This window comes from Microcebus murinus, chromosome 2 (genome assembly GCF_040939455.1).
Source record: "Microcebus murinus isolate Inina chromosome 2, M.murinus_Inina_mat1.0, whole genome shotgun sequence".
Taxonomy (NCBI): domain Eukaryota; kingdom Metazoa; phylum Chordata; class Mammalia; order Primates; family Cheirogaleidae; genus Microcebus; species Microcebus murinus.
Window position 1 is genome coordinate 91,498,463 of NC_134105.1, and position 144,179 is coordinate 91,642,641.

Here is a 144,179-nt window from a genome sequence, read left to right on the forward strand (position 1 = left end):
GTGGCCCTCCTTTCTCCGTTCCCACTGGCTGGGACCCCAAGCAGGCCACAGCCTGGAAGGCTCGGCAGGGTGGCCTGCAGGGCAGAAACCAAGGAATTCCAGGCCAGAGCTGCCGTGAGCAGTGTGTGGGGCCTGCAGGCTCTCTGGATGAAGGATGGTTAGTGAATCCTAAATGCAGTTGGCTCCTGGAAGATGAGACACCTTCCTCAAACAGCGGACATATTTTCTTTCTTTCTCTCTTCCTTTTCATTTTTAGAGATGGGGTCTCACTATGTTGCCCAGGGGAGTCTTGAACTCCTGGGCTCAAGGTATCCTTCTGCCTCAGCCTTCAAGTAGCTGGGACTACAAGTGTGTGCCACTGCACTTGGTCATCTTGTCTGTAATAATGATTCTTTCAGTGTAAAAGCATGGTATATCTATCTCTCCATCTATTCAGGTCTTATACTTTTCAATAACATTTTATAATGTTCTCCATATACTTTCTCTCTTTTACTTTTTTAAAATCTAGGTATCTTTTAGTTTTTATTGATATTGCATATGTCATCTTTTAAAACTTACATTAATATTTTATAATTGCTGATGTATTATAAAACTGATTTTAGTATGTTGATCTTGTAGTCACATTCTTGTTGAACATTTTTGTTAGTTCCAACAGTTTACTTGGATATTCTTTTGGATTTTTTTCTGCAATCATATCCTGTGTAAGTAAGAGCAGTTTTGTTTCTTCCTTTATAGTCCTTTGACCTTTAACATCTTTTTCTTGTCTTGTGCTCCTTTGGACCCTCTAGTACAGTTCAATAGAAGCAATGATAGGCATCGTTGTCTTGATCCTAATATAAAAGGAATATTTTGAATGTTTCACTATTAAGTATGAAGTTTGCTACAGGTTTTGGTAAATACTCTTTATTAGCTAGAAGAAGTTTATTCTATTCCAAGTTGGCTAAGACTTTTTTTTAAAAATTCTTTTTATTTCATCATATTATAGGGGTACAAATATAGTTAAGGTTACATATATTGCCCTTGCCGCCCCCCCCCAAGTCAGAGCTTCAAGCGTGTCCATCCTCCAGGTGGTGCGCATCACACTCATTATGTAAGTATACACTCATCCCCTCCACCTCCATCCCCTCCCACTTGCCAAGACTTTTTATAATAAATGTGAATATTATCATGTTTTACACATAGATGATATATATGTGATACATTATATTTCATGTAGTATATATTTACATATATGTCATGTGATATATATCAAATAGTATATATGTGTTAAAAAAGAAAAAACATACTATTTCAATATATGCAATTATATATGATAAAGTACATATGATATATATCACATATATCATAAATATGGCATATTTTTTCATATACTGAAATAGTTATATGGCTTTTTTCCTTTACTCCAATAATGAAGCAAATTGCTGGCAGTTTCCAATTTACTTATTGAAGAAGTTGCTGTGTGGATGGTTTTGACGGGAACAAGATGGTAAAAGGCTTTTTATTTAGGAGGCTACTAAAATGGTGTAGGTGAGAGATTGTTGTCTTGAATTGGTGTGGTGGTAAAGGAGATGGAAATAAGTAGTCATTTTTAAGATTTATTTTGGTTTTGATGATAGTTAGATGTTCGCTAGCAGTAGGGAGTGGATGGAGAATAAAGGGAAAGGAAAGGAAAGACTCAAAGATGAGTTCCAGATTTCTGGCTTTAGACTTTTCTTAAATTGTGATAAGAAATGTATAACATAAATTTTACCATTTTGAATTATTTTTAAGTATACAGTTCTGTGGCAATAAGTAACATTCACATTGTTGTGCAACCATCGCCACCAAATATCTCCAGAACTTTTTCATCATTCCAAAGTGAAACTTAATACTTGTTAAAAAATAACCCTCCATTCTCCTTTCCTCCTAGCCCCAGGCAACCACCATTCTCTTTTCTGTCTGTGTGAATTTGACTACTCTAAGCACCACATATAAATGGAATCATAAAATATTTGTCCTTTCATAACTGATTTCTTTCAGTTAGCATAATATTTTCAAGGTTCATTCATGTCATAGTAAGTATCAGAATTCTCCTCCTTTTTAAGGCTTAACAATATTCCATTTTATGTATATGCCAGATTTTATTCGTTCATCCATTGACAGACACTGGGTTGCTTCCAATTTTTGGCTGTTGTGAATAATGCCACTATGAACATGGGTATTCAAATATCTCTTCAAATCCCTGCTTTCAATTTTTTTGGATATATATCCAGAAACAGAATCACTAGGTATGGTAATTCTATGTTTAATTTTTTGAGGGAATGCCATATTCATTTCCACAGTAACATTTTACATTCTCATCAGCAATGCACAAAAGTTCCAATTTCTCTATGTCCTTACCAAAACTTGTTATTTTCTGGCTTGGAGTTTTCTTTCTTTCTTTTTTTTTTATAATTCTATAATTTTTTTTTATAATTCACACACATTCTAATGTGTGTGAAGTAGTATCTCATTGTGGTTTGACTTGCATTTCCTTATGATTAGTGATCTTGAGCATTTTTTCATGTGTTTATTGGCCATTTGTGTATCTTTGGAGACATGTCTATTGAAATGCTTTGCCCATTTTTTAATTACATTGTTTTGTGTTTTATTGTTGCTGTTGAGTTGTAGGAATTCTTTATATTTTCTGGATACTAATCTTTTGATGCATGATTTGCAAATATTTTCTTTCATTGCATGGGTTACCTTTTCATTCTGTTGATAGTGTCCTTTAATGGACAAAAGTTTTTCATTTTGATGAAGTCTAATTTGTCTATATTTTTCTGGCTTTAGATTTTGCTTCAATAAATAATAGTTACTATTATTATCATCATTCCTTCTTTATTGGGAAAAGGAGATGGAGGAAGGAGATAAAAGGAAACAAAAGATACTCTAAATAGATTTGGGCTTATCCAGTAGAGCAACAATGAAATTAACAGTAATTTAATCAACAAGAAATATTTATTGATAATAAATAAATATAAATATAGACACTGCACTATCAATATCAGACACTGCACTTAGCACTAGGGATATTAAATGAGTAAATGAAGATGTTTTTACTTAGTGGGGAAGACAACAAGAAAAAGATAATTTCCACACAAACGGATGGCATGGAAGTGATATATATATGAATGCCATGAACTATGGTTGTAGAATTGAGGTGGATGCCACTAAATGCTTAAAAGAGTCAGAGAAATCTTCATAAAGAAGCAGGAAGGAGAGTAGGAAATGCCTAGCTAGAGAAGGTGGGATGGGCAACTAACTAGTAGGAGGAACAGCATGGAGAAATATGTATAGATATGCATGGCTCAATTTATGAAAGGTAAATCATTTTCTGTGGCTGGAATGTGGAAAAAATGGTGAGGAGATATGGGAAATGTTGGAGTTAGTGAGGCTGGGGCCTGATTATGGATTCTTACTTAAATGGTAGGACAAAGAATTTGGAATTTTATATTACAGGCAATGAGGAGTCATTCACTTAAAAAAATTTTTTTTCTGTTTTCCAAAATAATCCATGTTCATTATATTAAAACACTAGGAAAAGCGCAAATAATAGAATAAGAACCACTGGGAACATCAAGTATTTTTATGTTGGGAGGTACTAACAACATACCTGTAACAGTATGCTTTGGAAAGATAATTCTAGTGACAGTCTAGAGGAGGCTGGGAGAGGGGAGAGAAGCTGGAGGACAGGAGATGGGTTCAGAGGTCACTGCAGTAGTACTCATGAGAGGTGAAGGTCTGAACTAAGTAGCAGTGGGGATGGAGATGTAGGGAGAGATCTGAGACATTTCTCAGGGGAAATCAATGGAGTCTAGTGATTCTTTAGTCCCAATGCACCCCTGGTGGACCACCCCGCCTCCCCACACCCCACTGCCCAGTTGGAGGTGAGCAGCTGGGAGCAGCAAGGGAAGCTTCCCCTGTATTTACAGCCAGTCTCCTTCCCACCTCCCTATCACCGACTGAGCTCCGTCTCCTGCCCAGTCCTCCCCTACCCCCCCACCCTCCATCCCTTGGAAAAATTGTCTTACATGAAACCTTTCCCTGGTGCCAAAAATGTTGCGACCACTGTTAAGTGACTGATTAAATGTGACAGGGAAGAAAGAGGAGAAAGCCTTGGTGATCATGAGATTTCTAGCTTGAGAGACGGGAATTGATTAATCAGTTTAGGTAGCTATGACTTTGCAAAGAGTAAAGTCATGAGATCATGGGATATACGATGCCTAAATTTTAAGGGATTGGGGTTTATGCTAAGGTCTGGAACAAGTGATCCAAAGTGAGTAGATTTTTTTGGGGAGTGAGTCTGGAGGTGGGGTATTCTTTGCTTATGCATTCCATTGAACTCTAAAAACTCTGCCCAAAAGGCACCCAAGGAATAATTAGACAATTCCAGGGCAATGAATAAAACCCTATGTTAAATTTTTAATCAGAAATGAATCATTAAATTCTGTTAAAAACATGTATTTACTAAATCTGGTTAGATATATGGGGGTTTATTCTATGACTCTATTGCTATGTAAATTGACATTTTTCATAAAAACTTTTAAAGAAAAATATTTAGGTAATTTAAAATATTTAGGTATTATAAGGTATAAGATAATATTATTTATAAAATATTTATTGTCTATTATGTGTCAAGCACTTATAGCCAATATGAGGAATACAAAGATATATAAGGTGCATAGAAGTGCTATCAGAGTGCTAAAAATAATGTGCAGAAGGAATTAAGAGTTGGAGGGACTCCTTCTAACTGTGGTGACCTGCACCACTTATGGGGGAGGACACAGGTTAGGAAGCATGAATTTCTAATGGGCCCATTTGCATAGTTTTATAATGAAACTCTGAAACTATAGTGCAAGGAACTAAACTGCCTCCTTTTTTTGTGAGGCTCCTGCCTATGCCCAATTTCTTACTGGAGGTTGTTGAGCTTGCTCAACAGCCAGCGGAAGTAGGCTAAGAGTAAGTTTCACTCTGCTGTCTTGGCTTTAAAAGTTTGGTTTGGCCTGGAGCATTGGATATGGCCTTGATTCCAAGAAAAATTCCAATATTAGAAAATGGAAAAGTGTTTTAAAAAAACCCATAATTGTGACTCCAAATCTGCCCTGGGAAAGATTGACTTCAGTTACTTTCTAGGACAACCCTATGATCTAGGCATTATCATTCTTTTGACCTGGCCAGGCTTTTAATTTACAAGTCAGAATTAATTTACAGCCATACTAATGCCAATCCTGCCTCTCCCTGGGGGTAACTTGGTTTAACCTCTCTGGGCTTGTTTCTTCATCAGCACTGTCTTGCCAATTTCACAGTCACTGAGGGACCAAATAAGGTAACATATGCAAATGCTCTTTGAAAAGTATAAAAGCACTACATATAAGTGCTTTTTAAATTTTTTTTATTTTTATTTATTTATTTTTTGGGGGACAGAGTCTCACTTTTTTGCCCAGGCTAGAGTGAGTGCCTTGGCGTCAGCCTAGCTGACAGCAACCTCAAACTCCTGGACTCAAGCAATCCTCCTGCCTCAGCCTCCTGAGTAGCTGGGACTACAGGCATGTGCCACCATGCCTCGCAAAAATTTTTTTCTATATATATTAGTTGGCCAATTAATTTCTTTCTATTTATAGTAGAGACGGGGTCGCACTCTTGCTCAGGCTGGTTTCGAATTCCTGACCTCAAGCAATCCTCCTGCCTCGCCTCCCTGAGTGCTAGGATTACAGGCGTGAGCTACTGCGCCTGGCCTTATAAGTGCTTTTATACTTTTAAAGAGTCCATCAGTATTATTCTCAAAGTCTTACATATATATATATACATACACATGTATATATATACACACACACACACACACATATATATATATGATATAATACACGGCTGAGTGAGCATAAAGTGGCCAGACTTCACTGTTCCTAGTAAGTTTTCTATAGCCTCTGCTTCAGGAAAAACAAAAAATTTCCTCACAAGCAGCCTTTGCTTTGCTGACTACTCAACACCCTCTTTATCTACTTGTCCCACTTGCTTTTCTGAGAGTGTGTATCTAGCACAGCATCCCCCCAAAACAGAGGAAAGAAGAGACATGCAGGTGGAGTCCCATCAACATTTACTGAACTCCAAACCAGATCAGAAGCTGGAGGTGCACAGATAAATTAACAGGGTCTCTGCCTTCAGGAGCTTACAACCCATCAAGAGATAGAGAGGTAACATGCTTTGTGTTGGGCGAGTGGGAGCTGGCCGCCCCGCTGCAGAACAGCAGGAGCTGCAGACAAGCAGCAGGGGGCAGAGGAGGCCCCAGTTTGGCTCTGGAGACGGACCTGGCTAACGCGAGCATAGCAGCTCAGTTTGTGTCAGCGACTTGGAAGGCAGCCCTTCAGCCACTCCTTTCTTAGAGCCCAGAGAAGATAAAAGAACCTTTTTTACGACTACAATAGATATACCTTTAGTCGGAACTCACAGTGCTCGCCCCCACCATTCCCTCTTAAGGACCCGCTGCGCCCTCCAGCGGAGGGACCGCGGTGCAACTCCAGAGGAGCACCCAAAGTCTCCAAACACCTTAACGTTCTTCTGAAGGAGCTCGGCTGTCTCTGGCCCCGCCCCCTCACTGAGTCCCTCCCCCGACGCAACCTCGTCCTGTGGCACCTATTGGCTGGCTCCTGTGCGTGAGGACGTTGCGTCGCGGGGCGGGGTGGGGGAGCGCTGTCCGTAGGCCTTCAGCCGTGTGTCCCCAGCCGCCGCCCCCGCTGTCGCGGCGCGTCCGTCCCTCGCCTGCCTTTAGAGGGTACAGGGGATAGCCAGGGTTCTGAGCGACCGCGCAGCCGCTAAACATCTGCGCCATCCTCTTTTTCTGTCAGGCGGCTCTTCTCTGCCAGGTCCAGGTCGAGGGGGAAAATGGCGCCGGCGCCCCTAGGCGTCCGGGAGGAACGGTTGCTGGGGTGTCGGTCCGTACCGCTTTCCCGGCTCCTCTTCCTTGCCCGAGCAGCTCTCCTCCTGCTGCCCATCACCCGAGCAGGTCTTTGCCCTGCACCCTGCTCCTGCCGCATGCCTCTGCTGGATTGCAGTCGCAGGAAACTGCCCGCGCCGAGCTGGAGGGCGCTGTCGGGCCCGTTGCCCCCAGACACCGCTAGTCTGTGAGTACAGTGGCCTGGCGGAGTGACCAAAGGAAAGGGGGAGCGTCCCCTCCGGGGACAGGAGGAGACTGGCATGGTCGGAGGGCGTGGTGCCCAAGCTAAGTTATGAAGGAAACTGCCAGAGCGGTGTTGTGAACTTTGTTTTGGATGATGGGAGTATGAAAAAGCCGGTGTTAAGGTCTCTGGAGACGTATGAAGACCAGGGTTAAGTTTCTAGGGGCCAGGAAGTCTGTGATTTTCTGAACTGAGGAGTTGTTACAGGGATGTTTAATGTTAAGGACTCGTGGGTTCTGGGCACCACCATCGACTTTGGATGGTTGGGTGACGGGTCGAGCACCCAGTGGTTCTTGCCCGCTTTGGGCTGCATCATTTGGTGTGTACCTCGCTTGAATGGTCCTCAGGCACATCATTTTTTTTAACTAAGATCGCCAGAGACACATAAATTGTCTTTTGTCCCTAGTTCGCATATTGGCTCATTTTTGCTGCAGTTTTTATATTTAGGGTTGAAGACTCATGTATCAGGAGATCCCGTACTAACTTAGAATATCTTTATAAGTAGCATTCTTGATCTAATTTAGGATTCACTGTAAAGAAGGGAAGAAGTATTCGTTTTCAAAATCATGTGATGCTTTGTTTTCAGTGCATTTCTTTGTGGCAGAGAACCCCCAAATAACTTCTGTTTATTTATGTATGAGAAGCAAGTACAGTGGTTGAAAGAATTCTGGAGTCTCCACTGATGAGTTTTCACTTTGACAGGCCTTTATTAAACAGTGACACCTAGAGAGCTCATTAGTCTGAGTCAGCTTGGTGGCATTAGGAACAACAGTAGATATTAAATGCTACAATTATGGGGCTTCTTAACCACTAACATACAGTTATTTCTCTTCCATTAACTGAGCAACACGTTTATTAATTGACAGACTTATACTAGAGTGGTCTCTAAGAAAGAGTCATCACTAAAAAGAATAGTTTGAGGTGCAATTAAAATATGAGCAGCTGTTTGCATTTTCAGTGGAAATAGAATATAAATAGAAGGTCTCCATTGCAGAGGTTAAGAAGTATTTCTGTATTTGCAAATAGGTTAGTATAGTTAGGAAAGCAAGCTACCTCATATATTCATTGAGAAAATTAACATAAGTGATCAAATGTAGTAATCAGAAGAACTGCAATGTAATAAGATGCTTTCTGTTGTTTTGTTGTAGTGACACCTGTTAGGTAATTCTGGTTTTATTAATCTAAATTTAGAAATTTATATCAGTGTGAAGTGTAGTCTGAAATCTAGTACAGCATCTTTTTTATGCAGCAAATGCCTTTTTCTAAGAAAATCTTGGAAAAGCTACCTGATTATGACAGAACAAATCTGGCACAGGTTTAAAAACAAAATAACTTCATTTAGCTGTAATTGAAATAAATGTGGCCTACTTTTTAAGATCCTTCATTGTTAGGTAAACATTACTTAGAGATAATTTTATGTAAGATATATTTATTTTGTGTCTATGTTTGATTTTGTTTAATCAAGACAAATTGCCTAAATCCAAGTGACATTCAAAATTTTACATGTCCTATAATGAAATTGACATTTTCAGTTGAAATGAAATGTTTTAAAGAGCAATTCTGTTGTAGAAATGTAATTGGGTGACCGGGCGCGGTGGCTCACGCGTGTAATCCTAGCTCTCTGGGAGGTTGAGGCAGGCGGATCATTTGAGCTCAGGAGTTGGAAACCAACCAGAGCAAAAATGAGACCCATCTCTCTACTATAAATAGAAAGAAATTAATTGGCCAACTAATATATATAGAAAAAATTAGCCGGCATGGTGGCGTATGCCTGTAGTCCCAGCTACTTGGGAGGCTGAGGCAGGAGGATTGCTTGAGCCCAGGAGTTTGAGGTTGCTGTGAGCTAGGCTGATGCCATGGCACTCACTCTAGCCTGGGCAACAAAGCGAGACTCTGTCTCAAAAAAAAAAAAAAAAAATCAGAGAAACTTTTGTATACACAAATAATCCTTCATTTCTTCTGATCATCTTCACTTTTGTAGGGCTTTACAGCATCACTTAGATATTTATTAAGTATTAATGAATAATTAGTTGTATGCAGAGTGTCATTAGGGTTTGCAGCTATAGTTTGAGGAGTTTTTAATAGTCTGAAGGTACATAGCAGCCACCCATTTCTAAAGTTGGGATACTTCAAAGGCATTATGAATGTCTCTCACATGCACTGTCTAGAGTAGACACTAGCATAAACACTAGTTTTAGTCTCTAAAAGAAACAGACCTTAATTGTAATGAATTGACCAATAGATAGATAGATGGAAAGAAAGAAAGAAAGGAAGGGAGAAAGGGAGAAAAAGAGAGAAAAGAAAGAAGGGAAGGAAAAGGACCTACTAGTAACTCCCTAAACCAAATTGGGGATGAGGGTGGGATAAACTACTATAATGTTTCCAGAATCCAATATACTTTGGGGCTTGCATGCTACTGTTATAATGGACTGTTTCACTTTCAACAATCATTTCTAAGTATATACAACATGCTTTTCTTTCACTGCATTAAGGATTTTAATGTATTTTATCTTCTTTATCCTGGTATAGCTGGGAAAGAGGTAAACAGAAGATAATGAGCTCACAAAATCTAGTGGGATCTTTGAGGCATTTTTGTTAGTTCAGAAGATACCTGAACAATAAAGCCTGCAATGAGACAGCCTTAAGAAATCTGATCTAATACAGATATGATACAGAACACTTAGGGTTGGTTGTCACACAAGTATACCCTGGATTATATATTTTAGATTGAGCTCAGCATAATTCGTTAATTTAAACTCCTTTTGGCATTGCCAGAGTGCTTGTTTTATCATAATTTTCTTAGCATTGATTATCATTTAAAAATTTTCTTTTCTAATTTGGTACAGGAAAAATTATGTCAGTGTTTTCATTGCTTTTCTTTGTACAATCTGTTTGACTCTCTTAATATTAGCATTGCCTCCACTGTTTCCCTTACCCTAAATGGCACTTAATTATTTTAGATGTGAGAACCACTTGGAAAGGAAAGAGAAAGTATGCTAAGTATATGCGTAAGAATTTTGACCTTCAACCTTTAACTCTTTTGATATGATTTTTAAAAATTATTTTTATAGATTTATGGGTACATATGCAGATTTGTTACATGGATATATATTGCATAGTGGTGAAGCCTGGGCACCTCACTTGATTGGTGTACCTGATACCTACTAGATAATTTCTCATCCCATACTCCCATCTGTTATTCCACTCTCTATGTCCATGTGTACTTATTATTTAGCTCCCACTTATAAGTGAGAGCATACGGCATTTGACTGAGTTACTTCACTTAAGATAATGGCTTCCAATTCTACCCATCTTACTGCAAAGGACATGATTTCATTCTTTTTTATGGCTGAGTAGTATTCCATGGTTTACATATATTGCATTTTCTTTATCCATCTTTTTAATATAATCTTGATGGACATGGGGACAATAGCTATGGGATTAGGAAAGACAATCAAAGCTACTACTAGAAAGAGGTAAAGAAACCTAGGGTCTTTAGCCTTTTGACTTCACTCCAGCCTTAAATCTTTTTTTTTTTTTTTTTGGAGACAAAGTCTCACTTTGTTGCCCAGGCTATAGTGAGTGCTGTGGCCTCAGCCCCATTCACAGCAACCTCAATCTCCTCAAGCAATCCTCCTGCCTCAGCCTCCCGAGTAGCTGGGACTACAGGCATGTGCCACCATGCCCAGCTAATTTTTTGTATATATATTTTTAGTTGGTCAATTAATTTCTTTCTATTTTTAGTAGAGACGGGGTCTTGCTCAGGCTGGTTTCGAACTCCTGACCTTGAGCAATCCACTCGCCTAGGCCTCCCAGAGTGCTAGGATTACAGGTGTGAGCCACCGCTCCCCGCCCAGCCTCAAATCTTGACTCTCCTCCCCAGTGAAATAAATACATAGACAAGAATCAACCAATATGTCTTGCTGCATTTATCTATGACTTCATTTAAAAAAATCTTATTTTAGAAAACATTAAAAAGTTTTAAAAGGGCATATATGCTCATTATTAAAAAATTAAGCAAAACAAATGTATTAAATAGAAATAAAATCATCCCTTCTTCTATCCCTTCTATCCACCCTCCTGTGGTGAAAATGGAAATTCATTTTTTAGGAATTTTATCTTGTTAAGAAACACAACTTAGTGGCATTCTGGTGCTTCAGTGAAGCTTTAGTTGAAGGTGATCCTATAAACTCCAAAAATGTCTGTTTTGTTTACTACTAAGTATGGTACATGGCGTATACTAGGTGTCAAATCTTTGTTGACAGGCTTATTGTAGAAAGGCAGAAAAGGCAAGGAACTGAATTGAAGGAATCTTGACAAAGCATCCTCTGCCCACCAGGCTTTGGGGTATTAGATTTCTGGATTAGTGCAGTTTTCAGCCCTTCCTGAATGGTAGACCATAACTTGGAGAGCCTTTACAAAATACCAAAGCTTGGGTCTCACCCCTCAGTGAATTCTGATTTGTTTGGTCTGGGGTGAAGTGTCAATATTTAAAAATCTTCCCTGGTGATGCTAATGTGCAGCAATGGTGAAGAACCACTGAACCATAAACAATTATTGCTTTTTAAATGTTTTTTTTTCCTTTATTGGAAGATTAATGCTTTTTGAATGTCAGTTGAAGAGATCTGTGCTTTGCTCAATTCTTTAAAGTTCCTTTATGTTTTGGAGGACCTGTTTTTTTACAAAGATCAGCGTCCCAATTGTGTTTCATTATGTTAAAAATATTTTTTATTTCCCAATATACAACATATATAATCAACACATGAGTAATCAAAGAATTATTTGTGTATGAAGATAATCACTTGGTTTCCTAATACTAGAAAATATGTTTCCCTCATCTAAGGTCCATGACATTTTATATACTTTATTCTTTAAAGTTTCTTCAATACTAATGGAAAACTGGCATTTAACCAGTGAAGAAAAGATCATGTCATATTAAGAGCTTAGCAAAAATGTTTTTTAAAAATACTATGAATGAGTTCTTTTTTTTTTTTTGAGACAGAGGAGTCTCACTTTGTTGCCCAGGCTAGAGTGCCGTGGCGTCAGCCTAGCTCACAGCAACCTCAAACTCCTGGACTCAAGCAATCCTGCCTCAGTCTCCTGAGTAGCTGGGACTACAGGCATGTGCCACCATGCCCAGCTAATTTTTTCTATATATATTAGTTGGCCAATTAATTTCTTTCTATTTATAGAAGAGAGGGGGGGTCTCTATTTTGCTCAGGCTGGTTTTGAACTCCTGACCTTGAGCCATCTGCCCGCCTCAGGCCTTCCAGAGTGCTAGGATTACATGTGTGAGCCACTGTGCCCGGCCTCTGAATGAGTTCTTATGCCATGTTTTCTATGCCAAAGTAAATGACCCAACTCATTTATTCCATACTATTTTGGTCATGAAAAATGTTAAGATGTTCAGTTGATGCAAATAAAAAATAAAAGCAATTTAAATCATTACAGTCTATCCAAATTATTAATTTCACATTTGGGACAAAAACCTGAAGAACGGAATAGTTAATGTAAGTTTTACTTTGTTGTAAAACAACTTTTTGAGCTGTTTATGTTCTTTTTTTCTGAGACAGAGTCTCACTCTGTTGCCCAGGCTAGAGTGCCTTGGCATCAGCCTAACTCACAACAACCTCAAACTCCTGGGCTCAAGCGATCCTTCTGCCTCAGCCTCCCAAGTAGCTGGGACTACAGGCATGCGCCACCATGCCTGACTAATTTTTTTTCTATATTTTTTTAGTTTCCCAGCTAATTTCTATTTTTTTTTTTTTTTTTAGTAGAGATGAGATCTCTCTCTTGCTCAAGCTGATTTCAAACTCCTGACCTTGAGCGATCTGCCTGCCTCAGCCTCCCAGACTGCTAGGATTACAGGCATGAGCCACTGTGCTCGGCTTCTGTTTATGTTCTTTACCTCTCTTTTGCCCTTCTCCGACCTTTCCCCCAAAAAGAGACTGTAGTTATGTTATTTGTGATAAGTAAATGGCATAATAACTGCCAGAATAACTACTGGTGATTAGCAGTTTTTTGTTGTTTTTTTTTTTTTTTTTTTGAGACAGAGTCTTGCTTTATTGCCCAGGCTAGAGTGAGTGCCATGGCATCTGCCTAGCTCACAGCAACCTCAAACTCCTGGGCTTAAGCGATCCTCCTGCCTCAGCCTCCCGAGTAGCTGGGACTACAGGCGTGGGGCACCATGCCCAGCTAATTTTTTCTATATGTATTAGTTGGCCAATTAATTTATTTCTATTTATAGTAGAGAGGGGGTCTCGCTCTTGCTCAGGCTGGTTTTGAACGCCTGACCTTGAGCAATCCTCCCGCCTTGGCCTCCCAGAGTGCTAGGATTACAGGTGTGAGCCACCGTACCCAGCCAGCAGTTTTAAAGTTAAGCCATAAACAGTGCAGCAGTAGTTAAGTGTGATATAAATAAATTTGTAATTAAATGCCTCTTAATTTTGGGTTTCTCTTACATATTTTACTTTTTATATATCTTATTTCAAAATCGCCACAATAATTTGCTTATGTAATCAAAATCTTGGCAGATTGCAACAGAAAAGCATAACCAATCCTGAGCATAATGTGCTTATCTGAAGAGATACCAGACTTAGTGCCAGCTTAAACTAAGTGGGCATTGAGGAATGATGGATTACATGAATAATGAGAAACCTACCTGTTCTTTGGCTTTGATTAGCCCTTCTCTACCAATAATGTAGGTAATAAGTTGTTTTGCCATATTCACATCTAAAAATCTTTACAATAACTTAATTATAATAAGATATAAATAGTCTGATACAAAGATGTGAACCTAGTTGATACCTAGAAAATGCTCACTAATGGTGATAGAAAATGTAGCATTCTGTATTTTCATATATAAGCAGCAATCTTTGTTCCACTATTACTGAAATATTATTTTATTCTAAATGGGTAGAAAAGACAAATCTTAAAAACATGGATGGGAGTAACAGTCCATAGTTTCACTGCTCACTATAAACTCAACTCTGTCCACCTGAAATTTGAAGGCCAGACAGTGGGTTCTAAAATGGAATTTACTAATTCATAAGTCAGTCTAAAAACTAAGTCTAGTATATTTGTAGTTTTCACTGTCTTTCTGATATGTGTTGCTGACTAGGAAGACAAGAGAACATGTAGTTATTAGGGTTTTCTTTTTCCTTGTCAGGTGTTGTCATTAACCTGATTTGGTCACTTTATGGCATTCTGAAAACAAACTATAGGAAGAATTCTAATCTCAGAAAAGCAACAATTAAAATATTATTTCCCAGCACATTCTGGGTTAAAGATAGATTTTTTACATGTGAATTTATTTTTAAATAAATTAATTCTTTCCATGGTAAACTATTAGCATGGCACAGAAACATTTAAAATAGAAGAGTAAAAAGTTCTTTTGTCTCACTTAAGGAAAACCCGCTGTTAATTTTTTCTTGGCTATGCTTCTCAAAGTTTTACACATATATCTATCTTTTTTCCTTTTCTTTATAAATACACACACACAGATGAAGCCATACCATGTCTGGCTGCAGAGAATTCCATTGTATAGAACTTTCATAAGTTATTTAACTTGATAAGTATATAGGTTTCTTTTTATGATTTTGCTATTGTAGTAACTTGCTGGAAGATACCTTTTCATGACTATGAATATGTATGTATAGTAGATTCTTAGAAGTGATATCACTGGGTAATTCTGAAATATCAAATCGTGTGGTATAGGTAAGTACCCCAATAATTTGACCAAATCATTGGTGGGCTGTCTTGTAATTGGCATCTTTCTTATAAATTTGGAATTCAGAAACAATATTTAGATTACTACTTTAATTAATTAATTAATTGAGACATGGTCACACTGTGTCACCCAGGTGGGAGTGCAGTGGTGCAGTCATAGCTCACTGTAACTTCCAGCCCCTGGGCTCAAGTGATCCTCCTGCCTCATGTGTGCTACCATGTTTGGCTGATTTTAAAAACTTTTTTGTAGAGATAGATTAGCACTATCTTGTCTAGGCTGGTCTAGAACTCCTGGCCTCAAACGATCATCCTGCCTCAGTCTCCCAAAGTGCTGGGATTATAGGTATGACTTACCATGCCTGGCCTAGATTACTGCTTAATAAGTCACTGTAGGGGAGTGGTTCCAGTTAATTAAGGTTTTACCTTGGGAAGTGGATTATACCTGCATGTCGAATAAAGCTCAGAAAAGTAGATAGTGTTGAACCATCATCCTGTTTCAAATCTAGTATTTAATAACCTACTATTTATACCCTGACCTGTATGTTAAACATTTTATTTATATTCTTCTAATCTTTTGAGCAATCCGATAAAGTTGTACTGATACTTTCATCAGTGTAGGTTAAATGACTTGTCTAGTATCCCAGAACTAGGCATGCCAAGACTATATTCTTAAATGTATCTGTAGAATTCATATTTCCTCTTTTGTTGTTACATTCCCCAGTGAAACAGTATTTTCAATCATTCAGAACTCAGGGAAAGATAATGGAAGAAAATAAAATATGCCCCAATCACAGCAGCAACAAAAATAAATAAATGGGACCTGATCAAATTAAAAAGCTTCCTGCACAGCCAAAGAACTGTCAATAGAGCAAACAGACAACCCACAGAATGGGAGAAAATTTTTGCAAGCTATACCTCCAATAAAGGCCCGATAACTAGAATCTATTTAGAACTCAGGAAAAACAGCAAGAAAAAAATCAAACAACCCTATCAAAAAATGGGCAAAGGATATGAACAGAAACTTCTCAAAGGAAGACAGAATAATGGCCAAAAAACATATGAAAAAATTCTCAACATCTCTAATCATCAGGGAAATGCAAATCAAAACCACAATGAGATATCACTTAACTCCAGTGGGAATGGCCTTTATCAAAAAGTCTCCAAACAATAAATGTTGGTGTGGATGAGGAGAAATGGGAACACTCCTACACTGCTGGTGGGACTGCAAAGTAGTTCAACCTCTGTGGAAAGCAATATGGAGATACCTTAAAGCCATACAAGTAGATCTACAATTTGATCCAGCAATTCCACTACTAGGCATCTACCCAAAAGATCAAAAGTCACTTTATGAAAAAGACACCTGCACTCGAATGTTTATAGCAGCACAATTCACAATTGCAAAGTTGTGGAAACAACCTAAGTGCCCATCAATTCATGAGTGAATTAATAAAATGTGGTATATGTATACCATGGAGTACTATTATTCAGTTTTAAGAAACAATGGTGATATAGCACCTCTTGTATTTTCCCGGAACAGCTGGAACCCATTCTACTAAGTGAAGTATCTCAAGAATGGAAAAACAAGCGCCACATGTACTCACCAGCAAATTGGTATTAATGGATCAACACCTAAGTGGACATACAGGAAAAACATCTATCGGGTGTTGGAGGGGTGGGAGGGGGGAGGAGGGATGGGTATATACAAACACAATGAGTGAGATGTGCAATGTTTGGGGAATGGTCACGCTTGAAGCTCTGACTCGAGGGGGTGGGGGGGCATGGGCAATATACGTAATCTTAACATTTGTACCCCCATAATAAGCTGAAATAAACATAAATCATTCTGAAAAAAAATATGCCCCTTTTTGTTTAAATTTCAAAATATTACAGGGGTACAAATGTTTTTGGTTACATGTATCAATTTTGTTATGCTTGAGTCAGTTATAAGTTTACCCATCACCCAGATAGTGTTCATTGTACCCATTAGGTAGGTTTTCACCCATCCCCTTCTCTCCCCTGCTTGCTTTCAACTGAGTTTTACTTCCCTCTGTGCACATGTGTGCTCATAGGTTAGTTCCAGTTTAATAGCAAGTACATGTGGTGTTTGTTTTTTCATTCTTTAGGTACTTCACTTAGCATAATGGTCTCCAGTTCCCTCCAAATTGTTGCAAAAGGCCTTAATCCATCCTTCTTCATGGCTGAATAGTATTCCACAATATACATATACCACATGTTGTTGTGGTTGTTTTTTTTTTTTTTTTTTTGGGACAGAGTCTCACTCTGTTGCCTGGGCTAGAATGCTGTGGCATCAACTTAACTCACAGCAACCTCAAACTCCTCAACAATCCTTCAGCTCAAACAATCCTCCTGTCTAAGCCTCCCGAGTAGCTGGGACTACAAGCGTAGGCCACCACACCCATCCTGACATGTTAATCCACTCATGAATTGATGGGCACTTGTGAATTGCACTGCAATAAACATTTGAGTGCAGATATCTTTTTGATAAAATGACTTCTTTTCCTTTCGGTAAATACTCAGTAGTGGGATTGCTGGATCAAATGGTAGGTCTACTTTTAGTTCTTTGTGGAATCTCTGTACTGTTTTCCATAGTGGTTGTATTAATTTGCAATCCCGCCAACAGTGTATAAGTGTTCCTTTCTCTCTGCATCCATGCCAGCATCTATTATTTTTGGAGTTTTAAAATAAAAGCCATTCTAACTGGGGTACGGTTATATCTTACTGTGGTTTTAATTTGCATTTCCCTGATTAGTGACATTGACCATTTTTTTCATGTTTATTTCCCATTTGTCTTATCTTCTTTTTTTTTTTTTTTGAGACAGAGTCTCACTTTCTTGCCCAGGCTAGAGTGAGTGCCGTGGCATCAGCCTAGCTCACAGCAACCTCAATCTCCTGGGCTCAAGCGATCCTCCTGACTCAGCCTACCAAGTAGCTGGGACTACAAGCATGTGCCCCCATGCCCGGCTAATTTTTTGTATATATATTTTTAGTTGATCACTTAATTTCTTTCTATTTTTAGTAGAGACGGGGTCTTGCTCAGGGTGGTTTCGAACTCCTGACCTTGAGCAATCCTCCCGCCTCGACCTCCCAGAGTGCTAGGATTATAGGCGTGAACCACCACACCCGGCCTGTCTATCTTCTTTTGAAAAGCTTCTGTTCATGTCTTTTGCCCACTTTTTTTTTTTTTTTGAGACAGAGTCTCACTTTGTTGTCCAGGCTAGAGTGAGTGCCATGGCGTCAGCCTAGCTCACAGCAACCTGAAACTCACAGGTTCAAGCGATCCTACTGCCTCAGCCTCCCAAGTAGCTGGGACTACAGGCATGCGCCACCATGCCTGGCTAATTTTTTCTATATATATTAGTTGGCCAATTAATTTCTTTCTATTTATAGTAAAAGCGGGGTCTCACTCTTGCTCAGGCTGGTTTCGAACTACTGACCTTGAGCAATTCGCCTGCCTCGGCCTCCCAGAAAGCTAGGATTACAGGCGTGAGCCACCATGTCTGGCCTTTTGCCCACTTTTTAATGGGGTTGTTTGTTTTTTCCTTGCTGATTTGCTTGAAGTCTTTGTAGATTCTGGTTATTAGCCCTTCATCAGATGTATAGCTTGCAAATATTTTCTCTGTAGGTTTTGTATTTACTCTGTTGATTATTTCTTTAGTTGTGCAGAAGCTTTTTAATTCAATCAAGTTCCATTCATTTATTTTTGTTGTTGCTATGATTACCATTGGGGTCTTCTTCATAAATTCTTTGCCTAGGCTGAAATCTCGAAGAGTTTTTTCTAATGTTTTCTTCTAGAATTCTTCTGGTTTCATGCCTTACTAAATCTGTTATCCATCTTGAATTAATTTTTGTGAGTGGTGAGAGAGATGGATGTTCAGTCTTCTGCATGTGGCTATGCAATTTTCCCAGCACCATTTATTGAATAGGGCTTCTTTTCCCCAGTGTATATTGTTGTATACTTTGTCAAAGATCAGTTGGTTGTATGTGGATGGTTTTATATCTGGGTTCTCTGTTCTGTTCCATTGTTCTATGTCTCTATTTTTGTGCCAATATTATGCTGTTTTGGTTACTATAGCCTTGTGGTATAGTTTAAAGTCTGGCAATGTGATGCTTCGAGATATGTTCTTTTTGCTTAAGATTGCTTTGGCTATTCAGGCTCTTTTCTGGTTCCAAATGAAGGGTATTTTTTCTAAATCTGTAAAATATGATGTTGGTATTTTGATGGGGATTGCATTGAATCTGTAAATCACTTTGGGTAGTATGAACATTTTAACAATGTTAAGTATATTGATCCATTAGCATTATGTGTTTTTCCATTTGTTTATGTCATGTGCGATTTTTTCCCTCTGTGTTTTATAGTTCTCTTTTTAGTATCTTTCACCTCCTTGGTTAAGTGTGTTCTTAGGCATTTTATTATTTTTTTTGTAGCTGTTGTGAATGGTATTGAATCTTCGATTTGACTCTCAGCTTGACTGTTATTGGTGTATAAGTATGCTACTGATTTGTGTACATTGATTTTGTAACCTGAGACTTTGCTGAATTTATTTATCAATTCCAGGAGTCTCTTGGTGTAGTCTTTGGGGTTTTCTAGATATAAGATCATATCGTCAGCAAAAAGTGATAGTTTAACCTCCCCTTTCCTGATTTGATATCCTTTATTTCTTTCTCTTGTCTGATTGTTCTCATGCCTCTTATCTTGAAATGAATGTTCCCATCTTCCTACCACCTATAACTTTTTTTCATATAAAAAGTATTGTACAATGTATTATAAATAGTGCAAATGAACAGAAAGTTTAATTTGGAATAGCATTATGCCTCATACTATACTAAAATCTTATCTATTCTGAAGATATTTTTCTAATATAGCTAGCTGTCTCTAGTTCAACCACAAAGCAAAAATTCTTCCTAGAAGCATTTATTCACAAAGGAGACTCTCACTAGTTCTCATTTATTCCTAATTCATATAGTTCTGATAGGCAATCATGTTTCCTGGCCTATGACAGTTAGAAACAACAAACTAGGAAAAAGTAGCCTGTTACAGACAAAAAGTCTGATAGTTCCAAGAAGTGAGAGCTTTTAGTGTAAAGCTGTTAGTGGTAAAGGAAAAGAAAACCTATAAAAGCAGACAGAATTTTAAGAGTTGTTTTGGATTTCTTGTGTTTAGTTCAGTATACTGGAAGAATATTCAAGATCATCAGCATGTTAAATCTCACAGTATGGTAATTGATTATAATAGTAACCATAAGTATTATGTTTAGAAGCAGGCGGGGCGCAGTGGCTCACGCCTGTAATCCTAGCACTCTGGGAGGCCAAGGTGGGAGGATTGCTCAAGGTCAGTAGTTCAAAATCAGCCTGAGCAAGAGTGAGACCCCATCTCTACGAAAAATAGAAATAAATTAATTGACCAACTAAAAATATATAGAACAAATTAGCCGGGCATGGTGGCACATGCCTGTAGTCCCAGCTACTTGGGAGGCTGAGGTAGTAGGATCACTTGAGCCCAGGAGTTTGAGGTTGCTGTGAGCTAGGCTGATGCCACAACACTCTAGCCCGGGCAACAGAGTGAGAATCTGTCTCAAAAAATAAATAAATAAATGAAAGCAAATCGTGCTATGTATACTCTAACAAGACAGGGATTTTCATTTACAAAAGGAAGGCAGATTACACCAGATAAATAAATGAAGCATTATCATACCCAAAATATTACATATAATATTTTCTTATCCTTTAACTTTTGCAAAGGGCCTCTTCTTTATTGGAGGCTTTATTATTATTGAAATTCACAGGTTGACCTATTATTGCTGTATATTTTCAAAAACAAAAAAGATTGTTGATGACTCAGAAGTGCATGTATGTGACTATGCAGAAGAAAACCCCTCTGTCTCTGTTGCTGTAGGACTTCTTTGCAATTAGCTTGCTGAACTCTATTCTCCTCCTTAAACTGTTCTGATTGCTCTGTACATCCTATAAATAATTTACAGCCTGATGGTACTAAACGACTACATTAATGGCACCTCTGGCTCCACATGATAACAAGAACTTTAATAATTCATCATGTATTACAGCTATATCCCTATAGATTAGCATGAGTGGGAGCAGAGTTTACAACATTGAGATGAGGCCTTCTGTAAGACCTTTACTCTTCAAGCATCATATCCATGGTGTTAGAAAATAAAGGAAAGATTATTGACTGTTACAAAGCTTAACTTTGTTATGTTTATTAAGCATTAGATTACTTTAAGTTCTTAACTATATTTTAGAGATTTTTATTTATTTATTTATTTATTTGAGACAGAGTCTCGCTTTGTTACCCAAGCTAGAGTGAGTGCCTTGGCATCAGCCTAGCTCACAGCAACCTCAGACTCCTGGGCTCAAGCAACCGTACTACCTCAGCCTCCTAAATAGCTGGGACTACAGGCATGCGCCACCATGCCCGGCTAATTTTTTCTATTCATATTAGTTGGCCAATTAATTTCTTTCTATTTATAGTAGAGACGGAGGTCTCACTCTTGCTCAGGCTGGTTTTGAACTCCTAACCTCAAGCAATCTGCCCGCCTTGGCCTCCCAGAGTGCTAGGATTACTGGCGTGAGCCACCGCGCCCAGCCTATTTTAGGGATATTTCAAAGGGAAAAACTTTGCAAGATAGTTCTCCGTTTGAGGACTCTTTAAAAAAGTTATTACTTTATACAAACTAAATGGAATTAGTGAATGGACATTGGGAAGAATAGTGAGAGACTTCAATTTCAAAAGTTATCCAAATCCTTGATCTAAGAGTTTTACATCTGATATTTGAAATCTTCAAATTTTAGTCATTTTTAGCCTTTTGGGGGTGGGTACTTTAAAAAAAGAAATGGGGCTCACGCCTGTAAGCCTAGCTCTCTGGGAGGCCGAGGTGGGCGGATTGCTCAAGGTCAGGAGTTTGAAACCAGCCTGAGCAAGAGCCTAGACCCCATCTCTACTATAAATAGAAAGAAATTAATTGGCCAACTAATATATATAGAAAAAATTAGCCGGGCATGGTGGTGCATGCCTATAGTCCCAGCTACTTGGGAGGCTGAGGCAGGAAGATTGCTTGAGCCCAGGAGTTTGAGGTTGCTGTGAGCTAGGCTGATGCCGCAGCACTCACTCTAGCCTGGGCAACAGAGTGAGACTCTGTCTCAAAAAAAATTAAATAAAGAAATAAAAATAAAAAAAGAAATGGGAAAGGCATACTTATCGGGAGCAAGAGTGTGTCTGTACATATATGTATGCATGTGATATGATTAAATTCCAGAGTGAAATTTAGGTATAAAAGTAACTTAATTTACTCATTTCCAGTGAAGGGGAGTAGTCAAGTTAATATTGAATTTGTTTGGAGTTTTGGAATGACTACACTTCTGAGGACTGTGTTGCTTTTAGAAAAAGAAAAAAGATTACTGAAATTGGCAGTGTTTATGACCCTAGCACTGGGTACAGTGTCTGGCACATAGTCCATTAAATGTTTATTGTATGAATGATGATCAGATCAACCTGTATAATTCTAGTTAGACACTGACTATTTTGATAACTTAAATAGTTATACTGATATATATTCATTGGTAGTACTGATACATATTCTGATATATTTTCTGATATATATTCATTCATATATATTTCTGGTAGTACTACTTTGGGAATGTATTTCAGTTCACTTTTAGTGTTTTTAAATCTCATATCAATGTGGATTTATTTCAGAAGGGTCTGGAGAGCCTCATTATATAGGGTTCTGACCTATGAGGCTGTTTCAAAGCATATATCTTTTTTTTTGACAACATTATCCTGTACAGAGGCTCCAAAGTATTTCAGGTATCCTTTGAAAAGGCTATAGGTTCTTCAGAGATACAGAGAAAATTATTCTTCAGAGAAACTGGACAGTTTTCACTAATACTGAATACCATGTTGTTTATAGCATGTATAAATTGTGTTTAATCTTATTGCTTTAGAACTCTTTAATAATGGTTTCTTTAAAAATGATTTATCTGGTCAAGATATCTGGTCAGTGATTATCTGTGTCAATGATGATTGACATTCATGAGAGAACTATAGGGGATGAATACAATTAAGAGTTATATGCATGCTTCCAAAACCTTGAAACTAAATATTTAAAAAAAAAAAAGTTATGCTGCTGGGGAGATTGAGGGTTGGGGAGGGCATTATGAGCACTGTTATGAAAATGAAAGCCCTTAATCTGCAAGGGGAAAAATGCTAAATTTTAGCAGCCATGAGACATAGAATTAGATCGCACTGTGCTAGCCTGCTACACATATGATATTAGCTCTTTTTTGCCAGACAAGCCAGCTTGGAGCAGAATATGGAATATCTAACTTAAATTAGAATAGTTGAATTTCTGCTTGAGTTAAAATACTACAAAACAACAACAACAAAACATCTTTTCACTTGTATGAAATTCTGTATTGTTTAGTAGCAAGTGTAAGTTGGATGAAGAGTCTGAATATAAGATTTTTATGGGGAGCAAATTTATATTTTTTTATCTCTTACATTTCCCAGCACACCCCTCTATTCATAAGTGTCCTTGAACTGATACCTCTTGCCAGACATCTTAGAATAAAGGTTTTAGAATTGTTTTGGAAAAGCGATAGTTTAACATGGAGCTCTAGTTACGTCATAGTGTAAATTAAGCTCTTGAAAGGGGCTAGGTTTTACAGATGGGCAGGCATAATCTAGCTGAGAACAAATTGGTCTGCTGTGATAGAGACATCATTCAAACCTGCATGCATCTGTCATATGCCTGTGGTGGCACAGTGAGATACAGTGATCCCTAATGTTTCTCTGGTGTGTCCCTATTGCTAGCCATATTGTAACATGTAATACATTTCATGGGCAGCCTGTGTGGCCTTGATTCTACCTCAGCCTTGTAAAGATGCCAGAGGCATCACGGATAATTTTTAAAAGCCTGTTTAAATATTTAGACTCATGACTAATTTCAGTGAAATCTTTACTATATCTAATAAATTACTTGCTAGAAGTGAGATAGAATTATGGCCTCTACTTATTATTAACAGTTTTGTGACCTTGGATTAACAAATTAGTAACCTCTGTGCCTGTTTCCAGATTAGGAAAGTGAGTATTGTAAAAGTATTTGTCTCATAAGGTTATTTGTGGATTTAGCCAGTTAATATAGAAGAATGCCTGGCACTTAATAAATGTTAGCCACTGCCATCATCATCATCATCATTAACATAATTTGGGGTGAGATTAATTTTCTTCTCCCAAAGCTAGATTGCTTTTTTTAAGGAAGATCACATCCCTATTAAGAATGTGGTCAACTCCAAATTTAATATAGATGCTCACCATCTTGACTTGTGAAATCTATCATCAAATTTATTTACAGTTAAATTATATAATCACTATAAGGGATGAAGAAACTCTTTAAATACTGCTATAGAATGATCTAAAATATATTGTTAAGTGAAAAGAGCAAGAGGCAAAATAATGTATAAATTATTCTACCATTCGTGTAAATATTTGCTGGTACGTGCATAAAATATCTGTGAGGCTCTGCAAGAAATGACATAGTTTTTTATTTGTTATTGGGAAGGAGAATTGAGTGGCTAGAGACAAGGGTGGGAAACTTTTTTACTATATACCCTTTTATACTTTTTGATTATTGAACCGAGTAGATGTATTCCCTGATAAGTTAAAAAGAGAAAATACAAAAATTAGAAAGTAAAATAGCTGTTTTGAAATCTAGATAAATTTTTATTCATCCATTATAAACATTTCATTTTGTCTGTACTCAAATTCACATTTAATAGGATTTTTAATATTCCTGTTTCAGTGTTGTTTTTTTTCTTTGTCTACTTTCCAACACTAATGATATTTTGTCCTCCTTCAGGGATTTGAGTCATAACCGGTTGTCTAACTGGAACATCAGCTTGGAATCACAAACATTACAGGAAGTGTAAGTTATTTTTATTTATTTAAAGTTATGTTCTTGAGGTGACTTAATAAATTGCAAATTTAGGGATGTTCAATCCAGAGACACTATCAAAAAGTTGAAGGGAAAAATCTTTTAATTAAAAGAAATTATTTGAAAATCTAAACTTGTTGTTGACTTTGTTGTTCTCACAAGCTCTTTAGGTATTGGGTTGGTGATTTCAAGTTGTAAACTGTGGAGAAATACTATTTTACTTTCCTGGGGTGAAAAATAAGATTTCTCCTCTCTTAGGAGTAAATATGTTTTGCTTTTTGCCAAGTTTTGGCCAGTGAAACTCTGTGTTGTGTAAACTTTTTAAATATCTTGAGATGTTATCTAAGATGGAAGCATCATGTCAAAAATAGATTTGTATGAAATATTTTTGGTATCATTTGAGAATGTGGCAGTTGTTATAATTCAATTTTCCTCTTAAGTTTTTTTCTTTAATACTGAAAAATTATGTAATTTTGTAAAATATTATAAATATCAGTTTTTGCATTGGGTTGGGGTCACGATTATTGAGGTATATAGGTTTATTTGCCTATACACTTAACACCCTCAGGACCCTCAGATTTACTTTCCTTTTTAATTATTTGCTGACTGGGGTAACTTCTTAATGCTCTCATTATCCCTATATTCCCTCCTCCCTGATCCCAAATTTATTGCTTCTAATCTATCGTGGACTGAATAAACAGTTGACAAGTTTGTTAGCTGAGAGTAGGCATTGAGGCAGGGCCTGAAAATGCTTCAGTGGGAAGTGCACAAGATTTATTTGGAACTTTGGTTCGTTTCCTAGAGGCCTTTACTTCTGATTTCTTTGCTGTATTCTAGATTCTTAGGTTGTTTAGTGACTGAAAACCAGGTTAATGAAATGTGATTGTATTAGATTTGCTACTAAAAACCATTTGAGGCCAGTTGCAGTGGCTCACACCTGTAATTCTACCACTCTGGGAAGCCGAGGTGAAAGGATTGCTTGAGCCCAGGAGTTTGAGGTTGCAGTGAGCTGTGATGACACCACTGCACGCCATCCAGGGCGAGAGAGTGAGGCTTTGTCTAAAACAAAACAAAACAAAACAAAACAAAAAAACTCAACCATTTGAGACTGTTTAAAGGGCTGCTAGAATCAGATGTTTGACATGTTGTGTCATCTGGAAAATGTTATAGGTTCCATCTCTGGGTGGGCAGATTAATATTGTCTGTGGTCTCAAGCAACACTCCCTAATTTTTTGTATAGCTTTAGGAAAAATATATATACACACACATACATATATGTATGTGTGTGTGTGTGTGTGTGTATGTATATTTAGAGAGAAAAAGAGAGATATCTGAACAAACTAATTATTCCATCTTTAAGGGCTCAAATTAGCTGTCATGACCCCAACTATTCAAAGAACCTTGCTTGAACTGAAAATATCTCCAAAATATTTCTTAGCTGTACTAATATTGATGTCAATAGTATATATACTATGAAAAAACATTTCTTATTGAAATCTCTGATTTCTCAATAAATACATTTTTAGTTTAGTTTAACTCATTCCGAGTCATAGGCTTTTTCAAATTTGGCACCTATTCAAAAGAGTATGTATTAGCCAGAAACTAGAATTCAGGATGTAACATTTCCCTCACTAAACATTTAAATCTGTTTTTCCTCTTGTCTAGGAAAATGAATTACAATGAACTAACAGAAATCCCATATTTTGGAGAACCAACACCTAATATTACTCTGCTTTCATTGTAAGTTAATAAAATTTTCAGATCTTCTACTTAAATTATGCATAATATACAGTTGTCTTTTTTTAAGCACATATATTGTTGTTCCTAATTATTTAAGGTCCTTGAGGGGTGGATCATTGGTAATAGCTTGAATATAATCTTTGTTTTGTAGAGTTCATAATATAATCCCAGAAATCAATGCAGAGGCGTTCCAGTTTTACCATGCTCTTGAGAGTTTAGACCTTAGCTCAAATATGATATCAGAAATCAAGACATCTTCATTTCCTCGAATGCAGCTTAAATACCTGTAAGTAAAATAGAGTTTAAATTAGATTTACTTTAAAGTGCATGTTTCCTACTCATTGGTACCTATGTTCCCCAAAATGTCTGTTACTCATTATTATTTTGATATGCATATTTGAAACAAACCTAGGGTCAGTTTTTTGAGTTGTTGGTTCTGTCCCCCTTTCCCCTCCAGCCCCCAAAAGAAAGATTCCACTATTGTCAGAAAATATTGATAGATGTACAGGGGAATTTTTGAGATTTAATTCTGGATTTTTTTAACTAGCAGTTTTGTAAAAGGTAAATAGTAGTTTGTTTAAACAGTGGCTAACCTTATATAATGATGATTATTAGGTCATTAAGTATGAAATGTCTGATTTCAAATCATAAGTGTAGCTTATTATATCTCAAACAAGAAGCAGTACAGTAAATCAAAATATGCACCTAAACTATTGACACAGTTTTGTCATCTTAACAGTAGCTTGTTTATGCCAGCAGTGAAGAAGCCTGGAGAGCAAGTGGTGATGAAATCATGAAAAGCGTTTTCCACAGCTTGTTGAGAATTGAATGTTTTTCCTTTCAAGAAGTGGTCCAGCTTTTCGACGCCACCCATGGAAGGGGCCTATTCGGCGTTGTTCTGGATTCCCATCGGAACTTAAAGGGAAACTTTCACGATGTCCGGAGCCCTTGATGTCCTGCAAATGAAGGAGGAGGATGTCCTCAAATTCCTTGCAGCAGGAACCCACTTAGGTGGCACCAACCTTGACTTCCAAATGGAACAGTACATCTACAAAAGGAAAACTGATGGCATCTACATCATAAATATGAAGAAGAACTGGGAGAAGCTTCTGTTGGCAGCTCGTGCCATTGAAATGGCCATTGTTGCCATTGAAAACTCTGCTGATGTCAGTGTGATATCCTCCAGGAGTGCTGGCCAGGGAGCTATGCTGAAGTTTGCTGCTGCCACTGGAGCCACTCCTATTGCTGGCCGTTTCACTCCTCGGACCTTCACTAACCAGATCTAGGTAGCATTCTGGGCACCACGTCTTCTAGTGGTTACTGACCCCAGGGCTGACCACCAGCTTCTCACAGAGGCATCTTATGTTAACCTGCCTACCATTGCTCTGTGTAACACAGATTTTCCTCTCCATTATGTGGACATTGCCATCCCATGCAACAACAAGGAGGCTCACTCTGTGGGTCCGATATGGTGGATGCTGGCCTGGGAAGGTCTCTGCATGCATGGCACCATCTCCCGTGAACACCTGTGGGAGGTCATGCCTGATCTCTACTTCTACAGAGATGCTAAAGAGATTGAAAAGGAAGAGCAATCTGCCACCAAGAAAGCTGTGACCAAAGAGGAATTTCAGGGTGAATGGACAGCTCCAGCTCCTGAGTTTACTGCTACTCAGCCCGAGGTTGCAGACTGGTCTGAAGACATGCAGGTGCCCTCTGTGCCTATTCAGCAGTTCCCCACTGAAGACTGGAGTGCTCAGCCTGCCACAGAAGACTGGTCTGCAGCTCCCACTGCTCAGGCCACTGAATGGGTCAGAACAACCACTGAGTGGTCTTAAGTTCTTCTACAAACTCTTAAACAAGATGGAAATAAGGTTGATGGAAAATAAACACGAGTTTCTAAAAAAAAAAAAAAAAAAGAAGTGGTCCAAAGCCTGGAAGAAGTGATAGTCAGTTGGTGGAAGGTCTGGTGAATATAGTGGATGACAGTCAGTTTTCAAATTCAGCTTCTATAGTTGGAGCAGCATTGTTTGTGTGATGTGTGGTCAAAATTGTCTTGCAAGAGTATTGGCCTGTCTCTATTGACCAATCTCAGCTGCTACATTGCAAACATCCTCATCATTTCGTCCAATTGATTGCAGTAGACATCTGCCATAATTGATTGACCAAGTTTCATGAAGCTGTAGTGGATAATACCAGCGCTAGACCACCAGACACCATTAGGTTTTTGTGATGAATATCCAGTTTTGAACTGTTTTGGCACTTCATCTTTATCCAACTATTGTGCAGAACACTTGGCTTGTGATTGTCAAAAAGAATTCATTTCATCACACGTAACAATATGGTGTAGAATTGGTTTTCCTTTATGTCTGACAGCAAAGAAAGCCAAGCTTCAAGATGATTTCTCTGCTGACGCTTGTTTAATTCATGAGGAACCCATCTATCCATCTTCTTTACTTTAATTTGTTTCAAATGGTCCAATATCGTTGGAATGGTAACGTCAAACCTTGCTGCCAATGCATGAGTAGGTTGAGATTGATTCCCTTCCACTATAGCTTTTAGCTCACCATTATTCACCTTGGTCTCAGGTCACCCACATGGCTCATTTTCAAGATTAAAATCACCAGAATGGAACTTCTCAAACCATTGAGGTACTGTACATTCATTAGCTACATCCTTCCCCAACACTTCTTTGCTATCGTGAGCTGTCTGTGCTGCATTGGTTCCATGACAGAACTCATATTTGAAAATAACACAAATTTTTGACCTATCCATGGTTTAATAAAAATTGTTCTAAAATTTTTTTTGAAAGATAATCACAAATTAAAACATGTGTTTGAAAGACTAAGGATATACCTTCACAATAAAAATAAAACCAGAAGTGTCAGTGAAATGTCAGTGCTACCAACTGTCAAACTTAGTACTTAAGGAAATTGGACATTTCATACTTAATAACCTAATAGTGTGTATGCCAGTGTTTTCCAGTTTACAAAGCATATTGACATATACTGTTTCATAACAAATTAAATGAAGTAGGTATCCTAATTTTGTAGATGAAGAAACAAAGCATTTAAATGATTTGTAAAGTAGTATATAGTCATTAAGTGATTAGAGCTGAGGGCTCAGACAGATTTTTGGCAGCTATCCGTTTGTTGAATTTTCTGTTACACTAAATTTTTTTCTTTTGCTGTTATCTTGTTTGTTTTAGGAATTTGAGTAATAATAGGATAACTACCTTGGAGGCTGGTTGCTTTGATAATTTATCAAGTTCCTTATTAGTGGTAAAGTTAAACCGTAACCGAATTAGCATGATTCCGCCTAAGATCTTCAAGCTGCCTCATCTCCAATTCTTGTGAGTAACTAAATAGGTGGATTATAAGAAGACGATTTTTTCTTACAATGTCTTTTTCTTTTTATTTATTGTTAGAGCAATTCAGCAAACCAATTTTCTGACTATAAAACTATTTTTGTTAAAGGGAACTTAAAAGAAACAGGATTAAAATTGTGGAAGGTCTTACATTCCAAGGGCTTGACTCCTTAAGATCTTTGAAAATGCAACGGAATGGAATTAGCAAACTTAAAGATGGAGCATTTTTTGGCTTGAATAACATGGAAGAACTGTAAGTAGTAGAAATTAGAGAGGATTATTAGGGAAGGAGTCTGTGTGGTACTTTTCAATGCCAAATGGCTAGGTTAATTGCTCTGATTATGCAAAGGTACATTAGTTCCTGAGTAAAAATTTAATATTCAATAGCCAATAGGGTGACTAGAGTTAACAATAATTTATTGTATATTTTAAAATAATTGAAGAGTGGAATTGGAATGTTCCTAACACAAAGAAACGATAAATGCTGGAGGTGAGGAATATCCCAGTTACCCAGATTTGATTATTACACATTGGATGTGTATATCAAAACACTACATGTACCTCATAAATATATATAACTATTATATACACATAATTAAAAATTAACTTAATCAGAGAAAAAGGTACATTAGTTCTTTATTCTCTTATGTGAAATAAGTATACACAAAGCTTTTAAGTTTTGTTAGTTAACTGATATTTTTGTCATCATTCTTACAAATTTCTCATCTAAAAAGTTTACATTCCCTTTATGTTTTGGCTAATGAAAAGTATCAGAATTTATCTAGTACAGGTGTTTTGTACCACTTAGCCTGTTAGTTTTGTAGAGCTGATATTTTAAACAGTCTTATTACTTCTTAGTACCAAATCTGAAATAAGATACAAATATTTATTGAATAGAATTTGTCAGTTCACTTGGGTGGAGCAAAGGTGTATATGTGTGTCTGAGAAAGACTTAATAAAGATTTAAAACTGTACTTACTGAAATGCCTTGTTTTGGAACATATTTTCTCTTCTCTCTGAATTCTGCAGAGAACTGGAACACAATAATCTTACACGAGTGAACAAAGGGTGGTTGTATGGCTTGCGAATGTTACAGCAGCTCTATGTGAGCCAGAATGCTATTGAAAGAATCAGTCCTGATGCATGGGAATTTTGCCAAAGACTATCCGAACTGTAAGTGTTGGATGGCATTTCATTGGAGGCTGTGAGACTAGAGCAGGTTGGAATAAATCATTTCTGTGGCCAATAATGAGATCTAACACCCCTCTTTGCTAGAAGTTTGTCGAAAGCTCTAATTTTATCATGTAAATATAATAAGAATTTGTAAGTTAAACCAAAATACAATCAATGCCTTACCTTCCATGTTTTCTGTTTTCAGTGATTTGTCTTATAACCAGCTGACTCGCCTGGATGAATCTGCCTTTGTGGGTCTGAGCTTACTGGAGAGATTGAATTTAGGGGACAACAGAGTCACCCACATTGCTGATGGTGTGTTTAGGTTTCTTTCCAATCTCCAGACACTGTAAGTATATTCATCCTCCTTTTTGAGGGAGAGGAGTACTTTTTTTTAAACACAATAAAGCAAATTAATTATAAAACAACTAATCAGTCTGCAAATTTATGTATGCTAATATTTTGTGGTTTTTCTATCCTGTGCCTTAGAGAAAGACAGTCTTATTTGTCTCTATCCCCATAATTTTTTTTATCTCAATCTTATAGTAGGCAGTTCAGCTTGTACTTTTATTCTCAGTTAATCACCTAAAGACCAAAGCTTGTCTTATTGTGTCATAGTTGCTAGTGTCAAGAATGCAGTCATTTTCTTGTTCCTCCAACTTTGTGCACCAGAACTACTAGTTCTCATTCAAGAGGGTGCAGGATGTGTAGTGGGAGGAGCTTTGGCAGGAGACCTGATTACTGTTACTTGTTTGCTGCATGACTTTGAACAGAAGAAACAAACGCTTATCTGATGTGTGTCAGATGCTTTCAAATTCTAGGATGCTTATTGCTCTTTTCCATATTAGGAGACGGAGTCTTCTGAGAGATTAAAATTATTTTCTCAATGTCACATAGATTGTAAATGTTTGGGCCAGAATTAGAACTCAGGTCTGTTTGATGCTGAAGCTTATATGCATTTCATCATACCTCCAGAGGAACAAAATCACTTAGCCTTTCCTGGACGTTATTTTCCTTGTCTCTTCATCCAGTGAAAGAAAGATATAGATTAGATGGTTGTTAAAAGCAATTTCAACTCTAAAATTCTTTGATTCTCTTAAGTTATTCAACTTACAGAATATAAGAATGTATTTTTATAATTTTATGTACTTATATGTGAATATAAATTTTAGAGTATAATTTTATTGAATGAAGAAGTATTTTAACAAAATATAGTAATCTCAAACATAGAGCTGAATAGGAGAAAACAAAGAGTAATTAGTAGAGTTTCTGTTCTTAAGGTTCTTGAATAGGGGATTTTGTAGTCATCAGGTTCAGAGTTGAAATAGTTTCAGAAGAGAGGAAGGCTCCCCCAACTTTGGGACTTAACCATCAATGAGAAAGAAAGCATGATAATTTTGTGAAGGTGTATATACGTGCATAGATGTGTGTTTGATGTTTTTTTTTTTTTTGAGACAGAGTCTCACTCTGTTGCCCAGACTAGTGTGCCATGGCATCAGCCTAGCTCACAGTACCCTCAGTCTCCTGGGCTCAATCAATCCACCTGCCTCAGCCTCCCGAGTAGCTGGGACTACAGGCATGCACCACCATGCTTTGCTAATTTTTTCTATATATTTTTAGTTGTTTGGCTAATTTCTTTCTATTTTTAGTAGAAACGGGGTCTCGCTCTTGCTCTGACTGGTCTTGAACTCCTGACCTCGAGCAATCCTCCAGCCTCGGCCTCCCAGAGTGCTAGGATTACAGGTGTGAGCCACCACTCCTCGCCTGATTTTTTTCTTTTTAACTTCTTTCAGATTTGTCCTTGAAAAATTAAAAGTGATTTCTTTAAAACTGTCTCTCAGATAAATGTAAAAAAGTAAAATAACAGTGATTTCCTTTTTTCCCCCACTTTTCTTACATTATCAGAGGTGAAATGTAGATCATTGCAAACTCAAAAATTTAGATGCAGTTACAGCCTTTTGGCAATTAAAAGGATGACAAACTGATTCTTTCAGTATACCACTGATCATTACTTTTAGAATTAAAAGTTTAGGAAGGTAATTGCAGAAGTAAGTGGTTGTTCAATGCCAAAGAGATAGTTAAGGCAGAATTAGGATCAGATCTGAGAAACTCTGGCTTTAGCCTCATGCTTTTGCCAGAGTAGATATTGTTCTGACTTAATTTGGTGAATGATTTCTGTTTATGCTATGCTGTGGAGGAAGGGTAAAGTCCTGAAGAGTTGAGCAGCTAATTGTTTCTGTGTTTATTCTTTAGTAAAATAAATGAATTTTGGTAGCTTTTCACCTAAAGATAGCTAAGTGAAAAGAGAGATCTCCTATCTCCTTACTATTAATACTAATATGTGATTAATACTAATCACACAACTTTACGTGTGCCTTACAAAGCAAAAACCTTTGTGCTTTATTTTATTATAGATGACTTAAGGAAGGAAAAGTGATTAAATATTTGTAACTAGTATTTTTTCCATCAGCCCATGGTGTGGTGTAATTGCATTTCCTCTGAAAATGGAACAGTGGATTTTGAAAGATCCATACTTTCCCTTTTAAAGAAAATATAGTGACTACTCTAACACATGAGTATATCACTCTTGCTTCCCAGGGGGCATGTTTAATTGCTCTTGAGCTGTGAGGCTCTGTATTGATATTACTCTTTGTCAGCCATTTTAAGTTTAAGGGCCCAGGGGAAGGCTTGGGTCACCCAGAAATCCCATTAGTCTGAAATCAGATTTGTAAGCCATACCTCTTGCATCTTGAAATACTCCTGCTTTTTGCAGGACTCTGTCTATAATTTTGAATATGCTAATACAATTAGAGGCTGTTAGCTAGGAAGATTAATACTCTTAGCAGATTGCTTAATTTATTTATCAAGGCCAGCTTAATTCTTAGCCTATGAGAATCAGTTCTTACATGTTTATTACAGATATCCCTTAAGAAGCAGAATTGGGTCTTTATCATAAATAACTGTTTAAAAGAAGGATTATAATTAGCACATGCACCTTGCCCATGCCAGGGTGCTGTCCGATGGTGTGATGATCATGTTGACTAACATAACCTGTCTTTGATATTTTTGTAGAGACTTAAGAAACAATGAAATTTCATGGGCCATAGAAGATGCTAGTGAAGCCTTTGCTGGACTCACAAGTCTCACAAAATTGTATGTATTTATAACATTTATGTATGTGTACAGAGGTGCATTTTTAAGAACCAGTTGTAAATGTGATTGAATTATATTTATTTGATATGGCTAGAAGTTCTGAGCTTTCTGACCCATCTGGGAGCTTCATTGTTTATCAAGTGCTGTTTTTCATTTTGGGAGGTAGTTGTTGGTGGGGCACTTTTTATTGACAAAGCATTTCAGCAGACACTTGAAGAGAAGTTATTTATGGAAGTAGAATTTCTGTTTAAGTAAAGGAAATGTGCTGAGAAACTAGAGTTGAACTGATAATGGTCATCTGTTTAATCGTGGGAGCTTTATGGGTAATTCATATAGCAGAGAAGGAGAGTATTCTCTCAAAAAAGATTTTAAATCTTCTGCCATGAGAAGAATTTCTCCAAAGATTCACACTTCTCTCAGTTTCTTTAACCTGATTATCTTTTGCTAAGAAGGTAGAAATGAGGAATATAAACTAATTTAGTATATGAGAACTACCAGTTTATCAGTGGCCAGGATGGTCGTTCAGAGGTACCTCATTGAGCTCCAACATCTTTTTTTTTTTTTTTTTTAGACAGTCTCACTTTGTTGCCCAGGCTAGAGTGAGTGCCATGGTGTCAGCCTAGCTCACAGCAACCTCAATCTCCTGGGTGCAAGTGATCCTACTGCCTCAGCCTCCTGAGTAGCTGGGACTACAGTCATGTGCCACCATGCCCGACTAATTTTTTGTATATATATTTTTAGTTGGCCAATTAATTTCTTTCTATTTTTAGTAGTAACAGGGTCTCGCTCAGGGTGGTTTTGAACTCCTGAACTCGAGCAATCCGCCCGCCTCAGCCTCCTAGAGTGGTAGGATTACAGGCGTGAGCCACCACGCCCGGCTCCAACATCTTAATAGAAGCTTTTATGCTATTGGTTAATAATAAAAATTCATAACTTTCTTAAAAATGTGTGTTCTTATCAAGTTGTACACATTAAAATATGTGCAATTTTTTTGTATATCATTTATACTTCAATAAAGCTGTTAACCACTTCGGTACCAGCGTTGACTATAGTCGATAGTCACAGATGAACGCGCACAGTGACTTTAACCGACAGCTGTGATATGAAGGCCCACAGCCGAGTGTCGACTTTAGTGGACAGCTGTGATATGACTTTTCTAATTTTTCATTTATCAAAATAAAATTGTGAACATTTAAAAATAACGCAATGAAAACATATATGTATATGTTACCTATTCTGATTTACATTACAAGTAAAGCTGCTTGTAAAGTAAAACAAGCTTTCAGTGCTTTAAAGCTTTCCTCATCACACAAGAGCAAAATGGATTCGTCGTCAATGCACAGCACAAACTATCGTGCAGACTATGAGTGCCGGCTGTGGGCAAGGTTTTGCGGCAGGTGGGCGCGGTACTAAAGTGGTTAAATAATACAAAAAAAAAGTTAAGCTTATTTTCACCTTTTATAGGTAAATGTGTAATGAATTTAATTTTGTTTAGTGGATAGCTTTATTAGAAAGGTCTGTTTGTATTTCAGAATCTTACAAGGAAACCAGATTAAGTCAATTACAAAGAAAGCATTCATTGGTCTTGAATCCCTTGAGCATCTGTAAGTATTCTGCATACATTTTCTTACTATTAATATATCATCTTTGCTATTAGAAGAGGTTTTCATGACCTTGTAAGGTGTTTATGTAATTCAATTATAGAAATGGTGACCGATAATGTTTCATTTCTCTTTATTTCAGAGATTTGAACAATAATGCTATAATGTCTATCCAAGAAAATGCTTTTTCTCAGACTCACTTGAAAGAACTGTAAGTAACTTAAGTCTTTTTTATTACCAATTAGGTCATTGTTCCTGCTTGTGCTTAAAGTGTAATGAAAGTGACCCAAGTATTTGCAGAAGCACACAGTTCAGGCATAAAAAAAGAAAGTGTTACTGCTCAGTTATTTTAGTGGCTGGATATAATTTTAAAATAACCCAACATTGAAAAGTCTAGAGTGTGTGGCACCAAGACCTTCTGTTTTCCCTGTGCTGCTAATGCTTATAATTAGGGAATTGTAGCACCTAACATAACCTATACATAATTAGGGAATTATGTATACCCTACTGTTCTTTTTTTTTCTTTTTCCCATCCATTCCTTTGTGGACTATCATAAACATGTGTTCACAATTCTTACCCTTGGGTTGGTTACAATTAGGGTATTATGTGATTTTGTTTTTTAGTTACTGAGGTGATCTAGCACTTTAAGTATGATTGTCAGAGCGGATGTCTCTAATTTGTTGTTCAAACTACTAAAATGTTAAAAAATTGTTAAATAGTTGCAATAGACAAATACATATACACACACACACAGAGATATATGTAATTTTATATTCTTTTTCATTCATGACTTTAAAATTGCTCTTTTGGTTTAGAGATTTCCTTGGGGGAGAGGTGTTTAGGGTAAGCTTTGATATTATTTTTAAACTCTGGTGGTTCGAATATACAGCCAGGTTTAAGGACCACTAGACTATAGCAATTATTTTGCCTTGCCTGGAAGTTACTTACAGGATGGTCTGGAGCAGAACTCGTTCATGACAAGATAAGCATGGAAATTCAGAATAAGCATTTAGAAACTATTAGAACAAATTGTAATTACTGTGACACTTCTGTTGTAGTTTATAAAAGTAGTGGTCTGCAATGGATTGGAAATTGAAAAAATTGGTCCTTATGACAGATAATTTGAGATGTACTGAAAATGTGCGAGTTTTCAAACTGCTTAGGTTCAAATCCTTGCTCCATTCCTTATAAATTATGTGACAGTGGGCACATTGTTTAGCCTAAGACTCAGGTTTTCTTTTCCCCTCAAAATGGGAATAGCACCTCCCTCAGGATTATGTGAAGATAAAATGAGATAATTTGTTTACTCAAATATTTATTCATCTGCTATGCAAGGTACCATTCTGGATGCTGAAAACACAACAGTGAACTACACAGAGTCTCTGCTCATAGCATATTATAATAAATTCTAGTATGGAAGATAATAAACCAGTAGATACATAATATCTCATTACCTAGTGTTCTGAAGACAAAGTAGGTCAAAGGTATGCAGAGTGACAGGAATTATTGCTGTTTTAGATGAAGTAGTGAGGGGAAACTCTTCTGAAGAAACATTTGAGTAGGACCTTAATGTAATGAAATGGCAAACCATGTGAATAGTGGATAAAGGGTTTTCCAGGCACAGGGAAAAGCAAGAGAAATAAGGGCAGAAAGTGAAGCAGGAGTCAGATCATGTGGGGCCACCAGGAATTAAGATTTTTTTCCCTAAATGCATTAGGTAACATTGGAGGGTCTTGCTCAGCACAGAACCTGACACACAGTAAAAGTTGAATAACTAATATTAATAAACACAAAAGTTAAAATGTTATGAAAATCATTATTAGTTATTTCCTGCCAGATTTTTAAAGTAACTTTTTTTGGTCTGTTGAGACATTTTGAGTTCTTTCTTCTAGGCTTAGTTTAATGGTAAATTGTGACTTATTACAAATCAGTGTTACCTTTTTGTTGCCAGTGATAACCAGGAGAGCCAGCAAGAAAGTTTTAACTATTGTTGTGAGAACTCAGTTTAACATATAATTTAAATAGTAGGTGAAAGCAAAGACTGCAGTTTCCATATTAAGAGAGTCATTTAGTAATTTGGGAGTTGTAACAAAGATTCTTTGCTTGACCAAACTTTAGGCAGACTCTTAAACCTTCTCCTATCTGATCTGTACACTTGCTTGTAAAATCTGATTTTAGCAAGAGCCCTGTAAAACCAATTTGCAAGAACTCTTCCTCATCCTACACCATTCTCCAGCTCTACACCATTCCCTAGGTGATATCTGATCACCCTGGCTTGTCTTTAGCAAGAATTCTGTTAGGTAGATTTAGCCAAAGTCTCCCTTACTCCAGATGTTACTTCTTAGTAATTTTTGATCCACTAATGCCCACCCTGCCCTGCTCCTTGGCTACAAATTTCCACTTGGCCTTGCTGTATTCAGAGTTGAGCCCAGTCTTTCTGCCCCACTGCAAAATCCCATAGCTATGGCTCCTATACCCATCAAGATGGTTCTGAATAAAGTCTGCCTTCCCGTGCTTTAACAAGTATCATTGAGCACTTTTTTCTTTAACAGTTATAGTGCTGTGACTCAGATAGGATAAGATTCATCATTGGACCCCCGGACCTCTCACCCAGGACCCAAATATGGACCTTTGAAACCTTTGTCTTCACTCCTGACTGATTGATCGGGGATCCAATAGTGAGTCAGAGTCATGAACCATTGCTCCGGACAAACGTCCGTTGAAGCTGGTAAGAAAATATTTTGATTCTTAAGATTCTGAGTATGTTCTCTGAAGTTGTGTTAGAGTCCCAGGCTTCTTTTGAAAGGTACCTCCTGGGGTAGTGGGTCATTTTCCTGGCTATCTTTCCTGAGTGAGGATTACTCCCTGACTTCCTTGGGCTGAAAGTCCTTCCTGTCACTCTGTTAGGCCTCTCTGTTCTCTCTGTTGGATCCTGCTTCTCCCCTGGGAACTTCTCTGTCATCTGAATTCCTTCTTCTTGAACCACTGGTGACTATATGCTCCACCAACTCTGTGTGCCTCCTTCTTATTGGAACTTCACATTGGCATCTTTGGGAAACTTAAGATCTCCCGAAATTGGCTCCTCTAAGATCTCTCCCTTCCCATTGATACTGTTCCTGTCTCCTCTTGCTGCCTTTATTTTATTTTATTTTATTTCATTTCTTTTTTTTTTATTTTTTTTTTTATTTTGAGACAGAGTCTCACTCTGTTGCCCTGGCTAGAGTGCCGTGGCGTCAGTCTAGCTCACAGCAACCTCAAACTCCTGGGCTCAGGCGATCCTACTGCCTCAGCCTCCCGAGTAGCTGGGACTACAGGCATATGCCACCATGCCCGGCTAAGTTTTTCTATATATTTTTAGTTGGCCAATTCATTTTCTTTCTATTTTTAGTAGAGATGGGGTCTCACTCTTGCTCAGGCTGGTTTCAAACTCCTGACCTTGAGCAATCCACCCGCCTCAGCCTCCCGGAGTGCTAGGATTATAGGCGTGAGCCACCGCGCCAGGCCCTCTTACTGCCCTTAATACTTCCTCCAGTTTCCTTGAATCCTTTGATATGTCTTACTTCAAATCCCTACCTCCACCATTCCTGTTTCATGTTGTCTTTATCAGGTCTTTCATTACTTAAGAAAACTGAGTCTTCTTGATTTTAAAAGAATTAAGTTTTGTTTGTAGCTATATAACCTTCTGTATTTGCCTTTAAAATCTTTGTCACTTTGGTTAAATAGATAAGCGTTTCATAATTATCTTTGATTCTATTTAATCAAGTGTTCAAACATTTTGACATTTGTGACAACTTCCCCAAGTCAAAGTCAAAATAAAATCTTTTTGACCTTGAATTAACTCTGAGATTTTCCAGAAGGCTCCTGGAAAATCTTAAAGAATTTATCTCTCACCTTATAAAAAGAGAGGTATTAAACTAATTAGGTTTATTTGGTAAGTTATGTGGGTGGGGAATACTGTCAAGAAGTGATTCTAAATCTGTAGGTTATATTTGTATGGATATGTATTATTAATACAAGTATTGAGAAGTTTTCTGAAGTTCAAAGAAATTTGTCAGTACTCTCACATTTCATGATATGTCTGGCATAATGTTATTAATAGTCATAATTTTGGTTATGTTAAAATGTATGCCACAGAAATAACTAAATTTACTTACCACATGAACTCTCAAATTTAGTCATATCCATTTTAAGTCATTTATCATTCAGACAGTTGTTTGATGGTTTCCTGAAAGCTTTTGCAAGCAGCTATTGTCTAAAAGTGTTTCATCTTGTGAGAGATTCATGGAAAAGACTCTGACAAATACCAATTTCCAATAACTTTGTTTTTTTTTATTTTTATTTTTTTTTACTTAAGCATTATAGGAGGTATAATTTCCAATAACTTTAAGATCATACCATTGGACTAAGGAAGAATTTCCAGAACTCTAATGAAGAAACTGATGGGTTCATAAAACTGTTAACCTGAGATTAAACAAAACAAGAATTAGTTACATGGAACTGAATGAATTGATAAAGGATGATTCTTGTTTTGGAACATTGCTGGTTCCGTAATGTATTTCCAGATTTAAGGAACCCATTTTTGTTTTCTCTTAAGCTATCTATAACTTACAGCAATTTGGTAAAGTATACTTTGTGAACAAAAAGTGAAACAGTTTTTATCCCTGCCTGATCCCTCCAGAATTCAGAAACTTAATGAGTATTCTCATTTTCATGGCAATATCATTATTTGCATAAACTCAATAGGAATCTATTCTTGTAACAGGGCATAATTGGGAGCATTGGCTATATTACCAAGGCTTTGACCAGAATGTCCTATTTGAGAATGATGTGTAAAATTAGATATGACCAGACAGCCTTAAGGAACCAAGATTGATTTTTAAGGCACAAGTTCTAATAAAGCCCCCTGGTAAAACTGGCCTGATACCTTGCTTACAGGGCTCTTTGCCTTACAGGTGAGTAAAAGAGGTCACTTCCTGGCAGCCCTAGAAACTTGATAATATTTCGGTAACCTCAAGAAGAGATTTCACCCAAATATAGGTACTAAAGGCGAAGTTAGCTTTGAGGAAGCTTTTAAAAAATCAAATCAGAATTTTTTTTGGAAAAGTTCCAGCAAAGCAAATTCAAAAGGCCTTTGTAGTCAATTACCATTCTTGCTGCACTTACGTAAATGATCAGGCCAAATCTAATGAGACCAGACTTATTTTGTAAACAAATAGAGAAAGGGAGTTGATTGTAGAGAGAAATTTTTTTTTTTGTTTTAGTAGAAAATTGTAGTGTGCCCTTGTGGGTTCTGTCTTACACTTTTTGCCAGTCCTTACTATATTCTCAATTCTAGTTTCCTCCAGTGTCTGTTAACAACTCTCCAAACAAATTTTTCTCCCACTTTCCTAACCTGGCATAATTTATGAAACTGCCCCTTTCTGAAGCCCTACAAGCTGAAGCTGGATGGCTTGATATAAACTTCAGAGAAATCACCACAACTGATCATGTATGGACAACCATGTTGTATGGGCCACTCGAAAAGTTCACCTTAACACCCTCTGACATTACTAGAGACTAGAAACTACAAGCAAAGAAACACTGTCAGATTGTCATGGCCTGTCCTCATCCATCTGAAGATGCTTGGAGCCCAACATCTAGAAATCATCTTGATTGACTGCCCTCTTGACTCAAAAACTGAATTTATAGTTTGTTCTAACCATTAACCTTTGTTTCTATTATTTATTTATTTATTTATTTATTTATTTATTTATATATATATATATATATATTTTTTTTTTTTTTTTTTGAGACAGAGTCTCACTTTGTTGCCCAGGCTAGAGTGAGTGCCGTGGGGTCAGCCTGGCTCACAGCAACCTCAATCTCCTGGGCTCAGCGATCCTACTACCTCAGCCTCCCAAGTAGCTGAGACTACAGGCATGCGCCACCATGCCCAGCTAATTTTTTGTATATATATTTTTAGTTGGTCAATTAATTTCTTTCTATTTTTGATAGAGACGGAGTCTCGCTCATCCTGGTTTCGAACTTCTGACCTTGAGCAATCCACCCGCCTCGGCCTCCCAAAGTGCTAGGAAACCTTTGTTTTTAAAATTTTATCTTTATAGAAATTCCCCTCATTAAATACCTGATTGCACACACCATCTAGCAAATACCCTCTACTACCCAGTTCCTACAGAGGATTTATCTGGTCCTTAATCCAAAGATTACTATCCTTACAATGCTTTAAGAAGTATCATTGAATACTATTTTCTCTTAATAGCTGGTTTGAACAAACTGCTATTACAGGAACTCTAATGCAGTTTTTACTGAGAAGTTTTGGTTGCTTTTGGTACTTTAAGTCATATTTATAATACTTTTTAGGTCAACATTTATTAAAACTTTTCTTTATACTTTTTGGTATTCCTCACAGTGCTTTGCATCAGTATTTGGAGGTGTATGAAAGAGTTGCATATAAATTTGAAAATATTTTTCATTAAAAAGACCTTTGAATCCCCCACTACTCAAAACCAATCACTATTATTAATATTTTATTATGTATCCACACACTTGTTGAGAGAATGCAGAGTACTCTGTTAGGTACTTGTGGGAAGGGTTGGTTAGTGTGTGAAGGATGGAAAGAAGTAAAAGAAATAGAAGTAAAGGGAGCTACCATGAATTGAGTATTGTTTATGGCCAGGCAGGCACTGTGCTAAATGCTTGATTTAAAATTCTTTTGAGGTAGGCATTCTCAATTTCATTTTCCAGAAATGGAAACTGAGATTTTGAAGGCATTCAGTATTGTGTCGAAGGTAAGTAGTGGAGTGGGATGAGCCCAGGTCTCATGAATCTAGTATAAAAAAATTATAACTAAGGTAACAAATCAGACCATATCACTCCTCTATTCTTAACATTCCAATGGCTTCCCATTACACTTAAGGGAAAAAATAAATAAAACTCAAGTCCTTTCCTTTGTTTATAAAGCACCTGCATGGCTGATCCTCTTTTCCCAGCTCTCTGCACATTCCTGTCACTCTTACTGTGCTCTAGCTTCAGTGGCCTCCTTGCTTTTGCTTGAGCATACCAAGTAGGTCTGCTTCAAAGCTTTTCACGCACTTTCCTCTGTCTGGGGTGCTCTAAGATCAGATCATCACAATTTGCCCTTTTACTTCTTTCCGGTCCTTGCCCCACTGCCTTTTCTTCAAAAAACTTCCCCTGATCACGTCTCTAAACTAGTAGCTGCTGTCTCTATGTCTTTGCCTAACTTTGTTTTTCTTCACAGCACCTAATACTTTTTGACACTATATTTTGCATTTATTACTTGGCTCTAAATACACAGGCTCCATGAAGGCTATATCCCCACATATTCCCACAGCCTAGAAAGTACTTGGCATATAGACTTAAATATTTCTGTGTGGATGAATAAAAATAATTTGAGAATTCTTAAATGCAAAAGGTAACTTTTGGCTTGTTTAATTAAAATTACCCTTGATAAAATATCTTTTGAGATACTTTCAAAGACTGAAACTTCTATGGAATCAGATCTTAGATACTTTATACCAAACTTTAAAACTAGATGAAGAGGCCGGGCGTGGTGGCTCACGCCTGTAATCCTAGTACTCTGGGAGGCCGAGGCGGGCAGATTGCTCGAGGTCAGAAGTTCGAAACCAGCCTCAGCAAGTGCAAGACCCTGTCTCTACTGTAAATAGAAAGAAATTAATTGGCCACCTAATATATATAGAAAAAATTAGCTGGGCATGGTGGTGTGTGCTTGTAGTCCCAGCTACTCGGGAGGCTAAGGCAGTAGGATTGCTTGAGCCCAGGAGTTTGAGGTTACTGTGAGCTAGGCTGACGCCATGGCACTCACTCTAGCCTGTTCAACAAAGCAAGACTTTGTCTCAAAAAAAAAAAAAAAACCAAAAAAAGGCCGGACGTGGTGGCTCATGCCTGTAATCCTAGCACTTTGGGAGGCCGAGGCGGGCGGATTGCTCAAAGTCAGGAGTTCGAAACCAGCCTGAGCGAGACCCCGTCTCTACCCAAAAAATAGAAAGAAATTAATTGACCAACTAAAAATATATATACAAAAAATTAGCCGGGCATGGTGGTGCATGCCTGTAGTCCCAGCTACTCGGGAGGCTGAGGCAGGGAGATCGCTGAGCCCAGGAGTTTGAGGTTGCTGTGAGCGAGGCTGACACCATGGCACTCACTCTAGCCTGGGCGACAGAGGGAGACTCTGTCTAAAAAAAAAAAAAAAAAAACCAAAATAAACTAGATGAAGATTATCATGCACATAAATCAAGTTATAATGTTCTCAAACTCAATTTGCTTTCTTTGCTTCAAAGTGGACAGGACATTTAAGGGGTCATTGAGAGAAAATACTGATTTTTCAGATATATTTTATAGGCCTATATGATTTGAAAATTATCATATACTCTACAACAAAGATTTCTCAATGCTCCAATATATAGAGTAAACTTTCCCCTAGACTTCTGTGAGAACAATTTTAAACCTCAAAAATTTAAAGGAACTTAAAGTGAATACCCATACACCATTTACCTAGATTCACTAATTGTTAACTTTTCGCCAAATTTGTTATGTATTTTCCTCTCACTGTCTCTTGTGCTTGGTCTCTACACACATACACACACACACACACTCTCTCTCTCTTTCTCTCTCTCTCTCTCTCTCTCTCTCACACACACACACACACACACACACAGTTTTTTTGCTTACTATTGCAGACATCATGACACTTTACCCCTAAATATCTCAGCATATTTTTTAAGAACAAGGACATTTTCCTGTATAATCACATCATCATTATCTCATGTCCAAGGAAATTAACATTGATAAAATAATATCTAATAAACATACTCAAATTCCCCCAGTGTCAAAAAATGTCCTTTGTAGATTTTTTTTCCAATCAAGAATCATGCATTTCATTTGCTTATAATGGCTTTTTAGTCTTCTTTAAGCTAAAATGGGTCCCTTGCCACCCTTGTTTCTCCATCCTTATTTAGTGTCTTTCATGACATTGACATATTTGAGGAATTCAGGCTGACAGTCTGAATTTGTTTTCTCATGATTAGATTTCAGGTTAAACATTTTTGGCAAGGAAAGTGCATAGGTATGTGGTAAGGTTTTAATGCTGAAGGAATTAAGAATGAAAAGTAAAACAAAGGTTACTTTTCCTCTTTTCTTTTCTGCAGGATTCTGAACACAAGCAGTTTGCTCTGTGACTGCCATTTGAAGTGGTTACTTCAATGGCTGGTTGATAATAACTTTCAACATTCTGTGAATGTAAGCTGTGCACACCCTGAATGGCTAGCAGGGCAAAGCATCCTGAATGTGGATCTGAAAGATTTTGTCTGTGGTTTGTATTTTTGCTTTAAAATTTTATATATTACACAGTTACTATCTTTTTTTTTTTTTTTTAAAGAAATGACTTAAAGTGAGATACAGTTACTATCTTAACAAAAGAATTTTTAAAAAATTGAACCAGAATGCTTTCCCACTAGCACATCTATTTCCATTTCTCGGTTGTTCTCCAACCCATATTTCAATGATTACATTTTATATTTTTGTAATCATAGGTTAAATTTTGTGTTCTATGACTTGATATTTCATAAGCAGTGTTTTTTCTCTGTGTTCTTAGGTGATCATTTTAAATGGCAGTATAATAGCGTTTTTATGAATGTGTGTGTAGGCCTTTCCCTTTTAGAGGCATTGTTAACCTTAGAATAAGTATCTGGAAGTAAGATTCCTGAATCAAAAAATATGATTTTTTTACATGAACATTTTTAGTAGATCTTGAAAAATGATACCAGGTTTTTTCCAAAAAGATAGCACTAGTTTATGTTGTCACCAGCAATGTATGAATGTACTGATTTCATGTAGTTTGTATTTTTGATGTAGTTTCTTAAGACTAAAGTGGCAGGGTTTTGGTTTTTCCTTGAGAGGAGGAGAGTAGTCATAGGCAAGTTGTCCTGATTCTAGCACTTACAATTTCAAGTAATGAACTATATTGTACTTTCTCAACGTGGAAATTTTTCCTTTACACTTAACTCTCCTTTAAAGTGAAATGACTGATTCTTAGCTTTACATAGGAGAATTTCTAGATCATTGTATCTGTGTTGCATATCATTGGTATCTCTGATCATTTTGGTGCCTATATTAATATATTGCCAGATCTTTTTTCACAATCCAGTTAAAGGTGCATGAGATACTTGGAATTTTAGGCCCATTGTTTTAACAGATCTGAACGAAGAAAACAAAGAATCTAGTAAAGATTAAATTCTGTTTACATTGCCACACGTTCCTTTTTTTTTTTTTTAACATAATAGGTTTATATTTAATATAGTACTTTTCACCAGGAGGATGTTGAGTTAATTAATATAAGGGTTTTTTTTACATTAGATCTTTTTATTTCAATGTTCATATTCAGTTTTTTTAATTAAATCTTTTTTCCATTTCAATATTAGATACACTGAATACATTTTCCTAAATATTTTTTACCTAGTGATAAACATTTCAATTTTTGTTTGACTGTGTGATATCTAATACAATATTAACTTGGAAGATAAAACAAAAATCTAATAAAAATATGGAGAAAAGACTCCTCAGCAATTCAGGAGGCAGTGATTATAACCTAACAGTGGCAATTTCTAGGATTCTGAGCAAAAGCTTCCTTCCTGTTTCACATGCTTTGAAAATTCTAAAACTACACAATATTACATATATAAATTTCAGCCACCTTCTTTGACTGCCTTTCTAATGAGCAAATATAAATTATAGGCTGCACTTTATAGTACATTACTTGTTGTAAAGAAAACATATTTTCCCATTTACATATCAGTATGTTCCCATTTAAAGGGAAACAACAAAGAATATGAAACTCCCCTATTTACTATAGCTGGGAAACTTTCAGGCACCAAAGTACAGGTTTAGCCTCAACAAAAGTTTTCAGGGCAAGGTTTGATTCAGGAGGTCCTTCAAAGTCACATCTGTCCTTTTCTGTGCAAGTACCCCCAAGCAAGCACAAATTCCTGTAGTGCCGAGAACCATACCTAACGAAAGAGCAATTGCATCTTTAGCTTTCACTGCTTCAACAACAGGCAGTACCAAAAGCAGTGAAATGAAGACTGAGAGCAGTTGTGTTGAAACGGAAGTCATGATGTTGGGATCTTGAGGGCTGACGGTTCCAAAGAAATTGTGTATATGTAATTCTATCTGACTTGGAATTTTTCTTTTCTTGGAGCTCTGGATGCTAAGGCTAAGAGATTCCACGTGATACAGCCTTCCAGGAAGCAGCCATTACAGGAATCCACATAGTCCCTTCTGACTCAGTTTTAAATGTAGACATTCTATATATTTTATGTTCCTTTTCCACTTTCCACTTTTATGGCACAATTAAATGTTACCCAGTGAAGATATTGGTTAAGAATTCATATACCCACTTCTCTGAATCTGTCAAATGATATTTTTATTTATGAATTTATATTTTATTAGGCAGTCATAAGCTGGATCTTGATTTAGACATTTGACATATCTAGAATTTTTTAGTATTTTAGGTAAAAGCTATGCACATACAAAGTACTTTGAAATAATTTGTTTTATTAATAAGTATTCCTTGTGAAATATAAGTTCATAATCCCCATCTTCTACACTGACACAGAAAAGATAGTGGTTATATACATGTTTATATATGTATTATATACATATATATACACAGGGTAATAGAATTAGAACTTCTCTTGAGAGGTTTCTGTTTTTCCCCAATAACTGGTGATCCTTAAGGAAACACATTCTAAGCACACAAGTGACAGTAAGGGATAGTGGAAAGAGTGCTAAATCCTAAAGTCAGGAAACTTGAGTCCCAGTCCAGGTTCTGCCACTGACTCACAAGTCTTTGAGCAAGTCACTTGACATTTCTGGCCTCATTTTCCCCATCAAGTAAACAAACAAGGGAATTGGGTTCTAGTGCTTATAGTTACTTTCAATCTTAATATACCATCTTGTAAACAGAACACACAGTTTGATAGTATTTGTTTTAAAATTGAATATTAAGAAGCAAAGATAAATAACTGACTTGGCTACTGCTGCATTTTTTCCCTTTAGATGATTTTCTCAAGCCACAGATGAGGACACATCCTGAAAACACAGTTGCTCTAAGGGGCATGAACGTGACTGTCATGTGCACTGCAGTGAGCAGCAGTGATTCACCCATGTCCACTGTGTGGCGCAAAGACAGTGAAATCCTTTATGATGTGGATATTGAGAATTTTGTTCGTTATCGGCAACAAGCTGGAGAAGCTCTGGAATATACCAGTATCTTACATCTTTTCAATGTGAATTTCACAGATGAAGGAAAGTATCAGTGTATTGTTACCAATCACTTTGGTTCCAATTATTCTCAGAAAGCCAGACTGACTGTGAATGGTAAGGAATTATGCTCCTTGATTTTTTTAATTTTTTTTAGTTTAGAAGAATTTTTCATGTTTAGTTTTTAAATCACTTGAAAAAAAATTAGGCTAAACCTGACATTAGAGGAGGAAAATCTTACTGTTGTCTTTTAGGTTGTGATACTATATTGAGTGGGTGGGATTTTTGGATTAGCCAGTCTGCCCACTTAGTCTCTCTAATTAGTCTTTGATTGAAGGGTAAATTTCGTGGACCTGGGAGATATACACTACTTTCACTGTTTATGCTTTTTAAAACATTCTTTGGAAATTCTCAATTTTCTTTCTAGAACCATACATCTCTCCTCAAAACTATGAAATTTATTCCTGATGGGCCTTATGATAACTAGGAATATTTAGGACATTTTTAGGTCCAGTGACCATTGTTATTGTCTAAATGTAATCACAATCACTGTTTGAAATTAATGCTCTTCTTCCCTGTGGCTGCAAAAACTTCTCCAAAATGGTTTGATTTCTCTTGCTTATGAGATTGAGTAACTGCAACATTTTAGGCTTTGTGCAGCTGAAAGATGTGCTTGTGTCTTGCTTCTGTATTTTTTAATGAGATTTTTGAAGGCATAAATTGTTTTGGTATGTAGTTCCCTTGACATCCTTATAGATTTTAATTTGTGAAGTACTGTTTAGCTATATAAGTGAGGGGGTTGTGGTAGATGTCAGGTTCTAAAATATGGAGTTCAGAAAGGTTTGTCGCCTTCTGCTTTCCCTGTTTCCATCAGATGATCAGGTAGGTATCATGTATCCTAGAAGAGTTAGTTGTCACTGTGTTCCAGATACTCTGAGATTCTGGGAGAGTAGATGGCCTCTAAATCTATATTCACTGTCAATCCAGAGAGCATGTGTTCTCAAAGAAATGGAGCATTACAACAGTTGGTATTTTGCTACTAGACTCTTTCATGTATATTTGTATGCATGTGTGTATGTGTGATCTTTTTTCCCCACCCACTTTTTCTTGGTGATGTTTCTTGGAACAGAGATGCCATCTTTTCTGAAAACTCCAATGGATCTAACTATTCGCACTGGTGCCATGGCCAGATTAGAATGTGCTGCAGAAGGACACCCTGCACCTCAGATTTCCTGGCAGAAAGATGGTGGTACTGACTTTCCTGCAGCTCGAGAAAGACGGATGCATGTCATGCCTGAAGATGATGTCTTCTTTATTGCCAATGTGAAAATAGAAGACATGGGAATCTATAGCTGTATGGCACAAAATATAGCAGGAGGCCTCTCAGCAAATGCCTCACTAACAGTGTTAGGTAGGTTTACTATTCAATGGGTCCTTTTGGAAGCTACTCTTGGTCTTAAAGAGCAAGAAAAATAATTTTGAGTTTATTGTGGTTCTTGTATATTTGTTATTTTGCTATCTTATGCAGGGTTACATCAGTCTAGGAGATTTGTGGATCAGATAACTGAAATGTAGGAAAATGTGGGCAAAAGTAGGGCTTTTTATCACATGAATTGAAAATTCAAATTCCTTTGTCAAATTAACACTTTTATGTCTCCCTCTGTAAGGTTTCTACTTCATGTATTTTTTAAAAAACTATTCAGTGAGTTTGCATTGAGAATTCCACTGTTTTTCTTTGAAGTCTCCCACTTTGATACTGCTTTACATATGGCTTCACAGAGAACCTAAGATAATGTAACAGTTGTTCCCCCTAGTTCATTTTTTTGAAAAAATGTATTATAATAAAAAGAAGTAATCTCTTTTCTTTTTCAGTGAGCTCACTTAATCCTATATTCTGGTGAAATGTTTTTTGGTTGTTTTTTTTTTCTAAAAATTTCTCCTTAATAGCCTGTTTTTGTTTTTTCTTATTAGAATACTTTTCTTCATGGAACTCAAATCCAAGACAAATTCTACTTTCCATTTCTCTATTTCCCTAGATGTTAGGTTTTTTGTTTTTTTTTAAAGTTTGTGGTTTATGTTGTTTACTTATATAATCAGAAAAATAAGTAGTTTGTTGTTTTCAAAACTTAAGACAGGCCAGTGGCTCACGCCTGTAATTCTAGCACTGTGGGAGGCCAAGGAGGGCAGATTGCTCGAGGTCAGGAGTTTGAAACCAGCCTGAGCAAGAGCAAGACCCCGTCTCTACTATAAATAGAAAGAAATTAATTAGCCAACTAATATATATAGGAAAAATTAGCCAGGCATGGTGGTGCATGCCTATAGTCCCAGCTACTTGGGAGGCTGAGGCAGCGGGATTGCTTGAGCCCAGGAGTTTGAGATTGCTGTGAGCTAGGCTGACACTGCAGCACTCACTCTAGCCTGGGCAAAAGCGAGACTCTGTCTCAAAAAAAAACAAAAAAAACAAAAAAAACAACCTTAAGACATACAGAAGATTAAGAAAAGGGAAAGAAAGTCATTTAAACACTGTGAAATATTTTAGCATATTCTAGACTTTTCCCCTTTTTTAAAAAAAATATGGAGGTGTGGGGGGTTGTGAGGAGGACTGTTCAGTTGCCTTGTTCTTTTTTTGTTGTTGAGACAGAGTCTGTCTGTTGCTACTCTGTTGTAGCGCATTACAACCTCCAACTCCTGGGCTGTAAGCAATCTTTCTGCCTCAGCCTCCCATGTAGCTGGGACTACAGGTATGTGCCACAAGGCCTGGCTCAGTTTTTTTTCTTTCTTTTTGGTAGGGAGGAGGTCTCACTCTTGCTCAGGCTAGTCTGGAACTCCTGAGCTCAAGCATTCCTCTGGTCTTGGCCTCCCAGAGTGCTAGGATTATAGGTGTGTGCCACCACATTTCTGTTCATTTTTATGTAATTAAGTATCCCTGCCTTTTTTCATTTAATATTGTATCACGAGGGTTAACCTATCATTTAAAAAAGTCTTCATAAAATGTCATGTGACTGTACTGTAATTTACTTAATCATGTTTCTGGTAGATTTTTATTTTTTGACTGTATTAAAAATTACGACTGGTCAGGCATGGTGGCTCACACCTGTAATCCCAGCACTTTGGGAGGCTGAGGCAGAAGGATCACCTGAGCCCAGGAGTTGGAGGCTGCAGTAGGCTATTATACGCACCACTGACTCGAGCCTGGGTGACAGTGAGGCCCTGTCTCTCCAAAAAAAATTACAACTTATTTTGTAATAGACAAAATATATAAATCTTTGAACTTCTAACTTAAGATAGCTTGTCCAAGAAGGAATTATTGAGATAAGATTTAGGCTTTTTTGATGTTTTTGTTTTTCTGAAACATTAACTTCTAATTCTCCCATGAGTATATGAAAGTGCTCATTTCATTATACCCTCATTAGTCTGATTTAGTAGGATTTAGGGAATAAAATTGCCTAACTTATTTTTTTTTTTTTTAAATATTCTCCTGTTAGAGACACCCTCATTTATTAGACCTCTGGAGGATAAGACAGTAACTCGAGGTGAGACTGCAGTATTACAGTGCATAGCTGGAGGGAGTCCTGCTCCTCGCCTCAATTGGACTAAAGATGATGGACCACTGCTGGTGACAGAACGACACTTCTTTGCTGCAGCCAACCAGCTTCTCATCATTGTAGATGCTGGGCTAGAAGATGCTGGGAAATATACCTGCATTATGTCTAACACCCTTGGGACAGAACGTGGCCACATTTACTTAAATGTCATTTCATCCCCAAATTGTGACTCTTCCCAGAGTAGCATTGGACATGAAGATGATGGCTGGACCACAGTTGGTATTGTCATCATTGTTGTGGTCTGCTGTGTTGTGGGCACCTCTTTGATCTGGGTCATTGTTATATATCACATGAGAAGGAAAAATGAAGACTATAGTATCACAAACACAGGTGAGTGGTACCCAGATGACACTTAAGGTTTATACTTGAGTCAAGAATGTAGTCTATTTGTGACCAGCCTAGGCAGTATCAAGACCCCTTCTCTACAAAAAATAGAAAAATTAGCTGGGTGTAGTGTTATGTGCCTGTAATCCCAGCTACTTAGGAGGCTGAGGCAGGAGGATCGCTTGAGCCTAGGAGTTTGAGGTTGCAGTGAGCTATGATGACGCCACTGCACTCTAGCCAGGCTACAGAATAAGACTCTGTTTCCAAAGAAAAAAAACAAAAACAAAAACAAACTCAAAAGAATGTAGTATAGGATTACACTTTACAATAAATGTAGAAAACTGAGAGCCAGCTGTGGTGGCAGGTACTAGGGAGGGTGAGGTGGGAAGATCACTTGAGCCCAGAAGTTCAAGGCCAGCCTGGGTGACATAGTGAGACATCATCTCTTAAAACAAACAAACAAATAATAATAATAAAAAAATTAGGAGCTGTCCTATATTACCTGATATGTGGTATAAGGAAATTTTTTGTTAAAATGTTCAACTTCTTTAATACAGCAGAACCTCTTTGAGGAATAATTTTAAGAATTTGTAAAAACTATCCCAAAACTTTGTTCTTATGAATGCATTATAGGTGCATCTTCTTCCTTTCATGCCTAAGGCTCATTTTCATTATAATTTTGCTTTTGGGAAAAGTGGACCTCTCATAATTGAGATCAGTCTTTTTTTTTTTCCTTAAACTAAATATAAGGCTGGCTAATTCAGGTCAGTCTTTTACAACTGTCACCCTGAAACCCTAAAATCCTGCAAGAAAAGAGATCCAGTCAGATACATTTTGAAAGTGTGGGTATAGATAAGATTTTTAATCTTTAGGTTTTGGTAATACTTTTAAAATGAAGCTTTGAGAAGAGGTCTAGTGAGAAATAGTTTTAGGGGAAGTACTAAATGCTGTTTGGGTCCCCGGTACATGCCATTATCCTAGCCAGTACTATCAAAGTGGAACACATTTGCAAAATAGTCTTCTGAATGTTGGCTTCAACTGCCTAACTTTATTTGAGAGTCACAGATGTCTCTTTTACAGAGGAGCTCAATCTGCCTGCAGACATTCCCAGCTACTTGTCTTCCCAAGGAACACTATCTGAGCCACAGGAAGGGTACAGCAACTCTGAAGCAGGCAGCCATCAGCAACTTATGCCTCCTGTCAATGGATACATACACAAAGGCCCTGATGGTAACAACTCTGTTATTCTTGGTTACAATTTCAGCCTATCCTATTGTTTATTTTTCAGTATGTAATTTCTCCATTAACCTGAAGCAATATTTAAAAATTATATACTCAGTGAAAATATTTAGCCTCTTGCAAAGTAGGATGGAACTGGACTAAAGTCTAAGCAAGAGAAGAAAATCATCTTACATAAAACAGAAACACATCATCCTTAAATGAGAGATTGGAGTATATGACAGAGGCTCCTAAACCTGTGTTGTTATAGGAAGGGGATGTTCTGGAAACTTTTTTCAAGTGTCACTTACCCTTTTCAGGCATGAGCATACTTTGAATGACATCCAGGGGTGGTTTGTTTCTTCTGACAGTTAGATATTCAATAAAGTTTAAAGGGTAACTAGAAACTGGGCACAACTAGAAACTGTTGTCCCAGCTGCTTAGCAGGCTGAGGTAGGAGGATTGCTTGAGCCCAGGAGCTTGAGGCTGTAGTGTGCTATGATTAGACCTATACATAACCATTGCACTCTAGCTTGGACATCATAATGAGACCCCGTCTCAAATAAATAAATAAAAAGGGTAGCAGTTGTTTTCAGTATATATTGGAGAACATCAGAGAGATATAAAATATTTTTTAATTAAATGAACTTGGCATCTCAACACTACATCTCTTCCCTCTACCCTTTCAACACCTTCACTGCCATGGAGAGTGACAGAACACAGGGAAGGGAATTAAGGGATGGAAGAATTGGTTTGATTCCTAGTTCTTCCTCTTTCAGCTCTGTAGCCATGAACAATTTACTTAAGATCTAAGCTTCAGTTTCCTTGTTTTTAAATAAAGAAATAATACATTATAAAGTACTCCCCCCAATAGTCTCATAGATTTTTTCATAAATCTGTGTAGTACTTTAAACACCATACAAATGAAAGATTTGTTCCATTTCTTCAGAGATTTTTTTTTTAGGCTGGGTGTCAACACAACTTTTCTATATAATTGATAAATTTTACTTTGGCTTTTCATGGAAAAGGGGGTATTTCTGACTCTGAAAAGAATATATAAAAGCCTCTACTCTTTGAAATTTGTGGGAAATAACACTGCTTTCTGAGTAAACTAAATTACTTCTGATTTCTTCTAGTTCTAATATTCTGTTGCTTGATCTCTAATAAGTAACTCACTCTTTATTTCTCATTTCTCCCTTCTCTCCTTCATTTGGTTTTCAAAGCACATAATAGTCCAGGGAGCTCATTATTAAAGCTTTACTTCTGTCAACCATACACTTGTCAGGCAAGACTCTTGACTGTCAGAGGCTTTCTCTGGGGATGCTATTAGCAGTTGGTGTTACTTAACCTCTTAACTCATGAAAATAACATGGACTTTCATGAAGTGAAATCATTATAACTCCTTGTTTTCTGCCTTACTTTGCTTAAGCCAAGTATGAGTCTTATAGCACAGTGCCAGCCTTGTCTTGGCTCCCTTTGATTTGAGTATGACCTATCCAGGCTGGACAGAGATGATCCAGTGTGGTATTCAAGAGCATGGGCTCTGGAGCCAGAATGCCTGGGTTCAAGTGTCTCTTCCTCACTCTGGCAATGTGACTTTGGTCAAGTTACTTAACTCTTCTGTGCTATAGTTACTTTATCTATAATGTGGGGAATAATAATACTTACCTCATAGGGATGTTGTGAAAAATAAATGAGTTAATTGACAGAAAGCTTAAAACTTCACCTGATTTATAAAGTAAGTGTTCCATAAATGCTAATAATAATGATGATGACAACTGTTGAAAAAAACTGATGATTAGCAAAACCAATTCTTTAATAGAAGGATATTTGGATTCTTTTCTTTGTTTTCGTTAGGTGGCACTGGTACCCGGGTGATCTGCTCAGATTGTTATGACAATGCCAACATCTACTCCAGGACCCGAGAATACTGTCCATATACCTATATTGCTGAAGAGGATGTTTTAGATCAGACACTGTCCAGCCTCATGGTCCAGATGCCCAAAGAGGCATATTTAGCACATCCTCCCCACAATGCTGCTGCCCTGGAGAGCTTGATATCATCAGCAGACAGAGAGCTGTCTGCCTTTCCCACCAACCATGAGAGGATGAATGAGAAGAAACTTTCCTCCACACAGATAAGCAGTGGTAAGGGGTTCATTTTTTTGTTGTTATTTTGTTTTCACCTTCACATAATTGACTTTTCCTTCTATCAAATAGGCTGCACTCTTATTTGATGGGAAGAAAACAAACTGGTATACTGGAGTAAGTGGCCACTGTTAACTGGTGTAAACTAGAGCCAGACATTTTTACATATTAGAGTTACAAAGAAGTCTTCATCTGTAGGATAAAAACAGCTTTTGTGGGTTAACAAGATCACACTATTGAAAATTCAGAGGCCATATAGAAATAGCTTTTAAAAAGTTTCATATACTTCACTTGACTAGCAAAAAAAAGTTTCTTATAGGGTATTGATAATTTTTTCTTTCATCTTTATTTAAAATAAAGAATATAATTTGGGCATAATTTTGTGAAAATTTTTACTGAGAAGATTTTAAAATGGTTTGTTTGGTTGCTGTTCTGTCAGGTAAGTATTCAATCTCAGCATTGTTTGGCAGGTGTTTTTTTTATCCCATGAGTATGATTAGGTCCATAAGTGAGAAAGCAGTTTTGGGTTAGTGTCTTCTGTCCCACATGGCCCAAGAAAAGAAATACACATTATATTGTATACTTTAGGCATTTGATGATAACTTGGCATTTGAAACAAAACTGTTTTTAGACCATGAAAGGTACAACTGAGCATGTCTTCCTGTCCATCCAGGCTTTAAATCAGCTTTCCTTTCCTGTCAGCCTGAAATGGAAGAGCACTGGAAATAGGGTAGGAGGTGAGAACTATAGGTTTATAGGGGAAGGCAAAGTATACAGTGGTACTTCCATAGCTGGTTCAAGCACAAATAAGTGATTTAATGTGGGACTTAAGATGTGCTCTGTTGTTCTTAAAAGACCAACTCCAAAGATTGCTAAAGAGGGTACAGGTCAGAAAAATTACTGTTATTGAAGTTGGTCTCTTATTTTTACATTCTGTATGGATGAAAGAAACACACCAACACTAAATCAATTTTTCCATGTCCTAGAAGAGTTACACAGATAAGGTTTAAGAAGAACCAAAAATGTAGTTTATCTTTTTTCTACCCTTAGGGATGCCTTAATTTTTAATTTGGTCTGTAGGTGAGGAAATAGAAAATGAGAGTCCTTTGGTGCATTGCCTACTCTTTAGCAAAGTACTCTAGCTTCTTGTTACTCAAAGTGTGGTCTGTGGACTATCAGCATCACCATTACTTAGGAGCTTGTTAGAAATGCAGAGTCATGGTCCCACGCTAGACCTTAGTGAATCAGAGTCTACATTTTAACAAGATCCCTAGGTTATTCTTGTGCATGTTAAAGCTTGAGAAACCCTGCTACAGCTTACTTTTCACATGGATTTTATTTTTATTTTATTAGTATTATTTTTATTATTATTTCTAGATTTTTTTTCTAATACATAAATAGGTATTTGCTGTTTTTTCCCAAAATTGCCCATGAAGTTAATATAACTTTTAGTACAGGATCCTTGGGCCAGTAGCTCACAGCTGCAGTAAATAAGAAGAATGACAAATGTGTGTTTTTGAAACCAAAGTGCAGATAACCTGACTTACTAGAGCTGCTTTTTTTTTTTTTGAGACACAGTCTCGCTTTGTTGCCCAGGCTAGAGTGAGTGCCGTGGCGTCAGCCTCGCTCACAGCAACCTCAATCTCCTGGGGTCAAGCAGTCCTACTGCCTCAGCCTCCCGAGTAGCTGGGATTACAGGCATGCACCACCATGCCCGGCTAATTTTTTCTATATATATATTAGTTGGCCAATTAATTTCTTTCTATTTATAGTAGAAACGGGGTCTCGCTCTTGCTCAAGCTGGTTTCGAACTCCTGACCTCAAGCAATCCGCCCGCCTTGGCCTCCCAGAGTGCTAGGATTACTGGGTGGCGTGAGCCACCGTGCCTGACCTATAGCTGCTTTTGATTATTTGTTGTCAGAATTATTGACATGCTACAGGTTGGAAGGGAATGATTATTTTTAAAACAATTTTATAATATATTTAAAGATAATTATGTATCATGAAACTTTCATTACAATATGGAAATCAGTAAGTCTCTTTTATATCCTTTTTGTGTGTCTAAAGAGTTTTACTTTTAAATTTTTGTAGCAGCAGAACCACTAAAATAACACATAAAAGTGCATGATACATAGCATGGTCTCAGTATATAATCGGTTAGGTTTGTTGAATAGAAAGATTTGAAAGACCATGTTTGGTTTTTATTTTGTTGTGGCTAGGAAGATACAAGTGTATGTTTGATCTCAATGTCCTTATTCAGGAATATTGGACATCTTTATTTATTTGAGGATTTAGTTAAAAAGACATTAGGTTTTAGAAAATTAATGTTGAACTTCTGATCACCATTGATTCTTCTTATCTTTCTTTCACAGAACCATTGCAACGGCCTTTGTGGAATATAAACAGAGAACTAGGCCTGCCTCATCCTCACTTTTCCCAGCAGCCAGTCTTTGAGTCGCCACAACTTCATCAAAATGAGGACCTAGCAAAGAGGGATCCAGATTGTTCTGCTTCCCCCACGTCCTGCCACAGGTTACAGGACCACACTTTTGATTTTAATAGGACTCAGAATATTCAAGATGATGGTGAGGGCACATGAAACTCACTTCAGGGTGAAACCTGGGCAAAGACTCATTAGTTAATTTTGTATTTACTACCTCGGAGTTCAGAAGAAACCCCAAAGTCAGCATTTGCTTTACTCTTTGTTTACGATTACATCTGACCACACCAAAGTGGGCCACACATTTTTTGGGGCATATACCTGATGAAGAAAGGATAATGGCTGACAGAAATGGGTACATATGATCGAAATGTGCGGCATCGGCAAAGGGAAGACAAGGGGCAAAAGTGCTGATGATTCAATGGGGATGTGTCCAGGTGTGCATTTGCCTATCAGGAAGAGTCTCATTGCTGCTTACCGTGGTGGATTATCCCAGTCCTCAGAATGATCCTGAGAAAGCATCACTCCTTTGTTGTTCTACTTTGCCTTCTGAGGAACAAAATTAACTCTGGGGCACTGTAGCAAATGTGCCTGGGATTCTTCCGTGGTTTTAAGCAGAGAGTTGAGATTGGGGCTTTGATATTCAAGGTCTTCTTGTAATTTTTTTTGTGTGTCCCTATTGCCAAGGGAGCTCATTGTAAATATATGTGCATTTATAAATAATTTTTCTATTCATTGACCATATATGTGTTGGCTGCAATGTAAATATTTTTGATATGCCAAGATTATATATAATATCCAGTTATAATATTGACAGCAGCTTCTCAGATCACAGTTTTTGTATAATTGGGTTTAGTGACTTCTAAAAACTTTGTTTAAAATTTGAAAATTTACTTGTTAAGAAGTATATGTATAGAGTCAGAGTACTTAGTGATTGTGTACACACAAACAGTCTTAATGTGATTAACTGCTTGCTTCATGCCTAGAGGTCTAATCATATACCATCTGTTTACAAGTGCTAGGTGATACTCTCTTTCTAGCATAAAAAGGCTTGGTCTTTTAGAGCGTGGCAGTCTATCACAGCCATATGCACATAGATAGAGGAAAACTTATTTTGAGAATATCTTCTCTCTTTTTTATTTTTTTGGGTTCTTGATATTTTATTCTTAAACAGAAATTGGGGAAACTTCATTTCTTCAGGAACCAATGATGCAGTTCAGGTTGTTGTTTCATATGTAAGCATCACTTCAAAAGTGTATGCTTCAAAAGCTGGAGGCTGATTTATATATTGCAGAACTTGTGTAGGAAGCAGTACTATGACTTGAATTGGAGCCAGAACAACTACTGACATTAGAACTGTCTCCTTCCTCCCTCTCTGCCTCCCCCCCCCCCTTTCTTTCTTTTCTTCTTTTTTGAGACAGGGTCTCACTCTGCAGCTCGGGCTATAGTGCAGTGGCATCATCATAGCTCACTACAGCTTCAAACTCATGGCCAATTCTCTTGCCTGAGCCTTCTGAGTAGCTAGGACTATAGGCATGCCACCACCACTCCTGGCTAATTTTTCTGTTTTTTGTAGGAGAAATAAAAGAGTCTTGCTCTTGCTCAGGCTGGTCTCAAACTCCTGGCCTCAAGCAATCTTCCCACCTCAGCCTGCCAAAGTGATAGAATTACAGGTGTGAGCTGCATGGTTGGCCCAGAACCATCTCTCTCATTCTGTGACTGCCCTTTCCATGTTTTGACTTGAGGGTGAGCCACTGGGATCTAAGTCACTATCACTCTCCATAAGTTTACTCAAATCAGCAAATCTTGTCATTTTCTGCCTTAATGCTGAGTTGCAACAGATGTATTATTTAAATTAGTGTTTAAAATTCTGTGAACAAAAATTCTGTTGATACTGAAATAAGTTTACACCTGCTTGATCAGAATGTGAAAACATTTTGGAGTCTTCCTTGTTCACTTTCTAAAGTGGCAGTGTTGTTTGGTGTCTCAGATGTTAACTGAGTTCTATTAGATATGCTGTCTCTTGGCAAATATTCTCCAGGATGAATTCTTCTTACTGTGACATCCAGGACTATGGTTAGATTTCTTGGTCTCCATATTCACCATTTCTGATTTTATCTGAAGAATGTCCTCCTGGAAAGGCATTCCTGGTTCCTTGAAGCTGCAAAAAGATGCCCACTTTGCAACTGTGATTCAGCTGATTGCTATCTCAATGTCTTACGTTGCTGAGTTAAAGAAAATTTCTTAGTCTCATTTATCAGAGGCTTCTCGAAAGTCTGAGGTGGTATAGTGTCATGAAGTCTTTGTGAAATTTCATGCCATGAATTTGGAGGCGACCTACTCTTAGTTCTCATTCTGTTCTCTGATGGTCTGGGCTCCTGCTTTTCAGTCTTCTCTGTCCTCTGGTAGGTGGGACTTCCATTAATGCATCAGTTGTACTTCATTTTGGTCTAGATGGCCTTGCAAACCTTGATTCAGATTGTGGATTTTCCACTTGCTTTTGGCTGTTTCCCATATTTTCTCTCCTGGGAAGTCTCACAGGTGATGCATATTCATTCTGTGTATTCGGACTCCCATGATAAAGGTTAATATTTATCCCTACACTGAATCTGAAATTACTACTGTATGGATTTCTTTGGCTTGCTGCTGTCCAAGCTTGGTTTTCTCTTTGTTGACTTCCTCTCATATTTTCTGTTTGTCCAAAAGAGGTAAACCAGTCTATTATAGACTCCTAGTACTAGACATCATCTAAAGAGTCTTTCTCACCTCTGTTTTCACCTGATTCTATGGTGGGTCATCTTTAATTTGTTTTAACCTTCTCAGCAACTCTTTTTCTGTACTTTCACTTGTGGTGCCTAGCAAATTGTTATCCCTCATAAGCCTGTAGTCTTCCTCACTCAGGTTATTTACAAATCAGTAGAAAGCTTCTTCCCGAACCAGTTGGTCCATCTGACTCCTGCACTGGGCTGTAGATCCATCTTCTTCATCATCAGAATCTGAGTTTTCTATCTTGAAGAACAATTGGAAAATTGACTGTTAAAATATAATAGTGTTGAAATACCAGAGTAAGTTTTAGTTGTTTTTAGTTGTGTTCACTTTGTGCTTTCTCTGAGTGGGAATATTTTCTTTCAGCAAAGCACTTCATAGGGAAACCAAAGATTGCTTCTTTTCTGTTTGTTTTGTTTTTAATCTCTCTCTCTCTCTTTTTTTTTTTTTTTTTTTTTTTACCAATGCACAGTATATCTTAAGAAGGGACAAGTGTTCTTGGGAGTAGAAGAATGTATAGAAATTCTTAAACTATAAAGCTTTAGAGTGTTCCTTGTTTTGTACAAGTGATTATTTAAACCAAAAAGTTTTCTTGAATTTCTGATAGCAAAGAACTTCATGTAAGCAAAGAACTTAAACCTCTAATGGACTGTCATGGCCTAAAATTCTTCTTTCTTTTGCTTTCAGGTTTCCATATACAAACTGTCCGATCTCTCCTCTAAATCTAACGCTAGGTACTCACTAGATAACTTTGATCACTTAAAGTAAAATACCTATTTTTTAAGTCCTTGTAAATTTAGGGGTTCTAAACTCACATAACGTCACAGGTGTTTGTGAGAAAGTTTAGCTGGATTTCATACTTATTTTCAATCCTAAACTTTTCTTCCATGGGGAGTAGCACTTCTTTAGCTGTTTAGTACTGCCACACCTTTCTTTTCCTCTTTAAACTGCCAGCCTCTGTACATTTTCACTTTGAACAACTTAAATGTCACAATTTTCCTATCCCTTCAATCTCTCTTCTTACTTACTAGGTTATGGTGTAATTTGGAATTAAGAGACCTGGTTTGCTAGCTCTGCTTGTTACTAGCCGTGTAATCAAGGGCAAGTCCCATTACTTCTGTGGGCTCTGTTTTCTCATTTATGAAGTGAGGGTATTTTTCTAGATGCTCTAATGCCCTTTCCAACTGTAACATTCTGTGAATCTGTAATTCCCTCCAGGAACTAAGGAGGATTATGCTGTTTTAATAAAAAGCTGCTTTCATGAAATGTTTGTTATAGTAGAACAAGAATAATGCTGCTTGCTCCAACTTGAACTAGATTTATTACCTATGTATCAGGAGTAATGGTCTAAAAAATTCTCATGAGGAGAAAAAAAAATATTCTGCTTCTAAATAGTATCAGTAAACATAAAGAATTTTGACTCTATCAAAAAACTTCCCACTGTTCTCTAGAGCAGCATATCTGAATGCTAGTGTTGCCATAGCACACTGGAGTGCCAGAATAATCTGAATGATGTGCCACAACTAATTTTTGTTTTGTTTTTGTTCTTGTTGTTTTTTGAGTCAGAATCTCACTCTGTTGCCCAGGCTAGAGCGCCGTGGCATCAGCCTAGCTCACAGCAACCTCAAATTCCTGGGCTCAAGCAATCCTTCTGCCTCAGCCTCCCAAGTAGCTGGGACTACAGGCATGTGCCACCATGCCCGGCTATTTTTTTCTATTTTTAGTTGTTTGGCTAATTTCTTTCTATTTTTAATAGAGACGGGGTCTCCCTTCTGCTCAGGCTGGTCTCGAACTCCTGAGCTCAAGCAATTCTTCCACCTCGGCCTCACAGAGTGCTAGGATTATAGGCGTGAGCCACCGTGTCTGGCCCCCCTACTTCTTCTACCATAACCTTTTTTGTTTGGAGAACAATTTAATCCGACACCGGCTAGCCTTGATTTTCTTTCTTTTTTGGACAGTTGCCTGGTTCATGACAAAAGTAACAAGTTCTGAACTAAGAGATATATTACATGCTGCACTCAACCAAACCACACCTGAAAACCCAAGAATCATTTGGAGGTTTTGTGGGTACTTAGGTAGGTGTGTGTATGTTTTAAGAGTTAAGATTTGGACCTGCTCCCTCAAGGCTGTGTGCTGAGTGTTTCTTAGCAGTCCTAATAATCCCCAGAAGATAGGGTGAAGATGAAGAAGGCTTGACTTGTGCCTGTTTTCAGATGTAAGTAATAAATAAAGTGATCTTTTATCAGCTGTAACTGTCATAAAAAGAGAAATTGATCTTCAGGTGGTCAAGTACTCTTGGGATAGCTCTTGGCTGCTTAACCCGTCCTCTTGATCCATAGAGAGGCTTATTTCTACCCTCTGATTTCTCTGTCCTTTTTTTCCCCCTGTCAGATGATGTCAATCTGAACAGCCCTGATATTAGATGTACCTAAGAGAGGTATAAGCCAAGTTGTTCGGTGTGGCCATTTCCTAGTATCTATTTATATTTTCTCCAACATAAGAATGTATATTTTATAGAGCATGTGTTTGTCAAATTGTTTGTCTACTGTAATATGTCTTCAATAAAGCTAAAATACATTATGATTATCTGATCTTCTCTTACCTAAAGTACAATAGTTAAATGGTGCATTTTTGAGTTTGTATCCTTTTGCAGGGTCTTCGAGTAGCTGTACAAGTTAAAACAGGGAAGAGTTGCTCTTCCCTAGTTCTTGCCAAGTCATATACTTTCTTGAGGCTGCCATGGCTACACATGTAGCTGTGAGCCATGAGGACAGGCACAATAGGCTCTCCTGCTTCCTCCCACTGCTGCTAGAAGGCTGGCAGGTATGGAAATAAATATGCTTAATATTAACAGTTCATTAAAAAATAACAGGAATTTCTGCACAGGGAAGAATTTGAAGGCAACATTTTATAATTTGGCAAATCTTTAACAGTATTTGAAGAATGTCAGTATTTTGGTCAATTTTGTTACTGCACTTTATCACAGGGGCAGTTGCCTTTGAGACTGTGAACTCTTTGAAAGCGAGACTCATAATATCAACCCCATTGTGTGTGTACCTCTGCACTTTATTCTTTTTTTTTGTTTTGAGACAGAGTCTCACTTTGTTGCCCAGGCTAGAGTGAGTGCCGTGGCATAAGCCTAGCTCACAGCAACCTCAAACTCCAGGGCTCAAGCAATCCTGCTGCCTCAGCCTCCCAAGTAGCTGGGACTACAGGCATGCGCCACCATGCGCGGCTAATTTTTTCTATGTATATTAGTTGGCCAATTAATTTCTTTCTATTTATAGTAGAAACGGGGTCTTGCCTTGGTCAGGCTGGTTTTGAACTCCTGACCTTGAGCAATCCGCCCGCCTCGGCCTCCTCCCAGAGTGCTAGTATTACAGGCGTGAGCCACCATGCCTGGCCTGCACTTTATTCTTTATGAGGCACTTTCCACAGACATCTTTGAATTTCACAACACTCTTATGATATAGATGAGGCAGATAATTTTGTTACTCTCCACATTATATAGTTAGGGAAACTGACTAGGTGAGATTATCACTTACCCAGTGTCAAAAAAGCTTTTAAACAATAAAGCCAGGATTTTAATCCAGATTTTCTGACTCAGATTCAGGGTTTTTCCCACTATGATACCTACCTATTCTGAGCCATAGTATCTTGTCTGTAGTCCACATAAACACTTTAATAAACCCTCTGGATATTGATCACTTCCATTGTGAAAGCTTGGACCGGAATGTTCCCTGGAAGCTGATTTTTACTAAATTTCTGATAAAACTAATTTTCTTCTCTTTTTGGTAAAATGCAAAAAAAATGCTATGGCAGTATTGTATTTTTTATTTTGGAGTGAGACATGCTGGGACCTACATAATAGCATGCTGCTGGTTTATGAAAGATACTTGTTCACACTCAGATATTTAGAAGCTTGTGACACAGTGCTTAAGCTACTAAATATTTGTGCTGAAGGACTGGTTGCCATGGATCAATATTTTTATAAAATACAAAATGAATTTCTAGAAAAAATGAACTGAAAAGACTAAATACAAGTGTTAAGTTATTATAGATTCAATAGACATAAAATTACTCTGTCAAACTACTATTAAAATTTCTAAATGCTTACTCTCGATTTCTGTAGTTTATCATGGACAAGAAGCAAATAGTTTGTGGATTGGCACAGGTTTGCAGATCACTTATGAAGTAGTACGTAGTACTGCTGTAACCATGCAACAGTGCAGTTATGTGCCATGGTGGGAATTGGTTTTACTTATTTTGGAGGTTCTTTTTAATCTTGCTGGTATGGAAGGGGTGAATGGCCGAAGCTGAGGGCTGGGCTTTTTGCTCAGAGGCCTCCCTGATTAGAAGCAACAATTAAGACACCTTTTCAGCTCAGCCACCTCCTGTGCTGTAGCCCTTCACTTGCTGGGTAGAGTCCTTTGTAGCATGCTGTTTGCTTTCCAGTCCTGCTCTCTTTCTGGCCAGTGCTCTCTGGAATGGGCTGCCCTGCTGCCTGTAAGTTTTGTTTTAAGGGAAATCCTATCACAAGATGGGCTAAGGAAGGAGGAAGTACATGAGTCATCATACTGGAAGGAAGATGGTCTGATGCTGTGGAGTCTGGTGCAGACTTGTCGGTGGTTGCTAGAGTAAGGCTCTGTTGGGGCTGTTTTATCCACCACCTCTACTGCTTTGTTTGGCCAATCAAGAAATATTTCTGGAAATCTCTAGGATAGAGATTTGTCACTCTTTATTTAGTACCCAGACCTTCACCAAGGCTAGTAAGTCATCAAGCACTTTGACAAAAAAAGGCAAATAGGAAACATTAATCCCAATTAGTGCTAGGAAGAAATAATGCAATTACATTGCCCACCCCTTCCAGATACTGTGAAGCACTTCACATAGTTAGACAACCCATTTGAGGGAGGTATTATGCCCTTCTTACAGATGATGAAACTAGGTAAACAACTTGCCCAGATTCACATAATTAGCAAGCAGTAGAACCAGGAATTGAAATTATGTCTTTATGATTTCAAAGTATAAATTATGCCAAAGAATGGGGAATAGCTTTTATCAAACTTCTCCTTTGTCATCTAGTCCTGAGATCCCCAACCTCTGGTCCCAGTGCATGGCCTGTTAGGGACCAGGTCGCAGAGCTCTGCCATTCCTTCCACTCCCCTCCCCCAATCCCCTGAAGTCCCTAAGTTCCATGAAACTTAGGAACCAGGGTGCTGGATAGCAGGAGTTGAGCAGCTGGTGAGCAAGCAAAGCTTAATCTGTGTTTACAGCTGCTCCCCATGGCTCCCATCTCTGTCTGAGCTCTGCCCCCCACCCCCATGGAAAAATTGTCTTCCATAAAACAATTTCCATGTTTTCCCTAGTGCCAAAAAGGTTGGGAACCACTGATTTAGTCTTTTGTTATCATCTGAATTGTGTCATCATGAAATTTGTGTGATGAGCTCTATCCCTGAGTACCTCAGAATATAACCATATTTGGAGATAAGGTCTTTAAAAAGGTAATGAAGTTAAAATGAAGTCTTTACAGGGCCCTAATCTGATCTGACTAGTGTCCTTATAAGAAGAGGAATTTCAGACAGCAGACATGAGAGCACAGAGCAAAGACCGTATGTGGACTCATCAATAAGGTGGTCATCTGCAAGCCAACAAGAGACCTCTCGGAAGAAACCAAACCTGCTGGCACATTGATCTTGGACTTCTAGCTTCCAGAACAGTGAGAAAATCAGTTTTAAAGCCATCCAATCTGTGGAATTTTGTTAGGGCAACCCTGGCAAACTAATACAATATTTCAACAACCCAGCCAGGTTGATAGAATTTTCTTTGAATTTTGCACATAAGGAAATTGACGCAGGTCATGTGATTTGCCTAAGGTTACAGGTTCCAAAGCCCCTGCTCTTTCAGCTGAGCCACACTGTCCTTTGACCCCAGTTAGTTTTTTGTATGCTGAAATGCACTGTAGAGGCCGGGCGTGGTGGCTCACGCCTGTAATCCTAGCACTCTGGGAGGCCGAGGCGGGTGGATTGCTCGAGGTCAGGAGTTCGAAACCAGCCTGAGCAAGAGCGAGACCCCGTCTCTACTATAAATAGAAAGAAATTAATTGGCCAACTAATATATATAGAAAAAATCAGCCGGGCATGGGAGGCTGAGGCAGGAGGATCACTTGAGCCCAGGAGTTTGAGGTTGCTGTGAGCTAGGTTGACACCACGGCAATCTAGCCTGGGCAACAGAGTGAGACTCTGTCTCAAAAATAAATAAATAAACAAATAATAAAGCAATGCACTGTAGAGATGTGATATTCTTACAGACACCCTGAGGAGAAGTTGGAAACGAAACTGATGAACATAGTGGCTAGCATGCATGCAGCACTGACACTGGACATCCCCAGCCACACAGAAATGCAAACAAAAGACATCCACTGAAGGATGCTTGCCAGAAAGCAAGAAACTGGCATGCCTTTATGGGATAAATGAGTGTATCTGGGAACAAAGAAGCAAGTTATTTGGAGCATTCAAGAGTAAGTGCATGTAAGCTCCTGTTTCATTCTTCCTTCCCAAGGATAAACCAGATTTTGAGGTATGTAGAATCCCGTATGTAGAATGGCTGCTTTTGAGTTATATTCAAGATCAAGTAGTTTAATTTCGTCTCTTCTATATGCTCCAGCCAATGTGAATTTCTTTGTCTTGAAAACAATAGGTATGTGGTTAATGTCAGCAGTTATAAAGACTAGCTTGAATTATTTATTCTTTTAGGCAAGCTCTTGAGATAAGTGCACAGGTGTGTATGTTCCATGCCAGAAACAGTGCAGAGAAGAAATAACAGTTGTCATCAAACAGTGAATCATTGCTGCCTCCATGACTTAATTCTTTATACATGTAACCTGGGGTGGCTCAGGCCTACACATATATGCTCTTGCTTAAAAGGAGCTTAAGGTTAAGATTCAAGGGTGTGATGTTAAGAACTTTTGACTTTTGGAGAAGCACAAAATCATAGTAAATTGTAGGTTTGTGGGAAAAGCAATGTATCATGTTGGCAGAAGTGCTGCCTCCTGGGTCCCGCTCCTCCACAAGCACCAACTTCCTCACACCTTTATAGATCATAGTCACCTGTCTCACCTGCCATATGTGTGCCATTTTCTGAAGTGCTCGAGTGCAAGACTTTAAAGCTGAGGGAGATAAGAAGTTTGAAAACTACCTCATGCCTTTCCCTGTTGAAACCTTCAGGATTTCTGCCTTTTGGTGGCCTTAATTTTAAAAAGTCCCTAAGAGCTGGTTGTGCTCATTACTTTTCTCAGTTCAGGAAAGGGATTTTGTAAAAAGAAATCCCAATTTGAGCCAGAGATGACTGGCTCATTTTGCCCAGAAGTCCTTTTTTGTGTCCAATCTGATGTAAGACTTATTAGTGAAATGGTTACTGAGCATGGTAGAAGAATTTAAGAACAGCATAGAATTTCTTCTGTAGCTCTTCAAAGCAGGGTGTGGCTTTTAAAGTATCTTTGGTTATGAAAACAAACCTGTTCTGTTTTCTTTCTCTCCCCCATTAAACCAGAATGTTTACTTCCTCATTGCTCTTTCTTTCCCTCAACCCCCAATAAAAGAGTTTGGGCAAAAGGACTAGATACTTAAACTGCCAAGTCCCCAGTTTGCCATCCATGGTGAGAGTCCCATGGCTGGACAAATCTCCTGCAGAGACAGCTGGCTAAGTATATGAAGATTCCTCATGGTCAGCCAAAGTTTGAGTTTCCCTGGACCCTGCATTTACTATATGATTTTAAAAAGTCAGTAGTGGTTCAGAGCACTGCCTTTGATGTGGAACAGAGATGGACTTCAATCCTACCTCCACCTCTTAGCAGTTGTGGGAGCTTAAGCCAGTATCTTAGATGCTTGATGCCTCATTCTCCTTAACTGTAAAATGGGAATAATCATGCCTAGCTTACTTATATGTTTGTTGAGAGTATTAGATGATCTGATTCATATAAGTACTAAGCACAGTGCCCAGCACAATGCTCAATAAATTTTGGCTGCTATTAGCTATTGTTATGGGTACTCAGAATGAAACACTCCCCCCCCCTTCTCTATGTGGAACAGCTCAGGATGGGGAATGTTAGCAGTGAGTAGGAACCCCAGTGAGCTACTTCAGCAAGTGCCCTGGAGATTTGGGTTCCTAGCTGGATTCTGCTTAGAAACAAGATACAATCTCCTGAAACAATGATTAAATGAAAAGTGCATTCCAGTCAATTGGACTGGATTCTTGACTAGCTCTGCCACACACTGACTGTGTGATCTTGGGAAGTCTCTTGACTGCTGCGATTTGATGAGAAGAGAACATTAAGATTATCATCTGATGCTCTCAGAGGCCCCTTTCAGCTCAGAAATACTGTGGTTCTTCTGGGTGCAGGGAGCCATCCTCATCACTATCTCCATTGTGTCTTTATTTCTTCCAATTGTTTTACAGTGGTTCTTAATTTTGCTAGGAGAGGACTCCCTTTATCTGGAGAATAATAATTACAAATGCTTGTGTGGGATTCTATAGGAACAGAGAGCCTATCTGGCTTAAATGAAGAGAATGAAGTAGGAAACAAAGTCAGGAGAAATCTTTTGGTTTAATTGAGAAGTTTTGAGCCTCCCAGAAACAGCCTCCCAGAAAGTATATTGTGTGTATTACAGAACATGTTCTTACATTTAGGGAAAAAAAAAAAAAAGAAAAAAGAAAGTATATTGTGTGAACTAACCAACACTGAGTATTTTTCCTGAATGAGGGTCATCCATGGCCTAAAAATTCCACCTTATATTATAGTGATCTGTGGCAAACTGAATTGTTTCTCAGAATATTCTCTTCAGTACTTAGTTGTTGGCTTTTTACCAAGAGGGACAGTAGCATTGGGAAAACTGCAAATGTTCTAGAACCAGAACACTTGAGTTCAACTCTTGGCTAGTCCTTCTTATGGGAAAAACTACTAAATTTCTTCTAGTCTCTGTTTCCTTCTCTGCAAAACAGCAGTGATAATACTCATCTCACAAGATTGCTGTGAGCATCAAAAAAATTGTTTCTACCGAAGGAGAAGCAAACACTTCAGTTTTTATAAATCTAACTTATTTGGGGATACGGATAAAGGAAATAGCAACTTCATTTTCTTTGGGCTCTTTGGCTAATCAATGGACTGCACTTTATCCCCAGGGAACAGCTGTGGCTTTTAAATAGATTCAAATATCACTCTAATTTTCCCAAGGCTCCTCGGGGTTTACTCTAAAGGGAGTCCCTTGTTCGAATTGTTGGTCTGAAGAGGGACCAGCAGCTGCTTGCGTGCAAAGATGTGTTGTAGCCTCTGTGGGCATTCCCTGGACCCTGTACACAGCTGCTGCCCCTAAACAATGCAAACTAGCATGCTTTGACAGTAATAGCTTAAATATTTGATATATCTTGTTTCCCAATTACACTTAAGAATTCAATAAGCTGAGTAGTAGGAAGCTGAACTGCTGGCCTGGCAAAGGAAATGAACTGGAAAACCTAAAAAAAATAAATAAATAAAAGGAAAGAAAAAAAAAAAAGAAAGGATTAAAAAAAATCCTTGCTCAGTTTGGGAGCTTGGCTTACTTTTCTTCATACTCTGCTGTTCTTGATGTTCTCTGTTCAAGCTGGGACCTTGATGACCCTGGAACATACAGCTTGGATTTTCTTCAGGCTAAAATAACTCAAGGCTCATTTTGAACTATCAACTTATCTTTGATGCCTTTGTAGACTCATCCAACTACTTCTCAATAAATGGGCTCTGGCTTAATGTGCATTCATGCTCAGTGTAGTGCAGCTGATGCCAGAAATGTAAGCAGAATCAGCAAACTTGCCTAAAAAGGAGGCCCTGTCCACTGCAAAACTGTCTTCCCAAGCTAGCCAGAGAGTATGTATTTTGGGGTAGGGGAAAAGGAGCAGATGGGTTGGGATCTGGATGCAGGACAAACTGGAGAGCATATTTGCTCTTCTAAAATCTAGATTTTAGAGTATGTGAGAAACAGTGACAGTCTCACATGGGTTCCATGGATGGGAGGATGTCCTGTCCCATTAAGAAGCTGACACATTTCAGCCCTTGCATAGCTCATCAGTAAACCACGTAAGAGCTAGTGGAGGGACCGATGAGGTTCTCTTAAAGGTCTTGCGCCATTTTCTTGCCTTTTTGTCTTTTTGTTCAAAGGCATCTCGTTTTCTCTTGCATTCCTTTTCAAGGCAGAATTGAAAACTTATCCTACACATTGGCTTGAGCTAGAACTGGCCTCTAGGTGGCGCTTCAGCACAGAGAATGGCGGTGGCTGGCGTCACTTCGGACCACCATTTCTCGGGGATACCATTACATAAGAGGATTCATGAAAAATCGGGCTTCACAATAGAGGGAGGGCCAGGCCCTTGTCGCTGTTCAAGCTGGGACCCTGAAGAGGTCGGGGGCGGCGTGAGTCTGCGAAAGCGCCCAGTCTCAAGCAGTAAACACAGGTTTAAGTTCCCACCAGAACTGAGCCCAGAGGAGTTCGGCAAGAGCGGCCAGGTTTGGGCTTAGCCTGCTGGGGGGGGGGGGGAGCCCAGAGCTTCAGGCTTTGTCCCCTGGCGTCCGGAGGCCCGGCTCAGGCTCACAGCCCCTAACGCAGCGCTCAGCTTGGCGGCTGCCTGCCCGAGGTCTCCAGACAAGGCAGGCGGCTCCTAGTTGAGACCCTCCCACTTTCCCTCACTGCCCTCTCCCCTCTTCTCTTCTCCCTTACCTCTCCTCCTCTCCCTTCTACCCCCTTCCCCACCTTGCCACACACGCCATTCTCACCTTCTGCTGTTTACAAAGCACTTTCCCCAGTGTGATCTCATTTGCTGCTCACAGACTCCTAAGGAAGAGGGACAGGTTGGGCCGTCCCTCCCTCCCTGGCTTACTTTGCCGACACAGTGAGTCAGTGCTGGGTAAGATCCATCAGTCACTAGCAGCAGATAGCCAGTACCTGGGGGCAAGGGCTTAGGGCACAGTGCTTGGCATGGAGAAGGTGCTCAAAATCATTTACTGAATGAATAATATTTACAGATGAAGAAAAACAGTATCAAGGGACAATAGGTGGTGGAGTCTATTCTAGAAGTTAGTACTTCAGACTTCTAGGACAAGGGACATTGACGCAGTAGGTACTAACTAACTAATTACATTACATGGTTTTCCAGTCAGAAATACAGTATGGAAGTACATAGGGACACATGCTGGTCTGTCTCCATGTCTGGCACTCAAGAACATGAAATTGTCCTCTGGGTCAGGCACTGGGAAACCAGTCTGCTATCTGTCAGGGGGACACTAAGAGATGTGGGTGGGTCTGGGGGAGCAGCTGGCCTTTGTGGGGGCTTCCTTAAAGTATGGGAGGGGAGGCATGCTGAACTTTCCATCCGTCAAAACCCTTCTAACCTTAATTGATATAACATCTTGGGGTAAAAAGCACCACCTACTTATTACCCATCCCATTCCAATCCATGAATCAGTACTTCCTTTGCTTTTTGCTTAATGTACATATTTCAGGCAGTTTTGGAGTCTGCAATGAGACTACATAGGTTCAAATCCCAGCTCTACTACTTCCTACCTCCCTGGCCTTGGGTAAGTCATTAACCTCTTGTGCCTCTGTTCCTCATCTTTTGAATGGTAATAATAACGATAAATAATGATAAATAATATTTAACTCATAACATTATTGGGGGGATTTAGGGAGTTAATATATAGAAAACAAATAGAATAGTAAAGGCTAGGAAATGTTCAGCTGATCTCTCATTATAGATAGTATCCTGTATTTGAGAGCTTGTTTGTGTTTACCCATTGGAGGCTGTTCATGATTTTGTAGAATTCCCTGGAATTCCCTCATTTTAGCTGCTAGGGTCTCAACTTTCTCCCACTCAGTTACAGCTTTTTGAGATCTAAAGAAAAGAGGAAGCAGCCTGAAATGTATTTTTCTGCTAATACATTAGCAGAAAATGTAATGGGGCTGTGGCATCTTTATTTTATATATAGCCTCCTCTTGTGGCTCCAGAGTTTGAAGGCTTTCTTCTGTAAAACACTGCTTACCACATAGCACATAGTAGGTGTTTAATAAATGCTATGGCAGGCAGGCAGGAAGATACAGTACACAGGATAACATTAATTAATACATAGTAGTTTATATGGACAAGGTCCCTATGGAATACACACTTGTCCCCTAAGAGCTACTGACTAAGCATGAAAATCACCAAGGAAATGTGATCAACTTGGAGAAGGAGGGGGAGGAAGAGAGAAGAAACTAGAGCAACCTGTTACCTGAAGAAAGCTATCAGTCTTTCCACTGCATGAGGTTCCATCAGCTGAGGCCAAGGTGAAAACCTTGCCACTGCTCTGGGACATTGAAGGCGTCTCCGATTGCTGCCTGCCCCAGAGATTCATCCTTCTAGGGGTAGTCTGTTGTTTGTTTTGTAACCTCTAAGGGACTCTTTTTTTTTTTTTTTGGAACAGAGTCTGGCTCTGTTGTCTGGGCTAGAGTGCCATGGCGTCAGCCTAGCTCACAGCAACCTCAAACTCCTGGGCTCAAGCAATCCTCCTGCCTCAGCCTCCCGAGTAGCTGGGACTACAGGCATGCACCACCATGCCCGGCTAATTCTTTCTCTATATATTTTTAGTTGTTTGGCTAATTTCTTTCTATTTTTAGTAGAGACGGGGTCTCACTTTTGCTCAGGCTGGTCTGAAACTCCTGACCTTGAGCGATCCTCCTGCCTCGGCCTCCCAGAGTGCTAGGGTTACGGACGTGAGTCACCGCGCCTGGCCTAAGGGACTCTTCTTTATGGCTAAAGACCTGCTAGGTCACCAGACACTTCTGTGGATTTTAGCAGGAGAGATAGATGAGAGGTAGACAGTGTTCCAGGACAGTTCTTAGTAGAAGCTTTTCTGACCTTGACAGTCTTATTCCAATTTTCATGCCAAATTAGACTTCTAATAGATCCTCACCCACAATCCAGATCCTCTAGTCTGGAAGGCTTGGAGTAGACAGGATGTAACTACAGACTTCTCTACATTCCATAAGGGAGCTGAAATTGAAACTCATGGAGCTTTTCTAGTAAACACATTAGCTATTTAATCAACTAGGTCACTGATGGCATGCAGGGCTGTCTCTACTGCATGCCAACTCTGATTGATGGATAGAGCCTGCCTGGGGAATTGTGTTGAGAAGGATTCTGAGTCTACATCATCCCATCTAGGGCTTAGAGGCAAGTACTATTAAATGTAATTGACCAACCAGTGTCACAGGTGAAGGACTGGGGAGTAGCCCCAGGAGAGGTAGATATTTACCTTGAGGAGGCTGTTTATTTGGAAGTTGGGAAAACAAAGATGGTCGAACAGTCAACTATGCTCATTTAATTAAATCTTGAACAATTCAACCCTTAAGGAAAATGTGGTATCAGCACAGGAAAGAAGGCAAAGAGTAAGAGTGGGGACAGAGGAGTGTTCTGATTTCATGTCTCTGTAGAGCCTTCTCAGTATTTAAAAACAGATTGACAGGTAGCAGGCATGACAACATTGCATGGTTCTTCTGAGTTGGCGTTCAAGACCTGAGCAAATTCCAGAATAGAAAGTTAAGCCATTGGTAACCAGAAGGAAGGGCATAAAGAGTATTTCCCAAATTGAGCACCAGGAATCACTTAGTATCCATGAGATGTTATAGTTATTTTGCCAAGAAAAATAGGCAGTGGTGGGGAAGGGAGTTCTGTGGTTATTCAAGTTTGAGAAACCTGTCAAAAAAATTCAACAAAGTTAACTGTAGCCCAAGGTGGCTCTTGGCCTGAGGGAGTTATGGAAGAGAAATATAATAAACTAAGAAAGCAAAAATGTAGGGGGTTGGGTCAGGCTCTGAAAGGCCTTGAAAGATAGGCTGAGTTCAGTTTTGACTGGGAGGCATGGAGGACTTGTGGACTGGAGAAGTGATACAATTAGGGCTGAGGCTAGGGAAATAATTTTTATTTATATAAGAAAAGATTAAAGAGGCCGGGCGCAATGGCTCACACCTGTAATCCTAGCACTCTGGGAGGCCGAGGCAGAAGGATCGCTCAACTCAGGAGTTCAAAACCAACCTGAGCAAGAGCGAGACCCTGTCTCTACTAAAATGAGAAAGAAAGAAATTGGCCAACTAAAAATATATAAAAAAAATTAGCCTGGCATGTTGGCGTATGCCTGTAGTCACAGCTACTTGGGAGGCTGAGACAGAAGGATCACTTGAGCCCAGGAGTTTGAGGTCGCTGTGAGCTAGGCTGACGCCATGGCACCCTACCCTGGGCAACAGAGTGAGATACTGTCTCAAAAAAAAAAAAAAAAAAAAGATTAAAGAGAAGAGAGGCTGGACCTCAGAAGACTAGTTAGGAAGCTGTTATAGGGTCCAGACTTAAGATATTAACAGCCTCAGCCAGGACAGTTGCAATGGGAATGGAAACAAGGGGCCAAAGTCAAGAGACATTTCACTGGTAATAATGTCAGGACTGGTCTGACTTCAAGCAGGACTCAGGTGCATAAGGAAGGGCTGTAGTGAAGGGGTACTGACCAGTCCTTCTCCATAACTGAGAACAAAGCCAGCAGAGTGGGAGGAAATTGCTGAAATGGAGCATTTGATTAGAGAGAAAGTCTTTATTTTCCTAATGCTAGGGATGATTAAACCCAGGCAGAGCTATCAGGGCACTAGCCTGGCTCTCTCACAGGCAAGCAGCCATCTGCCCTGTCCGCTAAGGTATACAACCACTCAAAGCTCCTTTCTGCTTGATGAGTCTGTAATTAATTTATCTTAGGAATTTAAATATTGAAGGGGGCCTTAGAGCTTATTTAGTCAGTGGCTTTCAAACCTAACTGAACATCAGGATCCTCCGAGGAACTCTATAAATTCAGATTTATTGAGTTATTTATTATTTATTACTCAATAAAGGCAGCCTTCATTTTCAGAAATTTGGATTTGATTGGCAGAGCCTGGGAATCTGCATTCTACAGTGTCTTCAAGTGATTATAATGACTTTGACTATTAAAATTTAAGAATTATTTAGAGCCACCATTTCATTTTGTAGGTGAGTAAACTGAGGGCCAGAGAGGAGCAAGGACTTGCCCAAGGACACACTGACAAGCGTACCTGTTAGTGGCACAGTTGGAACTAGTATCCCATGCTTAGGGCTCCCCCCATATTTTACAAGCCAATGCTTGGCCCCATTGTTTGGCTCTGGGTTGAAGGTTATGCGGTAACCTTTTCCTGACACACCCACACTCAAGGAGATATATTGCTTGAGTGTAGGATGTACACAAGAGAGAGCCGAGAGCAAAAATAACCATAGTAACAGTTAACATTTACTGTACGCCAGGCATTGCTCTAAGCACTTTACATATAAAACTCTCTTAATCTGTACCGTAGCCCTATGAATATTATCCTCATTATATAGAAGAGGAAACTGAGCTACAGTGGTGTTAGGAGGGCAAGATGCTGCTTTCACCACACATCGTGTTCTTTCTGGTAACAGTTTTCCTTTGCCCTGGGTCACTCTGAGCCTCCACTCTGTAGTCCCTTCCTTTAGTCCACACAGAGCTGGCCTCTTCCTCTCTTTGCTTCCCCTCAGGGAGCCACTTCAGAACTGAGCAGTGGGAGAGTTTAGCTCCAGAGTCTCCCCAAAGTGCCAAGCCCCACTGTGGACCCTTTTACTGAGGGGCTGCAGCCAGAGAGCTGAGCCATCAGGACTGTTCAGGCAACTGGCAGTGTGTGCTAGTGACCAGCCCTGCCAGTTGGCCCACAGCAGGGCCTGAAGGTAAGCAAGGCAGCCAGGGTGGAGAAGCTCCTTCTCTTGCCAACACCAACTTGCTGCTGGAGGGGCAGACATTTTCAGGGAATTCATTCTTTGGTGGTGGGGTTGGGGAGCTTCTCTTTAAGGTACATTCTTGGCCAGAGCAGAGCTGCAGAGTTGTTGTGAAACTTTAAATAAGCTTTTATTGCTGGTGGGCATGGATGAGGCACATATAACATTGCCTCTTGAATGCTGTTGAAACGTCATCCATTCTGTTACTCAAGGACCTTGTGTTAAGACTCACTTGACAAAAAGTTCTTGGGCTTAATAAAAAAAGCTTCTCTCTCCTTGAGGTCCTGGTGGTGAGTTTTCTTGGCTGTGTTTCTATTTTGCAGTAGCTGCTAGGAAGCTCAGGATTCTGTTTGTTGCTAAAGTGAACACTCATCTGATTTTGAGTTCTTGACAGAATTAACTTCCTCTTTTTCAGTTTTTCCTCCAGTTTATTTATTTATTTATTTATTTTTTGAGACAGAGTCTCACTTTGTTGCCCAGGCTAGAGTGAGTGCTGTGGTGTCAGCCTAGCTCACAGCAATCTCAAGGGCTCAAGCAATCCTCCTGCCTCAGCCTCCCGAGTAACTGGGACTACAGGCATGTGCCACCATGCCTGGCTAATTTTTTCTATATATATTAGTTGGCCAATTAATTTCTTTCTATTTATAGTAGTGACGGGGTCTAGCTCTTGCTGAGGCTAGTTTTGAACTCCTGACCTCAAGCTATCCGCCCGCCTCGGCCTCCCAGAGTGCTAGGATTACAGGCGTGAGCCACTGCGCTCGGCCTTTCCTCCAGCTTTAATAGTTATTCATCTCAGACTCAACTTTAAGTTGCCCAGTGGTATATGTGCTTTTATTTTAAGCTATCTTAAACAGTTTATCAGAAATAACCAGGACAGAAAATAAACAAATTAAACTTCTTGTTTCTATACTACAGTGATTATTTATGGATCCATCTTTTTATTAATGGTCCATTTATTTTATCTACATTTTATTTCTGTTATAAGAATGCTAGATTGAAAGTCATAGAGTGTACTTAAAAAAGGAACAATAGCATTTATTGAGTGCTTGCTATATGCTAACCACTGTTGTTTATACATATTAACTCATTTAATAATAATCTTATGAGGTAGGCATTATTATTATTTGCATTTTACAGATAGAGTAACTGAGGCACAGATCAAATGACTGCCTGTGTAGCAAATGGTAGAGCCAGGACTCAAATTCAAAGCCTGTACACCAGTGATTCTTAACAGGGGATGATTTTACACCTCTCCCCCTTCCTCCAGGGATATAGGAAATGTCTGGAGATATTTATGGTTGTCACACTGGGGAGTTGCTCAGTATTCTGCAGTGAGTGGGGGCTAGGGACACTGCTAAACATCTTACAGCGCACAAGTCAGCCCCCCATAACAAGGAATTATCTAGCCCAAATGTCAATAGTGCTGAGGTTCAGAAACCCTGCTGTATACCAACTATTATATCATCACTGTAGGCTTCATGAAAGCTCTTTAGCCTGGTTCTCTGTCCTTGATCTGCCTGGACGACTAAATAAGCCTCAGAATGGGCCAGGCAATTGTGTCCACAGCAGGACACACTCCGTAAGGGAGCACAGGCATTTCAGAAGACGTGCCCTGGTGCTCACGTAGCCTGAAAAGTGGAACCCTGATGGAGAAAGATTGCTGAAAGCAAGAAGCAAAAAGCAGAAAGCCTTCATGCCCATTGTTATCGCTGGTCCAAAGAAGAGCAGGGACTGCAGAAGGAACTTGTGGGGTGTTACATTAGGGGATAAGTGCCTCATCCTGTGACTAGAACCATCTAGAAGTCCCTAGGTTCTGTAGCCCCAAACCCCACGTGCTTCATGTGTCCCCTGACACCCACTTCTCCCTCCCTCTGCCCATGGCTCCTCTGCTCCCAGCTTCCCAGACACTAACCCCACAGCCTGCCAGGCCTATGTCTCTGTGAGCAGGTCCCTCGTATCCCCTCCATCTCACCTAGACTAGTAGTACAGCCTCGCTCCCTGTGGAGAAGAGGAGTTGTATCCCCACCGCACCCTCACGCCTAGCACACTGCAGGCTCCTGCGTGTGTAAGTCTCCGTAGAAAAGTCTATGTGCAGCCTTTTTGTGCACACTGCTAGAAGAGTCCTTCTACACCTGGCAGCTAGGACATCGCTTTGGGAAGGCAGTGCTGTTGTGGAAAGAACACTGCACAAGTTTCGGCAGGCCTGGGCTGGTGGATTTGTGTACTCAGGGGTCCTGCGTAGGGCTCAGGGCAGGCCCTGAGTTACATCTGTCTCTACGGTGCCTGATGAAGGACTTTGCATGGGGCTGGCCGTCAATGGTTACTTGTTGGATGGAATAAATGCATCACTGCTCTGCTCTCCTATCAGGACAGATAGAAACCACCTCAACTAAGGGACCCAGGTGGTGGCAACAGCCTGCTCCATGCAGAGGATGCAGCACACGTGGCCGAAGGGCTCCCCCGCTTCCTGCCCACTGTATAGGCACCCAGACATGGTAGTAAACCCTGTCCCCGGTCTGTGGGCTTCTCTCAGCCTACCCCAATCCACTTCCTAACCATACACACTCAGGGATGTACCCTGAGGCGAGGTGCTATTAGTTAATTAAACTGAGATTCATTAGGGGTCTACTATGTGCTAAATACTAGCTAAGTGTTGCAGATACAGCAAGTAGTAAGAAAGACATGGTTTCTGACTAGTGGGGAATAGAGATTTTCAGCTAGTAACTGTAAGTGAAATGTGTGTAATGAAAGAATTAACAGGGGAGTTTGTAACTGTTTATTACTGATAGATGGAAATGCCAGAAATTCAGCGAATATAATTTTCATCTTAGAAGCTGGGGCTCAGAAAACAATACGCTAATGCTTTGGCATGTTGAGTACTTGGATCTAAAGGGCATTGGAAGGACCTCAGAAGCAGCCTCAGAACCAAGGTCTCTCTGACCTTCTGCTCTCTTGTCTATCTTGCCTCATTCTCCCCTGAGGCCTGTTTTAACACCCAGAATTCCTCTTCCTGGAGGCAGGTCATGGAAACTGGATCCCCTTTTACCCAAAGCAAACCATAAAACCTAGAAATATTGCTCTAACCTTCTCCTGCCTTCTCTCTGACCTTCTGCTCTCTTGTCTATCTTGCCTCATTCTCCCCTGAGGCCTGTTTTAACACCCAGAATTCCTCTTCCTGGAGGCAGGTCATGGAAACTGGATCCCCTTTTACCCAAAGCAAACCATAAAACCTAGAAATATTGCTCTAACCTTCTCCTGCCTTTCTGTGTAGGAACTGGTCATGAAAAAATTCTCTGACCTTGTCTGATAGTAGGACACAAGACCCTCATTCCAGAAGGGGTCCTGCCTCATACCCAGGAGGAAGGAATGCCACACAGAGAGGCCAAGAAGAACCTGAACAGCCTTTCCTGAGTTTCCCCACTCAGTCTGTTACTATTAGATCATTTCCTTTTTGTCCTATCACATTTCTACATATTTGTCTATTCTTCAATCTAAGAATAAAAATAGACAGTTTTCCCTTCATTTCTGAAGGCTCCCACATCAGGGAAAACATGGACTAAATAAATCTATTATGCTTACTCTCTTATTAACCTGTCTTTTGCTGTAGGAGTGTTGGCCATGACCCTTAGAATGGGGAGGAAAACTGTCATACCCTTTCTGCCCTACAAAGCCACATTTGTGTCTCATTCCTCGATGCTGATCCTGCCCACAGGCAAAGGTAGCAGTTATGTGCGTGGCCTGATTTGGTGAAGACCACAGATACATCCACTCCAAAATGTCTGGCTTCATGGCCTACTATGATATAGCTAAAAGAGCACTGGAATTGTCAAAAGATCTATTTCGGCCTCTTCCAGTATGTTAATGTTTCTCAGACAATCTCCTCCTTGGCAAAACTGTAGTAACAGTAACCATCCCCAGCATCCAATGGGATTGGCCTTGTGGCAGCCCCCCTCTTCTAGCAGACCCCAAATCCCCACACCCAGAGATGGGGCAGTCAGGCCACATGACAAGGCCTATGATTAAAATGTCTATGATAGCTGAATGAGGAACAGAGGGCAGACCCTTGTCCTCTCCCCCCTGGCCTAGTTTGCAGATGATACTTTGGAGATCCTCAAGTCTGGGGCTCCCAAACAGTAGGAATAGAACTGGTGACCTGGGGGATGGATGGACATTAAAAATTTTATTATCTAGTGCTGATTTTATTGTGTTTGGGGAAAGTACAACTAGCACAGCAAACCCAGGATTCTGTGAATTTATTTACTTGGAATGATGCTAGGTTAAAAAAAAAAAAAAAAGGGTGACCTACTGTAAAAAAAATAGCCAGGTAAATAATCATTCACTTGGCACAATGATACAACAAGAATCATCAAGGTGGCACATAAATGACTGACTGACATTTGGGAAACGATCTACTAAGTCTCCTCATGTTATCAGCGATGAAACTGAGGACCAAAATGGTGAAATTTAAGCTAGGCAAGAAATAAACTTGGGGTTAGAACTGGATTCTCTGGAGCTCCAGGTGGTGCCATTTCCCCCAGCACCCCAGGCTGCCTCTCTCTGTTGAGCTCTCTACATTAGAAGATATCTTAATTAAGGTTCTTTTGTTTTTAAATAACAGCTTTACTGAGATATAATTCATGTACCATAAAATTCACCCTTTTAAAGTGTACAGGTCAGTGGGCTTTACCATATTCACAGAGTTGGGCAACCAACATCTCAATTTTAGAACATTTTCATCACTCTCAAAAGAAACCCCATATCCATTAGTAGTCACTTCCCGCTCCTGCAAGGGGGAGGCAGTCACTTCTCCCGGCAAAAACTAATCTACTTTTTGTCTCTATGGATTTGCCTATTCTGGACATTTCATATGAATGGAATCATATCATATGTGGTCTTTATGTCTGGCTTCTTTAATTTAATTTCTTTAATTTAGCATGATATTTTCAAAGTTCATCCAAGTTGTAGCAGTGATCAGTTCTTTACTCCTTTCTATGGCTAAGTAATATTCCATTGTATGGATGGATATACCATATTTTATTTACCCATGTATCAGTTGATGGACATTTGGCTTGCTTCTGTTTTTTTGCTATCATGAAGAATGTTGCTATAAATGTTGATGTACAAGTTTTTTTTATTTTTTGTTTTTTTGAGACAGAGTCTCACTCTGTTCCCCAGGCTACAGTGCTGTGGCATCAGCCTAGCTCACAGCAACCTTACACTCCTGGGCTCAAGCAATCCTTCTGCCTCAGGCTCCCGAGTAACTAGGACTACAGGCATGTGCCACCATGCCCGGCTAAGTTTTTCAACATATTTTTAGTTGGCCAATTAATTTCTATTTTTAGTAGAGATGGGGTCTTGCTCTTGTTCAGGCTGTTTCGAACTCCTGACCTTGAGCAATCCTCTTGCCTCAGCCTCCCAGAGTGATAGGATTACAGGTGTGAGCCACCGCGCCCGGCCTATGTACAAGTTTTTGTACAGAGGTATGTTATCATTTCTCTCTGGTGTACCCCTAGGAGTGGAATTGCTGGGTCATATGGTATGATCAAGGGTCTTGATTGCAAACAAGAGAAACCGCCTCTGGCCCTCTTGAACAAAGGGGAAGTTTACTGGCAGGATAGTAGAGGTTTCCAGAATCCACAAGGGAGAGATTGAAGGACTGGGCCTGGGAAATGGGGCAAGAGCCACAAAACGTTCAGTGGTTAGACAATGGAGCCACATGCAGGGTTGCCCCATAGAAATGGTTGTGCCTGACTGGCAGAGTGGCTCATACCTGTAATCCTAGCACTTTGGGAGGCCGAGGTGGGAGGATTGTTTGAGGTCAGAAGTTCAAGATCAGCTTGAGCAAGAGTGAGACCTCTGTCTGTACCAAAAAAAAAAAAAAAAAAGAAAAAAGAAAAATTAGCCAGACATGGTGGCATGTGCCTGTGGTCCCAGCTACTGGGGAGGCTGAGGCAGGAGGAATACTTGAGCCCAAGAGTTTGAGGTTGCAGTGAGCTATAATGATGCCACTGCAGTCTAGCCTGTGCAAAGGAGTGAGACTCTATCTCAAAAAAAAAAAAAAAAAGGAAAAAAGAAAAGAAAAGAAATGTCAGGCCTGTGCACTGTTGCAGCCTGCCCTTCTGGCTCTTGCCCAAGATTCAGTCTCGGAGAGAGCCTCCAACTGGCCAAGCCTTATGTATTGCTCCTCCTCTCCCTACCAGCTCCAGGCCAGGGAGAGGGATGACCTGGCCACTTCAGCCCAAGAGCATAAGGGAGGCATCACACAATGGACAGTGTCCCCAAAAGGGAAAAAGTAAGGCAACAATATGAAGTTGGGGCCGGGCGTGGTGGCTCACGCCTGTAATCCTAGCACTCTGGGAGGCCGAGGCGGGCGGATTGCTCGAGGTTGGGAGTTCGAAACCATCCTGAGCGAGACCCCGTCTCTACTAAAAATAGAAAGAAATTAATTGACCAACTAAAAATATATATATAAAAAATTAGCCAGGCATGGTGGTGCATGCCTGTAGTCCCAGCTACTTGGGAGGCTGAGGCAGGAGGATTGCTTGAGCCCAGGAGTTTGAGGTTGCTGTGAGCTAGGCTGACGCCACGGCACTCACTCTAGCCAGGGCAACAAAAGTGAGACTCTGTCTCAAAAAAAAAAAAAAAACAATATGAAGTTGGAATTGGGATAAATACTGGACACCCAACAGAAGGACAAACGTGCTAGAGCAGGGCCAGATCAGGAGGGGAAAAAGCTAACACACAAAGGAGGGAAAAAGCAAGGGAGGAACAGAGAAAGAGGGCAGAGCCACAGCCTTACACTGATTCTGAAGTCACCCAACCTCTGGATTTCCAGTTATATTAGCTGGTGTGACTTGGATTTTCTGCTGCTTGCAGCCAAATGCATCCTAACTGATAAAGTAGCAATGACACATAGAACCCAACCAGAGACAGCAAAAGTCAAGGAAACCAGTGAGAAGACTTGAGTCCTAGCCCCATTTCTGCCTGGTGCCCCTAAGCCAAGGCATTTGATTTCTGAACCTCAGTTTTCTCTTTGTTTCAGAGTTGTGAAGTGAAATGAAGGATATAAGAGCCCTGTGTAGACTAGTCTGAAGTGCAAAGGATTATTATTCTTCCCACAGGCTCTCATAATCAAACAAAACAGGAGCAAAAACATGGTAATAAATGAACAAACAGCTGTTTTCTCAAAGGCTTTAATATTCCAGGTTCCCATTTGGCCTAAGTTTTCATGTGTTCTCTATACTTGGCGGCTGGGTGGGAGGTAGTGGGAGGTAGGAAAGAAAAGGAAATGCTTTGAAGTAGAATTAGGTCAAAGCTGATCATTAAACAGCATGTAGATTTGGGGAATTTGCTTTTCCTTTTCTCTATACTCTTAAAGAAGCACTGGGGAAACGGTAGGAGGGGAGGGAAGGAGGACGCCAGATGTTCTACCTTCACTGTCTTATTTTATCCTTACAGCAGCCCTTGGAGGTGAGGCTGATTACCTCCGTTTCTCAGATGTGGAAATGGCACAGAGAGGGGAAGTCACCTGCCGGTAGGTATGCATTTGAACTTAGCCCCATCAGAGTTCAGACCCCAGGCTCTTTTTCAGCACACCTCACCAGCTCCCAGGAAGGCATAAAAACATATTCCTTTTTGGCATCTGAACTCCAAAGTTTAAAGTCCCTTAGAGAGCCCTGAGAAAAGGCATTGTTTCCTCAGGTTAGCTTCAGATATTCTTTATCCTTGAGGGAGGCAACTGTGGTATCAAAAGAACAATGGTCGGCCAACAAGGTGGCTCACTCCTAGCACTCTGGGAGGCCGAGGCGGGAGGATCGCTCAAGGTCAGGAGTTTGAGATCAGCTCTGAGCAAGAGCAAGACCCCATCTCTACTATAAATAGAAAGAAATTAATTGGCCAACTAAAAATATATAGAAAAAAATTAGCCGGGCATGGTGGCGCATGCCTGTAGTCCCAGCTACTCAGGAGGCTGAGGCAGGAGGATCGCTTGAGCCCAGGAGTTTGAGGTTGCTGTGAGCTAGGCTGACACCAGGCATTCTAGCCGGGCAACAGAGTGAGACTGTGTCTCAAAAAAAAAAAAAAAGAAGAAATGGGCAGTTTTATTTTTTCCTTCCTAAGTTTCATATCCTTTATTTCTTTTTCTTGGTCTTATTGTGTTCGTTAGGACGTCTAGTACAATAGTGAAAAACAACGGTGAGAGAGGATATCCTTGCCTTGCTCCTGATCTTAGTGGGAAAGCTTTGAGTTTTTCACCATTAAGTATGATGTTAGCTGTAGGTTTTTTGTAGATGTTTATGAAGTGGAGGAAATTCTCCTCTATTTCCAGTTTGCTCAGATTTTTTATCGTGCATGGACATTGGATTTTGTCAAATGCTTTTTCTATATCTATTAATATGATCATGTGATTTTCTCCTTTAGCTTGCTGATGTGATGGATTACACTGATTGATTTTTAAATGTTGAGCTAACTTTGAATACCTGGGATAAATATCATTTGGTCACTGCTGAATGTTTATGTCCCTTAAAATTCATATGTTGACACCTAATCCCCAATGTGAATGTATTTGGAAGTGGGGCCTTTGGGAAGTGATTAGGTCATGAGGCAAGAGCCCTCATGACTGGAATTAGTGGCCTTATAAAAGAGACCCCAGAGACTCCATTGTCCCTTCTGCTATGTAAGGATGTAGAGAAAAGATGGCCGTCTATGAACCAGGAAGCAAGCCCTCAGCAGACACCAAATCTGCTGTCATCTTGATCTTGGACTTCCCAGCCTCTAGAACTGTGAGAAATAGATGTTTCTTATTTAATCCACCCAGTTTATGGTATGTTGTTATAGCAGCCTGAATGAACTAAGATAGTCATGGTATATAATTCTTTTTTTTTTTTTTTTGAGACAGAGTCTCGCTTTGTTGCCCAGGCTAGAGTGAGTGCTGTGGCATCAGCCTAGCTCACAGCAACCTCAAACTCCTGGGCTTAAGTGATCCTACTGCCTCATCCTCCCGAGTAGCTGGGACTACAGGCATGTGCCACCATGCCCGGCTGATTTTTTTCTATATATATTAGTTGGCCAATTAATTTCTTTCTATTTATAGTAGAGATGGGGTCTCGCTCTTGCTCAGGCTGGTCTCGAACTCCTGACCTTGAGCAATCTGCCCACCTCGACCTCCTAGAGTGCTATGATTACAGGCATGAGCCACCGTGCCCAGGCTCCAAAGGTTATTAATTATTGATTCAATTTATTTAATAAATATAAGCCTATTCAGATTGTCTATTTCTTCTGGTGTAAGTTTTTTGGCAGATTATCTCTTTCAAGCAATTGGTCCATTTCATCTAGGTTATCAAATTTGTGGGCTATAGTTGCTCATATTATTCCTTCATTGTTCTCTCTTTTTTTTTTTCCTTCTTTTATTTTTTCCAGCATATTATGGGGGTACAAATGTTAAGGTTACGTATTTCCCTTTTCCCCCCTCCCCCCTCAAGTTAGAGTTGCAAGCATGTTCATCCCCCAGTTGGTGTGCATCACACTCATTATGTATGTATATACCCATTTCCTTCCCCTCTACCTGCCAGATTCATTATTCTCTTAATGTCCATGGAACCTGTAGTTATGTCCCCTCTTTAATTTCTAATATTAGTAATTTGTGTTTCCTCTCTCTTTCTTTTCTTTTCCTTTTTTTTTTTTTTCTTAGTCTGGCTAGAGGCTTACTGATTTTATTTATTTTATTTATTTATTTATTTATTTATTTTTTTAAAGAACCAGCTTCTAAACTGGTATTAACTGAGCAGCACCTAAGTGGACACATAGGTACTACAGTAATAGGATATTGGGCAGGTGGGGGGGGTTATATACATACATAATGAGTGAGATGTGCACCATCTGGGGGATGGTCATGCTGGAAACTCAGACTTGTGGGGGGAGGGGGGAATGGGCATTTATTGAAACCTTAAAATCTGTACCCCCATAATATGCTGAAATAAAAAAAAAAGAAAGAAATCTTTCCCTTTTGCAAACTCATCAAAAAAAAAAAAGAACCAGCTTCTAGTTTTATTTATTTTCTCTATTGATTTCCTATTTTTTTTTATTTCTCTGATGTTTTTGTTCTGATTTTTATTATGACTTTCCTTCTACTTCCCTTGGACTTGATTTGATCTTCTATTTCTAGTTTCCTAAGGTAGAAGCTTAGATTATTGAATGTAAATAATATATGCATTCAATGCTATGAATTTCCCCTAAGCAGTGCTTTTGCTGCATTCCACAAATATTGATAAGTTGTATTTTCATTTAGTTTCAAATATTTAAAAATTTCACTGGAGATTTATTCTCTAACCCATGTGTTATTTTGAAATGTGTTGTTTAATCTCTAAATATTTTGGTATTTTCCAGCTATCTTTCTATTATTGATTTCCAGCTTAATTTTATTGTGGTCTAAGAACAGATATTATGTGATTTTTATTCTTTTAAGTTTGTTAAGGTGTATTTTAATGGCCTAGAATGTGGTCTATCTTGGTGAATGTTCCATGTGAGCTTGAGAATGAGGTGCAATCTGCTGCTGTAAGATGAAGTAGTCTACAGATGTCAATTATATACAGTTGGTTGATGGTGCTGTTGAGTTCTACTATGTCCCTACTGATTTTCTGTCTGCTGCATTCCTTCCTTCCTTCCTTCCTTCCTTCCTTCCTTCCTTCCTTCCTTCCTTCCTTCCTTCCTTCCTTCCTTCCTTTCTTTTCTTTTCTTTTCTTTTCTTTTCTTTTTTGAGACAGAGTCTCACTCTCTTGCCTGGGCTACAGTGCCGTGGTGTCAGCCTAGCTCACAGCAACCTCAAACTCCTGGGCTCAAGCAATCCTCCTGCCTCAGCCTGCTGAGTAGCTGGGACTATAGGCATGCGCCACCATGCCCAGCTAACTTTTCTATATGTTCTTCGTTGGCCAATTAATTTCTTTCTATTTTTAGTAGAGATGGGGTCTCACTCTTTCTCAGGCTGGTTTCAAACTCCTGACCTTGAGTGATCCACCCGCCTCAGCCTCCCAGAGATTTGTCCATTTCTTATAAAGGGGTACCATTGTTCTTTGTTCCTATTTTTGTCTTCCACACTTTGTCTGCTTTTTGTGGTTTTAATTGAGCATTTTGTGTGACTCCATCTTTACTCCTCCCTTAGCACTCCTCCCTTAGTACTTCTGTTTTTACTTGTTTTAGTGGTTGCTCTAGAGTTTGCAATATACATTTAGAACTAATCCAAGTCCACTTTCAAATAACACTATATTGCCTCACGAGTAGGGCAAGTACCTTATAATAACAAAATATTCCTAATTCCTCCCTCCTGTCCTTTGTATCATTATTGTTATTCATTTTACTTATGCATAAGCATATATAAATATATATGTATTTGATTATGTATGTCTATATATATGTGTGTGTTGCTATTATTATTTTGAACAAACTTATCTGTTGGAACAATTAGGAATAAGAAAAGTAAAAGCTTTTATTTTACCTTAATTTATTCCCTCTCTGATGCTTTTCTTTTATTTGTGTAAATCTGAGTTTCTGATTTATTAATATATAATTTTCCTTCTCTCCGATGAACTTCTTTTAATATTTCTTGGAAGGCAGAACAACTGGCAACAAATTCCCTCAATTTTTGTTTGTCTGAGAAACATTATTTCTCCTTCACTGTTTTTTATATTTACTTATTTTTGAATTTCAACATCTTATGTGGGGGTACACATGTTTAGGTTACATACATTGCCTTTGCCCCACCTGAGTCAGAGCTACAAGCATGTCCATCCCCCAGATGGTGTGCACTATCCCCATTAGGTGTGATATACCCATCCCTTCCTCCCCCCTTCCACCTGCCTGACACCCGATGAATGTTACTACTACATGTGCACATAAGTGTTGATCGGTTAATACCAATGTGATGGTGAGTACATATAGTGTTTATTTTTTCATTCTTGTGATACTTCACTAAGTAGAATGGGCTCCAGCTCTATCCAGAATACAAGAGGTGCTAGATCACCATTGTCTGTAGTGGCTGAGTAGAACTCCATAGTATACATATACCACATTTTATTAATCCTCTCATGTATTGATGGGCACTTGGATTGTTTATACATCTTTGCAATTATGAATTGTGCTGTTGTAAACATTCTAGTACAGATGTCTTTTTTATAGAATGTCTTTTTTTCCTTTGGGTAGATGCCCAGTAATGAGATTGCTGGATCAAATGGTAGGTCTACTTTTAGCTCTTTGAAGTGTCTCCATATTACTTTCAATAGAGACTGTACTAGTTTGCAGTCCCACCAGCAGTGTATAAGTGTTCCTATCTGCATCCATGCCAACATTTATTGTTTGGGGACTTTTTGATAAAAGCCATTCTCACTGGAGTTAAGTGATATCTCATTGTGTTTTTGACTTGCATTTCCATGATGATTAGAGATGTTGAGTGTTTTTTCATGTTTGTTGGCCATTAGTCTGTCTTCTTTTGAAAAGTTTCTGTTCATGTCCTTGGCCCACTTTTTCATGGGGTTGCTTGATTTTTTTCTTGCTGATTTTCCTGAGTTCTATATAGATTCTAGTTATCAGCCTTTTATTGGATGTCTAGCATGCAAATATTTTCTCCCATGCTGTAGGTTGTCTGTTTGCTCTCATGGTTGTGTCCTTGGCTGTGCAGAAGCTTTTTAATTTGATCAGGTCTTATTTATTTATTTTTGTTGTTGCCGTGATTGCCTTTGGGGTCTTCTTCATAAATTCTTTCCCTAGGCCAATGTCTATAAGTGTTTTTCCAACATTTTCTTCTAGAATTCTTATAGTTTCATGCCTTAGGTTTAAGTCTGTTATCCACCATGAGTTGATTTTTGTGAGAGGTGAGAGATGTGGATTCTCTTTCAGTCTTCTACATGTGGCTATCTGATTTTCCCACCATTTATTGAATAAGGATTCTTTTCCCCAGTGTATGTTTTTGTCTGCTTTGTCAAAGAGTAAAAGGCTATATGAGAATGGTTTTATATCTGGGTTCCCAGTTCTGTTCCATTGGTCTATGTCTCTGTTCTTGTGCCAGTACCCCATGCTGTTTTAGTTATTATAGCCTTGTAGTATAACTTGAAGTCTGGTAAACTGATGCCTCAAAATTTGTTCTTTTTGCTTAAGTTTGCTTTTGCTATTTGGGGTCTTCTCTGGTTCCATATGAAGCACAGAATTCTTTTTTCTAGATCTGTGAAAAATTATGTTAGCATTTTAATAGGAATTGGATTGAATCTGTAGATCACTTTGGGTAGTATAGACATTTTAACAATGTTGATTCTGCCGACCCATGAGCATTGTATGGCTTTCCACCTGTTTACATCCTCTGCTATTTCCTTCCTCAGTGTTTCGTAGTTCTCTCTGTAGAGGTCTTTCACCTACTTAGCTAAATGTATTCCTAGGTATTTTATTTTCTTTGTTGCTATTGTGAAGTGTATTGAGTCTTCGATTTGGTTCTGTTTGACTGTTGTTGGCATATAGAAAAGCTACTGATTTCTATACATTGATTTTGTAACCTGAGACTTTGCTGAATTTGTTTATCAATTCCAGCAGTCTCATGGCAGAATCTTTGGGGTTTTCTAGGTATAAGATCATATCATCAGCAAAGAGCAATAGTTTGACCACTTCTGCCCCAAGTTGGATGCCCTTGATTTCCTTCTCTTGGCTGATTGCTCTGGCTAGGACTTCCAGCACTATGTTGGATAGAAGTGGAGACAGAGGACAACATTGTCTGGTTTCAGTTCTAAGCAAGAATGCTTTCAATTTTTTCTTGATCAGTATGATGTTGGCTGTGGGTTTGTCATATATGGATTTTATCATTTTTAAGTAAGTCCCATCTATGCCTATTTTGTTAAGCATTCTTATAAAAGGGTGATGAATTTTATTGAATGCTTTTTCTGCGGCTATTGAAAAGATCATATGGTCTTTGTTTGTACTTCTAATTATATGGTGAATTACAATTTATAGATTTGTGTATATTGAACCATCCCTGTATCTCTGCAATGAAGCTCACTTGGTCATAATGGATTATTTCTTGATAAGCACCTGAATTCCATTTGCTAGGACTTTTTGCTGATAATTTTTGCCTCTGTATTCAGAAGGGATATTGGTCTATAGTTCTTTTGTTGTTGTTGTGTCCTTTCCTGGTTTTGGTATCAGAAATAAAATATGTTGGGGAGGATTCCTTCCTTCTCGATGTTGTGGAATAATTTCTGCAGGATAGGCACCAGTTCTTCTTTGTAGCACTCTCCTTCACTTTTGATGTATAATTTCACATGTTACCGAATTCTAGGTTGATAGGGTTTTTCTCTTAACAATTTAAATATTTCACTTCATTTTCTTCATGCTTGCATGGTTTCTGAGGAGAAGTCAGATATAATTCTTACATTTGCTCATCTATAGGTAAGGTATTTTTTCCCCTCTACCTTCTTTCAAGAGTTTATCTTTGATTTTCTAAATTTTGAATATGATATGCCAAGATGTAGTGGGTTTTTTGTTTGGTTTTTTTTGTGTGTGTTTTGCTTTTATACTGCTTGCTGTTATCCAAGCTTACTGGATCTATGGTTTGGTATCTGACATTAATTGGGAAAAAAATTACCAGTTATTATTGCTTCAAATATTGCTTCTGTTTCTCTCTTTCTTCTCCTTCTAGTATTTCCAATATACATATGCTATATGTTTTGTAGTTCTACCACAGTTCCTGAATTTTCTTTTCTTTTCAGCCTTTTTTTCTCACTGCTTTCCATTTTGGAAGTTTTCTTTCTTTTCTTTTCTTTTTTTTTTTTTTTTTTTGAGACAGAGTCTTGATTTGTTGCCCAGGCTAGAGTGAGTGCCGTGGTGTCAACCTAGCTCACAGCAACCTCAAACTCCTGGCTTCAAGCAATCCTCCTGCCTCAGCCTCCCGAGTAGCTGGGACTACAGGCATGTGTCACCATGCCCGGCTAATGTTTTCTATATATATTAGTTGGCCAATTAATTTCTTTCTATTTATAGTAGAGATGGGGTCTCGCTCTTGCTCAGGCTGGTTTCGAACTCCTGACCTTGAGTAATCCGCCCTCCTCGGCCTCCCAGAGTGTTAGGATTACAGGCGTGAGCCACCGGCCCGGCCCATTTTGGAAGTTTTCTATTGTCATATCTTCATGTTCTGAAATTCTTTCCTCAGCTTTGACCCATCTACTGATAAGCCCATCAAAGGCATTCATTTTTGTTTTAGCATTTCTTTTCTATTCTTTCTTAGAATTTCCATCTCTTTGTTTAGGTTTACCATCTGTTCTTGCTTGTAATCTATTTTTTCTATGAAAGCCCTTAGCATATTAATTATAGTTTTAAAAATTTCTTTTTTGATAATTCCAACATTCCTGCAATATCTGACTCTGGTTCTGATGCTTTCTTTGCCTCTTCAAACTGTATTTTTTGCCTTTTAGTATGGTCTCTCTTTAGTCCGATTTCTCAATTCCTAAGTCTAAATTGGGATTTCATTGTCCTTGACATCCCAGGAAGAGAAGGGGATCACAGTGACTGCACCTGCCAACAGGGTCTGCATAGGAGGCAAGCAGCCAGGGTGGACAGCAGCAGGGCCAGGAATAGAGTGTGTGCTGGTTTCATGGGGCTGCCATAGCAAAGTACCTGAGACCTGATGCCTAAAAACAACAGAAATTTACTTTCTCCCAGTTCTGGAGGCTGGAAGTCTGAAATCAAGGTGTCAGCTGGGCTACAACCTCTCTGAAGGCTCCAGCAAAGGATCTTTCCTTGCCTCTTCCCAGCTTCTGATGGCTGCTGACACTCCTTGGTGTTCCTTGACTTGTAGATGCATCACTGCCATCTCTGCCTCGCTGGTCACATGGTAGTCTCCCTGTGTGTCCCTGTGTCTCTGTTATGTCTTCTTATAAGGACACCAGTCATTAGATCAGGGCCACCCATCTTAACTAATTACATCTGCAAAGATCCTATGTAAAAATAAGGTCGCATTCACAGGTACTGGGGGTTAGGACTTTAATATATCTTTCACAGGGGGAACCCAGTTCAGCCCAGAGTGCTGGGCTGTCTTTTGAGCTTGTCAGCAGAGGTATCCGCTGAAATGATTTGACAACTAGCACAGAATTCATGGTATCTAAAGGGAGAATGATGGGAAAGTGAATTCGTGAGGTAGCAACTTCTACATTTCTGAAAATGGGGCAGTAGAGGCTCTGGGAGCCAATTGAACCCTTAATCTTCTCCCCCATCCCTGGCAGAGGCAGGTTCTTCAAAATTGCCATCTGAAATGCAGGATACTTTGCTAGTCTTCACCTGACCTATAAGTTCAAAATAAATGCCAGCAAATTGGCCCTTCCATTATTTATAAGGTGTAGTTTCACATGCTGGTTAACATCCCCTTCCAAGGTAGATGTGTGTAATTCACCTCAGTATTTAAGAGAGATCTCCCAGAATTCTGCTCAGATTTATTGTCAAATAACAGTTCGGTAAAACCGTGTCTGATGCTGACTCGGGACTGGTGGGGAAGTTGCCACAGGCATTGAGCCCTGGCATCGATTTGTGACTTCCCATCGGGAGAACCTCAGGGGTGGAAGCTCACAGGCTTGATTGCCTTCTTAGATTAATATTTAATAGGATGACCGCCCCCATCTAGCCTGCCAGCCCGGATCAGTGCCACAAGTGAAGGCTTGGCCTTGCTGTGCGCAAGGGCTGTGAGGAAGATTTGGCAAAATTTTAATTAAATGAAGATAAACATACACAGGGAGGGTGAGTCCATTAGCTGGCTCCACCACCCAGAGAGAAAAGGCCTCGCTAATCACACGCCACAGCAGGGGAAATGACCTGCAGACCTGCAGCGTCCATTTGCTTTCAAATTAAAAAACATATTTCCAAAATAAATATGCGTGGGGTCTCTGTTTGTCATGTTGTTTCTCCTGAAAAGCAGGAGAGCTGGGATGTTAATGAACAACTGTTTTCCATATTTCAGCTCAGGAAAGCTGAAAACACAAGTGCAGCAACACAAGGCTGGAGTGGCCCTTCTCTTGGAGGAGGGAGGGAAGTTGGACGGGAAACCAAGCACAGGCGAGCAGACATTGAGGACTCATCCCTGAGGAAAAATACAAATAACACAGTCAGCCTGGGCTGGATCAACTGAATCTAGATGTGGGTGGGAAATCAGGTGTGGCAGAGATACGCTATTTGCTCAGAGGCAAGGAATCAGCAAGGTTAGATCTTAGAATAGGTCTGCAATTCATTGACCTTTATTTGGATTGCAAGATGGCCAAGAAACAGGGCTGGAGATTGAGTTTACAATAATCTAGAAGGAACATTTTATCCAATTTGGTCAGAAAATAGGTATTTCATTCACTCATTAGGGTATATATTCATCCCTTAATATGTAACAAGTGCTATTCCAGGTCTGGGATGCAGCAGTGCAGTAGACTTAACGAAGTCTCTGTTCTCGGGCAGCTTATGTTCTAGTAGGGAGAGGCAGATAACAAATGTTCAAGAAAATATCAGATGGCAAATAAGTTGGAGATTTGAATGGTAGGAGAGAGCAGGCTGTGCAAAGATCAGGGGACAGCATCCCAAGGAACAGCAAACACAAAGGCTCTAAGGAAGGTAGGAGCTTGGTCTGTTGTAGGAATGCAGAGAAGGCCAGTGTGGTTGGAGCTCAGTGAGAAAGGTGAAGAAAAGGCAGGAGCAAAGTTAAGGAGATTGAATTTTATTCCAAGTGCAATTATTTACAATTGTTTATATGAAACCTGTCATTCCCACTAGAGTACAAACTTTAAGAGGGCAGAGACTGTATCTATTTTGTTCATTCAATACCTGGTTTGCATTCGAGGGCATGTACTAGCTGCTTTTTCCTTTCCTTTCGGCTGGATTCTCTGTTCTTTTGACCCCTCTATAGTCTGGTGGGCCATCCTCCAAGATGCTCACCTCCTTATGTGAAGTCCCCTTTTACACTGAATCAGGGCTGGACCTTTATGACCAGTAAAACAAGGTGGAAGTGATAGTGTATGACATTCAAGGCTAGGTCATAAAAGTCATTCCAGCATTCATCTTGGTCTCTTGGATTTCTTACCCTGGGGGAGGCCAGCTGTCATGCCATGAGGACACTGAAGCAGCAGTGTGGAAAGGCTCACCTGGAGAGGAACTGAGTGCCTGGACAACCAACTTATCCAGCACCAACCTGCCAGTCATGTGTATGAGCCACCTTGGAAGTGGATCCTCCTATCCCAGTCAAGCCTTCAGAGGACTGTAGCCCCGGCTGACGAATGATTACAGCCACATGTGAGGGACCCTGAGCCAGAACTGCCCAGCTGAGACCTTCCCAAATTCCTAACCGGCAGAAACCATGAACAATAGTAAATGATGGTTATTCTAAGCCATTACGTTTTGGTTGATTTGTTACATAGCCATAAGATAACCAGGACTCAGAGTATAAGGTCGTGCAGGAAGCAGTGGGGTGAAAACACGACTATGAGGAAGTGCTTAAAGTGACCCTTTTCATGTGGGACAGAGGATCGGGGAACACCTGAGACGAGGGGAGGACTAACGTTATTCCTTGAGGACATCTAAGAGTCACGTCTTAGGAAAAAGAAATCATTGATGAGATAATTGAAAAATAAATGTAGAGGGAAGAGTTTATCCATTATTTTTTTTTTTTTTTTGAGACAGAGTCTCGCTTTGTTGTCCAGGCTAGAGTGAGTGCCGTGGCGTCAGCCTAGCTCACAGCAACCTCAAACTCCTGGGCTCGAGCGATCCTTCTGCCTCAGCCTCCCGAGTAGCTGGGACTACAGGCATGCCCCACCATGCCCGGCTAATTTTTTATATATATGTCAGTTGGCCAATTAATTTCTTTCTATTTATAGTAGAGACGGGGTCTCACTCTTGCTCAGGCTGGTTTTGAACTCCTGACCTTGAGCAATCCTCCCGCCTCAGCCTCCCAGAGAGCTAGGATTACAGGCGTGAGCCACCGCGCCCGGCCTGAATTTATCCATTATTATCTCCTGTGAACGAGACAAAGGCCAGGGGATTCAAAATATATTTATAAGAATCTAGAACCTGTGTAAGTACCTCAGGTGTGTTGTTTTTGTTACCGTGGTCTAGTGCTCCAGGGTGAAAGCTCGTGAATATTTGGTTAGGGTAACAAAGAGACGGGGAGAGGTATGGGGGAGAGGCATCGTCCCACTCCAAAGCCACTTGAGGGGAAGCTACTATGGAGGGGAAATCAGGCTGAGGCCTCGCACCTGCTGAGGGAAACAAGTCAAGGACGGGGAGCCTGGCTGGGCCTGAGGCAGGTCCCTGGGGCTTAACAGTTGCAAGGCAAGAGAACAGAGTGAAGAATGAAGTGAGACCGGTTCAGTAATTTCCTGGGGCGTAGGCACAGCCACCCTCCTTCCTGAGAATCTTCCTTCGTCAGAGCTGGCACCTCACAGGTGAAAACCTGGAGCCATCTCCATTAGCTGTGCGAGACGTATTCCCAGCCAATTATTTATCTTCAAACAACCCCCTCCTGACACATTTGTCTGGCTACTTATTTCTGTAATTAACTGACGTTCAATTAAGGTCTTGAGTTCTTCTTTCAAAATAAATTTTATCTGGAGCTCCATGTATTAAAATAAGAGCAGCGCTGCTCCAGAGAAGGTGGGAATGGGAGGGGGGTGCCGAGCGGGCCTCCCCCCAGCCTCTCCTCACCACCCCCTTAGTACCCCAGAGTCTCGTCCCAGGAACCCTAGCATCCTGAAGGTCATAGCTTGGAAACCACAGAGCAAGGATGTTCTGGAGCCCACCACATCGTTTTATAATAATGTACTGTTTGTGGTTATTTATGCCACTGTTTTCTTCTACTACTCAAATAAATGGATTAATCTTCCTGAGATACCGTTTCATCATACACTTTCCATGCTTAAGGCCTCTGGGAGGATCCTGCTTCTCAGAAGTTAAAGTCAAAACTCCTTTCTCAGCCTTGTCTCTGCTCCCCAGATACTAACCCCCCTCTCTGGGCTGACTCCCTCTGTTTAGGCTCTGCGCCCCACCCCTGGGCCCTGCGCCCCACACCCGGGCCCTGCGAGTGCATTTCCCCCGCGTGCAATGCCAACTCCTCCTCCCATCCACATCCACATTCTTCGAGGTGCTGCTTGGACCCCATTTCTTGTGGGACAACTTCTCCCGTAGCCTAAGGAAGGGACTTTTTCTCATTAGCAGGTCCATATCTACACCGGTCCTTTGACTTTTAAAATTGCTGTGGATCAGAAGTCACAAAACTCGAGGGTTGGGGGGACCTGAGTGATGGGCTAGTTGAAGCTCATATTACATAGATGAGGGGACTGAAGTCCTAGAGTTGAATAACTTGCTCAAGGTCACCCAGTTCATTAGTGCCAAAGCCAACTGAGAGTCTAATTCTCCAGACTGGAGGAACTACTCTGGGAGCTTCTGGAAGGTAGAGACTGTGTTCTAAACATCTTTGAATCCCCTACACATTGTAGGTGTTCAGTTAATGTCTGTGGAGCCGTCGATGCATTGGTGAGGGACCCCTCACCAGCCATGCTCTCCCTTTCACTTTGGAGGTTAATCAAAAGCCAGCGGTGCTGAGAACGAAGGCTGAGAGGCAGCAGCTGCGGAATAAAGCATGTGTGACTCAAACGGCAAGTGCCAGGGGCCTGCCACTGCCAGATCTTGCCTCTGGAAGGCACGCGTAAAAGAAGGGCAAAGAAGCATCCCTCCACCCCAAAGTAGCCTTTCTGAGCATCAGTGCGTAGGAAAGTCTTGGAATTGGGTGAGGCTAGCTGTGGTGTTTGCGGCAGTGTGTCTCTGGGCCAGTTACTTAGTCTCTCTGAATGTCCACCTTCTGATCTGTAAAATCAGGAGACTATGAGGATTGGGAAAACGTACGTAAAACATTTGGTACACTTAAGGCACCCAATAACTGGTTACTATTTTTCAAAAATCACATTGCTCTTATTTTTATTTATTTATTTATTTATTGTATATTTATTTTAGCGTATTATGGGGGCACAAGTGTTAAGGTTACCCATGCCCCCCATTGTCCGTGCCCCCCCTCCCCTCGAGTAAGAGCTTCAAGCATGTCCATCCCCCAAAAGTTGCACATCTTACTCATTGTGGTTGTATATACCCATCCCATCCTCCCCCCTCCCATCCTCCTGACACCCGATAAATGTTACTCCTATATGTCCACTTAGGTGTTGATCCGTTAATACCAATTTGCTGGTGAGTACATGTGGTGCTGGTTTTTCCATTCTTGAGATACTTAGTAGAATGGGTTCCAGCTGTATCCAGGAATATACAAGAGGTGCTATATCACCATTGTTTCTTAAAGCTGAGTAGTATTCCATGGTATACATATTCCACATTTTATTAGTCCACTCATGAATTGATGGGCACTTGGGTTGTTTCCACAGCTTTGCAATTGTGAATTGTGCTGCTATAAATATTCGAGTGCATGTGTCTTTTTCATAAAGTGACTTTTGATCTTTTGGGTAGATGCCCAGTAGTGGAATTGCTGGATCAAATTGTAGACATTGCTCTTATTTTTTTCCATTTTATGCTAAAAATGTTCAAACACATAGCTCTTATTTTTTTCCATTTTTTTGGTAAAAATGTTCAAACACATAGCAAAGTAGAATTTTACACTGAATAGCTGTATACGAAACACCTAGATTCTACCATTAGTTTCTTACTAAAATTGCTTTTTCACTTATCTATCCATCTCTTCATTCTTCTATCTACCCATTAATATATCTTATCTTAGTGATGCATTTTAAATTGTAGACATCAGCATAAACACTTCCCCTACATCCTTCAGTGTGCATATCATTAACTAAGTTCATTATTTGTTTTTTCATTTGATGTAAAATTTAAATACAATGAAATGTATGAATTGTAAGTGTACATTCGCTGAGTGTCGACAAACATATACCTGTGTAATCCAAACCCCCATCAAGATATATAGAACATTTCTATTACCACAGAAAGTTCCTGCATGCTCCTCCCCAGTCCTTCCCTCCCTCCACCCCTAGAAGTGACATTGTTCAGATTTTTTCCCCCATCGATAGATTACCTATTACAGAATATCATATAAATGGAATCATACACAGGACCCTTGTCCAGGTGGCCTTGGACCAACCCCAATTCCCCTCCTTTTCTTGCCTGTAGTTCTCAAGAATAACTGTAGAATGTGCTGGAAATGCAACATCTTGAGATAAGAGGAAGCTGGCCAGAACAGCCCAGGCTTTGTTTCTCCTCCCCCAAGCCCTGAAGTGGGATGTCCTTCAACACTCTAGCCCAGCGCATCCCAGTACCCCTGGGTTGGGCGGGTTGCTGTCCCAGCTGCTCTTTCAGCTGCAGCATAAGAGGGGCACACACAGTTGAGACACCATCCTTCCCCAGCAGCTTTCCTGAGCCTTGGAGGACTGGCTCACAGTGAATCCTGGGCTTCTGTTGTCTCTCGCTGCCTATCTATAAGTAATAAACCCACTTTGTGTAAATTGTCATATGCATGGGTGTCCTTTCTCATCAGCCTCAGACAAGTTGGTAACCAGTGCTCTGTGAACCTGCTTCACATCATATAGTACATATACTTTTGTGTAAGGCTCTTTTTACTCGGCATAATATTTTTGAAACCCATCTAGGATGTATGGACAGTGGTCCATCTTTTTTTTTTTTTTTTGCAGAATAATACTCCATTGTATGAATATACCACCATTTATTTATCTATTACCCTGCTATTAATTTTTAATAAATGCATTAGTTGCATTTCTCCTTTCCTTATGGTAGATCGTCACCAACAATATGAACTGCCACAACACTCATCCAGAAAGGTACTGGCATTTCTGAGATAGGAAAAAACCCTGAGCCAGTGGGAGAAGATGCTCCTCACAACACATCTTCAGCCAGTTCTTCTCTGGCTTAAGTCAGCAGATAGATGCAGCACCATCATAGATAGAAGATTAGATTTTAATTTCCTCCAGGGAGATCCCTCACCCCGTCTTATTTTTATTCAGTGCATTTCCCCCAGCTCCCTCCACCATGAAATGACTTGGAGACAATTAAGAGCCTTCTGCTTCCTCATCAGTAATATTTATGACTATGGAAATATTTATGATGCATGGAGAGGGCTTGGGTCAGGGAGGAGACTGAGCTTTTGCTGTCCTTGTAAATGGGATCTGTCTCCTGCTTGTTTTTGCCAGGGATGTAAAACGGAAGAGTGCACATCATATAGTTTAGGGTTGCTTTTCCCCCCCCCATCTAACCTTTGTATTCAGGTTGTGGATTAATCGGTGATAAAGGCTTTTTTATTATTGACCTCTGTGCTTGGAATGAAGGAGGCATTTTGGCTTTCTGAACACTTTGGTAGTGTCACCTCCTTTTTCTAGGCCTGCCTCAAATACCCTGTCCAGGCCAGAGCTATACCATAGGAGGAAAAGGCATTTTTAACCCAATGACAGAAATTTCTGCATTCTGTAAGAGGCTCAAGAGCTGCTAAATGCCTCTGCATAAATAAGGAAGGGCCAGAGTCATTTTATGTTTTTGGTAAAATTGCCAGGAAAAAAAACCCTTTCACCTCAAATATCCACTTTTCTCTACCCACACCCCCCCCCACACACACACACCCTCCATGCCCTTATTCCTGCCTGTCTCCCAGGAATCCCCTTTCTCCTTCTGAGTCTAGGGCTTCCACTCGGACTCCGGATTCCATCCTTCCCCACCCAGACCTGGCTCATCTGCACCTACAGACACTCCATTGTAAATGCTTCTTCATCCATGCCCACAAGCACGGTTTCCAACTCTCTCATAATACTGAAACGTATTTATAAAAATAGAAATACGTATCAAGCACACATTTATACAAATAGACCTATTTAGGAACACCTCCTACATGCCAAGCGGCCCTTTCACATGACTGCCCTCTATCCCCTTTGCTTCTGAAATTCTTGAAAACTGCACTCTCTGCCTCAGTTTCCTCACTCTTCAGGCCCTTGCCTCCTTGTCAGTCCTCATCGCCCTACTATCCCAAAGGCTGCCCTCAACTTCTTAGCTGGCAGCTGTAGCAGCCTCTCCTCGGTGCCACCTCCTCTGGTCCTGGTGACCAGCCCCTTCCTGCCCACTTCTTGGGCTGCCTTGTCCTTTATTGGACTTTATTTTTCCTCTCACATCCTAAAGATGATCCTTCCTCAAAACAGTGTCATTGGACCAATGACATCCCTTTTCCCACCATGATTTCACCTCTTACTGTGGGCAGTTCATCCCAAGTTTATCTAGCTCCAACCTCCCTTCTGATGCTCAGACCCTCATTCCAAGCTGCTCTCTAGACACATCTTTCTGAGTCTCTCACACCAAAAGCAACCTTCTCCCCTAAGCAAAGAGGTATAGAACATGGTTTCTGTCCTCTGGGAGTCAGAGACACACACATGCAGATTCTATCACAAACCCTGAGAGTTAATTAATATTAAAGGTGATGATATGAGTCATACCATATGACAAGATGTTAAATGAGTGATGCTAGTAACACGGATGCTTGCCCAGAGGAGAGAGAAACTGTGGGCTATACTGTAGAATGTGGGCTGAGGGTCCCTTCAGCCAAAAGGGACAGAGAGGGTGTTTATTCCAGACATGCAGAACAGGGTAAGGTAGGATCTTTCAAAAAATATTCTTTCAACCTACATTCAACCACACAGGTCATGATGCTTCTTAACCTAAGGTAGTACTGCTCCCTCAGGAAGGTTTTGATTGGTTTTTGTTAATCATTACAATAACTGGAGGGTGCTAGTAGCATTTAGTGCCGAGAAATCAGAAATGATAAATGTCCTCCAATGAGTGGGTTAATCCCATGTGCCACCACTGTAGTGCCAAGGTTGAAAAACAACACGAGTAGAGGCAATGGAAAATTTTCCCTTCCCTGTCATCTCCATGCCCCCAAGAAACCCACCTTGGCTTGTAAAAAACTAGTAAAACCAAACTAGACAAACCAAACACTTGCCTGGGGCACCAGCAGACTGAGAGACAAAAAGAAGGGACAGTTCAGCTGTAATGAGTTTATTCACAATTTTGCAGGCAGAAAATCTAGAAAGTTGCACTTGAAATTCAAAATACAATGTTATAGCACATGAAATTCAAAATGAAATTTTATCTTTTGATTTAACATTAAACTTTTTATACTACAATTTTAAAAAGGAGGTCCCTGCAAACTTGTCAGTACTTAGGGCAATGAAGACATTAATTGAGTCATAGGAGTATCCCAAAAGAATACTATAAACATGTGACCGAGGAGTTGCTGGAACTATTCACAATGCTGATGATGCTAATCTCAGGGAAGCCAGACTGGAAAGGAGTGTAATTGGAAATGTGAAACTTAATCAATCAGTCTTTGGGGATGGGAGTGGGGCCGGGAGGAAGACTGTAAACAGATGATGGGAGTCACTGGCTTGTTGGTCAAATACTTATCAAACAACTACTGTGCCCCAGCCACTGGGCAGGGCTCTGGGATACAGCAGTGAATGAGTCCCTGCCCTCCACGCGTTTACATTCTGGGGTGGGGGAGGGGGCGGACAAAAACACCACAGACATAGCCCCATGCATACCTACACCCAGACAGGCGTAGAGGATTGCCCGTCAGAGGGAGCCTAGAGAAGAGTGAGTCTGACAACCATTTGGCAGGTTTGTCTGACCCTCTCAGGTGAGGCGGGGGATCTTGGTACCTGGTCATTGCAGGACTGGCTCCCCGGGTCTCAGTGGGGCTGGAGGAAAGCAGCCTTGAGGGTCCTCACCTCCCCAGCCCCTGCTCGCCCAGTCCTAGCCCAAGGGGCTGAACCCCACGGGATGCTGGGGCAGGGCGGGGCCGGCGCTAGGAGAACCCCAGGGTCAGAGCTGGGGAAAGATGCACAGGAAGATCCTGCTTGGTCACCAGGTAAAGGACCGAGCCTGCCCTCTTTGCCTTATTGGCTGTCAGCTTGTGGGGGCGTGGTCTAATTTAAAGGAACAAGTTATTATTTTATGACCAATTCAGCCTGGTATCAAGAGAAGTTGTGTGTGACTCAAACAGATGTCACATTCATTAGAATAACTCAAGGAGGGGTGACCTGAACAAAGGTGCAAGTGAGGTGTTGGGGAACCAGAAGGGGTTGTTGGGGTGGTTCTGCAGCTGGTCATAGGAGCCATAACGAAGTGGAGGGGGAGGGAAGTGGCTATTGAAACCAGGAAGTAGAGAAGGGTAGAGATGAGAAGGTTGTCTTGAGAGAGACTGAGGGGGCACAACAGGGACCAAATACTGTGAAGTTAGTCCCCCTGCTCTCCAGTACATGCAGGTTCCCCATTGGCCAAACCCGGTGAGAAGTCAGAAGAATGAGCAGGAGATATGCAGCACAGGGTGGTCAGTAGGCAAGGACACAGGCAATCTTGTCACTGGAAAGAAACACCCTCCATTGTAAATCAGAAACCCAGTCTCCTGTGAGAGTGGCTAGCTTCAGGAAGGAAGAGGAACTATGCACCAGCTTGGCACCTGCCCCCCTGTGACGTTTATCTTGCCTACCTAACCGTGTCAGGTACACAGTGTTCCTTTATCTACTTTCTCCCCATGCCACTGCCTCTGGCCACCACCCTCTCTTGCCTGCATTTCTCTAACTGCTCCCTGGCTGGTCTTCCTACCCTGCCTCCTCATCCAGTCCTCTGTTGACTGACCATGCAACCAGATCTTTCCAACGTGCTGGTCTGAGCATATCATTTCCTTCCCTAATACCACCTCACCATAGCATCCAGCATAAAGTCCAAACATCTTACCAAGGCTTATGAGACCCTTCACGGTCTGGTCCTGGTTTACATTTCCAGTCTCAGTTCTACCCCAGTTCACTTCCCTTTTCATTCTCAACCTCCTCTCAATAAACCCTCCTCCCCAAATACAGTCCATGATAGTCCAACCATATAGAACTGCTCTCTGATCTCTCTCTGACCTCCAGGCTTTTGCACACTTTCTTCTCCTGGAAGTCAGGAAACCAATTCTAACCTGACTAACTCTCATTCCTCATTCCTCATTCCTTTGCTGCTGGTTGTTCTTGGCAAGGGTTTGGTGCCCCTCCTATATACTCTCATAGCACTCTGTTCCTGCCCACATGGTAAACGTTTTTCATGTTAATTCTGTAGGTATTTGCTGAGCACCTGTAAAGCACTGAGCCCTTCCCACCGCAGGGCCTCATTCATACTGTTCTTTCTGCTTGGCATGTTCTTCCTTTTGCTCTTCATCTGGCTAACTCTTACTTACCCTTTGAGTTTCAGCTGAAATATCATTTCCTACAAGAGGTTTCCCTCTCTTATTCTCTTCCATGGCATCCGGTATGATTTGATTTATTTGATGCCTGTCCCTGCTCCACATGGGAAGAGGACAAGTCTGTTTCATCCACCACTGTCGCCCATCCCTAGCTCAGGCCCGGCATGCCACGGGCAGCGGTCACACCTGTGGTGGGGGAGGGAGGACAAGGAATTAAGGACTGGGTGTTCCAGGGTGGAATCCACATTTTGTGGGGCCTGAAGCTTAGGCAATTTGGAGGTCTCTTTTTAAGAAAAAATACAAAATTACAAAGACAAAATTAAATAGGAAAGTGGGCCTTTATGTAGATTGAGAAAAGAAATGACAACAAATTATAAACTTTTAAAGTAGAAAAAGATCACAAAATATAGAAAAATAATATAATGTTTGTGTTAATTAACTGCCTAGCACACTGCTATATTACTTTCTCCCTCTACATTTTTTTGGTTGAATAATACTCTTTTATCACCTCTTCATATGCAACAATTTTGTAATATTTTCTATATAGAGAAAGGAAAGAAAACTAAGCCCTCTAGCATAATAACAATTATATTTATTATTGATGGTTGGGATGCATAAAAACTGTGACTTCACAGCCAGACATACTTGCTGTTTGTAGGACTGCTACAGTTTGTACCCTACAAACACAGGAATTCTGATAAAACCTATTTGGCATAATTCCTATCAAAAAAGAAAAAAAAAGTAGAGCACATAATTGCATCACTCCATTACTCAATATATTTCTAGTATATATTACTAGGTAGCAGTGAGAACTGAATTCTGCACTTGCAATTTTATACATCCAACAATTGGAAGAATTTCCCACAGACTAGCTTTTGGCTCTATACAATTCAGATCTTGTTTCTCCTCCCCTACCCATGTGCTTCCAGTGCCAGGTTCTGCAGGACACTCTCAAATTTGATACGATCTTTGCATCTTCGTGTCACATCTTTGTGCCAGGTAAGTTGGCACCATGGGCAGTAAGAGGATTCCTAGAAACCATTTCTGTACTAAGATAGCTAGCAAAAATTACCTCTAGGCCGGGCGCGGTGGTGGCTCACACCTGTAATCCTAGCACTCTGGGAGGCTGAGGCGGGCGGATCATTTGAGTTCAGGAGTTCGAAATCAACCTGATCAAGAGCGAGACCCCATCTCTCCTATAAATAGAAAGAAATCAATTGGCCAACTAATATATATAGAAAAAATTAGCCGGGCATGGTGGTACATGCCTGTAGTCCCAGCTACTTGGGAGGCTGAGGCAGCAGGATTGCTTGAGCCCAGGAGTTTGAGGTTGCTGTGAGCTAGGTTGATGCCATGACACTCACTCTAGCCTGGGTAACAAAGTGAGACTTTATCTCAAAAAAAAAAAAAAAAATCACTTCTATATAAAAGCACCTACAAACCACCTAAATATGTCCCACAAAATGCCAATCCCAATTTTACTCCCAACTTAACTTCCCCTCGGCTAGATCCCAGAAGTGCCCTGGCCACTTCAGTGCCACCTACATGAGGGGGGTATGACAGAGAGGAAGTCTGAGTGGAAAGAGACAGGAGTCTTAACTGAGTGTGGTTAAAATAGCCAGCTTTGGAAAACTAAACAAAAATATGTGACCCCATGAACACATCGCTAGGGCCCTTTTCAGAACTTGTCCTAATAGGAAGCCCTAACTCGTAAGCTTCCTTAACCTAATAACAAATTTGCCTCTGCCTGTGTCTTATTCATTACTATGTGTGGCCCCTGGCACCATGCCTGGCACATAGTACTTGCTTCATAAATATATGTTGAGTGAGGGAAAGTGTTGCTTGGCCTCATTACCGGGGAGATACTCTTCCTCCAGTAAATCTCATTGCCTTGTTTCAAAGCTGGTACTCATGGATAGTTGAGTCGAGTTATTGGAGGCAATGGCCGGGGTTGCGGGGAGAAGGGGACTGCTTGCCGGGCTAAGTTTTCCCGTCTCCTCATCGCTGGGCAAATAAGCCAATGCCAATGCCAACATGTCAGCTGCCCTCATTAGCAGCAAGGCTGCCCTGGCTGCCCTCTCGGGGTAATTCTAATTGGCTCCAATCAGGGAGAGCCAGGTCTGGGCTTTATTAACAGTGACAGCAGCTCCACTGTTAGAAGAGCAGGTAGAAAGGTCACATTGGAAGCACCATTTCCAAGCACAGACTAATTACAGACAGAACTCATTCTGCCTTTCACAGCTAAGCTGAGGAATCTTTATTTATCCAGCCTTGCTGCTAGGGGCCTTCGGTTTCCCACTTCCATTTCCTTCCTTGTGAGGGGCTCAGGGGTCCCACACACAGTTTTCTTTGTGGCCTTGGGTCCTGCAAACAGAAAAAGTCTGGATTCCCAAGGGGCTGATTTCAGGGGTCTCCAGTGCTGAAGAATTCGAGTCTAAAAATCTAGGGTAAAGAGAGTGGGCTGCATTTCTAGACAAGAGGGAGTCGTCGGAGGACCATGGTTTAAACGTACTAGTCACTGAAAGCCAAGCACACCTCACGCCTCTCACAGCCTCTCGGCACGTCCGGCTCATCTGCCGCACTCTCGGCGAAACCTTCTCTGACCCTCAGGCAGTGAGTCACTCTGCTCTCTGTGCTCCCACAGGATCCTGCTCACGTCTTTATTACAGGACACAGTACACTGTCTTTTATTTATTTGCTTAGTCATCTGTCTTCCGAGGTGGACTGCCAGCTCCTCGAGGGCACTGACCAAGTCTCATTCGTATTCTTGGCTTATTCCCTAGCACAGGGCCCAGCACTTGATAGCTATTGACTGACAGAGGAAGGGAGTGGGTGACATTGGTAATAATAAGATGAATCAATGTGGCCACAGAGTTTTACAGTAAAACCAGCATGTCCAAGTACTTAAGTTTGGCCTTTAGAATAAAACTGGTTCAAATTCCAGTTCTACCACTGTTTTAATGAAGATTAGGTTTGGCTATAAATGACAGAAACCCCAAAACAATAGTTGCCTAAATAAGTTAGGTGTTTATTTTTCTCTTTCACTTAGAAGTTTAGAGATGGTCACCTCGGGACTGCTGCATTGACTCAGCTCCATAGAGTCCTTGGGGACCCAGGCGTCTGTGACCGTGTGGCTCTGCTGTTTATGGTCTTGGTCACGTCATGGCTCTGGCTGGCACCCTCAGGCTCTGGCTGTCATGTTGACCTTCCACCAGCAGGAAGGAAGGAAGAGGAGAAGGCTAACAATTCGAGGAAGTTGCACATATCACTTTTGCTTACATCCTGCCGCCCACAGCTTGGCTACATGGACTCACCTAGCTTCAGCAGAGAATATAGACTTAATTCTAGAAAGCCACATGCTCAGCTAAAAATGAGGGTCCATTACTTACAAGGAGAAATTTGATTTTGGAGGAAAATAGTCTCTGCCATACTCACTGGCTATGTGACTTTGGGGAAGTGAATTAACCTTTCTTATTGTCAATTTCCTCATTCAAGAGTTAGAGGAATATAAGCAAACATCTTAGCAAAGTGCCTGGCATTTACTAAGGCTTCAGCTGTTCGTATTTTCCTTTGGCCATGGCTAGGCTGGCAGGAGGAGGTGTCCCTCACAGGGAGCTTGTGCATTCAACTTAGGCTGCCTGAATCTGAGTCTTAACTACTACCACTTACCAGCTCTGTGACTTGGGGTTAGTCACTTGACCTTTCCACACCTTGGTTTTCTCATCTCTAGAATGGGAACAATGCTAATCCTTTCTTTATAGGGTTTTTGTGAGAATTATTTGAAATAGTGTATGTAAAACATTTAGCATAGTACTGAGCAATGAATACTCTGTAAGTGTTGGCTTCTTCTATTATCACTAGTCAAGATGAGCCCTGAGTGACCTTGAGATCCACCGTGAAGAGAATGCTGGAGAAGGTTCCACAGGATTCTGCCCAGCCACCAGACTCCAAAATTCAATTCATTCTAAGGGGTGGGACTGATGCTGCAACCAGGAGGCAGTAAATTAACTTGGCCTACAGTGACTGCATTAGTGCACTTGCCTTGTAAATTCTCTCCCCATGGAGCTGACCTCAAATGCAACGGGAATATCTTCTGCTTTCCTGCTTGTTTTCACTTCCCAAACCTGCCAGCGATTCTCATCTCCCGGGTGCTTTTCCCACAAGGGTCAGGCAAGAAGTTCCAGAACGAGGAGTCCTAAGGGCCAGAAGGAATTTCTGGTCCCAGTGGGACTTGGAGGGCTGTGCCCAGGCAGTGTTCGGGCTGGGACTGCCTGTCCCCTCGGGCAGAAGTTGCAGGGGAGGAGAAAATAAGATAGGATCAGGTCGGCCAGACTGCAGCTTGGTGAAACGAGCAAAGCACACTATTTCTCTGTTGCTTGGGCTCCTGGGATTAGCGGTTGGATCCCCAGAGTGTCCTGGGTGTTTGTTTATTCTCAGAGATCCATGGCTCTAAAATATGGCTAGAGTTAGAGGTGCAGGGCCTCTCCAGGTTGGTTCTGCTTCTTATAGAAGCCAAATCCGGACCCTCTGCCATATGCCCTCCGTGTTCATAGGTTGCTTCCTATCTCAGCGTCAGCTGACCAGCTGCCAGGGGTCCCTGAGAGGCAGGAAAGACTGAGCGGGAAAATGGATGGTTATGTGCAATCCTCGCTAGCTGCTCCAAAGCTCCCAGACTCCTGGGGCTCCCTCCCCACTCAGGCTTTCTGCCACAGCTGCCGCTCCTTCAGTTACCATGGCCGCGGGCGACCTCTGGGTAACCCACCTGTAAACGGAACTGCTGTTTGATACCCGAAAACTCCCAGACAAATCAAGAATCTGCTGCTTTTCTGCAGCCTGCAAGAAGATGTATCACTTGAAGCGAAAAATTGGAAACAACCTAAATGACTGAGGAAAGGAGAATGGTGGCGCGAAGGATGATTCCATCATTCCAAGTGCTATTATGTGGCCATTAAAAAATATAATCATGAAGATTATGTGGTGACTTGGAAAAATGCTTCTATTACGATGTTAAGTGCAAATATGAAATCTCATCTTTGCCATGAGTATAGCTGTAAAAACCACAAGTGCATCTGGACAAGGACAGGAACACTGAACAGAGAAAAAAATGGGACAGAAGGATTGTGGGTACAACGCCCCCTTCCTTTTAGGTATTCTGATACCTATTCCTGCTGTTTGTGCACGAAGAAAACCTTTTTCAAATTTTGCTCACTACCTTGTCATGTACTTTCTTCTCCTCCCAAAAAAGAAAAAAGAACCTCATTCACTGAGATTTGCTAGTCTGGCTCCTTTGCTTATTTTGATATCAACTTTTCAATCAATATTCTCAGGAAAAGACAGAACTATTTTAAGTTGAAAGCAAACCACAAATGAACCTTCAGTTCCCTGGTCAATTCTCCTTCCAGTAGGTGGTGACAGATCAAAGCACCTCCTTAAGGGCTAAATCAGCCCTGCCCTCTGCAGTGAGGCCCATAAACAACTTAGAATTCTTCAGGTGCTCAGCCTTTGAATTCCAGGATCACCTACAGCAGGTTCACCTGAAGCAGACACTAAAGGTGGGGCTGGTTACCTTTCTGCACCAGGAACAAAGCTGCTCGAAAGTTCTTGACTCTTTGAATTTGGCTGAGTGAACAGGAAAAATAAGAAATCGTCACTTAACAGTGACCCAGAATTACAAGAGCCACTTTAATACTATCCCCATCACGAACCCATTGTGTAAGCCTGAGCACATCACTCAGCCACTCCCTAGATGAAGGGAACTGATTGTAACCTGTCTCTAAACAGCTGAGGGGCAGAAAAACACGACAGGAATGGTGCTGAGCACTTTCCAGATAGAGAGCAGAGTCCATTGGAAAGAACATGGAGCTAGAGTCAGAAAGTCTAGATCCAAGCCAAGGCTCTGCCACTCATGAACAGTGTGACTTTAGGCTACCATCTCCTTAGTCTCAGTTTCCTCATCAATAAAATGGGATTAATACTCAACTAGATTGTTGTGACAATTAAGAAAAACCTTTGGATATTGTAAATCGTATGTATTAGTTTGCTGAAGCTGCCATAATAAAATTCCACAGACCAGGTGGTTTAAGCAACAGAAATTTATTTTCTCACAATTTTGCAGGCTAGAAGTTCCAGAATAAGGTGTCAGCAGGACTGGTTTCTTCTGAGGCTTCTCCCCTTGGCTTATAGATGGCCAGCTTGTTTGTGTCTTCACTTGGTCTTTCCTGTGTATGTGTCTGTGTCCTATTCTCTTCTTATAAGGACACCAGTTGTATAGGATTAGGGCCACCCCCATCATTTCATTTAACTGAATTATCTCTTTCAAGACCCCATCTTCAAATACAGGCATACCTTGTTTTATTGCACTTTGCTTTACTGTGCTTTGTAGATATTGCCTTTTTCACAAATTGAAGGTTTGTGGCAAACTTGCATGGAGCGAGTCTGTTGGTGCCATTTTTCCAACAGCATGTGCTCAGTTCGTGTCTCTTTGTCACATTTTGGTGATTCTCATAATATTTTAAACTTTTTCATTATTATTATATGTGTTATGATGATCTGTGGTCTTTGATGTTACTATTGTGATTGCTTTGGGGTGCCATGAACCTTGCCCATATAACATGGTGAACTTGAATCAATAAATACTGAGTGTGTTCAGACTCCTCCACCCACTAGCCATTCCCCTATCTCTCTCCCTCTCCTTGGGCCTTCCTGTTCCCGGAGACATAACAGTATTGAAATTAGGCCAATTAACAATCCAAATATGGCCTCTAACTGTTCTAGTGAAAGTAAGAGTCACATGTTTCTCACTTTAAATCAAAAGTTAGCAGGGCACAGTGGCTCACTCACGCCTATAATCCTAGCACTTAGGTAGGCCTAGATGGGAGGATTGCTTGGGCTCAGGAGTTCAAGACCAGCCTGAACAAGAGTGAGACCCATCTCTACTAAAAATAGAAAACTTAGCCGGGCTTCGTGGCATGTGTCTGTAGTTCCAGCTACTCGGGAGGCTGAGGCAGGAGGATCACTTGAGCCCAAGAGTTTGAGGTTGCAGTGAGCTATGATGATGATGCTGCACACTATACCCAGGACAACAGAGCAAGACTCTATCTCAAGAATGAATGAATAAATAAATAAATAATGAAATCAAAAGCTAGGAATGATTAAACTTAGTAAGGAAGGCATGTCGAAAGCTGAGATAAGGCCAAAAGCTAGGCCTCTTTTGCCAAACAGTTAGCTAAGGTCTCAATACAATGGAAAAGTTCTTGAGGGAAATTAAAAGTACTTCTCCAGTGAATGTACAAATGATAAGAAAGCAAAACAGACTTATTGCTGATAGGGAAGAAGTTTTAGTGGTCTGGATAGAAAAGCAAACCAGCCACAACATTCCATTAAGCCAAAGCCTAATCTAAGGTAAGGCCCTAACTCTGTTCAACTCTATGAAGGCTGAGAAAGGTGAAGAAACCTCAGAAGAAAAATCTGAAGCTAGCAGAGATTGGTTCCTGAGATTTATGGAAAGAAGCTATCCCCATAACAGAAAAGTGCAAGGTGAAGCAGCAAGTGCTGATGTAGAAGCCGCGCCAAATGACCCAAGAGATCTGGCTAAGATCATTGATGAAGGTGGCTACACAAAACAACAGATTTTTAGTGCAAATGAAACAGCCCTCTATTGGAAGAAGATGCCATCTAGGACTTTCTTAGCTAGAGAAGAGAAGCCTGGCTTCAAAGTTTCAAAGGACAGGGTGACTCTCTTGTTAGAGACTAATGTAGCTAGTGACTTTAAATTGAAGGCAATGCTCATTTGCCATTCTGAAAATCCTGGGGCCTTTGAGAATTATGCTAAATCTACTTTGCCTGTATTCTATAAATGGAACAACAAAGCCTGGATGACAGCACTGTATTTACAGCATGGTTTACTGAATACAGTTGATCCGTGAACAACACAGGGTCAAGGGTGCCAACTCCTCATGCAATGAAAATTTGTGTATAACTTTTGACTCCCCCCAAATTTAACTACTATTGACTGGAGGCCTTACTGATAACATAAGCAGTCGATTGATACGTATTTTGTATGTTATATGTATTATATACCACATTCATACAATAAAGCAAGCTCGAAAAAAGAAAACATAATATTAAGAAAATCATAAGAGAATGTATATTTACTATTCATTAAGTGGAAGTGCATCATCATAAAGTTCTTCATCCCCTTGTCTTCATGTTAAGTAGACTGAGGAGGAGGAGGAAGAAGAGGGGTTGGTCTTGCTGTCTCAGGGGTTGCGGAGGTAAAAGAGGTGGAGGAAGTAGAAGGGGAGGCAGGAGAAGCAGACACTCAGTGTGACTTTTATTGAAAAAAGTCCATGAATAAGTGGACCTGTGCAGTTCCAACCTGTATTGTTCAGGAGTCAACTGTATTTTATTTTAAGCCTGCTATTGAGACCTACTGCTCCGAACAAAAGACTCCTTTCAAAATAGACAATGCACCTAGTCACCTAAGAGCTCTGATGGAGATGTACAAGGAGGTGAATGTTGTTTTCATGACTGCTAACATAACATCCATTCTGTCGATAGCCTATGGATCAAGGAGTCATTTTGTCTTTCAAGTCTTATTAAGAAATGCATTTTGGCCGGGCGTGGTGGCTCATGCCTGTAATCCTAGCACTCTGGGAGGCCAAGGCAGGCAGATTGCTCGAGGTCAGGAGTTCGAAACCAGCCTGAGCAAGAGTGAGACCCCATCTCTACTATAAATAGAAAGAAATTAATTGGCCAACTAATACATATATAGAAAAAATTAGCTGGGCATGGTGGCTCATGCCTGTAATCTCAGCTGCTTAGGAGGCTGAGGCAGGAGGATTGCTTGAGCCCAGGAGTTTGCGGTTGCTGTGAGCTAGGCTGATGCCATGGCACTCACTCTAGCCTGGGCAACAAAGTGAGACTCTGTCTCGAAAAAAAAAAAAAAAAAAGAAATGCATTTTGTACAGCTCTAGTTGCCGTAGATAGCAGTTCCTCTGATGGATCTTCCAAAAGTAAATTGAAAACCTTCTGGAAAGGATTCACCATTCTAAATGCCATTAAGAACATTCGTGATTCATGGGAGGCGGTCAAAATATCAACATTAACATGAGTTTGAAAGAAGTTGAGTTCAACCCTCTGGATGACTTTGAGGGATTCAACACTTTAGTGGAGGAAGTAACTGCAGATGTGGTGGAAATAGCAAGAGAACTAGAATTACAAGTGGAGCCTGAAGGTGTGACTTGAGTCAGAAAAGAAAAATAGCACCGACCAGAAGGACATGAGTATGGGACTCCAGTCACGCCCTAACCACCCCCTCCCTTGCCAGGGCACAATTGTTTAAAGGTGTTTTTTCCCACCTAGCTGCCTCACCCAATTATTTTCTTGTTCCTGGAATCTCCAGTACAAAGAACAATGTAAAGCCAATCAGTTGCTTATGTTATTTTCATGTAAATTCCTTGTCAACAACTTATGAATTGTCTTTTTTCCTTTAAAAACTCCCTTGTGGCTGGGCTCGGTGGCTCATGCCTATAACCCTGGCACTCTGGGAAGCTGAGGTGGGAGGATGCTTGAGCTCAGGAGTTCAAGACCAGCCTGAGCAAGAGTGAGATCCCATCTCTAGTCTCTACTAAAAATAGGAAAAATTAGCTGGGCAACTAAAATAGACACAAAAAATTAGCCAGGTGTGGTGTTGAACACCTGTAGTCCCGCCTACTCAGGAGGCTGAGGCAGGAGGATCACTTTAGCCCAGGAGTTTGAGGTTGCTGTGAGCTAAGCTGATGTCACGGCACTCTAGCCAAGGCAACCAAGCAAGACTGTCTCAAAAAAAAAAAAAAAAATCCCTTGTAACAGGTGTATATTCAGGGCAACTCGAATCTATGTTCCTGTTCCAAGTAGTCCTCAAACTTGGCCCAAATAAACTCTGTATTTATACTAATTTGCCTCCGTTTTTTTTTTCTTTTAGGTAGACATATCATATTGCCACAATTTCATAATAAAACTTGAACGAATGAGGAGTTGCTTATTATGCACGACCAAAGAAAGTGGTTCCTTGAGATGGAATCCTCTCCTGGTGAAGGTGCCGTGGACATTGTTGACATGACAGCGAGGACTTAGATTGTCATATAGGCTTCAAGCAGCAGCAGGGTTTGAGGAGGATTATTCCAATTTTGAAAGAAGTCCTACTGTGAGTAAAATGCTATCAAATAGCATCACATGCTACAAAGAAATCCTTCTTGAAAGGAAGAGTCAATCGATGTAGCAAACTTCATCATCTTATTTTAAGAAATTGCCTTAGCCATCCCAGCTTTCAGCTGCCACGGCCATGGCCAGTCAGCAGCCAACCAACATGGAGGCAAGACCCTCCCCCAGCATAGAGATCACAACTTGATGAAGGCTCAGATGATTCTTAGCATTTTGTCCTTTTAGCAATAAAGTATCTTTTAATTAAGGCATATACATTTTATTTAGGCATAATGCCATTACACACTTAACAGACTATAGTATAAACATACCTTTTATATGCACTGAGAAACCAAAAAAATCGTGTGACCCATTTTATTGTGGTATTTGTTTTACTGCCATGGTCTGGAACCAAACTGGCAATATCTCTGAGCTATGCCTATACAGTCATGTCCTGAGGTACTGAGGTTTAGGACTTCAGTATAGAAGTTGGGGACACAATTCAGCCATAACAGCACACTATAAATATTTTTCTGGACTTACACAGGACTGCCCGTGGTGGGCATTTAGAACACAGTAGGAAACAGCCTTGCCAACTGTTTTCCATTACAGCAGCATGGTGAGAGGCAGTAGGAGAGACCTGCCAAAACTTTGAGCTTATTCCCTGCTGCTGTGGGGCCAGGATCTTCTGAGCCCGTGCTGCCTCCAGTCCCGTTCGGCAAATAAATGAGCTGTCTTCCCTTTGGGTTTGGAACACTTTTATTTTGTAGGAAAGGAGTATCAAATACTGAACAGCTGAGAGGGAAACAGGTGTGTATGGGCTGTGAGCAATTGGCTCTGTTTACACGTACGAGTGTCTTCTAGAACACCCCATCCAGGCCCTTTTAAGGAGCTCTCACCAGCTGAAGGAAAAACTACCAGTTCAGAGACCAGATCACTTTTCTTCCAAATTCTTCCCAAAGTATTTACTTTCAAGTGCTGGGGAAGGACCTCAGCAAAGCTTATCAAGGAACTCCTTAGTGCCTGGGGCTATGCTGGGGACTGGAAGGAATGTTATTGCGCCTGTTTAGTAAACACAGACATTGCCCCACCCTCCAGAGGAGAGAGAGCCTGCGGGGCCAGGACCTGGAAATGCACCTGTGCTGGCAGAGCCCGGGAGGACCCTGGGCAGGAAGATAGGTGGTTTGGGGCTGCTGTGTTATTCTTTAGTTTGGCTCTTTATAGATGTAAGGAAGTGTGCCCAGGTTACCTGCAAGCCATCCCTGAGTGGAAGAAAAGCCCATCCTCTCTGCATTGCTGGGTCCCAGTGCTTCCATGGTAGTGGGGGTCAGAGAAGGGTTCAGCACTCTTCATGCAAACCTGACTTCCAACTTAAGGCCAATAGATTTGTCCTCCTTCCAAATACCTAGAATTTATCCTAGCTGAGACAGGATCTAGCATTATCGATTTACCCCCCTTCAAAATGGAGCTCTCCTATTGGCCAGAAGTAGAGGAACATTTGTTGGTTTTGCTTGCCCAGCTTACCTCCTACTTCTTCTTGAAATAAAACCACATTTTCTTCATTCTTTAATTTTTTTTTTTTTTTAGAGATGGGATCTTGCTGTTTTGTCCAGGCTGGTCAAACTCCTGGCCTCAAGTGATCCTCCCGCCTCAGCCTCCTGAGCAGCCGGGACTACAGGCACAAGTCACCACACCTGGCATTTCATTTGGGGAACTCATTCCATGTGGTTCAGGTGAGGCTGACCTTACCTTCCCCAACACAAGGAGGGTACCTGTTTTAGTCTGTCCAATCAGAGTAGCCCTCCAGCTCTTGTCACAGTGACTGGTACAGAGTTGGGCACATGCCTTCAACTACAACCAATCAGAGCCTGCTTCAGGTATTGATTGATGTCAGGTGGAGAAGCTCTGCCTTCCTCTTAGATAACAAGTTCTAAGCATGGTTTGGAGCTGCTTGCAGCCATCTTGTCCAGCGGTACCAGGGCCACAGAAGCAGCTATCATCATCTGAAGGAAATGAAGCCAATGTGCACAGAGAAAAGCAGAAAGACAGAAAGCTAAAGCCAACCTTAAACACACATTTGAGCCTCTGGATCCGTCTCTTCTCAGGAGATAACAAATTCCCTATTTTGTTTATGTTCCTTTGAGCCGGGTTTCTGTCACTTGGACTGGGAGACTCCTGACTGTAGCTAGCAGCGGGGTTTGTACTAAGCCTCCTCAGAGAGAGCCGGTGTTTCTCACGCTCAGCCCATCGTGTTTACCCTTGGCTGGAGCCCTAACTCTCATTAAACTAATCATGAACAGAGTATGGAGACTAAAGTCACTCAAGGATCAAGGCACAAGGTATTGCAACTTTATGTAGAAATTACTGCTTAGGACCACTCCCCTTGGAAGCAAGCTATATACAAGAACCTGCACCCTTCTGATTTCAAGATTGTTCTCTTTTAAGCACCAAAGGAGGCGAGGAAAGCTTCATCTTTCTCTGCTGCACCCCTTTTAATAACAGCATTTGTTCTGTAAAATTAGGATTCAGTCAAAAGATGCCACTCAAGGATCCTGAAGGCCACATGTGGCCCCCAGGCTGCAGGTTCCCCACCCCTCTGGTTTCTATTCCTTACTCTGTGTATTTGCAAATCACCTCTGGAGCCTCAAGAGTGTCCTAAGCACTTGTCAAACACAGGAAGATATTTACCATGCATTGTATGGATTCCTATGGCTCTTCAGACTGCAGAAGAGGCCTGCACCACACTCATGGGGATGGGTGGTGGGGAAGGTGGGATAAGGATCTTTGGCTTCAGGGCATTGCAACCTGTCTCCCTAACTCTGCCAATCTGGGCTTCTCAACCTGAGAAACTATCAATCTGCCTCTAGGCTCCAAATTACCCCATGGTCCACTGGCCATTTCATATGCATGTCTTTCCAGCCTCAAAAACATGCCAGCTCCTTTTCCCTGATCTCTTATCATCTGCATGGATCTAAACCTGAGGGAGTCTCCTGGATTATTTTCCCAGTGAAAATAACAGTTTACATTTGGGTTTGGTTGGGGACAGGGCTTTTCTCCCAGTATTCACTTCCGTTTAGGCTTGCGAAATGAGAGCCTGTTCTGACTCCAAGGTCTTCTTAGAGCTTTTCTAACTCACTTTTTAGAGGCAATAACAGTCACCCCTGAACATTTGATCTGCAGTATCCTCTGTTTCCTTTTGCACCAGGGACTTGTGTTATATCTCCTCCTCTAAGTAAACCCAGCAGCTTGGGTTTTTCTGCCCTGCTAGAGACACAGCGTGAGGGTTTGGACAGGAAGCTAGCTATTCTCCTGTCCTTAATGTTTTTGTTTGTGTTACTGTCAAATTGCATCTTCTTAAAGGTTGCTTCCTGCCCTTTCATAGGAGCAGATGAAAAAAACGTGGCCATGTGTTTTATGCCCTATCTGTATAAAATGCCTTTTATTATTGATGAAGATATACTATTCCAGGAGACTCATCTGCTTATCCAGGTCAAGAGCTGGGAACCTTTCCCCAGGCTGTGTTCAGCCTCTAGCCCCACAGTGATGTGAATACAAAGTAGTCTTCATTGCAGGCCTTCCACACACAGGCCCTAACCCAAGTGCAGCGCACGGCACGTAGCAAGAAGGGGTTCACTTACTGCTTCAGCTTCCGGGGTTCTAGCAAACCCACAGATAAAACGCCAAGGAGAGGACCCAGACTAGTAGCCCTCACATTCCACCCTTTCGTTTCTCCTAGAGTAACAATGCTTATCATTTTTGAGGGTCCACTAATAGGTCAGATACTTTAGGTGCTTGCTGTGTTATCTAAACCTCAGAAGAATTTTATGAGGTAGAGAATATTATCCCCATTTTATAAATAAACAAACTCAGAGCTGTTGAGAGAATACCTGAAGAAACCAAAAGGCTCCCAGGCAGCCAGCGGTGGCCCTGGGCTTGGGAGAGCTGGCAGGTGGCCAGCACAAAGGTGGGAACTGCGGGGTGGCTTACCGACCCCTACGAGTTGCTTGACAAAGATCCCGGGACAGGCTCCAGGAAGGTAGGCTGCGTGAGAACCTCGCTAATCCCAGCTCTCTGGAGGGAGGCAGCTCCCCCACGAAGCCAGATACATTCCCCAGTGGGGTGAGGAAGGGAATGTATCGCCTTCCTGCAACAGCTGCTGAATTAATGTTAGATTTTGTAGGTTTTGTTGATTCTATTTGTTAATATAATTTTGTGCCCATGGGTCTTACAAGACATGGGCCCGAGGTAAAACTCATTTGGTTTATTGTAATGGTTACTCCTAGGCATTACACATGCTAAACAAAGCAAAATATTCATAAAACTCTTAATCTGAGCCCCTTGGGTCAGCAAGCAGAGGTTATAATCCTTTCCTAGTCCCACTGGCGAGTTAAATTCTTGAATAGCTCTGATTTTTCAATATGTCAACAAAATGTCCGTCAGCCAGGGTGAAATGCATGTTGTAGTATTGACTCTTAGATCCTAAAGCAAAAGAGCTTTTTAATTGTTTTGCAAAGTATAGGGAAGCCAGTAAGTGGAGACCAGGCATGAGAGGCTTAGCGACTGCCACTGATCTTTATTTTTCAGTTTTGAGAGTCTTGTAGAATTACAGAATCTATTTGCAGTCTTTGCACCCACAGAATTCATATCAGAGTCAGAAACAGGAATGTGCAAAGAAAAATGCCAGAGAAAAACACAGTGTTCCAGGCTTACCTGGGGGGAGGTTTGCTGGTAGGGCGAGGCCAGTGCCAGGTGCTATCACTGGCCAGTGTAAATATATTCCAGGGAACTCGCAGCCTCGGCTTTTCAGCATGGGAGGAGGAGATGGGTGCTGCCTTTACTTCTGCAAGCATTTGCTTTACCTGACTAGACTCCCCAGGGGCAGTGTGGTAGGAATGAGGCCCGGGCAGCCAATCTGCAACACCCTGGGTGTGGCATGTCTTCCTGAAACCCCTCCTTGTTCTCCCCAGAGAGCAACATTGGCCCCCCCCCCCTTTCCCTTTGCTTTAGCCCAGAGGCATGTCTCATTTTGGAAGTCACTTAGGGCTCTCTTTTCCCTGGAGGACAAGAGTGGGCAAAGATCTCAACACATCTATGCTTGGGGGCTTTTCCATCCTAAGGACTCAGTCACCCTTTGTCCTCAGCCCACTTTCTCCTTTTCTTCTTTCATTCTACTTTTAATTCTCACCCTGGCCCACCTGAAGACTTTATGCAAACTAGAAAAAGAACACCTCTCTGGGCAGGTGTAGCCTGTGCTGGTCCTCATGGCTTGGTGAGCAGATCATGGGCTGAACTTTGCCCCCAATTTTCCCTCAGTGGGTGTTCTTGCCCAGTGAATGCCCTGCACAGCTGAATATGGGGGCCACGCTAATGCCCGCCATTTTCTCACCCTACACTACAAAGCAAAGTTGCAGGACACTTGCTCAGGCAAGGTAAGGTGTGAAATGAATTATGAATTAATGTGGCATATCTAAGTAGGCCATTTCCCCACTGCTAAATTGAGAGGGGCAGGTAGTCCTGGTATGAGTGTCACATATACTTGGTGAGGAAGGGGTGAGCCTGGAGGAGCCTATTTAGAGATGCAGATATGCTGAGCTGGGGTGGGCTGAGTGGAAACTGCCTGGGGAATGAGGGTGAGTCCAGGCCTAGGCAGGAGTTCCACACAGATTTTGAGAGGTCCGAATTTTGGAGCAGGCACAGTGATGTGATTTGATGCTGTCAGATGGCAGCTGAAATAGACAGCAAAAGCTGTCATTGACCAGAGACAGTGCCTTAGGAAAGGCAGGAGGGAAAAGATAGAAGAGAGGAAAGGAGAAGGGGGAGGAGAAGAAGGGAGGGGCAGGGAGAGGAGAATAATAACACCTCCAAGGTCTGAGGGATTCAATTTTATCTGTGCTCACTTTATTACAATTGATTACCACCTCCATTCAGTAAACATTTGTTGAGCTGCTTCTGCATGCAGGTACTATGATAGAGAGATGAACACACAGTCCAGTGGGGAACACAAACATGTACAGCAACAATTACTACCTGCTGCACTCTGATAGATGCCATTACGGCAGCCCAGAGTGGGCTTGGGAGTTGATAATGGGGAAAGTGAGGGATGGCACCATACTTCTGTTTTAAGCAACTGCACGGATAAGAGTGCTCTCTGCTAAGACGTGGAACACAGGTGCCTCAAACTGAGTGAAGACTATGGAAGAAGCAAGTTTGGTGGATGTAAGAATATGAGTTCAACATTGGACATGTTGCATCTGGAATGAGACACCAATGGGCGACCAGTGGATAGATATGCCACTAGGAGACAAGCTCCAGGACAGGGCTTTCAGCCTAATGGGTCCAACACTGCATCTCCAGTACCTGCAAGAGCACCTAGCACACATGGGGTGCTCAATAAATATTTGTGCACTGTGTGAGTAACTCAGATGTGAAGGCGCCCCCATGGAAAGCCTTGCTCATTGCCCATGTTCATCCTGATGCTGTACTTAGTAGGCACTTTATTGCACAACTGGCCACCCCCGGCCCCCAAACAGAGCCAAATCCACAATGTATTATTGAGCTGTGCCTGTCACATAGGAGGTACTCAATAAGTATTTATCAATGATAAAGAGATATCATATCATATTAATGTATTATTAATATGAATTAATATAGTATCAATAATGTATTAAGTATATAAATTAATATAGCAGATATTATATTAATAAATAGATAATATGCCAAAGATTTCAAAGGGACTTAGGCAGTAATAATGACATTGTCAACCAGATAGCAGAAATCTAAATATTTCTTCCCTCCTGCTAGCCAGATTGGCTCTCCTCTTTCTCTTTTCCCATGGGACTACTAAACTGTCCCAGTAATGAGCCGTTCATCTTTGGCTCTCAGCCTGCATACCCTTGGGAGTATCACAAAAGCCTGGCGGCTCACCCAGCAGCGGTCTTGGAGTCTTCTCTTTGGGGGACTCAGTTCATCCTCCACCAATGGATCTGTGGCTCCGGCAGCATCTGGGAATACAGATTTGTGAGCCAAGGGGGTGAGTGAGGAGGTATAGAGTGCGAGAAAGAGGCTGGGGTTACGACCCTGAGAAACACTGAAGACTGAGCGGGGAGGAAGAGGAGTCTCTGAGGAAGACAGGGGCTCATGTATCTGCTGTCCAGCTTCCAGCCAGCTTACCTTTCCAACTTCACGGGCTGTGCTTGTCGGGCCCATCACTGCAGTCTCTGCTGGTAGCATGGGCTCAGGAACAAAGTTTGCAATAAACCGTTTTTGAATCAAGAAAGTTCCTGCCACTCCCACCAACATGGACCCTCTGCTCTGGTAATTCCAGAATAATCTCAGTTCCCAGGACAGGCCATATTCTTTTTTATCTGTTGTTATCCATCTGTCCATTTACCCATTTATTTACTCAACAGGCCCATTTCCAAAGCCATTCCCACATTTTAGGTTTTTGTTGTGGCAGCACCCTTCTTCTAGGTCCCCAAATAGGTGGGCATATTGTAAAGTCAACACATGTCCCTACCAGACTGAGCTCCTCCAGCAGGGACAGAGTTTGATCTCTGGCTTGCCCTGAAGGCCCCAGCCTGACTCGGCTGACCCTTGCCGAGACCAACAGTCACAGGCCTGTGCCAGCTCACCAGACCAGCCCTCTTACCCTGGTAGCATGATGCATTTGCACACAACTTAGCCAAACGGGCAGCTGAAGAAGAGGCACCACTGCAAAGAAGTGACAATCAGAAATGAAAGGGAGAATAATGGTTCCATGCAAACCCTGCGAGGAACATATTGCTGAAAGGATACAGAAAAAGGTTTCAGGAAAGACTGCTACCTTTGTGGTTACAGAACGAAGCTCAGGATTCCCATCCAGGTGGTAGGACTAATTTCACTGTTGGCAACTGCTCACCAAATGGAATTTCAGGGGCTTCACAGGGAAGAAGCCTCCCTTCTTCCCCTACCTTGCCTCAGATCACCTAACCCATTACCTCCAACGAGTCCTACAGTCACAAATTCACTCCATAGGTGTAAGACTTTTTGGCTCCTGGAAAATATAAATGTCTCTGGGAGGGGTGGTCTAGGCCTTACCAGAGTCAGGGAGAATTCGTCTCTGCCATCCTCTGCTGGGGGCAGGTTCATGGTTTACACGAGAACAAAAGACGAGGAAGCCACTGTGAGGATGTTCAGAGCAGAGGGTAGGAAAGATGGTGGTGGAAGGGAAGAGCAGCACCAAGGAGAAAAGACAACCAAGAATTCGGGGATTTCAGAAACCCCGACATCTTATCCTTCATACTTCTGGAGGGGGAGGCTGCTGCACTCGCTGCCTGTCTGAGCTCCTGGCATTTGCTTTGCATATTTGCTCATTTACTGTCAGCAAAGCAGTGGGGCATTGCACCCGTCATCAAGGACGGTGGCTTGGTAGGGCAGCAGTAGGGGCCGCAGACACACAGACCCAGCTGAAAGGACCAAACAGCTGTCTCTCCAGAGATGGAGGGCAAGCCGGAAGCTGCCCTTGCCCTAGGCTGCATGAGGATTGGGAAGAGCACCGGCTTTGGAGTGGGACAAAGCTGGTTCAGACCTGGCCCCTGCTCCTCCATGGCTGTGTGGCCTTGGGCAAGATTGTTATGTTCTCCGAACCATGGCTTCCCCATTTGTAAAGGATTGTCGTACCTAACCCAGAGGGTCATTGCGAGAATAAACGAGAAAAGGTCTGTAACACGCCTAATGCAGGGTCTGGGGCGCAGTAGTGGCCAAAGACAGTGTCGCCCTCCCCGCCTTCTTGGCTCTGTCTTCCTGCGTTTCATTAGATCCCTGTGGTTTTCCTAGAATATCCCTGGCTGCAAACCATCCACTACTGAAAACCCTCAAGGAGGGGTAAAATGTATAATGAGGAATTTCTAGGGACATAAAAGTTATATCATTTTTGTATGCTCATGCGTAACTATCAATCAATTTTGGAGAAAAGCCGACGTGCATAGCTGAGCAGGCACCACCGCCTTTCTTCTGCTTCTCCAGATTGAATTTTATTTTATTAAGAGCAGAACAATGGGCCTGATTTTTCTCTTTGGATACGAAAGAAGACAAATTAGCCAAAAGGAAATTCTGCTGAAACTGTATTTAGTACTTGAGATCCTGAGCCCGGGGACAGAGCCTCCGTGTGACCTTGAGAAGCTGCGAGCTCGCTCACGGCTGGATCCCAGCCCGACGCGGCCTGGCTGGGTCAGTACAATGGGAGGCCCAAGGCCAGGGCAGGGCCTGGTCAGCAGAGCGGCACATACAAAATTAGAGTGACCCCGGGCCTTCATACAGTACACACTGCCTTCCTGAGCAGCAGTTGAGGACTCTATCACAACTGGTGGTGAGGACTGTCCCCCACACCTGCCAAGTTCAAGTCAACAAACTGTGCTGGCAGGGCTAGGGGTGGGGGCCAAAAAGAGGATGCTGGCATGGTCTGCCCCTCCCAAACCAGGCATTAAACACAAGCTAAATCGGGGACTCTTCCCCCTTTTGGTGCCGATGGAAATCAGGGGAAGGATGGTGCTCTTCTCAGAATACTGGTTTCATGCGTAAAATGGAACAGGGTAAAGGAAACCAATTCGTCTGGAGCTTACGAGATCTCATGCGTACATGGAGGGATGGATCATTGCTAATATAGAGGGATGAGCAGACCACAGTGGGGTGCGTGGAAACTCGGTGGAGGAGGCGTTAAAGCGTCCATGCACAGAGATGGGGAAAGGCACCCTGTGCGGTGGGAACAGCATGAGCAAACGCTTGGGAACAAGGAAGCGCAGGCATGTTAAGGGATTGGCAAGATCGAGTGAGGCTGGAGCTTGGCGGGAAGTGTGAGCACTTGTCGCTGGGTCCTCTCTGTGTCGCAGAGTCCTGGCCGGTAACATGTGGACTGGGTTTGCGCTAAATTGCCCATCCTTCTCCCAGTCAGGACACTGGCGACGGGCAAGTGAGCCCTTAGCATCACCCACGCAGCGGCTGTCTGCTAAGGAAGGTCAGAAAAGTGGGTTGGGGGAGGGGAGGCAAGAGAAGCCTGGCAGAGGTGCCTTGCGGCAGCCCTGCGACACCACAGAGAGAGAAGTAGCCGCCACGGGCAGCTGCCAAGTCCCCTGGAAGATGCTCGTTCACCTGCCAGTCACTCTGTTACTCGGTCGGAGTAAGCTTCTGGCAGAATTGTCATCAGAGAGAAATGTAATCCAACATTGATTCTGTGAGCACATCAGTCCTGTGTTATTTTAGGTTCTAGGGGAGACCCAGCTCTATTCGCAGATTAAGCCTGTGCCTAAATTGGGGCCATTCTAGAATCCGGGTGAGCCTGGGATGAAGAGAGGCCTGGCGGGAGGCGGGCCTGCCAGGGCTTGTGGGGCTGGCTGGGGAAAATGTGTCTCAAAGGCAGGCGTCTTGCACGCCAGTCTGGGTGACACCGTGGCCTACTCTGCAGGAAAGGCTGCTTTTGAAGTCTGCCGTTAGGCAGGCCTGAGACGAGGCTGAGGGGTTGCAATCAAAATGGCAGGTGAGAGCAGCAACAGCAGCAGCTCTCGTTTATGACGCTCTTATGTAGCACCAGGCGCTGTGCTAAGCACTCTCCACGCGTTCGATCGTTAAATCCGTAACACCGCCAAGTATGGACTAGTAATATCTCCCTTCTTCAGATAAGGAGACAGGCTTAGAGAGGCTAAATTGCTTGCGCAGAGCCAGGCCAGCGCCTGGGCCCCTGTGCCAGACTCTTCCTCTGAGCATTAGGCGTGAATATTGGAAAATAAACCGTAAAGAACCAACACACTAAACATGAGTGTCATTGAAGCCAGCAGCTTCTAGAGTTCAGCATTTGCAGTGACTCCAGCACCCCAGGCCAGGGCCAAAGATGACCACTCTGGACTCTGGGCATTGGTAGCAGTGACTGGGTGCTCCCACAGTGCGTCTTAAGTGTTGAGAGGGGGCAATGCAAATACCTCACTGCAGCGAAGAGGAAGCACCTGCAGTCTGAGGCCATTTGAGACGCCACCAAAGGACTTCCAGGACCACGTTGGGAACTTACGCTGTGTAAGTTCTCACATAATGGAAGACACATAGGTTGGAGAAAGCTCGTAGGTGTAGGGAAAAGGTCATGCATGGGTGCTTGAATCAGGTGGGTGTGATTTCCAGCACATCCTTTAGTCTCTGAGTCTGTTCTCTCACCTATAAAATGAGCATGGTCATGCTGCCTCCACCTGTTGGCTATAAAGATTAAATGAGAGAACATAAATAAAGCAGTCCAGTCCAGTGCTTGACAAACCATGGGTGATCAATAAGTATACATTTTTCTCTCTTCTCTTTCAAAAGAATTCTTAGAGGCTGTGTAGAGTTTTTTGAAGCTTTATGTGAATTTACATGAAGTGATATTCAGTGAAATCACTCATCTGTATGATCCCTTTAATTCTACCTTTAGCTTCAGTAAAATTGAAATTTAATTCATACATTTTATTTAATGGCACAGCTTAGATGTCAAGGGGGGAAAGAAGGAGAGAGAGAGAAAAAAAACCTCCATATATTAGAAAGAAAAGACCTTGGCACTAAAAATAACTACTTTAGGGGTGAAAGAGCTTTTGCAGGACTCTTATCCTTAAAAAAAAAAAAAAAGGCCAATTTTAATCCAAAGATTTAGATTCAAATCAAGTTTTGAAAAAAAACTGAGAGCCTCCATGTGAGATCTGCCATTCCATATTAAAATTCTTTTGGTCTTATGATTTTTTTCACTACTATTTCCCATGTATCTTTTTAGTTGGGCTTGTCTTACTATATGAATATATTGAAGGCTAAGTATAATGATAAATATTGCAAAGTAGACTCATTGGACAATTCTGGAAAAATTATTTTGGGCTTTAGCTCTAAGTACCAAAAAAAGGATGCTCATCTACATTTTTTTAAAATGAGGTTTTTTTTAAACTGACAATGGATTTAATGTATTAAAATACTGTAAAAAATCAAAATCACAGAAAATTATAAAGAAAAAAGTAAAAATTATCCTAAATCCCACTAACAAATAGCCAAATTTTATGAATTTGTAAAAGCTTTTTGTATATTGAGGTTATTAACTGCATGCAGGCCTAAATATATTTATAATTTATTCTCCATTATTCAAACCTTTAAGTGGTACATTTCTTTTTGGTGAGAAGATTTAATTTTTATATTGTAAGATTTACCAACACTTTCTGAATTTTTAAATAAATTTTTATATTATAAATTTTATTATTATATTATAAATATTTATAACATTTTTATATTATAAAGACTCAGGAAGAGTCTCTCCATCCCCAAATTATGAAAATTTTCACTATGTTCCTACTACTTTTATAGTTTCATTTTTAATATAAACTTTTGATGATATTTCTGGATTTTATTTTGATATAAAAAGTGAGTTTGATCCAGGCTTACCTTTCCAAATTGGCTAGCCAGTGTTTTTTACCACCATTTCTTGAGCATGTCATCTTTTCTCTATTGATTTGAAATATTGCGTTTTTAATGTACTTATTACTATATCTATTTGGCACTGTGCATGAGTGTTGCAGTCTCTTCCATGGTCTGTCCATCTAATTTCATTGCTTTAGTGACTAAAACTTTTTAAGACATTTTAATATCTGGTAAGCCAGTTTTGCATACTATTTTGGGGGAAAATTAAAGCCAACATCTGTGAACAAAGCACTTTATAAAACAATATTTAAAAATTAAATGCTGTATAGAGGAAGGAAGGGGGGCAGGGAGAGAAAAAGGAGAAAGAAGCAAGAGAAAAAGAGTAGGGAAGAAGAAAGTATTTCTTTTTCTATGATTAAAGCAATGAATGTTGAAAGGACTGCCTTTAGCTATTCTGTATCAGAATTACTAACTGAAACTGGCTGAAAGCAAAATCAAAACCAAAGACAAGAAAGACAAATGTCCTGTAAGTTGAAATATAATATTGAAGAATTGACACAATTTCCACCTGAAGGGAATTGTCACCTCTGAAAATGAAGAAGCCAAATCTGCGTAGAGTGGACAATGAATAAATGACAAAGATTACACTACAAAAGAGGCATTTGAGAGGTCAGTCTCTTCCCAGGGGTCACATGCCTGAGAACCTCTGGACCGATTGCACTTCCATTGCTCTTGCCCAGCCTTGAGCGTGTGACATGAAATATCATTCTCCATGCAGCTGCCCACAGAGAGCCGCACTGTGCTGCAGGGCCCATGCGGAGAGCCTGACCTCTAGCCCACACCATGGAGACCTGAGCTTGCCTGAGCTTCTGGATGCTAATTGTGTCCAGCCATGAGCCTGGGGCTATGGGAGCCAGCCAAGAGTTAAGAGAGGCCTGCAGTTCTGTTAGCATGGCCAAATAGAATTGAACTCCATATCTGAACAATTTACTCAGCAAGCAGCCTCATATGTCAGTCTCTGAACAGTTTTTTTTGTTGTTGTTATTTGGTTTTTTTTTTTTTTTTGAGACAAGGTCTCACTCTGCTGCCCAGGCTAAAGTGCAGTGGCATCATCATAGCTCACTGCAACCTCATACTCATGGACTCAAGCGATCCTCCTGCCTCAGCCTCCCCAAGTAGCTGGGACTACAGGTTTACACCACCATGCCCAGCTAATTTTTCTTGTTTTTAGTAGAGACAGGGTCTCACTCTTGCTCAGACTGGTCTCAAACTCCTGGCCTCAAGTGATCTTCCCACCTCAGCCTCCAAAAGTGCAAGGATGACAGACATGAGCACCTGGCCTTTCCTGAACACTGTTCTGTTTTCTCAAGTAATGAATGATAATCTTTCCTCTCTAACTCATTTACTTTTAACTCAAAAATGTCAAAACTGAGCACAGCATTTTCCCTCTGTGAAATGGAAAGGCTTCATGCGGGAAGTTTGGATACAAGTTAGGCCTCTGGTTGGGGACATGGTCAACATTCTCTGACAATTATTAAGACGAAGATGTGCTTTTTTTTTTTTTGTGACAGAGTCTCGCTTTGTTGCCCAGGCTAGAATGAGTGCCGTGGCGTCAGCCTAGCTCACAGCAACCTCAAACTCCTGGGCTCAAGCAATCTTGCTGCCTCAGCCTCCCAAGTGGCTGGGACTACAGGCATGCGCCACCATGCCCGGCTAATTTTTTCTATATACATTATTTGGCCAATTAATTTCTTTCTATTTATAGTAGAGACGGGGTCTTGCTCTTGCTCAGGCTGGTTTCGAACTCCTGACCTCGAGCAATCCGCCCGCCTCGGCCTCCCAGAGTGCTAGGATTACAGGCGTGAGCCACCGCGCCCGGCAGCGAAGATGTGCTTTGATGAAAAGAGCTTCTGATCTGGATCCAAGAGACCTGTGTCTAGGTCCTCATGGATGTATAGTCTGGTAGGAAAGACAGATATTAAATGAGTAACTACAGGTAAAATAGGAGAATAATTATTATACTATGGAAAGTATAGCATGCTATAAAGTATACAGTTTTATATAAATCAAAAATGTGAAACTGGTGATAAGTTCTGTAAGAATATACAACAAACTATTAATAATCGTCTATGAGGTAGGATAACAAAGGTCTTTCACTTTCAAAAGTATATATTTATGTATTATTTAAATGTTTTATAACCAGGCTATATTACTTTTGTAATATAAAAAATAAATATATTAAATATTAAATTGGTTTTTGTTTTTTTGTTGTTTTTTTTTTGAGACAGAGTCTCACTTGTTGCCCAGGCTAGAGTGAGTGTCATGGCGTCAGCCTAGCTCACAGCAACCTCAAACTCCTGGGCTCAAGCGATCCTCCTGCCTCAGCCTCCCGAGTAGCTGGGACTACAGGCATGCGCCACCATGCCCGGCTAATTTTTTTGTATATATATTAGTTGGCCAATTAATTTCTTTCTATTTATAGTAGAGACGGGGTCTTGCTCTTGCTCAGGTTGGTTTCGAACTCCTGAACTCAAAGGATCCACCTGCCTCGGCCTCCCAGAGTGCTAGGATTACAGGCGTGAGCCACCACACCCGGCCTAAATTGGTTTTTTTTTAAAGTGTTTAAATGTTCTTAGGAATAATGAAACTATTTGATTTTGGACCTGGACTTTCATGCTGTAATTTCTGTTTTGCTATGGTGACGGGAGGAAGGTAAAGATGAAACATTTGAGTAGAAACCATGAGTGGGCAGCCCTTGCTTTAAGATCTGCTAGTCTACAACAGCAAATGTGAGTGTTCCCTTGGGTGGCAAGGGTAGCCGTGTGGATTGAATGAAGTGTGCCCTGAAAACCTCATGGCATCTTTCCATGATAGTCCACAACCAAGACTGGTGAGGTCTGACAGAGCAGGCATAAGAAGGAGTTAAATATAACCAGGAAAGGGGGTGGCATTGATGAAACAGGCAGCCAACCACAAGTCATGGGGCCATTTTCCATGGAGAGCTGGTACGGACTCAGAGGGGCTCACTTGGAGCCTTCCTCCCTCCCTGTTCCGTAAACGTCTTTTCTGTATTGGTAGCAAAGCTCTGCAAGGTCACCGTGCACAATGCAGAACTCCTCACGTCCCCCATTCCCAGTCAGCGCTCACTGCCCGAGGTCAGCTTTTGTCAAAGGCGTGGTGGTGGAGTTAACAAGCCACGGCTCTTTGCTTTAAAATGAGTAAGCCAGGGCTTTCCCCCTCCTTTATTTTCTTTTTCTGGCTCTGAATAGGTCTGTGCGTACACAGCAGATGGCTTTCTGATGAAGCCCAAATTCATCCAGTCTTTGGGGGGAAAAAAACTATAGCAAGAAGGACTGTTATTCCAATCTGATAAGGTTTTCTATTTTCAGCTAGAAAAAATGAGTGTCTGTAAGTAGAAAAGGGAAAAAAAAAGTAATAGGAAAGTGAAAGGAGTAAAAGCAGTCAATATTTCACTTGAGAGATGAATTTGTGGAGTTTTCAGTTATGTAGGTTCTCTCTCTCTCTGTCTCCAGACACTGTACTCATCTGGTGGTTCCCAAGCCACCAGGAAGACAGTGCCAACAGTGAAATACACACCTGAACGTGGGGGCATGCACACCAGCTTCAGGACAGTGACTACCTCTGAGGAGAGCTGGAAGCAATCAGAAAAATGCAAGGGTTAAAAAGGGGTCTTGAATTGTTTCTATAATTTTTTTTTCCTTAAAAAGTTTTGTTTTCTTTAAGAAATAAATGTGGGTAGTGGGTATCCAGGCATTTTTAGTTGTTAAGAGCAAGGACTATGGAACCAGACTACTGGGATTAGGATACCAGCTCTTTCACTCGCATGTTGTATAACCTTAGCAAGTTACTCAGCTCTGTGCCTCAGTTTTCTCATCTTTAAAACAGGGATAATAATAGAGTGGCCAGCAAAGGCTTCAATGAGAAGGTGACATCTGAGTAAAGCTCAAAGGAGGTAATTATTACAAAGTTCTTAGAAGAGTGCCTGGCACTCAATAAGTGTTAGATGCTATTTTTATTACCTATATTGAAATATATCTTATTTTTATATTAATAATAAAACATTTTAAATGACCAAGAAGAAAAAGGACATATGGACATATAGAAATGGTTGTAATAAATAGCAGAATCATCACAGCATTTTAGAAACATTAGTCAAGGAAAGCTTAATTGTATAAAGAAATCTTGCCACAAGGTGATACTGACCTACAGGTAGACAAAAATTTAGCTAAGAGACAAATAATTCCAAAGTAATTTATATTTTAAAGACAAAGACACAGACGCCGTGGTGGCTCACACCTGTAATCCTAGCACTCCGGGAGGTTGAGGCGGGCAGATTGCTCAAGGTCAGGAGTTCGAAACCAGCCTGAGCAAGAGTGAGAGCCCCATCTATACTAAAAATAGAAATAAATTAATTGGCCAACTAAAATATATAGAAAAATTAGCCGAGCATGGTGGCGCATGCCTGTAGTCCCAGCTACTCTGGAGGCTGAGAAGGAAGGCTCACTTGAGCCCAGGAGTTTGAGGTTGCTGTGAGTTAGGCTGACGCCACGGCACTCTAGCCCGGGCAACAGAGTGAGACTCTGTCTCAAAAAATAAATAAATAAATAAAGACAAAGACACAAAAAGACTTCCATCATCTTTCTTTACAATTGGAAACAGAAAACTATTGAATACATAGAACTGAGAATGTATTCAATATACAGAAGGAAAATGTAAATGGTAGAAGAATTCTATATCATAGCCTTGTTAAAGGAGAAGGAAAAGATAGGTAGAAAAACGAATGAGAGAAGAAAATGAAAAGGAAAATGAAGGCGATATACAGTATGAACAGTAGAAATGGACGAGATGACATCCAAAAATAGCCAGAGGAAGAAAATAGAAATGACTGAAACACTCACAAAATATATAGCAGGAAAAAGGCATAGAGTGAATTTCATGGAGTCTAATCCCATCTTTTGGCTTTTGTGATGTTATCATTAAGAACTAAAATTAGAGCTGTGTTCAGGCACTTAGAGGGTGCAGTGTTGGTGGTGCTTCTTTGCTGGAAGGATAAAGGGAATCAAGAGGAAAGGGGCCCTGCCTGTGTGGAAGACGTTTGGACCCTTTTCTAGGGTCAGACTTCAGAACTATGCTAGAATGTTCTCAGAGATTCTTCATGCTGTCTGAACTAGGAGAGGGTGACCCCAAATTGGGCTGTGTACTGCCCAAGAACCTCTACCTGCACCCCAAATATACTCAAGCTAACATATTTATACAGTGGAAAATTTAGCAGCTTGAAAAATAAGAGCATTTTACCCTGTAAAAGATACACAAAACTTGTCTAGCTTTTGAACTTATCAAGCTCCCTTTTTACTGAGAGTAGACCAACAAAATCATAGGCAGATTTAGCCATGCAATTGCCTAAGAGATTCTGAGATACAGACTAGTAAGATCAAGGCACAAATCTCCATTCCACCAACAAATATATAAACAAGAGAAAATATCACAGCCTAAGCTGCAGATGCAACAGAACTGGAAAACAGAGGGCCAGCATCCCAGTGAAGGCTCCTATACAAAACAGCCAAAATGGAAATTCAGGCTAAATGCAAAATGCAAAACATTATTGGAAAGGAGCCCTGAAGAGTGTTTCAGGAGTACATTCCGATCCTAGGTAGGTGAGCTCAGAGCAAGAAGTTGATTCTCTGAGGCCCAGAGGAGCTGTATAGGAAGCAGCAGACAAAGAGGAGTAAAATCAAACAGAATTGAGGACCACTTTCCAAGGAGAGATGATCTAAAAGAAAGGGGTACATCAGGGGAGATGGCAGGTTCACAGGGGGAGGAAAGGGTGCACCCCCATGACCCTCTGATAGGACATGTGATGGACACCTTTCAATGTGTACAAGTACCTGCAAGGTCTTTAAAGTGCTCATATTCTTAGATCCAACACGGCCATATTTAGTATTTTATCTTAGGGAAATAAATATTATAGGTAAATAAATATTATAGGTAAATAAATCATGGCATATCCATATGCAAGAGTTAATATGCAGTCATTAAAAATATTGTAAAATAGGCCAGGCGCGGTGGCTCATGCCTGTAATCCTAGAACTCTGGGAGGCCGAGGCAGGCGGATTGCTCAAGGTCAGGAGTTCGAAACCAGCCTGAGCAAGAGCAAGACCCCGTCTCTACTATAAATAGAAAGAAATTAATTGGCCAACTAATATATACAGAAAAAATTAGCTGGGCATGGTGGCACATGCCTGTAGTCCCAGCTATTTGGGAGGCTGAGGCAGCAAGATTGCTTGAGTCTAGGAGTTTGAGGTTGCTGTGAGCTAGGCTGACGCCATGGCACTCACTCTAGCCTGGGCAACAAAGTGAGACTCTGTCTCAAAAAAAAAAAATTGTAAAATATTTCAAACAGTATATAGGCACATCCTAAAGATGGCAAGTTGAATGCATGTATTTACCTCTACCTTCTTAGAAAACCCTACAAAATCATATTTACAGGCTTAAAAAGGAGAAAGCTCATAAGGCTTAAAGAACAGAGTAGACAACAGCACATTATGTATGTCAACAAAATTTTAAAAGCTTGAAAACGAACACATGAGCATTAACTGACTTGACATACCAAAAAAAGACAACCGCTAGCCAGGTGCGGTGGCGTTTGCCTACAGTCCCAGCCATATAGGAGGATCACTTGAGCCCAGGAATTTGAGTCCAGCCTGGGCAACATAGTGAGACCCCTTCCATCTCTTAAAAAAAAAAAAAAGATGACCTCTGAGTGCCTGGGGGGGGGGGGAGGTGGGGAGAGGGAATGAGCCAATTTGCTCCTCAGAAGCCCAGAAAGTCTTAGGAAGGTGGGGGCAGAGCAGATTGCTTGAGAGACTGTAAGAAGCATCTCAGACCTCAAGATAACTTTCCCCAACCATGGGTCCATTTCTTCTCCCCTCTGCCCCCCTGCAGGTGCAGGGAGAGCCCCCTCTGGACATGCTGAGTGGCGTCCACACTGCAGACAATGGCTTGCCAGGCACAGTGAGGCGTAGGAATGACTTTTGAGTTTTCCCTTTGTTTTCAAATTATCTACAGTAACCATATACTACTTTTAATCAGAAAAATATTTTAAATTATAAAAGTAACATATTCTTAAAGTAAAGCAAAATTTTAATATTGCTGCAGGAAGGAGTGAAAAAGTTTCCTCTTGTTATTCCTACCTCCACAGAGACAACCCCAGCTTACAGTTGCTTTGTATATCCTTACAGAAAAAAACGTTTTAAAAAATAAAATAGGCCAGGCATGGTGGCGCCCGCCAGTAGTCCTGGCTGCTCGGAGGCTGGGGCAGGAGGATCCCTTGAGCCCAGGAGTTCCAGGCTGCAGTGAGCTATGGTGACACCACTGCGCTCCAGCCCGGGCATCACATTGAGGCCTTGTCTTAAAAAAAGAAAGAAAAAAAAAGAGAGAGAGAAAGCAAAGGGTGGGGGGAGGTGGGATGAAGACCAGGAGCACTGTTTTGTTAAAACTCAGAAAAGGAGCAGAGATTAACACTTCCTGGAGCCTCCAAGAGTCTCCTGAGCATAGAGCAAGAGAAGGCAGAGGAGAGGAGAGAGAAAATGAATTCTGTGTTGTCTTCAAAGATATTGGCTAACATAAGGAGGCCTAAAGTCTCTTAATTTGGCAATGTTGTTCATCATTAAAGAAATAACTTTTGGCACAAAAATAAAATTAAAGAAATAATGAATAGTTCATTTCTTCCCTGTTATTCATGTGTTTGCCTATTAGGCTCTGACTTCCTGGGATTTTTAATAAAAAGCCTGAATGTTTCAGCAGAGCCATTTATTCCATTAACGATTTGTCTATGCAAGTGGCTAAATGCCACAGAGAGGGAGAGAGACAAAGGAAGAGAGGGCGAGTGAGAAAAGACCCTAACACAGAGATTTTTATAAACTTTCAATTTATGATGGAAAGATTTTCGCTCTGTCTCTACTTCTAATAATTAGATTTTGGGACTGTACCCAGCCCTTGTTCTGCCTCCACAGTAAAACCACAACATTTCTTGCCTTATGCAAATACATAGATTTGCTTTCATTTGTGCAGTGGCTATCTGCACAGCGGTGTCTTGCCAAGGTGAATAATCTTGATGAAATCAAGCATTTCCAAGGTCTTTTATGCACTTAAGGAACTATGCCATATATTAAGTGCAGGTTTGATATGTCTTCTACATAGGTTACCCAGGCTATTTCTTAAATCAAATTAGCAAATTCAAAATACTTTAATATGCCAAGGGATTCCCAGGGACTTCTGTACTTGAATCATGACATTTTGTTAAGAGGAACTATGGGACAGACACAGGAAAAAAAAAATCCTATTATATGGTGAACTGTGCTTTAGAAGATCATTTTTCTTATAATGTTCTTAGGAAGTGTTTTAATATACTCAGGAACCTTGAGAGACTCTAGAAGATAGAGAATGTGAGATTTACCTCAAATTGTGTTGATGGCTTTGCTTTTGAACGGAAAACAAGTCCAGCCAGGGGAATTTGGGGCCTGTTAAACATGTTTTTGTTTTACCAGAAGGCAGCAAATCTACTCACAGAAGATCTGCAACAGAAAATCACTGAAAATGCCCTATGGTTTGGTGTGTGGGTTTTGCCTCAGAATTTCTGAGGTGACGAGGTTTATTTCCACCTGACATGCTGAATTTTAAAGCTCTTCTCGTCAGGTTTTGTTGCACGTCCACATGCTTCTGAGATTCCACACGCGTGACCCCTTGCGAGGAGTGAGCGAGCACCCTGCGTGTGGCGCTGGAGGAGGGCGCCGTGCGCCACCCACTCCTCCGGCCCCAGACGGGCACACGCAGGCCACGCTTCATTTTGAGAGAAAGGGATGCGCCGCAGAGCTCGCCTGTCTGCAGATGTGAGAGGTCCCCTTCCTTCCACCCCAAAACATTTCTTCTTTAACTCCTTTTGTATAAATCTGGTGGAACTTCCTCCCTTCTATTTTCTGTACCTAAGAGAAGTTTGCCTTTTGTAAAATAATCCAAGGCTGGGGAGGAGATTAGAGACTCTTTGGTCTAATGAGGAGAGAATCAGAATGATGTTAAATTCAGCAATGAGAGAGGGCTGCTTGGCTTTTACCTTCTCCGTTCTGGGGCCAGATCTCTGAGGTGGCCTCTTACTCTGTCTCCTTCTAGGGTCGGGATCTGAAGCTCCCTTCCTTTCCCCTCCCCATCCAGCTGTGGGCTTAGAATTTGCTGAAAATGCCAATAACTAGTTGGGAGTTGGAGACTAAGAGGCTAAAAATGTTTAAGGGGGTTGGAGGAGGCAAATGAGAGAGAGTGGGAAGGGGAGGGTATGGCTATCAATGAGGGGTGATCTTGCGGTACCCACAGAGAGTCGAGAGTTCGGGGCTAGAGCGCTGCCCTTGTGCACAAAAAAAGGGCCAAGATTATATGATGCAGGTGAGCCACTGTCAGCCCCTGCTTACTGCCCTGTACAGGACCGTCTCAGTTGGAGAGGAGCACAGGCCTGACTGAATATACCCCAGGATTCTATGTACGTGTTAAGGCAGCTAAAAGTAAGATCTTTAAGTCTTGTTTTTTTTTTTTTTTCTGAACTGTATGCCCCCATCTCTTTCCATGATAAAAGATGCAGTAGTGATGGCGTAATACAAATAATACAAGTTAATTGTAGCCAAGCCAGAAAATACAGGTAAGCAAAAAGAAAATGACATATTCTGAAATCTCAGTACCCTGTAAAAAACACAATGAAAGACTTTGGTATGCAGACTACCAGATATTTTCCTATGCAAATGGAAATGGAATCAGCTTAGAGAGCAGCTAGTCCAGATTGGAGCTGGAGGGTAGAGTTCCAGGAGGGATGTCATAAAAAAAAAAAAAAAAAGGAGCTCATGAGTTTCCTACTGTATTCAACTACAGTGAGGGGGATTTTATAGTTCTGACATTGTTTGGGAAGAATTAGTACTAGATAAATAGCAAACCAAAGCAAATAAAATATGAGGTAATTTTTAAATCTAGGGGGAAATATATGTCACCCAAGAAAGGAAATACAATCATAGCACACTATGTGGCTCAGCTGTGAGCTGTATTTCAGCTCCATAATGTAAACGCTAAATGTTGGGTTTTTTAGATATTTATTTTGAAATAATTATAGATTCACAGGAAGTTGCAAAGATAGGACAAAAAGGTCCCTTGCACTCTTCCCCCAATGGTTACATCTAACATGACTATAATATAATATCAATTAGGAAATTGACATTGCTATGTATGTATGTATAGTCCTGTTCCATTTTATCACCTATAGATTCATGCAACCCACACACAATAAAGACACAAAATTATTCCATCACCACAAAGATGTCCCTCATGCTACTCTTTTGTAGTCAAGTACTCCCCTCCATCATCCCTAATGTTACCCTGGCAACCACTAATCTGTTGTCCATCTCTATAATTTGGTCATTTCAAGAATGTTATCCAAATGGACTCATATGTGATGTGGCCCTTTGAGATTGGTTTTTTCCACCCAGCATAATGCCTTTGAGATCCAACTAGTTATTGCATGTATCAAGAGTTTGATCCTTTTTATTGTTGAGTGATATTCCAACTAAATATTGTCTTAGATAAAAATTGTAATAGAATACGTGGCCAGCCAGGACCAGAATCTGATAATAACTGTAATAATGATAATAGCTAACAATGATGAAGTCCTTAAAATTTACCGAACATTGTGCTCGGTGCTTTACCTATTACTATGTTATCTCGTTCAGTCTTCACAACAACAACTTTTATCATCTCATTTTATAGACAGGGGATCTGAGGCTCACAGAGGTGAATCTGTGTATCTTTCTCAGGGTTAAGCAGCTAATAGGTTCATTCTGACCCACAGGCTAAGCTCTTAACATGGGCATGTGCTAAGGAAAGAGTACAGCATTTTATCCTGAGGCCTCAAGGGTAGCAAAGCCTTAGGCTGTGCCCATCACGCATATTGTCTCCCTAAAGGCCACACTAACTGTTCCATCCATCTTCTTAATAAAGGCTGGAGAGCACAGTCTATTTCCAAAACCTCAGAAACTCAACTTCTGGTGTTAAGCCACTAAAATGAGGTTAACCTTTACAACAGAACAGAACTTGACTTACAGATGGCTCCTTATTTTTATAGCTCCCACCAAAGACTCCAGTATCCTCTGCTAAGTGGAGACCATTAAGAGAATGTAAGTGACAATATAAAGATTTAATATGTGCAGAAATACAGAAATCAAACTCAGAGCCGATTGTGAGATGAATGCCTTTATGCCCTAACTAGGCCTGAGCGGTTTTTTACAAAGCCTTATAAAATTCTTATCGTTGTAAATGAGCAACCAACTGTTCTGACAACAGGGTTAAATTAATTTACTGACTTGCCAAAACCAGAGGAAGAGTAAATATGTAGCTAACAAGAGTTTCCAAAGAAAGGCCATCTTGGACTAGAGATACCCCGCAAAGGACACCACTTGGTCCTTTCTGCCTCCTGGAGCTCTTCCCTGGGAGGGCAGCCCTGCCCAGGCCCCGAGATGCCTCTGGCACTTGCTCACTCCCGTGGGGCTTCTGTCGGCCCTCTCTGCAGAGCAGATTGTTGATTACTGTCTTAAGTATCAGAAAAAAGCTCGCTGCAGTGGGATGGCTCTCTTTTTTGGGAGCAATTCCACTGATGGCTGCAATAAGCCTGTGGAAATGACAAGTGATAAAAACCAAATCTTGCTCAGCATCCTTGCGCTGTGCTCCCTGGGAGCTGGTTGGGAAGTCCTTGCTCTGACAATGAAAATGAGGATAGCAGTTCACATCTGCGCAACGCTTCCATGTCAGGAACTTGACACGCACTCTTCCCTTTAACCCTTAAAGCAATTATGAGTAAGGTAATCTGATCATTACCGTTGTATAAACGGCAAAACAAGTTCAGAGAGGTTAGATGGCTTGCCGGGAGTCACACAGCTAGCTGAGAGCGGTGCTGGGGTGAACCCGCCAGGCTGACGTTCTTTTATGAACTGTACCTCAGGGTCACCAAACAGCTGATGAAAGAAGTTTCCTTCATAGAAGTGTTACAGCTGGTAAACGAAAGAGGAGTGATATCACCATTTTCCAGCTCCCTACTGAATTAATGGAATTAGTCATTAGGCAATGATCATTTAATGGTTTCTAACATTATAAAAAGACTCAACCATATCTTAGTTTCTTCCAATGCCTCCTATGAAGTGTTGCCAAAAAGTAGAATCTGAACCAGATCAAACATCTAGATCTAATTACCAATGTACAGGAAATACAAGGGATGGAGTAACATGTTAAGGAAACCATGAGATTTAATAAGAAAAATCCAAAATGTAGGAAATTCTATAGGGTAAACAATATAGTTTCTTCAACAGAAACATTGCAGGAAAAAGAGAAAAAAAACTTGGAGAGAGAATCTATAAATTAAGACACTTAAGAGACATATTAAGCAATGGCAACGTATGAACTTCATTTAGATCCTGATTCAAACAAATAAATCATAAAAAAGACTATTTATTGAACAATAGGGGAAATGTGAACTAAGTATTTGATGCTATTAAAGAGTTGCTTTGGGGGGAGTGTGACTGATGGAATTGAGGTTATGATTTTATAAAGGGAGTCTTTAGAGACACACATCGAAATTCTTCCACTTGATATGATGACTGGGAGTTACTTCCCAGTATCTTGTGGGAGCAGGAAAGTGAGTGGGGGTCTAGAGCAAATGAGACAGGCCACAGGTTGATCGTTGGTGACAATTGGTGATGGATGCATAGGCCTTCATTGTATCATTTCCTCATCCTTTATAAATGCTTGACATTTTTCATGATAATTTTTTTTCTTTTCAGAAAGAGCAGCTGCGAATGAAGGGAGTGGAGAAAACCCAGGCAAGTGTGAGATTCTGGGATCCAAGGAAAGAAATGCCTCTAGAAGGAGGGCGTGGTCAGGTGGTCGGATACTGCTGGTGGGTCAGGTGGCCAAGCATGGAGGCTCACGCCAGGTGCCTCAGGGAAGGCCCACATACCTCTGGCCTCTGTCACTTTGGGGTGCATTCCTTGCCACCCAGGACTGTCTTCCCCAGCCTCATCCTTGCTCACTCCAGCGCGTTTAGCAGTCCTCCTGTCAGTAGGACTCTCAGAGCCACCGAGGCAGGTAGGGAGGTTATATGTTTCCCTCTCCAATCTATGCCTTGCCAGGGCTCAGTTTTAAAAGATTTGTTGACACAGAGTTCTAGGGGGAATTAGTGAAGAAGCTACCAGGAGCAATGCAAATTTAGTTTCCAGAACCGGGACCAAAGTTTACTGACTTGATCTCATGAAACCCTCTTGTTTGTTTCATGAGGATTGCCTCAATCATTTTTTTTAGATTTTGGTAGTGATTTTATTTTTGTTATAAAGAGGAAGGAAGTTTTCTATGGAATATATTAACTGCTTGGTCCCCATTTTGTCAACTTTAGTTGCACTCTTTAGTGATCTCTCTCTCTCTGCCCATCCTCCACCCCATGTCCCCTTCTCTTCCTCCTTCCCCTTTTATCTCTCTCCCTTAACTACCTACTGTAGGTGGAGAATACAGTGTCTGGAAGTTGGTGGAAGTTTTCAGCCTACCCTCCCTTGGCTCCTTTGGGCGAGCCAAGGTGGCAGCCTCCCCGCATAGCCTTTCTGTTCTCCAGGTACTGACCTGAGTAACTCGGCCCTGACTGATACCGGCATTTTGATGTGTCACTCTCGCCTCTCCTAGCCATCAGTCTTGCTTCTTGTTTTTGTTTATCATCTTGCTGGCCCTTCTGATTTCATCCATTCTCTTTGGTTGCCAGTGACAAGCCTGGCTTCCTCTCAGCCTGGCCTGCGCCGCTCTGTTCCAGCAACACACCCTGGCAGCACTGGCCCTCACCTGGACGGACGGCAGCCCCGCCTGCCTCTCCACTGCCTCTTGCGTGAGGCCAGGACAAGTGCTGAGAAATCCCTGGAGGCCAGAGTGATGTGTAGGAAAGATGTGTGTCCGCCGTGTTCCGACCTTAGGTAGAGCCCCCAGTGGTGTGAGAACATTGTTCCGAGACCCTCCGGCGGGCCTCACTCACCTCTGTGGAGGTCACATGGTGTCGGTTGAGCCACGTTCTCCAGAACCATCAAGAATGAGTGAGAAATCACTCATTGGCCTCTTGTCTGACTCATTTCTGTCACTGGCTGCCTCTGGTATGCTGCCTTCCTGGTGGGGCTCCCCCGGGAGCACCTGTCTAGCTGTGCCTCTTCACACAGGCTGTTGTAGGACAGTGATATCCCTCCCCTCGCCCACTACGATGCTGCACACACACACACACACACACGCACACGCACACACACACACACACACACACACACACACACACACACACACAAGTAACCAGGGGTTGTATGTCAGTTGTAATTGCTTAATTTAAAAAAAAACCTTAGCAGGACTTAAGGGCTTTCTTCTAATTTACATTTTCATCATGTGGATTCTTAATCTTTGCCTCTGTGTTGATGGATTGATTATTCAAGCTGTAAGGGGAGGCTAGTCCTATATTTCGGCATAACTGGTATTGTCTTTCTCTTCACGTGTACTCGTCTTTTGTCATGATTTGGACTTTAAGTGTCTCTGTTTCAAATTGTGTTACTTCGCTTGTATAGTTAAATCATTTGTGTTTTTCTGCTTGCACAGGGTCCAGAAAATATAGGAAGTTACACTAACAGCTCTCAAAAAAACTAATTTCAATTTTAAAATGGTGAATAATTTTATTGTTGGTTGTAGACGCCTGCAAAGCCTCTCTGTCTCTGCGTTTGCTCCCCTCTGTCTCTCTCCCCGCTGGCTTGCTCAGAGATTCTGCTTCTTCATCACTTCAAATGGCCCAGGCTGCACCATGGCCTCAGGGGACGTAATTCTACTTGAGAACATTCTGTTTCAAATACCACCGGGAGCCACCTTGCCTTGTTTCCCAGTTCAAATTCCGCAGAGTTAGGATCAGCAAAGTGCAACTTATCTTCTTATCGTGGCTACTGGCCAGTCTGTGGTCTGGTGGCCCTTGGGTCAGGTGCTGCATGCAGCCTACCACACGCAGCGTGGTGACACGGTGCGCTATGGTTAAATAGCGCAAAGCATGGCCAGCTAGGAAGCAGGGGCACTGGGAGCTGGGCAATTTCCCTAAAGGGGGTTGTGGGCAGGCAGGTACCAATGGACATTGTTAGTACATTGATCAACGGACAATCTCATTAATTATTGACCCAGAAAACCAGAAATTTAAAATAGATGTTATAAATTCCATTCACTAAAACTCATATTTCCTTCTCACAAGAAATCCCCTCAGCCATTCTGTGAGCATTCACTCTTTTTACAGACAAAATATGCCTAGATACCTGGGTTTCATATCCACCACAGACTAGAAGTAGCAAAACTAAGGGGTTAAAGAAGGACTGCTACCGACAGATACTAATAGCATCGAGAGTCAATAACCAAGAGGCTGACAGCATGGCAGAAAATCTATGAAAAGCAGACACAAGAACCCAAATAGCACAGTAGTCTGGGACCACTTGAAATGTAGGTTAAAAACAGCCCTATGTACTTCAACAGTCCCTGAAGGCATTGCTGTCTTATAGCCTCGTTAACTGTAGCTAACCTTCACATTAGTGAACCTGGAGTATATAAGGAAAGGCTGAAGGCTAAATTATGTTTAGAATATCCAGCCTCTAAGAAGGTAAGAAATTACATAACACACTTAATAAAAATTTCCATGCACATTTAAAAATTGGTGTTTAAATGAGTAAACCTTACTAAGCTTTCCAAGGCAAGTCATTTGCTAAGTGTTCCAGAATAGCCACAGTCATAAACATGTGCTCTGATTTTTAACGTTGGCTATCAAAAACCAGGGTGGTAAAATGGCCTTCTCCTACAGGCTGCCTACGAAAGATCACCCTCTTCAATCTCTCAAAGCCTCTCTCAGGAGGCAGAGAGACATGACAGTTAGGAACATGTGCTTTGCGGTTAAGTCAATCTGGGTTTGAATTCTGGGACCTTGAGCAATCTCTTGACATGCCCAAGCCTCCATTTCCACATCAGGAAAATGGACACAATAATATGTATTTCACAAAGTTGTGAGAATTTAACGTCTTGTTTGGGACTTTTTAATGTTTTTGTAGTAATCTAAACACAACAATTAAGTCCATTTGCATTTAATTTATATGGTTCTCAATTATTTTTGCCCTATGAGAAAGTGGCTCTTAGTAGGAAAACACTAAAATAACACCTCAGCTTAAATCAGTTTATCAGATTAGCCAAGGAGTCGTGTAGTTTTTCTAAAAGGGTGGGACAGAGACTGGGAAGCCCTAGAAGGGACTGGGGAAGGAAAGGGTGGCTTCAGTGTCTAAAGAGGAAGATGAAGACACAGGGTTGGTTTGTGGGGAAAGGGGGTGGAGGGAGAGCGGGGTGTTTGAGAGTGAGGAGAGGACATAGTTAGGCAAGCAGAGAGGTGCAGAAGACAATTTTTAGTTACCTCAAAAACATTCCCAGGGTTATTCCTTGGTTAAATGATAATTTCAAAATGTTCTCAAAAAGGACAGTTAGAGAATTTCAGTCGCTGTGACTTTTCCTTTGTCTCTCCACCCCTCCGTCTTCTGTAAGTAGCTTGGTTCAAAGCTCAAAAAAGCCACCAAGAAAGAATAAGAGAGATGTCCGTGGTGTCTCCAGAATTCTTGAAATCTTGGGTTACAAAGCACCTTGGTCATGTGGTCTGCCTGTCTGCCCAGTAATTCAATCACCTCCGTCATTTTCTTCAAATAACTGTTATTACATTCCTTTTTAAAAATAAACAACTTCAGGCTACCCAGAATCCCTGATAGATGAGAGAGGAAATTTAGCTGTCAGTTGTAGGTGAAGACATCAAATTCACAAACAGAAAATTGAAAAAGAGAGGTGCTCTTCCCTGGACCTCTTATAATAAAGTGCACTGAACAAACGCCAAAGATAATTCAGGAACCAATGGGCCCTTCGCCATGCACTGGCCTCATCAAACTGAAATCAAAGATTCCACCTCCAAACCTCCCGAAGTTGGCAACTTTAATCACTGACTAGACATATGAGTCTATTTCATCATATTCAACTTTTTGTTTCTCTAGAAATTCTTCCACTGTTGTTTTTTTTCTTTTCTTTTTTTCTTTTTTTACAAGGAGTTAAACATTTTTCTGAAGTACCAGGGATTTGGGCTTATTTGTTTTTAATAAAACTGGCCTTTGGCATCAGCAGATTGCTATTGTTGATTTATGGCCAAATTCTCAAAAACCGTGATAAAAGGATGTCCACCATATTCGTCTACTGAGCTAAGATAACAGACTTTTTGCAAACAGGTACCGTAAAGCCATACATTCTTTTGTGTGCACCTGATTAAACAATAGCTAAATCCTTCTGTCTGGGGGTGAGCCAGTGAAAACCGGCCTCAACTCTTACAACAAACACTGGGGACGGCAAAGAGATTTCAAATCGTGTGTTGGCCCCAATCACTTGGTTTTCTGTTTTGCTGAGAGCTCTGTTGGGAAGCACTTTGAGGCTAGATTCCTGTTTATCATGAGAGTTCTATGATTCTATGAGTTCTATGTTCATCTTAGGTACAGGATAGGAGAGTGAGAGTAGGTTTGCTACTTATTTTCTATCTTGGCAGAAGATCTTTGGCATTGAAAATTTTAGAATTTGTGGTTTGACCATTTATAAGCTTTCCTGAAAGTCCATGATGTAATGTGGAA

The 144,179-nt window shown here is 40.8% G+C and overlaps 1 protein-coding gene and 1 pseudogene across 1 annotated transcript; both read left to right on the plus strand.

Moving 5' to 3' along the window:
- The first annotated feature begins 6,679 nt into the window (after window positions 1–6,679).
- Window positions 6,680–63,302, plus strand: LRIG2 (leucine rich repeats and immunoglobulin like domains 2). The gene is made up of 18 exons (XM_012778439.2): window positions 6,680–7,139; window positions 24,815–24,880; window positions 26,555–26,629; window positions 26,781–26,915; window positions 29,835–29,978; window positions 30,103–30,246; window positions 31,023–31,166; window positions 31,372–31,515; window positions 34,239–34,319; window positions 35,852–35,923; window positions 36,063–36,131; window positions 45,107–45,270; window positions 48,015–48,335; window positions 49,348–49,629; window positions 51,704–52,153; window positions 53,228–53,377; window positions 55,223–55,513; window positions 57,886–63,302. The coding sequence occupies exons 1-18, from the start codon at window positions 6,901–6,903 to the stop codon at window positions 58,110–58,112; spliced, it is 3,198 nt and encodes a 1,065-aa protein (XP_012633893.1). The 5' UTR covers window positions 6,680–6,900; the 3' UTR covers window positions 58,113–63,302.
- Window positions 27,565–29,814, plus strand: LOC105878742 (small ribosomal subunit protein uS2-like; annotated as a pseudogene).
- Window positions 63,303–144,179: the final 80,877 nt, after the last annotated feature.

What these genes read in the sequence shown, in the direction of transcription:
- LRIG2 (XM_012778439.2), top strand. Translation starts at nt 6,901, where the DNA reads ATGGCGCCGGCGCCCCTAGGCGTCCGGGAGGAACGGTTGCTGGGGTGT. An exon ending in TTGAATAACATGGAAGAACT is followed by an intron (nt 30,247 to 31,022) that starts GTAAGTAGTAGA and finishes TGAATTCTGCAG; the next exon opens with AGAACTGGAACACAATAATC. An exon ending in AGCCAGACTGACTGTGAATG is followed by an intron (nt 48,336 to 49,347) that starts GTAAGGAATTAT and finishes TTCTTGGAACAG; the next exon opens with AGATGCCATCTTTTCTGAAA.